The following is a 138,107-nucleotide window of genomic DNA, read 5'->3' on the forward strand; positions in this document are numbered from 1 at the left end:
TTTATACGTTTAAGCGTTAAACATTTAAATAATGAAAAAATTTATTAAAACGAGGCATATCAGATTGGGTATTTTGGAACATCGCGACTACTTACATTAGTATTGTTTCGTATATATACGTAACAATTTATAATCTTGTTATAAGAATTTGATAATCTTTTACTTAGTGAGGGCCACTGCGACCAAGCTCCGATTAACTTAATCGTTGATTAGTCCATTGGAAATGACCAATCGCATTTGCTCATGAAGCAGATTGACAAATGACTAATCAACGATTAAGTTAATCGGAGCTTGGTCGAAGTGGCCCAATCTGTATAAAATAACTTTATTCAAACAAGTTTTCTTCGTTTAACACAATATAATCTCATTTCAAGAATTCCACGTTGAAATAATTGAAGATATTTTGAAATCAAGAATATTCTTTTTTTTTTTGTGTATGTAGATCAATCGTCTTCCATATTCTCGTTCTATTCTTTTTTCCACGACCTACGTTAACACGGAATATTCCGTATCCCGAGGGCGGAGCAATGAGTCAGGAATCGAGAAATCGGGAATTGTCCGGTGCGACGCTGTTGTGGCCGCGCGATAATCTCGAGTAGTTAAGGGAAAAAATGATCAGCCCACCGTTGCCTAGGTGTCACGTGCACGCTGTGTAGGCAGAAGGCCGGGTCGGTTTGGTATCGAGTCTTTCGGACACAGGTCGTAATGTCTCCCGGCGAAGGAATGGATACGAGAGAGGAAGGAATCTCTCTCTCTCCCCTGTCGTACCTAACGAAACCGCGTCGCGTGGGAGAGAAGACGATAGGATCTCGGTGAAGATCGACTTACAGCTTCCGTCGCATCTGACAGAGCACCATGTGCACGATGTCGACTCCGAGGGATAAATCAATAAATAGATCAGCGAATTCCCACGCCTGCCATCCTCGCGAACATAGCGCAATGTCCCACGAGGAGCGGTGCCTTCCTCCTCCATCTCAAATCTAATTTCTTGAGACGGCTTGAACGGTTTATTAGGTGACATTTTTAAAAAGAAACCAAGTACGCTATTATCTAATAATAATATCTTTCCTGTTAGTTCAAATATAATTTATTACTTCCGCGTCAAAACTTTAACAAAGCGTTTGATTTAATACGTCGCATGAGGAGATTAGATAACTTTCTCGACGTAAATCCGCTAAAGGCAATACGCTCGTTACTTTTGTTACAGCATTGAGCATTCGCGTATCTTCGGGGATGTTGTAATCAAAACTTGACTCTCGCCGGTGAAAATAAAAAATGGCGCTCGTCTAAATTCCTCGCGACCTAATTGGTTCTAGCTCCAGACAGACATTAGCGTATACTAATCATTATCTGTATATTTCGCCACCGCGTCATGCACAAAATATTATATTATGCTTCGTCATGATTCTCTCGTTGTTCGTGAAGGAACCGTAAAGACGCTTCATAACCGATCACGATATTCGACTTTTTTTGACACGGAACCTGATTTCGCAAACTACTCGTCGTAAATTAATTAAAGGTTTAATGCAGCGAAGCATTGTGCGGCTCTTTGTGAAATAACTCGACACACAACGACATCAGACGTTTTTATAATTGCGGAGCATTTTACACTCAGCGCGGAGAATCAAATTAATTGAAGCCAATTTAGTTTTGACAATCTAAGTAGATAAATTAAACCTATTATAATCAAAGAATCGAATTTACTCTGTTTAACAAAAATCTATGATCGAAACGCTAAACGTTGCTTATTCTAACGAAAGAGAAAATTTTATGTCTGATGCATCAGTCACGTGCTATTGCAGTACATAGAGGTCCTAGAGTGATGTTTCAGCTGTTGCGATCCAGAAAATATCTATTGCTTCCCCGAGATCGAAGACTTCTTCTTAAGATTATAACATCGAATTATAACGCAATATTGGACTCTAATTGTCCCACGATGCGGATGATTCGTTAATATATTTCACTTTCACTTTTGCGCGGTTTTAAAATATCGTCGTAACATCCACCGAAGCGTTTGTTATTAAATTTATCACTGTTGCATGACCGCGTCGTCTGCCGGAAGCAACAAACTACTGCATTTTATTGTATAAGTTAACTGCAAATTGATCCAGCAACATTCGCGTGAATAATTGTACAGATTAAAGATTAAGTCTTTTTACAATGGATGTCTGATAAAGGTATACGTGTATCCGCGATGTGTATGCAGACCTTTGGAGAATGTTTCTCGTCTGGCATTATGAAATTTACACACCACGCCTCCGATTACCTCGGTTCGCGCCAGCCGTCTTGCGGCAGCGTTTCTCGGTGCAATGCGCTCCGGTATTTCCGAAGGATTCTAAGAATGAACACTGGTATGCCCTGTTCTCTCGCACAAAGGAGCAAGGGTTAGCAGTGAAAAAACGAAGGATCGGCGAAGACATCAGAATAAGAGCAAAGCGTTCGTGAAATTACTTTACAAATTGTTCTACTAGCGAAACCAGCAACACAACTGCTTCCGGTACTTATCGTCTTTACTTTAAGCTTTAAGGGGCTCCTATAGTGGCAGTGCACTTTATGCACTAAGTGCACACTTTAACTTGTATTTTATTTATTATAAATTTTTAAGAGCAAAAATGCAAAATCGGGCTGTTTAGGGCACTACAGATGAGCTTACTGATTAAAAATATCCTAAATGGAATAAGATTCATTCGATATTTTGGCTAAATTCTTCTAATTACGAAAAAATTTACGAATAAGAAGAATTTAGCCAAAATATCGAATGAATCTTATTCCATTTAGGATATTTTTAATCAGTAAGCTCATCTGTAGTGCCCTAAACAGCCCGATTTTGCATTTTTGCTCTTAAAAATTTATAATAAATAAAATACGAGTTAAAGTGTGCACTTAGTGCATAAAATGCACTGCCACTATAGGAGCCCCGCAACCGAAAGAGAATTCAAAGCGGATCTGTTCGATAATTTTTAAATGGGTTACTCTAACACTTCTCGCTGTTTGCTTCCGAGATTTCTTCACCAAGCTCGAGTTTTAAAAATTGAATGCTATTACTATTTAGTAATTTAAATGTCTTTAAAAATAGAAAAAAAATGAACGAGTTATAATGGAAAGACAGAATCATAATAGACCAATTTTAATTTTAAACAAGTTAATAAAAAATGCATTAAAATGATGTATTTAAATTCCATATTTAGTAGTATTTAACAGTTATCATAATTTATAGCACAGGCGCATGCACACATTAAATATGTATAATTTAATAACATTAAATAGCAAAGCGTTTAAGATAAGATAAACATTTTTTATTTAAATAAGAATATGTGATATATTAACTGTTTATTAAATTCCATGTTTTTCTCTTTAAAATATGTCACACGTATTATAAGTATACATATACAATAAAAAACAAAATAATATTGTTTATTATAATAATGCATAATTGCAGGTACGAACAGTTATGTATTATTCAAAAAACAAGAAACAGTGCGTTATGTACACGCGGATATTAAGCAGCATTAACTTTATATTAGAGTAAAAACTCGTGAGATTATCCGGCGTAATTGCAGTTACATCCTGTGGCATAGCTTCTCCTGGTATTTACATCCCATAAATTACGTAACCGAAGACTGTTATTTAGAGTAATTTCAAGTTGATCCATGAGTTCACTGTTGCACACCGGACGACATTATGCTACTATAATTTGGTCTTAATTAATTGTTTGTGAAATCTTTGACACATGATACTGTACATACAGTTTAGTTACCTATTATAAATAACGCAAACGCTTAATTTCAAATTGCAAGATGGAATCTTTAAAATTAAAATGCAAATGTGGAATCTCACAACGCAACGCGCAACGTAGTAAAACTAGGGACTGGGGCTAGATACAGTATAAAAATACTTTAATAATTATAACTTTAGTTTATATATTCTATTAAGAAGCATAAGATATAGCTCTGATTGATTAAAAAAATATTGTGCAATAAATTAAGAATTATATTATTTATAACAAATGTTATAAAATGTAATTTAGAGCTTATTTAGCAAGTTCATGCCGTAGTATAGTATTTATAGATATATTGTATAATATCTATTAATTACACGTTCCGCCGCTTGTTTTAATGGTTTCTCTATAATCAGGACTATTAAGTCAAGTTAGCCGTCTAATAGGCAGAATCGGTTTGAGAGAGAGGCGTCGGAACCATTACTTTACAAAGCAATAATTAATAAATGAGTGGAAACCATCCCCGATGTTTAATGACGTATTGGCCGAGTCCAAGCGCTATTAGATCTTTATGGACGCGACAACAATTTGTGTCATATATCATTACAAGATCAAGAGCAAATATTAAACTCGATGATACGATAAATCCCGAGTGCAACACAACGCTTACAGCATCAGTTGTAACAAAATCGACATCGACAGAAAGCTGAAATCAAGATGCATGTTAATTCCCAAAGCAATTTTTATTTAATAATTATACGTGTGATATCTCTCTCTCTCTTTCTCTCTCTCTCTCTCTCTAAATTTATATATTACTTGAGTTATTAATCCAAGTATAGATAAAATAAATATTTCAATGAGGCAATACGATTTTTAAAATTATACGTATGATAAATAAATTAAAGTAAGATTAATTTAAGTCGCCAATGCGCATCGGCAGGTTCGGAAATATGTTTGTACAGCATTCAAAACAGGCAGCCTTCTCGTACAAAGAATTCTCAGGAATGAGAAGAAGTCGAAGAAGAAGTTGACTGCCAACTGAGCAATTGGCTTGATTACGCCATTGTGCAGCAGCAGAAACACTTCTTTCGCGCTATTGTCCGGGTGTATTAAAGCGTTGCCTGTGTATCACGAAAAGTCGACGAACGCGTTGCACGGATTGCCCGATTCGGATCAGTAGAAACTAGATCGCAGTCCATTCGTTCCGGTGTAGCGTTACAAATCGACGAGGGCAAGAGTGTTACCAATCGAAAGTTCCTATCATATCCGATCTGAGTGACGAACCACGTTATAACGGAACATTTCCACTACGACATGCCGATCGTGATGGAAATTGCTCTCGGTTAAACGTCCGTATTAAATTCAGCGAGACTTCTTTTCGAGAAACGTATGCATCATGCTGCAAGAATACAGGCTCCAATTCCATGGAGCATTTTCCGCTCAGTAGGATGTTCAATGAATATCCGTAGCAAATTTATTCCGCAGCGTCATCACAACTGGACAATGCAACGAGATATCATTATTTAGAAGGAGAGTCATAGAATTCTGAAGAAACGTTTATAACATCCGGAATTTTGTTCGGAAAATGTTGAAATTTTTTATGGGGAATTTAGAATGACATAAATATTTGATACAACTGTATTCCGTAACAATCATGATTGTGTATAATGTGTGCCAAATTTTCCAAGGTTCGATCATCCGTAAGCAATCTCATTCCGCGCTTCGCCGAATCAAAAGGCGTGCACGAGCGAACTGGACCCTAACGATCGCGTCGTTGTGTCGCCAGCGGCGGTCCAGCGTGCCCGCTTCCTTGTTTCTCGGGACCCGAGCATCGGACTCGGGCATGCGTTACACTTCTAATGACGCACCGCGCGGCATTACGTTCATCACACGGAACGGGCGGCGCGGCGCGGCGCGGCACGACGGGCGTGTACATGCGTGTGCGTCTACGTGCGTCTTATGCGCGGGCAGGACGCGTGGCCGGCCAGCCGGCCGGCCAGCGGCGCGTTACTTTCACTCGATCTTGCTCGCTCCTGCTCGCTCGTAGCCGGTCCGCTCGATGCTCCTCTTCTCTCGCTCGAAACTCCTTCGGGCTCACAACAGCTCTCCTCAACGGTGGCGCGGGCGCGCACCATCGTCGGCGTGGCACCGTCCACGGTACGGCGTCTCCCTTCTCGCCTCGCCCCGCGATCTAATCTTAATTACCATTTTACTCTTCCTTTCGAGCAAGCTGCAGCTGCGGCAACTGCGGAAACGCAGGCCGCCGACTCGCCGGTTTACCTTTCATCCGCTCCTTTTTCACTTCGTTTTTTATTTCTTTCTCTCTGTCTCTCTCTCTTTCTCTCCCCGCCGAGTGGAGAACGCTCGTTCTCGAGATCGATGAGGTCGCCCACTGCGCGCGCGCGCGCAGGGGGGACGCAAAAGACGCGCGTTTTAATTGCAATTTTTAACGCGTCGCGTCAGTGAAACGCGTTTTCGCGAGGCGGAAGAGAAACTTTGAGCCTGTAGGATGTGTTCACGAACGAGTAGGTGGTGTACCAAACGTTTTTTATGCATTTTGATTGCACGGACAATGGACATGTGATCACATCTCGAAGTGCTTTAGTTTAAATCGGTAGGTCTACAATCGTTCCTATTTACACAATAGTTTCCGATTATTTATACACGTTTAGATATAGCCAAAAAAATGATTTAATTGTAAATCGTCGAGAGCACAGACACATTTTTTGCAATTATAGTTTAATAGCATATATTGACGACAGAATATTCTCTTTGCGCATTTTTTTGTACGATTAGCATTTTTTATCTTTTATATTTAATTGTACTCTAAACAGCATAAATTACGTTGCGTATGTGCATTAATTAATGATACCATTTGTTTAAAAAAATTGTGATTTAATGTTATCTTTTTTTTAACGTTTTACAATTAAAGTACATCTTATTGAACTTTATTTCGCAAGATCGCAGAAGAATCATGCCAAAGTCGAACGGTCTCTTGATGGAATTTATCTCAAGATGCCGTTATTTGGAAATATACATATTGCAAACGATGTGAACGCTACCCGATTTGTGGATTGAAACGATCCACCGTTAGCGAATTCGGTCATCTCGGCAGGTGGCTGGAAAATGAATTTCGCATCCGCGCTATCGCGAGCGTGCGTCTGTAATGACGAGTTTCGAGCACGCCGGGTAGAAGCGGGAGATAGTTAGGCTATAGGAGTTTTGCCAGGAGGTACCGCGCTTGAAGTTTCTATATATAGGAAACGAGAACGAGGTTTTTATCTTCGGTATATCCTGATACCGCGTGAAACTCTAGGTGTGCCGATGCAGCACGAAGCGAGCACTGTCCGATGCGCCAAATCGGTAACGATCACCCAATCCGCAGTAGATACGGCGCGAAGAGTCAGCCAACCGTGTCCTTTTAAAGAGTATCCTCCTAATTCGATCCCTCGCCTCGATTTGAATGTGTCTTCCTACATACATCTGAATACTGGGACGTATACATAACGTATATACATAGGAATAAGAATGCAAAACGGGTTGTAATTAAAAGATGACATCTCGATGTACATCAAATAAATATGAAACAATACAGAGATATATTATCTTCAAAATGACACAATCAGTTTCGTGAACGCCAGCCTACATAAATAATAGCGTTTTGTATCGGCAAATTCTATACATTGATGAAAGCATCACAAGTGTGGGTCCGCTTGAGCGGCGAACGGACGAGAGATCGTTCGCTCTGGATCGCGAAACCGGCGCCGTTTAAATTGTCGCGCACTGTCCGGGAGCTGATTCCGAGCGGCGAGTGGACGCCAGGAATCGGCGATCGAGAGTAGCGGCACGTACACGGGATCCACACGATCGACGAGCGCGACGAGCGTAAGAGAGATAGAGCGCACACACGTTGTGGGCGGGGTGGTCCAGAGAAAGCCTCGCGCGCACTCGCGGACCGCTCGCTCTCCGCGAGCGTCGAGTGCGCTCTCGGCTACTCTCGTACGGGAGAGACACGTACACACGCCCGTGCCACCGCGAGGCGTGTGCCGTTTTTTACTTTTAACTGTAAGGAATCGGCGGCCGCTCTCGGTCTCGCTTTACTCGCGTTTTAGACGGGACGGGCGAGAGAGAAGTCACTCTCTCGCGCGCGCCGACGATATCGGCGCGGACGAAACGCGGCACGTAGTGACGCGGAGCGTAGTGCAAGAGCAGACACGCGCATTAAGCAGGAATGCGAAAATTAATTACTCGAAATACTCGACCGAAGGAAAAATCTGTAAGAGTAATAGGTGGGACTGAAATATAACTGGGATGGAAAGAGAGGGATAGCATTCGATATTTCAAACGCAATTTATTTTTTACATTCCTCGAAGCTCAATGTCCGATTACCTTCTTATTACAATAAAGTCTAGAAGCAGTAGAATTACTGTTTTTGTTAGTGTCCTTGCTTCGATTTCTTCAATTCCGCAGTTATAAAACAGCGAGATACTTTTAATATAGTTTACTTTTGTATGATCAAAATCCTTGATGATTAATGTGTTTACCTTAATATCTTAAATTCAGATATCTTTTACACTAACGTCTTGAAACGAATTAATAATAAATGGATAATCCAGTTCCTGGTGACTATACGTACGTTTTCCATGGATGTTAGAATGCGGATTCTTGACTTTTTTCCGAGTAGAATAGAAATAGGGAAATAGCTCTCTCGCGAAGCAACATGCAATAACATCCAATTAAATGTCATTATACGCTCTTGCGAATGATTTCAGAAGGAATCATGTCTCTTGAACAGCGATACGAAGAAGCCATAATATTGATACTAAGCATTTATGCAATTTCCTTCTTCTAGAGAAATTCGGAAGCTGCGAAGTGTCCTTCGAGAATGCATTTTTGTTGTATATAAGCAATCGAATAGCTTGGAAATTAGTAAAATAAATTTTGTGAAAAAATATCTGTTTACTTATGTAATATAATTTAAAATAGATAAATAATAGTATTATAATAAATAATAACATTGTAGACAGTAATAAATAATTATATTAATCTAATAATATTTTTTTTAATATACTAACAAAAATTAGGATTTTTTAATAAAAGAGTACACCCGCAAAATACTTCATTTGATTCGCATCTTCCATCAAGAGAAGGATTGAAGAAAGTCGATAGAAATGCGTCGCCATACATTCAATTCAAAGTCGCGTCAAAATTATCCGTAGGTTTTACCTAGCAACCGACAGCGTCAAGAAGCACTCCGAAGACACGCACTTGCGTACGATGAAGTTACAGATCAGCCGGTCGGTCTAGTTTCTTCCACGGCTTATATCCGTGCGATGAAAGCGAAGAGACTCTCTCGTTTGGCCGTGGAAGGATTGAGCGATACTGGATACGTCGTTGGGCACGAAAGTAATATCGAAAGTGAAGCCGCCAACGACCGACAAAAAGTATGCGAGATACTCTCCGGATCCGGCCGTCCGTTTCCTCGATCATCCCATTAGACCGCTCGAAAGCGGATAGCCTGGCTAGCTGGACTTGACAGTTTCCGATAAAATCGAGATCGTATTCGCGCGTAATGATAGCTATTTAACCAGTCGCGATTGGAGCTTTAATACTAGTTGCGTCGCACTAAATAGTTCCATTTAAGGTCCGAGTGGATGATGGTTAAACTTAAACGCGTTCGACGGTTTCTCATGAGTATGATAGTTACTTGTCGCTCAATACAATCACGTGCTACCTAACGCTCAACAATTTCATTACACTGATTTTTATTTTAATATGCATTTATTTATAATTACATCTTATCCCGATTAATTATTTAGACAATATCCATTATATCTTTTTATCCTTTAAGAATCTTTTCCTAGTAATTACTCATAAAACATAAGCAAGTATTCTGCCATTAAACTGAGCGATATTGGAGATAATCATTGTTAGGCTATCATCTAATAAACTATCTGGCAATTTGTGTAACCCGTTCCAGTCATTAAACGACTAAACTCTAGTTATTATAGATATACTCATGTGCAATTGAGGTCAAAATTTATACAACGGTAAGGCTGTACGAAAAAATTTGACGATAATTTTGTGCAGCTTGTAGGGGTGTATACCTTATCATAACGTAACTAATATATTGCCAAAATATAAAGTCATAAAGCCATAAAGCCACTAGTTACGATCACTGTCGTGCTCCATTAATATTATCGTGTATTTTTCTATTCATGTTTTTCAATTTACGTTTAATTACATTTACTTTATAATTAAATTGTACTAACTACAAATTAAATGAGATGAAACATAATTTAAAATAAATATATATATTTTTTCAAATAATAATAAATTTTTAAAATAATATATATATTTGAGTGTGTAACATATATTTGTAGCGTTTATCCGTAATTATTTCACCCGCGATGAGTGAATCTGCTGGCCGCAAAGCGATAGAAACTTGTATGACTAATCGATTTAGACATCGCCTTGCGATTATACAAATCGTAACTGTATCGTCGCGATTTACTGCGTCGTAAAGGTTCCGGAAAGCAACGGGTTAAAATTCTCGGAAATCTCTCTTGAAGCGGAGATTGCGACGTTTCTCACCGTCTTCCGTGGACATATAAATTTCGAAATATCCGGACCGGCTTGGCACGAATCGCATCGTTGCCGCGAATTACGCGGCAGTCCATAAATCGGCAACCTCCTAGCCGTTGATTGTGAGTTGCGGCAAACCTCTTTGGCGTATAGGAACGAAGGAAGTTGCGCATTTTCTGCGGGAAGCGGATTGCGCCGCCGGCGGCGGCGGTGGCGGCGGCGGCGGTGGATCGTCGATCATTAGCTTCCTGCAGCAGCCTCGTTTCGAGGATGGAAAGTGGGAAGCCGCGCGCGGCGAACTTCTTCTATCGGGAGCATAATGCGCCGCACAAATTTGCCGCACGCGCGCCGATTATGCCTGCGAAAGTCGGAGATGATTGTATAATGCGTTAGATGAATACGAAAATGGACCCCTTTATGCAAATTTCGCGCGGCACAGCGCATTAGCATTTAGCATTTGCCACGTCGCGTGCCACGTTCCTATCTGTCTTCGGGCGCTACGCGAAACACTGCATCGAACCAGTGAAAACGTCTAATGATTCTTTTCTGACCCCTAACGCATCAGGATTAATTGAGAATGTATGAGACATAAATAAGAGAAATCCGTTAAGTTTTAAATCTTACAAATATCTATCTACCATTTGGATAGATATCTCGGTAGCGATGGTAACGATCGCCATTATATCTTCGATCTGGGCACCGAAGGCGATACTCGGTCGCATGGCTCAAGTGATCATAACGCTGGTGGGATGTATTCGAGGAAGCGCGCGAAGCGTGTCTCGAGCGTGACGCCGCTCGCGTCCATTGCGCCTGCAGATCGCGAGAGTGCACCCAGGTGTGGACCAGCCTTAAGATAGTAGTGGTGTACGAGCTGTGGGCTCGCGTGGCGGGCGGCAGTCGCGACCCACATCCCGGACTCTGGAGATAAAGTACTCCGAGAGTCCGCTTCCCGAGCAGCGGTTCTCATCGTGACCCCGCCTTTCCGTTATTTTGCCGTGAAAATTAACGACAATTAACGAAAATCATGTATGAAAGCTGAGACACTTGACATTTCATTACGCAAAAGCGTTCTTCCAGAGATTGATTTACATTTTAGTTTAGATTAGAAATATTCTTGCTCCATATCACAATTATCGGATGTTGATTGTTAAGAACGTGTATTTCCACATTTTGTACTCTAGCATAAATAAATAAATAATTATTGAAAAAAATGGTTATACTCTAACTTATTATAACCGTTTTTGTTTTCAATAATAATGGATATTATAATTTGCAGATGAGATAATTTATCATTAGTTTATTTCTTAAAATAATAACTCAACAATTTAAATTTGTCCATGATAAAAGAATGATCAACTTGTTCTTCCACATCAGACATGCCATTTAAACTTCCCTTTCGTGGTTAGGCTTCTAAATTGCGATCCCCTGGAATCGGCGCAGCGTTGCGACGCAAATGACGGTCCGCTCCCTACATTTTTGAAGATGTCGGCCACCGTCGAGCGACCAGACCGCCCATACGTCCGCTCGCATTCTCTCTCCTCCTATGCTAGATAATGTGTGCACATACGAGGAAGAGAAGAAGTAGGGGGCGGCGAGAGTGGACACTTCTTGAGAGGAGAGAAGCGCTTTTGTATGCGTACGGGGAGGGAGAGGGGGGAGTGAAGAAGGGTGGAGGTGGAATCGCTGGACAGTATCTGCGTATGTCTACCAGTCTGGACGTGCCTTGGAGATCAGCGGCGGCGGTCGAGTAGGATAGCCGCCGATTGCTATCGATGCATCTACGCTTCAGATTACGCCTCGGTTTCTCGACGTTCACCACTTCTTCCTTCTCCTCCCTTTTCTCCGTGAGCCTCCTGCTTGGCGCGCCATCACCACCGACACCACCATCACTGCCACCACCATCGCCATCGTAACGTTCTCCTCCCCGGAGAAGTTTGCACGCGTAGTCGCTTCGTTTTCCTTTTCGTCATCGTCGTACGACATTGTGTACTTATCGCCTCCAGGAAGAGACTCGCGCGTGCTTGTGGTAGCGAAGGACTTCCGGAAGTTCCGGCTATCGTGCAGCGCAAAGATAGAATTTCTTTTCAATGCAAAATAGAAATCTTCCAGGAGTTTGGAGTGATTCCGCTCATTATACTCATTATTTAAATACTGCAATAATTTAAATTTACAACATTGAATCATATTATTGTCAATAAATCGAGATAGAAATAATAATGCTGTCTAAAAGAATGTTACAACAAAAATGTTGAATTTTTAATTATTATTATATAATTAGAATATATATTTTTATTTCATTACATAAAAAAAATAAAAGATTATACTTTACTATACATTATTCGAATGCTTCTAATTATATGGTAATATATTAATTAATTTATCACTCCCGCTTTATTAATGTCGAAGAGGTTTTATTGCTATCGAAAACAGGGTTAGGATAATGAGCGAGTACATTTGCATTGCCACGGAACTTTCTCCTCACATCCTCGCTGTGTATTTCTTCGTCGCCCCTTTCTCTTGCTTCCTCATCATCATGTATGCTTTTATTTCGCTTTTCGCCGACGGCGGCGCCTGAGATAGTGTTAAATTATTAACGCGTCCGCCGCCAGGAAGAAACTCACGCACCGACAGCAATTCTTACCTCCCGCTAGGCAAACTTAACGTGGTGGTGAGTCGAGCTCGCTTCCGGGGCTACTTCGCGTCCGATATGCATCGCGCCGCGCGGAAGTTCTAGCGATGCCGCCTATGCGGTTTCGTATCGGCCTATCGGGCTTTCGACGGGTTCTCGAATGATGCTCGATATCATTTTTTTTTTCTTTTCACGATATGAGATATCGAGATACTGCCGGCTTCCGGTATTTTGTTCCGGCAAGCATGAAAATCTGTTCGCGTGAATAATTAAAGATCGATTCGTATTTTATATCGATGTTTACAGTGTTGTAGCATATCGGGAACCCTAGGTCGTAATTTATATTTTTTACGAACTGCAATTCATATTTTAGATAAGAATCTTTTCTTTCAAAATGGTAGGAGCTGAGATAATTAAAATTTTGCTTAGAAACATTCGATAATGATACGTTATAAATACAGTAATTGCGCGAGTTGTTTCACCTGCGGTATGTGTACTTTACGCGACGTCGCGGAAGATCACCTCGCCACATCGCGCATCGGTCGAAATAGATAGTGGACTCGTGGCACAGCCGCTGCTGATAATTAGAAATGTCGAAAGCCTGCAGAATTGCCGGGGCTACAATTAGCCATCGAGGTAAGCACGATTATCCAAGCTATTAGATGGGTCACTTTCTACGAAACCTCGCGATTCTTCCTGGAAGATACGTGGACCAGGTCGGCGTGTCGGCAGAGGATACGTTCCCAGAAGCCTTCGATGCCGAGGTCTCGCATTCCACGACATCGGATGATTGCATCGACATCATCGTACCTCTCTCACACTCTCCTATAACCGCGCCAATAGAAAAAGAAGTCCCGCTAAGAAGAACGCAGGCTGGGCGTACGCGCCTCTTCCTTGTCCCATGATAGGATAGTGTGTTACAACTTCGCGAACCAATGGATCCATAAAAGTGCTCTTGGAGAAATTGCAGGAGCGAATTGACGGTAAAACGAGCTGTTGCGGTTTTGCGCGAGAAAAACGGTAGTGAAAAGAGTGGATCATGAAAATGGATGCTCTTTGAAAGAATTTTTTATTTCTCTACTGATTCTCCTGACAAAGATTTTAATGAAAAATGGATGCTTTCAAAGAATTTTTCATTTTTTTACTAATTTTTCTGACAGAGATTTTAATTAAAAAAATAACTATTGTTTTTCGCTATCTAATTATCTTCATGTACATATTTTTTCTTGATAATTAAAAGAATAAAAAATATATATTTTTTTATGACTTTAATTTGTCGCGTATAACGTAAAATGTATCCTTTTACAATTACGCAAAATTCTGACAGTTGATTTTTCCGTGTTTAATTTGTAAGTTTATTTTAAGTCACATTCCGATATACGCATGATAAATCTTTTGGATTGTCCCAGAACATATTCCGAGAATAAGATTATCATCGTTTGGATTGGTATTTGAAAAATCGCAAGTGATTTTCTCATACATTCACGTCGATTATTCGACCAAACTTTGACAGACATTATTATGCGTTTTGTTATTTCTCTACTTTACGATTCTTCTGACCTTTACTTGTTGCAACGCCAATTTCGGCGTCGTTTTACCGCGGCATCAATTTCTCCGATCAACCTTTGCGATTTATGCACATAACGTGCACGCGCATTTAAGAGATGTGACGTGAGAAAATGTTGGTTCTAGGTCAGCATTTCTATGTCATTAATATGCAAATGTCAATATCGACGAGGAGTAAATCACCTTTCAGATTTCGGAAAGGTTGAAAAATGTATTCTATTTTTAGATATATAATACCAGTTGCACATGCGTTTGCTTACGACATTGGTCGAAAATTTGCATTATACACATATTAGTATTAAAATCGAATTTCGCGTTTTGCAGCAACACTAAATATTCGTTTTGAAAAATTATGAACGAGATAGTTCCTTATCTTATTATTCAATGGTAATAAAAAAAGATAAATTGGTTACAATATATATTCTGATTTATGCAATCGTTTATTATCACCACGACGTCAAATATCTTGACGCATAATTGAAAAGGAAACAAATTTTCAGGCTGTTTCATAAATAACTGAACGAAAGGGAGCCGAAGATACGGTGCAGTCATATATTTTCTCGATCAGTAATTCGTCGGTGCCGCGCGCTAAAATCAAGCCAGCATAAAATACATTCTTATTTGCATTCCCGGAATTTTATGGGTTGATATCGTTAACCAGATTGGTTCTGTGCAGAGAGTATATCGATCGCCAGTGAAAAAGCGGTTAAGAAAACTATTATATACGCTTCGTTAAAACTTCAGTATAATACACTGTCATTACAATTAATGTTAACTGTCATGGAATAAAAGATGACATTGCGACAATGATTCACGACGAACGATAATGATCGCAAGTTTTGAAAGTCTCGAAAAAGTTGCCGAGGAAAATCAAATGTTGATGGAAATTATTAGATAAAAAAAATTGTCTTTTTACAAAAGTTCTCGAGGATTAATTCTCCAATAGATCAGAGATTTCCTTAATCGTTTTATAATTCATTGTCTTTGTGTGACCGATTAAAATAATTCTAACGTTTGAGATCTCAAAGCGATAATCGCTGGTTTTTCTATAAAAAGTTATTTGCATCTTAATTTACAATTTTATTTAATATATTTACATTCGACATTTTAGATAGGTACTAAATTATTGCATCTATAATTCCACAAGTAGTTTATTAACCCTTCCATATCGATATAAAATAATCTCGATTAATTAGCTTTATTTATGGTCCATACGTAAGATGATACGATATATATTCTTCACCTAGCTCATTTTAATAACTATGTAGAAAGGTACTATATTAGTGCAAGTCATTAATCTGAGCCGTGCTGCTCTTGCTGCAAGCAGAACTTAACGTTGAGAGGAAACGATTCGATCGGCAGAACGCTGATCCAGTTGTGTCTTCTATGCAACGCGCGCTTCCATATTAGACACGCGACCGGTCTAGGCGTATGTACTTTAAGTATCGTTCTTACATTCGAAGAATCAGGTGCTATTAGCGGTAACTTCCTGCGCGATACAAAGGCGACGTCGATTAGAGTAACTAGAACCCGTAACGATTTTTATTTTGTAGACATGTACTTGTATTTGGATACAATGGATTTGATTCTATGAAAAAGGGATAGTGTACATTTACTGTCACTATCATTTACAATCTGAATAATTCCCAACATTATCAATACACGTACCTATCTGTATTAAGAGTTTATGTTTAATTTTAGTTTACATTGCAAATATTCTTTTATAGAAATAAACGCAGCCTTTGGTTTCTGAACGTCAAAGACCTATGCTACGACTTTGTGTAGAATACTTCAGTACGAAGTAGATTCGCTTGAGCGCGCTGTTTCGTGACTATAATACTTCGCAGAATGGAGCACACGCTAATTAATTGCTGTTTACACTCGTCGACAGTCGCACATACGTCAACTTGTTCTTTTATCGATAAACAGGTTCATTAAAAGAGCATGCCTGTCTCGTCTCATTAACTGCGAAAAATGCCACTTTAAATTGTGGAGCGTAATACCGAGGAAAAGATTCGGGATCAGTTAATTGCGATAATTTTGTGCATACAAGTGGTCTTAACAGAAAATAATATAACTCATATATTAAGCTTTTAAGAATATTGCGAAATAATTCGCAAATTATGTCGCAATGCGAGGTTTAGAAAGATTTCTAAATTATTGCGAAATATTATTTGTGAATTCTTAAAAATGTTATATAAAATAAGAGAAAAGCGACGTGCTTCTATAAATATTCTCTTGCCTTTCCTTATCGCTACGATAACCATTTCTCGAATATCCGAGAAGCTTCCGCCGAAAACTGCAACTCGATCTCTTCGCGTGCGATTCTTCGCGCGGAATTAAATTTGCGCTCGTATTACATTCAGTTCAGAAGAAGGAAACTTTATCGATATGAGAAATAAACTTTATAACAAAAATCGATCGATTGAATTTATCGATCGGTATTGATCATTATTAATTGTGCAATTTTTTTTATTCGAACAGCAAATATATTCGATTCGTTTTCTCTCGCGTGATAATTATCGAGACGGCATGATTACCGCCGATGCAATCACTCGAGGCGGAGGCTGTACATGGCAATTATGAGAAAGAGAGCTAAAAGTGTTGCGAGAAAGTAATTGATCCCGTCATGAGCAGATGCTTCTAATAGCTCGGATTTTATCGAGTGCGCGAAACGGATCACAAAGTGTCGCCGCTTTTACAAAGTACATAAAGTTAAGATGATAAGACATAAATTTTAAATATCCTTCTCCCCCCAACCCGACTTTACACAACCAATATTCTTGTAAAAATAGCGGATTTTGAAGCTCGAGAGATCGTAAATTAAACGAGAAACTTAAATAATTAGTTACAATTAATAGAACTAACTGACTGAGTAGAACGAAGATGTTCTTACGTATACAAATTAGTTGACATTTTAAGAAACAGCTGTTTACAGATTTCTGAGAAAATGAGTAGACATAATTTGCGGGAGGATCTACAAGAGGGACGTCTTAGACTACTTAGATCCCGCTGCCTGCGCAGCATGGGTTCGCGTGAAGACGCATGGGACACGAACGATGCCGGAAATGAAGATATGGTCATTCGTGCCCCTTTTGTATCTGCGGCTACGGGCAAAGGCGAGGGGCAGGGGCCGCGCAAATTCCGCTACGCGGTATCTCTTCCTACTCTGCGATTATTACAACAGTGGACAGTAGTTGGCGCATACGGAGCGCGCGCGCGCGCGCTACTCTGGCGCAATCATAACGGTACTTCATCCACTCCTCGGGCTGAGCTGCGAGTGGAGCACAAGCTTGGCGGCTTAGCGAGCGATAATATACTGTTCAAATATCTCGGGTGAATTGGCCGTATGGACTATGGAGACGCGGTGTACGCGTTAATGGAATGCTTTCGTTCTGTGTGTGCGCACGAACTTCTGCGTTTCCATAAATTTGGTTTACTATTAGCTGTATCCGTATTCATAGCGTACTCGTGAGATATCTCTTACATTAATCGCCTCACCCTTTTCGTGTATGAATTTTCTTAACCGGCATTGATTTTTCTTTAAAAACCAGAGAAGAAATTTTAACGTTACATGTGTAAGTACGATAAATTGAACTTCAACGATCCAGGCAGGTAACAATAATAAAACTTATCGTAAAATTAATTTAAAGTGAAACTTATTAAGTAAAATTTTAATTTGACATAAGTAACTTGAAATTATGAAAAAGTATATGGAGTCTATGCAGGATCAAAGCACACATATTTAAAATGCCCATCGGTATACCGGTTTGTCGCCCGATTGAAAATAAATCAGTCTCGAGAATGCGTCTCAATCACGCCCTTAATTATCCTTCCACCGCGTAGGTTCGCTCGTCATAATTAATCGTGCGGATTCTTTTCCGCGTGCGCGCTAGAGCTTAATAATCGTTACCGTGCTGGTAATCGAGCGCGTCGCGAATCGCAATGAGGCGCCGTTAATGTAAACCCGCCTCGGTCCGACCGCAATTACTGCGTTTCACGCCCATCGCGTCGGGATGGAGGCCCGGCCGGGCTGGCGCGGCGCGGCGGGATCGTGCGGAGCGGGCGAAAATTAAGAGAAGACTTATTGCGCCTTGCGAAACGCGCGACGCGGGGGTCATCGGTCGAATGTCGGGGCCCGCGCGATCGGGGGCCCTCCCCGTTTTCGTTGCGGCAACTATGTGTTGAGGCGTGTATACCGGTACTCGCTCGGGCGCGAACGAGCAAGCGAACGTACGTTTTCTTACGAAATTGAAGCGCGCTTGATTCCGCGCTTTGCGCCCGCGGCCCACGGCCCGCGTGTGCAACGCTTTGCGCGTCTCGTAATTCAATAATGCCATCGATGTATAATGAACGGGTAATTTAAGAAAGGCGTTGGCACATATAGGTTTTTGCGGTGCGCCGCGCCGATGGACTTTTTAGCACGATCATCGCGCCCGTCCTCGCGCTCTACCCGCGACGGCCTTCGCGCGTCGAAGACGTCGGGAATTTCGCTCGACGCGGACGGGGCACTCATTCGCGTACCTCGCCACATAATACCCACAGAGCGCGTATCGCGAAGGATATTGATGGATAAATAAGATCGGCAAATAAATTAACTCGCTTGGAAATTATACGTTACGCGACATGCGTTCAGTTGTGTAACCGAAATGGACGAATCCGATGGTTTACCCTCGCGCAAAGCTTTCTTTCCCTTACTATGTGGTAACCATTCAATATAATTGCGTGAACAAATTGCGATTACTGAACCGTCAATATTAATATAGTGGCAATAATTTGTAAAAATTATATGTATTGATTTTTTTATATTTAATGATACATATTTTCTTGTATCTATATATAGTCCCGTCTTACGCAATATTCTCAAAGATTTTACTGATGGACAAAAACAGAAGGAAACAAAGTGTGAAAAATCAGAAAATCCATGTTTTAACCCATGTTAAATGGATGTACATACATACAACCGTTCGCTTCTCCCGATATCCTTCTGCGGTACAGCGTACCGTTTGACGACGAACCGAATTATACGAAACTGGTTTCGCGGGAGCAGGTCGTATAAATAATCCTGGCCGGTCGCCGGGCTCACTCGCGGCTCCTTTCCTCTTTGTTGCGGTTTAATTAGCCTTTCCGACTGGGGCACCGCAGGAAAGTGCAAGTATCCGCGCTGCCGGCCGATGACGTTGGGGAAGGCCACGGCTGGTTGCAGCTGCAGCCGCCTCGCTTCGCCCCGGAAAGGATAAGATTCCTTGCTGCGCGGCTCGTGACCACGGTTAACTCATTTTCCCTCTATTTTTCATGTAACAGCTCGTTTTTAGCGAAAAAAATTATATATTTTCTTTAATATATAACATGTTTCTAATTTGCAACTTGTACTTTGTGAGACAGATTTATTTATTTATTTTTTTATATCTTGGAATAAATATATAAATAGCAAAATAAAATAATAATTATTATCATTATCATTTTTATTTTTATTATTGTTATTTTAATAATATTTTCTGTTCACATATATCTATAATCTATACATAAAGCATATATATGACATTTTTATACAATTTTTAACAAAATGTAATTATATTTAAACAAAATGTAAATGACTTTGTTAAAGGAATTATTGTTGTATATTATTGTAAATTATTGTTTTATTTCTCTAACAATATTTTATTTGAAAAACAAAAGTACACATCAAATTTGTAAGAAAAATGTTTAAGAAGATCATAATCGATGCATAAAACATTTTCCGTATTTATAGAAATTTATAACATGTCTCATGTCTTTTAATTCATATTATTTATTTATTTAACTAGAGAGGCTAGCCATTATTATTAAATTTAATTTATAATCTTTCTTGCATCAATTCCAAAAACATTTTGCTTTTACATCAATTTTATGCAAGAAGGTTTTATGCACATTACATACGTACATTACATTTTGCAAAAAATTTGAATTTATATTCCATCTGATAAAGCATGCATAAATTACGGAAATTTTAGCTTCGTGTTCAAAGATTTAGTTCTCGAATTAAGATTACCGTGCCGTGAAGAAATAAATTTAGATAGCCAGATTGTAACACAAATTTCGGCAGTGAATGCCAGAAGCGCTCGTTCGTGCTCATATCGAGTAAACATCATTATCGTGCGCGTTTTATCGTTAACGACTCAATTTACCAACTGCACGAAAGCTCGCTTGCTCGTGTTAACACGCCACGTAAAAAGCAAGGTGTCTGTTGTATAACCTGTAGACACGAAAAAAGTCGATTATCGTGGATAGAGTGACGCAAAAGTCCGTGCCGCGTCCTCGTTGAAAGATTGATATTCCTGGCTGTCGAAAAGTTGCGAAGTAATTATCATTCGCACATGATGCAACGTCTCGTTGCAACGTGTCTCCCTCTTTTTTCTGCCTATCCCCTCCTCCATCCCTTCCCTAATCGCATTTTAGCGCCGAAGAGAGCGATCGTTTCGTATTCACGGTTGAATGGCCGCGGGTGAAAATTACTCCCTATATAATATGCAATTATTTCAGGGAAATACCAATTGGTTAGTCGTGCATCAGATACGGTGCCGATCGCAAGGTATCGGCGGAACGTTCGCGGCACAAATGCACGTTCCCGCATGTATCTACCTGGCGCGTCGTTAAAAAGAATAAAAAGCATGAGCAGAAGGAAAAGGGAGCGTTTCGTATATGCCCGATTACGCCGGGCAAGTGGGTGATTGTAAGATCTGAGGGACTAATTACACGACATAAAACGGGACAATGCTTGTGGGCGCCTGCCGGTGCTTTCGCTCCATTATTTCGCGTGCGTTAAAACGCGAAGTGTACCTACTTACTTCATCGAAATGCGCTCTTTCGATTGCGGTAATTGAGTAACAAACGCGGATTCCGTTATAATGATCAAACGGGGCCCATACAATGAAATTGAACATCGATGAGCATTTTGCTTACATCAATTTGCGGTCAATTAGAAAGCACCAGCGAATGAATAGGAGTTGGAGGTCAAATTGAGTACAAATTAAAATCAGATCGAGTTCTTTGAGTTAGTGCACGCTGGTTTTGTGTAATCATTAAAAAGAACAGGAACCTAATAAAGTTAATCAGATTGTTTTAATTAAAAATATTAACTTTTAACTCCGATCCTATCGCTACCGAAATAAAATTTTGGAGCGACAAATTCATTTGGAAAGTACCCCAATATTCGGTGTAACGAAATTTCACCGTGATTGGCAACAAACTTACACCTGTCCGCTTCTATAAGCACACATCGCTTTTCGCATACTCGACTCATTGCTGTCACTCATGTTTAAAAGTAATCTGCAAGCGAACATTTTCGTAAATTTACGCAATTAAGTCGGGCGGATCGCCCTTGTATTCTTTCCCGCGAAGTAGTAGTCCGCAATTAATTACTCTTTTCACCGTGTCTGCCCACCCTTGATGCTCATAAATTCTCGGCTTTTTTTTACGACGCATTCACGAAAGAACCATTATATCTCGGCGCAATAAAAGTCCGAGTAATCCGCCGTGTCGTGCCGAGTTTCTTCTTCGTTTTCTCCTTTTTGACAATCCGCGAGACCCCGAAAACGTCGGGCCTCATCGAATCAGCGGGGATTCGTCCCGGGAATTTACGTAACTGCGAAAAACAGGCCCGGCGAATAACGCGGCAGGCGGTAGTGGTAGCAGTCCCAGTATCTGTGACGCATTTACGTTCGAAAGAAACGCCGCATCGGTCCATTGTTAATTGACCGCAGCAAACAGCAAAAAAAGAAGATGGATGATTTAATTTCCCGTTCGATATTATTATGTTGAAACGTTGCCATGTATATGCCGAAAGAAACTGATGGCGACTAAGAGTTCATGTTTATTATATAAAATTCCCGCCCTTATTACAGGATAATTAATAACCTTCTCTCGAGAAGGCTTCTTAAAAACACTGACAAAATTAGCATGAATTAACGAATTAATATTTTGTGAAATTATTATTCGCCTTCGCGGAATGTAAACGCGCGTTGTTTTCGTCGTTTTCGCAGAAGGAAAATTTGAGGACGAACTGTTTTGTATAATTGTAATTCGATTTACTGGACAGCGCACGAATGAAGATCGTATATACAAGTACTTACGGCGCGGCGCCGGCAAATGACTTATATAAATTTTCGCTGGGGGAACCGTATTCATTTCGCGGTGTAACTTGCGGTACGCGAGTCTGGACTCTGCGGTTTCAGAGGTGTGCTGCAGCTGCACCTGACACGGCCAGAACTTCAACGAGGAAGAAGTTCTGGCCGTTGAAACTTCAGTGCAACGGAAGTGTAAGATACCCTTATTAGCTGTCTGATTGATCTTGCTGCATGGCGCGCCCATAATTCATAGGATAATTAGACAGTACCTATATCGCTACGTAAGGAGATGCGTCACCTGTATGACGGATTAATACGCCAACCGACGGACAAATAGAATAGATCTCATTACTGCAACTTTGTAATGGAGACAAATTACCAAGCTCTTCATTATTATTTTAGAGCAACATTCTTTAGAGCCGATTTTATCTTCCAACATCTCAGTACTCTAAAATAATAAAACTTTTATTAAGAAAAATCTCTCTTTTGGAAATAAAGAACTAATTCTTGTAACCGCAAATATTTATATCTGGAGTTTCTTCTTTAGAACTTTTGAACAGATCAGCTTTGCGAGATTTCGAGATGCTCTATGCGCTTCGCGGTGCATCGACGCGGTGCTCGACGCGGCAGCGGCGTGTTTCGTGTGCGTGCACCTTGGGTGCACCATGTCCTCTCCGTCCGCCTTGCTCCTCGCGCCGTATCGTTCTCTCTCTTTTTCTCTTCGCTCCTCCGGGTCTACCCTATCCTCTCCGCGTCTCCGTCGGGCCGCGCTCCCGGTGAAAGTGAGCGCATTCCATGGCCACCGGGACCACGCCCGACCAACACATTCTCGCTCTCGAGATCTGCGAGAGCGTTGAGCCAGAGACCCGATCGTCGGAGGAGAGTGTCGGTGTGCTCCCCGATCGCGGCCGGTGATAGTCGCAACGAGGAGACGTCCGTATGGCCGCGCCGCGCCGCGCCGTAATGCTCGGCCTGGTCCGCGCGCTCCGGATCGAGATCCAGAACGGGTCTCTCTCTCTCCTATTCGACGTCACGATCACCTAAGTGATATGTGTTTAGCGTACCTCATCGCGCGTGTCCGTCCGTCCCTTTCCCTCGTACCTATACCTCACACGCCATCGCTGCCGGCGCCGCCTTCTTATACTCGCGCGTTAGCGAGCGAGGGTGGATCGGCGCGGTGAAAAATGAACGTGTTCAGCTCTGGCTCGTCGGGATTGCGCAACCCCCGCTACCAGATAGTGACGTCGGCGCGCCGCTCAGACAAAGTTCTGACGTCGGAGGGGCGCGCGGTAGTCTTCTCGTTGTAGACGATACCGTAATTCATAAAGAGAAATCGTAATTTATTAAAAATAATGCAGTAAAAATTTGCAACAAGTAGGTACTTACAAATGCTGGCGTTATTATCGAGCTATGCATCTTGTGTATGTGACTTCTTTTATAAAAAAGTTTAATTATCAGTTAGAGAAGAACGTCTTTTTCAGTTAGGACTGGATTTTGGCAGCCTTAATAATATTATTCGCGTGGATAATATTTTTTGTGAACACTTTTACGCCTTAGCCAACCATTTAATTAGCCTCTTTTAAAAATATTAATAAAAAAATCGTTAAGACGGTAACTCGTAAATTTTTATCATTTTATTTTAATTTTTTAATTAATATATTAAGGTTTCTTTCTACGATTCCGTTCGCTGTAAATATCGTTGCGTTAGAGAGCGAGAATGAATCTGTCCGATGCGAGTAAGGATGTATTGGATTGCCACTCTCGCGTAACACACGACAGGATCAGCGGTGGACGCATTCGACCGGAATATTAAATGTTCGCGAACGTACGGAAAGATTTATTATTTTTATTTAGCATCTGTATCGTCGGTTTGCGCTCCGTTAGAGATCAGGACGGGTTCTCTGTTGCATGACTACCCAGGCGATACGCGTTTAGCGTACCGCACGTCCCGCTTATTCGTCTATGCTTCTCGCGTTATATATCCTTCTACCTTCGTATTTTATGAGCAAGCGTGGATTAACGCGAGAAGAAATAGATGCGTTTTACTGCCGTTCTTATGCAACTGCGGAATGGGCGGTCTTACGTCAAACGAGATACTTTTGTCATTTATATTACTGTAAATTGATAAATTCCTGGATTATTCTTCTCAATTCTAGTTAAGAAATAGAAATATGTATAAGAATGTAATTGCAAGAATTATAGAGATGCAAAGAGAGAGAAAGAGAACATTTTTTATCATGTATTGTTTTACATTTTTGAATTTATATAAAAATAACTATTTAATTATCTCCTCTCACTTGTGCCAGTTTCGCGCGTTTATTAATTGACGATAGTTTCGTTTACCATTTATGGTTACGTCATAACTGGCATTTCGTTTATAGACTCGTCGAGTCTATACATATGTACGATGCGAAAAGATTTTTATTAATTGTGCTCGATTTATTATGCCTACTTTTATGGTCGCGCATATTATTATGCCGGATGAGTAGGAGCACACGCACACACATACACTAACATTCGCCGTTACCGATAATCTCCACACATACAGCCAAGTGTACCTGAAATTTATATTAAATGAATCTATGACGTTATATTGCTCCTTTTATAGTCGCTTGTATAATTATATAGCTCTGTTATAATTAGAAGGCAGCATTTTACACTCCGCAACGGTCGTTATAGAAACATATGACTCGCGATCGGAACAAGGTATGAGCATACATTAATTGCTGTTTCTCTCATGAATTATTATTTTGACATGTCATATTCTATAGGAGATATCAAAGAAAAAAAACAAAAATATAATGCATAATCGATAAAAGCGTTTAAAGAAAATTTTTTGATTTTTAAATCAACCATGTTCTTTTTTTTAGAATTATATACACGAAAGTATTTTGAGTAATGCAGTATTATAATTTTATAGAATTGCATTTCTATTTATATGGTTAATTTTATTCTGAAACGCTTATTGCATTATAAAACTGGAAATGATTGAGAAATTCTACAATAACATATTATATTTCTGAATAAAATCGTAGTCACACTTTAACACCTTCAGTGTTATATGCGATAAAACCTGCTCTTAAGTATAATTATTTTATAAATTATGACATTGACAAATTAATAAAAGCAATAAAATCGTTGTAACGTCGATGTCCTTCATATCCATTATTGCAATTTCGTATATCTCTAAAACTTATCGACTTGAACGAGATTTTATTAGTCGCAAAGAAACCATTCCGCTGATTTTTGCTATTATATTATTATTATTATTATTATTATTATTATTATTATTGCATTTTTGCGTCAAACCATTAGAACGGACTATCTTTCCATCGAGACTGATGCACTATAAAAGAAGAAACGAGATGATTGTCGTTGCGCGTCCAGGCCCGAGCGTTGTAACGGACACGCGTGCAGGATTCTCGTGTTCCTCGAAGAACCGTAAGCGCCGGGCCCGTGTATTGCCCAGGAGGCTCAATGCGTATAGGTACGCGATAGAGAAAATAGGCGCACGAGCGCACAAACCGCACTTCGGGACTTTTATCGAGAACGTAACGGTAGCGAGTGAAGAAGTATCTTAAGGTGGTAACGCGAGCCCCATGGCCCGATACAGTTATCGGAAGGACGAGATGATGGTAATTTTCAGCGCCTCGAATTCAGCAACCCGAAGAATTCAGGAGTTACGAGATGCCTGGCTAGCCGTGATAAACGCGCATCGCGAGAAGCGGGACTCGAGAAGGAATAAAAACAAGAAATAAGCGAACATATCGCTCTTATTTTGCCGGAGTTCGCGGAGTTGGAAGATGATATCGCGTAGGCCGCGGACGGTCCGTGCTACGTATACGGTGAAATTATTTATAACTTACGGTGGTAAAACATACATCAGATACAGGCGGTTCGTAGTTGCATATGGTTCAAGTAACGTAAAATTACAGCCAACGCGAGAATTGTTTCTTCTGAATAAGCACACCTGCAGCGCCAATTCTTTTGCGGGTTCTACGACCGTTCGCTTTCGGAAGAAAATTCTCTGATCTCATAACTAATTGAAAATGAAATATAACAGCAATCGTAATAACGGGGGAGATGAAAGTAAGTTATGAGGAAGCGTCTACTAGTAACATGAGCTTTGACCCGATCATGTAATTGATAGAGTAGTGCTTGTCTGTGCCGCACTGACGTTTTTAGAGGAGCACATGTCTTCCACGGCAACAGGAAAGCACGGGAAAAGTGATAACATAATTGGCGGATGTTAGCGATAATAACGAGGCAACGCTAACGGCTGCCTTCCATAATTCATATATATAGAGATCCGCCGTGCGTACGTTGCGGAAGTAACGTGGTCTCTCTCGCTATTGGAGAACGATCGGTATTAAAGGAAAGTAATACTAAATATACTTGAAGCCGCCCCTTTCTCCTGTCAGAGGAAAGAATCGGTTTAACACATAAAAATATTAATCCGAGAGAAATAATGCTATCTACCGATACCTGTCAATGTTCTCATATCTCTGCCGGCATTGTAAAACGCATTTATATAGACGGCGCGGCGGCTGCAAAACAAATGATTAGTTAGGAACATTTCGTAGAATGTTCCACTTTTCACGCTCTATCGCACGGAAATCTTCCGCCATCGTACGGTTCATCGCTGTTCGAAAAGGAAACCTTGTGCGGCCGGCGAAGCGACCTTCTGACGATCGAAGAACGCGTTTAATTTCGCTTTCGCAATCCGCGGCTGGATTAATACATCGCCGAATTTCGAGGTCGACATGTCGCGACAACATAAATCTTCTTTGAGACGACCAACTAAAGTATCACGAAGTAGAGCAAATTAATTTTACTCAAAGACATTTTTCTCTTGATTGAATTATGCGAAAAAAACAATTGAAAATACGACGTTTTAATTAAACTGTATATTCCTTAAATTTACAAGATATATAAAGTAGAAAAAACTTACAAGTTGATCACAAGAATATTGTGATTTTATATAACAGACAAATTTCTCTACAATATATAATCCGTAATTTTGTCAGTATAATAGTTATATATGAAAAATTTGTATACGGCTCGTACGACTTGCTAAACTTGAACTATAATAGTAAAACATATGTTATGATAATTATGTTATGAAATTATGTATAATGAGAATTTCTTCAGGCTCCTTGACTAAAATTTAAAATTTTGGTAATGGGATTAAACGTAATAATAAAAGAAAAAACTTGGTATATAAAAAATATAAAAAAATACATATAAAATATAGTGACAGAGAATAATTTTCTTGGAACATTTTCCTTGTTTACTTCTACATGCATTTTACACTATTATATAGCTTTGTGCTTTAAGCGAAAAGAAAAAAAACCTGACCTAGTTTCTGGTGTAATGAAGCATCTAAGCACTTAAAATTGCGACCATTAGAGACCATTACAACTAGAGCAGGTACAAAATTATGTTCCTCCGTAATACTCGATAAAAGACAATGAGACCTCGGAGCGGTTGTTAACAAATCGGCTTTGATACATGTTTCCCGATATAATCGTCAGAAACACTCGCGCACCTGGAAATACCAGGTCAGCTCGCCAGATTGGTCGAGATAGAATTTCGAGAAGCATTTCGAGAATATAGCAAGCAACCGGTAGACTTTCGTTCCGGTGCCCTATGAACACCCACGTAAGGTAATGCCGCGGAGAGTATCGGAATAGGAGAGACCGCCAGCGTTATACATTGGTGTCGACTACATAGCAACTATCGACACGCTTCGAGAGGAGTGCATAGACAGCACGGGAGCGCGCGCAACACACGCAGACACATATACACATATACACACACACACACACACACACGACGACACATCCGATGTACCTATGCGGATGGTGAACATGCTCAGGCAGGGCGTGGTCCGTTTATGTAAGGCACTAACGTTTTTTCGTCACCCGTTTCGCGGTCCTCGATTTATCTCTTAGGCTCCCGCGATCTATCGAGGCACCCGGTCAACCCCCCCATCTTTGTCTCTCCTCGGCAAAGCGCACCTATCGAGAGAGATCTCCCCTGACATTTCGCCGGCGCGCGAGATGTCGTCGATGAGATTCGATATTTCCTCTTGTGTGTGAATGGGATGCTCTCTCAGCCTCTTTCTTTCTATCTTTCTTCTTTCTACTCTCGCCTCTCTCTCTGTCTCGCTCCCTTCCTCGATCGCGGTGTGATTCATGGGATCCCCTGACATTTGCCTATCGATTGCCCACGTGGGGGAGGGTCGACGATCCGAGACGTCGCACGTGAATGTGCACGATGGTGTATATACTGTATATGCACGCGTACGCGAGAACCTCGTTTCTCTATTCACTATATTTTCCACTTTGATCCCTCTCTGCGCCATTCAGTGATAGGGCGTAACAGACGCCCGATAGAGAATTAAAATTACTCACGGATAATGTTGGAGAAACATCGCCGATGTTGATTGATGCTTCACCGTTCGTTCGTTGAAGCATTCGGCATGCTGCGAGCGGAGATGGATCTATGTATGTGATATAACTAACAAAAGTTTTAGACGATTCGATTATTTATCAAAACGTAAAGTCCTGCAGAATATATTTCATTTACAAATATGTATTATATATATGTATATATAATAAATATTCGTAAATATCTATATATACATATATATTTTATATGCATATACAATAGATATTTAAATATAATGTAGATATTAAGCAAAATATATACATGTATAGATACACATAGGCAGAATATATCTTACACAGGTAAACATACCTTTTTTTAATGTTCTCGTACATACAAAAACAAAAAATCATTAATTCGAAAAATTCAGAAATACGCGCTTTCAAATACAAATACTTGCATGCTTCAGCTTTTTGCGTTGAATTGAAAAACCTTGAAGTTCCCTGCTCGGAACGTTTCCTGCTTGCTTATGAATAAGATTGTCTATCTTCCTACGATCTAAAGTATCCTTTGACATTTGTTTAACAGAGAGTACACTTCTCTCGAAATATCGGTGTGTATCAATGAACAACACTAGTCATTAAACTTACAATATCTATTCCAATCCAACAAAAGTGTATCATTGGTAAAAACCGGAATTGTATCCTTATTTTACATCACTTATACAACTAGTCAGATATTTCTTTACTGACAACATGCCAGTGCCATTGAGTGCAGAATAACGGTACAAATTATTTTATTTATTTTAATTATATGATTATATAGGTGACTGGGGAAAAAGGAATAGAGTAAAATAAAACTATAATGCATTTTTTCCGTTTAATAATTTATGCGTATATATTGAGTCTTGCCAGATTAAGACTGTGTGAATTTCTGGCTGAAATCTAAACGAAATTGTATGTAACGCCGGTGATGTGTGCACACCACGTGCACCACAAGACTAGTTGCGCCACAATTTAAGTCACGTCTTTAAGCATGTGCGCTCAATGCTTGCTCCAGTCCGATCGGAGGAATCCCTTGACATTTGCACTCTGTGTGGCTGTGTGCAAAATACACACGTCGCATACACACGTGCCTATCCGCCAGGCCTCCACCCAACGGCGACGACTCCCACACCGCCATGTGCTTAGTTCTGTACGGCGCGTTCGCCTGCACATAAACGTGAAATAAAAACATTATTTATTGCGGTACGTTCTTACGTAACCGATTCGTCTTCTTCATTTGATTACCCGGTACATTGTTCAGCACTGAGAACCGTGCGACTTAATATTTTACAGTATATTATCGAAAGTGCCGACAGGAATATAAGAATACACGTATATAGACACAAGTATACTTTGTGATTCCTTGGATCGCAATTAACGTCGAATCCACCTACGCAGCAGATTGTTATCGTCACTCGTGGAGGACAACGCGATCATTCGAGATGGCGGGTCAGAAGATTTTCAAGAGTATAATGGCGCGCGGAGACGCAGTATGCCAATAACAATTATTTGTATCGATCGGGAGCATGCAATAAGACGCAATTGCCAATGGAAATTTTCCGGTTGCACGGTCTTGCGACCATCGATTGGCTCATCGTCAAGGTGCCTCTATCTGCCTCCTACTTGTTAGCCGGAAAAAGATCAGTTATATAAAGCACTTCTTCTTCTTGCATACGATTACGTTTGTTCGGCGTTTGCTTTAAGTCTTGTTCTCAGCGGAGATCTCTTTACGTATAGATAACAAAATTGCTTTCTATGGGAAAATTGAGAGCTGTGATAGATGTACAACGAACAATCACACTAACTTTCCCTTGTGAAGAATACAAACGTTTTCTTGTACATCGATTATAATTAAGTGTCGAGGCAATCAATAAAGTATCGTTGATTATTTACGTTTTGTGCAGCTGATTAATTAATTTTGTGCAGCTTCAATCGAGACAACATTAATTAGATAAATAACATCCTTCTAATCGCGGCATTATAAATAATCGTTGTTAATTCGAGAACGGAATTCGTTAGTCGTTCGCTATCGCGTTTAGTAAATTGACTGAGCCCAGCGACATTAGTCGAGCATCTTTTTCTGACGGCCTTTAATCATATATCTGATTTTTTTTCGTTGTGACGCTGATATTAAAGAAGAGTCATCGGGCAATCATGAAGCGAATATTTCACGCCTGCCGATGTTAATCGATTTTCCTCTCCTTTTTTTTATTTTGCAGGAAAATCTAGTGATGAAAACGAGAACGATAAGAACGAAAGGTTGTCTTGGCAAGTCAACTAAACTTCGCCGAACAGTGAAAGTAATGTAAACCGATTTGCCTAGGCGTCTTGAGAGAAAGAGAGAAAGAGAGAGTCTTTCAAGCTGGCCTTCCTGGATATGAATGTCCTTCCTGCATATATGTCCAGGTGGACGCTGGACGCGTGATACTATCGTATGGTTGACACGCGATTCATTATCTTTCACAGACGTTGGACAAAGGAAGAAATTAATCGAGATTTTTTTCCTAAAAATTGTTACATAATAAAGAAAAAGTAATTTATAATCGAATGAATATAAATCTTGTTTTAAAGTAATAATATGTTTAAAAAATATTTATTTGATCCAGTTAGATGATTACGTTTACATTACTTAACAATTACAATGAATAATGTTACATTTTTCGGTAGACGATCAATTTTTTTTAATCTTAGATTTGAGGTCATAAAAGGAACTCCTAAAATATTTTTGCAAATGTTTTAAACATGTTAAATTAAAAACTATAATTCTGTAACCATAAATATCTTAAATTTCTTTAAAATCTAAAATATTTGATAGAGCCTAGATTGTATAAAAGTTTAAATATATAACATACGCTACAGTATAAAATATAAAATAAAATGGAAAATAATTTATGCAAATTTATTTAAATTACTGTTATCATCTTATCGCTCTCAGAAATCGCAGATATGACTTTGCTTTACGTCTTAAGAATTGTTGTAGGTGGTGGCGATCGAGTTAATTATATAACTACGTAGAAGAAGATGTTGATCGCGACAACTTTTTGTAACAATCATATATGTAAAACGATGATTGCGCGAGCATCTCCAGGTAGTTAATAAAATATCACGTAAATATTCAAGGATATATCTGACGGCATCCTTCGCACTTCGCATAGCTTCGCGTTGGACAGCTCAAGCTTATTAGAGTCCTCAAGCAGCGTGAAACTACGTGGAAGCTGATTATCGCGATAATGATATATTGATGTTAAGAGGATTTTTTGGCAGGCAAACCGTAAATTTAGTATTATTACGCTATTACTTACATTCCGTTATATTCATCGGGTGAAAATAATTTCGTCCCCGAGCGCATAATTTATCGGCCGGGAAATTATTTGTAAACGGATAACCGTGCATCTCTCTCTCAACCGGGCTATTCGTTTTCTATTTCACGATCTATGAGCCCGACCGGCCGTCTCTGCGTACACACGGCGGGATTAGAGATCGGTGGGTGTGTTGCGCCGGTCAGATCGGGTGTGCGATCATGCGTTAAAATGAAAGGAGACGCGCGACGTGCCGAGATGAGAAATAAGAAAAACGAGCGAGCAAGACTCGATATAGCTGGTCGGCTGGTGTCCTAAAAGGAGAGTCTGATATCCCAAGCAAGACGGGATTCGCGATCGGCGCGCTCGCGGAAACTCATTTAATCCGCGAGCGCGACGAATAAGCACGCGTTTCGATTCTCTCGGAATTCGTGTACCGAAAATAAATCAATTACACGCTACAAGTGTACGTTACGTCTCCGGTTTCTCCTTTATTTTTTTCCACTTTGCTGAGACAATTCACATTTCACATGCAATTAAAATTCTCAATCACGATTTTAATTCTTATTTGAATTCTCATCTAATTGAGAAGGAACTGCCTGATTTGCGCAACTGGAATAAGAAAATTTCGCGGTCGCGGATTTAATTAAAGTTCCCATCAAAAGTCATAAATAATAAATAGCACTATTATTAGCGACGTACTATCGATCTGTACCGCTAATCGATCGATCGACCCGGTACGATTTTTTCCACTTTCTAAACGCGCGGGTCCACTCTGAGACCGCGTGGAATTTCGTGATTAACTTGGCCGTTTTTGTCAACGTCACGTTGGCAATAATGTTCGTTGGCGCGTAGAATTATTGCCTCATCGATGCCGTTGTAGACTCGCTCGCGCTTGTCTCGGGCCGCTCTTTTGTGGCTCGGAGCGATCGCCGATACCCCTATCTCCGTTCTTGAGCTACAAACGAGAGCCGTCCGACGCCTTTTCGCAACGCGAAGAAATCCTCTCGCGCCTTCCTCCCCTTTCCGTCTCATTTCCTTTCTTCTACTTGCATCTTAGCTTTCATTCACGCGAGCGTATCGATTGCATTGATCGCGCTATCAAAATCTTGAAGGCGCCGTCGATACTTCCGGTACGATTGACTGGCGATTTTTTTTCCCGAAACCGAGTACCCTGCTGGACATTGATCATTATTTTTCGCTGGCCGTCTTACAAGAAGAAAATAAAAACATGATTATATAAGCACTTTAAGGTTTTTCTATTTTTCTAACAATACCAAATTTATTGTCCAAATATATCAAATTCCTAGCTTGTATTTCAATATTTTTTTTCTCTACCTATATGCCTCTTTTGATTATCCCGTCCGTGCCCTTCATCAGCGCGTCGAAAAAATCTTGGTTTCGCGTCGCGATGAGTTATATGGCGTGGATATTAACTTTCTTACAACTCTGTTGATGAAGACGGTGCTTTTTTTGCTATCAAATCAGACTGCGAGACTTGATACGTAAAGCGATATATTTTTCACGCAAATTACTGGGTAAATATTTAACAGGAGTTGTAGTAAAATTTCGTGAAGTTTTTCGACAGAGTTGTCGATTTGTTTCTGCAACTATGTTCACGTTTGCTGGCAAACAGAAAATTGTTTGGATTATGACATAATGCTTACTTAAACGCAACGCTCTGTAATTAACCCTAAAAAATTCAAATAAGTTTATACTTTAAATAGTATTATTAAGCAGTATAACGAGAGTATCAATTTGACTTTTTATTTTATCGAAGCGTGAACTAGAGAGCGTGTTATCCGAGTTTCTTCCGCGATAACTTTACGTAACAATGTTATCACCTTGGCACTTACGCGCAGCAAAGATCCGTGAGTACGGCGGGAGAATGCAAAAAAGATAATAATACTTAATTACATACCGACGATATGAAATATAACAAGTAATTATATTTTATTTAGAGATAAAGATAAAAATGTGTAAATGTTTTACATAAATTTAAACAGAATGACTATATAATGATCAAATTGTTATTTTACAATATAATTATAAATAGAGAAATAATTTGTGTATGTTATTTATAATGCAATTTACTAAACGACGTTATTAGAGTGATAACTGTTATACCATCAAATTACTCGCAGCGACATTTACTTGTTTTCTTTGGCGATTCAACGATAAGAGTTTGTGTAATGTATGTGCGAACATTGTTGTTCAGTCAGACAGACTTGAATGGGATCGAATGGAGTACGATAATACGTCGGATCGAGTGGGCGTCGAGGATCGATTCAAACGATCGTATAGTACAGGCAAAGTTCAACCTTCATTAATTCAACGTCAGGTCAGCCGTCAATTAACTCGTCTAATCACTGAAGGATAGTTGAGTTTCTTTGCATTTCATAACATTTGTTTTTTAATTTTTTAAGTTAATTGCATTATTATCAATAATATTAAATTATCATAACAATTATAAGCAATTTTTCTAACGTGTATCATGGAGATTTATCAATATTATCAAAAATTGTAAAAATAAAAATAATTTATAATCTTTTCTCTTAAAATTTTCTTACAATTTAAAAAGTATCTATACTTTCTTTTTTTATAAAAACAATTATGGCTGAACGATACAAATTGTGAGATAAAGCGTAATCTAGCGTCTTAAGGATGAATGGACATCAACTGCTGCAGCTCTTGCCTTTAGAGCAGATCTTATTTATCGTCGATAAAAGAGAAGCCTCTTTCTATTTTGCAAGTTTTCAAACTGTTTTAATGAAAAGCATATAAAACAGGAGCATACTGCCACGCTTATAGATTATTTTTGTGAATTTTATTATTAATTCATTTGCAATCACTTGATAAATATCAAGCTTATCTCGAAGTATGCGGTACCAGAGCGCAGCACAAGTCAATAGAGAGCGAGCACTGAAGAAATGACATGTTGCATTTGATTCTTCTAATTATGAAAATCGAAATACGTCATATTTTGTCAAAAATGAGATGGATACATAAATAAGCGCCCGCGAGTCTTGAAATTGTTTAATTAATAAAAGTGAAACTTAATTTTTATTTTTATTCTTATGGTTTTTATTTTGATCATAAATACTTAATAAAATAAAATAAATAATGATAGCACAGAATAATTTATGATCTAAGTCATGCCTAAAATTTTTTTATTGTTAAAAAATAGCTTGTTTTATATAAAAGTATATTTTCTCTAGAAAACAAAGTTTCTAATTTATTTTGATTTGTCTCTTCTATTTTTGTATTAAAGGCTACTATGTGATTATTTAAGAAGAATATAATATTGTTTTTCTATTTTATATTGTATTATTTATCTTTTTCTATTAAATCTGTGTGAGCAATGTACAGAATAATAAAATTTATCAAAGCTTATTAGATTAAAATCTTCTTAGAGGAATACAAGGCAAAGGAAAATCGATAGGTGGCATTATCGCTTAGGTAACCAACTTGAAGTGTAATATTTTAATAGTAATCATAATGAAGTTACAGGATGCCTTTATACAGTATGTATAGATAGACAGTGTCATAATATAGTTTTCCTTAAGTAATTCGTTCAATATATTTATGCTTAATCATTTCATAAGTTTATTATCGTCTATAATGAGAGAGAGAGAGAGAGAGAGAGAGAGAGAGAGAGAGAGAGAAAGAGAGAGATAGAGAAAGAGAAAGAGAAGAGAAAGATAAAGAGAAAGAGAAAGAGCAAGAGAAAGAGAAAGAGAGATAGAGAAACAGAGAGAGGGAGAGAGAAAGAGAGAGAGAAAGAGAGAGAAAGAGAGATAGAAACAGAGATATGTAGAACGTGTATTCGTAAAACCTTTATGTGAAAAAACAAGCCTCAACTCGGTGATTACAAACGAACGATATATTCTTTGTTTCATTTTTTATTAATCGCGAGCGTACTTGGTACACATGTATACGCGTATACTATGCTTATCTCTCATTATTAATTTCCTCGCTTCATCGATGACACGTTAGGGACACGCATTTTAATATTTCTACTAGGTGGGTGAAATGCGAGGAACGTCCGTTAGCTTACATGACTCTTCTGTCTTGCCTACCGCAAGAGAAACCGCTTCAGAATCGTATTTATATATTAATAAAAATCGCGTTGAAACTTCTTCCTTTTATCTTTACAAATGTTATATCACCTAATTGTGGAAATTTGTACAATTTTTCGTAAGGGTTTTGTTGCCTCCTAATTATTTAATTATACACATTCTCTCGCGCCGCGTATAGTTAGGTGATTACGCACGACGCGTCAATTTTTTCTCTTCGTCGCTTTGGCTTCGCGGGCTAAAATACATCAATTTTGATACACGAACACGATGCGAAAATGTACTTTTCTTATTTCGCAGATTCTAGGTCTCGCAGCTAAATCCTGCAGATGGAATTTTTCTTCCTGTAATATATCATTTTTCATTCAGCTATATTCTAACAAAATCTAACAATCTCGGGGAAAATCTTCAAAATTCGAACTGATTGAAACGATTACAGTCATTTCACGAAAGGAATTTTACAATAATCTAATTTCGAACTCTCGAAGAGCGTCCGCGTTCTGAACGCGATACAACTAATACTGGCGTTCAAAAACAAACCAATCGAGAATAGCGCGCACATATATGTAGATATATTTCGGATTTAGAAACATCGGTGATTGGATCATTGATCGAGATGGATACATCGCAACTCGTTTACATAAAATTCGCAGAGCTCTCACATGGACGCTTTGATCGTTCTCGCTTATAACGTATGATCCCCTTTACCGAGCGACGCGATTTAATAATAATGATAAATTAACTTTATTAATAATAGCAATAAATAATATTACAGAAATACGCGCATCCTCTAATCGATGCTAAGGACGAAGAGGGGCGGAATGGGGATAACATTGAATTTCGTGCGCGTTTACATTCATAACAAGTCTGTAGAAACTATAGAACTAGACTATAGAAGAGCTTGTGACATGTGTGTGTGTGTGTAAGAAGGGGGCTAAATGGTCCATTTGTTGATCTTTACAATACGCTTTTCCAGTGCAAACAAACGTGGAGTGTAAAAAAGGATTACATAAGAAGAATCTTCGTTATGTTCGTCGAGTTCTTTACGTTTTTTTTTTTTACAGAGCACCTGTTTTACAAGTATAATAGGGTTCACTAAATTCTTTCTGAAAAATTCCGGTACGGATATATCAATGTATAATTATAATTATTATTATAGGTTGTCTTCCATGGATTTACGGTATCGATCGCGATATAATCACGGAGAATAACCCGATTATACTCGAGAATTGTTCGCCTTGTAGAAGCAAATGGTTGATATTCTGCAAAGTCTAAGTACGCGGACCGTTCTAAGCTAAATAATCCTGCATCGACATTATTCCTGAAGGTAACGCCGTCACGATCGAGAGTTCTAAGACGAACGTATATCCCACAATAGTTCTGTACACGAACGACGAGTTCTCCTCGTCCTTCGAAGCGATCACGCAGATCACCCAGACTGACCTCTGGGCTATGTCGAAATTTCGATCACCGGCTCCGCGGTATTATTATTGAGCAGCTCCTGCTTCTCCCTCAGCTTCAGGTCGTACTGCGAGGGCGACGGGGATTCCTTGGCCTCGATCGGCGACAGTCCGTCTGTCTCCTCCAACGGAGACACACCTTCCTCGCTGTCCTCGTCCTCGTCATACTCGACCTCCATCTTGGACTCGTTTATCTCGTGCAGACGATTGGGAATATAGGCCGGGTGATGCGGCAACCCGTAGCCGCTCTCACCGCCGTAAGTGACCTTGCCCATGAAGGATCTGATCTCGTCGAAGTAGGTATCCTCTCGCTCGTTTTCGTTGCTGCTTCCAGGCGAATCGGCGACCGACACCACTCCGCTACCGTCGTCAGCCTCGTGCTTCTTCAGATGTCTGTCGAGGTTGGTCTGCTGTCCGAAGCACCTCTCGCAGAGCGGACACTTGAACGGCCGCTGCTTGTCGTGGATATTCCTGACGTGTCTCTGCAGGTTGCTTGAGATGCTGAAGGACCTCTCGCAGTACTTACACTTGTACGGCTGCTCGCCGGTGTGCGTTCTCAGATGCCTCGTTAAATTGGCAGAGCGAGGGAACACTTTGCCGCAAAATTTACAGGAGTACCGATCCTTCATCTTGCCGTGGACGTGATGGTGATGGTGATGATGATGGTGATGATGGGGCGTCATTACTGCCTCTTGGAACGGCTTTACCCCAGGGAACGCGCTCAGCGGCGGCCGGGCAAGCAGATCGAATCCTGCTCCTGGCCTAGCGCCGCTGAGCCCGTTCATAAGCGAGCCTAAAAAAGGAAGCCCGCGCGGTGGAGCGAAGGGTGGAAGTGGAGGTATCAGCCTAGATTCCGGAGTACCTCCTCCTGGAGGTGGCGGTGCGCTGGGAAATCCCGGGAAGGTTCCCGTTGGACCGCGATACATCGTTTCGAGGAACAACGGGTGTATCGGTCTGGGATAAGCCATGTGAGGTGGTGTATTGGTCGGCGGTTGTTCAATTGACAGACTGGTCCTCAAGTGCGGGCTACTTCCTTGGACATCCTTAGACTCGAGTTCCATCGGCGGGGGAGCGGCAACATCCTCTTCCGATTTCGGACGATCGGGAGGTGCGGGCGTTTCCTCCATCGGTACTGGGGCTGGCGACGGAGTACGGCTTTTCCTATTTGCGGTTTTTGAAATAGCGTCCTGTTTCTTAGTCTGAACCCTTAGATCCAACGGTTGCTCGGTCGCCTCCTCCTTCAAAGTGCTTTCAGTTTCCATTTTTCGTTCGTTGCTTCTAGCTTCTCTTCTCTTTGAAAGATCGTCATCACTTTCCGGCGTCGGTTGAACAGGAGGTCTAGCCGGAGATGGCCTAAACGTGGAAGTGGCCTCCTCCGCCGTGGAGGGAGAGACCTTATTGTGTTGCGACAACACTCTTGGAGGGGTAAAACGTTCCTTCTTGGGACTGTCGCTCCTCTTCTCGACCTCTTCGATTTTCGGCGGGAAAAGCAGAGGAGTGTTGAGAAAATTCGGAGCATTTGGGAAAATTCCTGGATAAGGACCCATCAGACTAGGCGGATAAAAAGGCAAGCCACCTGGCAGGCTCACGGGAGGTCGTGGATACACCAGAAAGGGGCTCGTCGCTGGCGTCGGTAATTGAGGCATGGTTCCAGGCGGACCAGTCGGAGTCGTGGAGTCGCAAAATCGCTTATGTTTCGATAACGATGTTACCGTGCTGAAGGATTGTCCGCATTTAACGCACTTGATCTGCATGCGACAGTCGGCGTGCATGCGTTTGTGCCGGCATAAATTGGAGAACTGCGTGTACGCCTTAAAACAGACCTCGCACTGGAAGGGTTTCACGCTACTGTGAATGTGGGTGTGCTGTTTCAGGCCGGAACTGGTCGCGAAGGTCTTGCCGCATTCCGTGCAAGCGTGGCTCCTCGCCCCCACGTGATGCGTTCTGATATGGCGTTGTAGGTTTGATGGGTCCGTGAAGACCTGCCGGATGTTCGACTTTTAGCGATACTAGAAGATGCTACTGGCTCGGGATGTATTGTCTGGTTTCGACGAGTGAAGCGCGAATTTGAAGCTTACCTTTGGACAATTTTCGCAGGGATAGTTTCTAAGATCACCGTGAACGATAGCACGATGTCGTACCAGAAGTGGCCGCCAAGCGTAAGCACGGGGACAACTGTCACAGCGGTGCTGTTCCGCTGGGTATCTATGACAGGTCACCAGGTGGCTATCCAATCTGAAAATAAAAGATGCAAATATTTCATTCACTGTAATGTAAGAAACAAAATAAATCAGAAAGCTATATAAAAAAGGAAATAAAATAAATGTTTATAAGCGAAGATGAACTGGAGATCGTGTATAAGCTATATATTTCTGAAGAAAGCATATAATAGCATTTTCCTTTATCTCTTCAAAAGTTCATTTGAATTAAATATTCGATGGAATGGCGATAACTCCATTGCTATGTAAAAATATCTTCAAACGTTACTACACTTCTACCTGCAAAGTTTAATATATTTAATCAAAGCACCACATCGAGCAAGCAGGACGTGATACGGTAACCGACCTGCACCGACAAAGATTGCGTCGGGCGCAGTCTTGGATGATGACTAAGTGACTTCGGCTGAACAGTGGCGAGTCGGTTCTCGTGTAATAACGGTCGCACGTCCATGAAGAAGAGGGCGGCCGTCGCGCACGAACACACGCCGTCACGAAGAAAAGCCGTCCTAAGGGGATTGTCACGCGTTGCCACGCGGGTTATCGTCACACGGGATGGTGTGCCATGGTGTGCGGCGGCATTGATTTTACACCCCCGAACATACGCGCCGCGTGAAACTCATTCGTGGTGAGATAGTGCCTTCATGGTGCAACGACAGTGCGCTGCGCCAGATGAGCTACGAGCACGCGACGCCTTCGATGATGCATAAGGGGGTGGCTCTAACGCGCCCGATTACGAATCGCGGTTAGGGTTTAATGCCCCACAACAGGTGAATCTGCCGCGTCGGGGAATGCGGTTTAATATCAACTGAAAGAGCGAGGAGATCATCGATAGAAAACAGAAACGAGAACCAGATGATTTTAATCGAAACTGAATTGCCCATCACTTGAGTTGTGTTTTATAATGTGAATTATTTTTGATGGTCGTAAAAGGAATGGCAGATATTTATCAAACTAGAATTATTTTCAAAGACGAATGTGACTGCAAATAGAAGTTAACAAAAGAAGATAAATAAAAAGCCAATAGGAACTCATCTAGAGAGGAACTAACGAAAGAAGAAAGAACGGCATATTTTTTAGTCATAATGTACTTTTGAAAAATTATGCATGATTATTGCAGGTTGCAGTTAACAAGGCGTTAATATAATTTCATTCATGGAAGAAAAAGCGCTTAATTATGAAGCTTCATTGTATATTAGATAAGTACTAATATTTAACTGAAATGCAATGTTTAATTGGTTGAGTTTGCAATTAACGAAATATGGAGTATTTAGTGATAAACTGATAAAATTACATTTTTTACTCCAAAAATCATAAAGATTTGGATGTATTTAAATAATTTATATAATAACATAAGCACTTATAGTTAGCATTATTTTACTTTCCGTTACTAATTATTCTCTAATTAAAGGCAATGACGTAGCCCCAAGACAAAATGAAGGCTGACTAAGCATCATATTCAATCGTACAAGGAGTCTCAAAATGCTCAGGATTCTAAAGAGCACTCTTGAAACCGCTCGCGTGACAAAAGGCTTTCGCCAACTCCGAGATTTGAAGGCGATTACGTGGCACCCACTCTCTGAATTCCATCGATTAATTAATAATTGACGATGAAAATCGACGGACGCAACGAGCACTTTAATGTCGGTCGAGCCGTTGTCTTTTGATTTCGATCCGACGTATCGCTCTGCCAAGCACGTAATCGTCGCTCATCTGATTTGAAAAGCATATAATGATGTGCCATGAATCCTTGATGAGTCGCGCTTTGTACAGTCGCGCCAACGATAATAATCTTCGGATAATAGAATGCGTGAAAGTATGATAATAAAGGTATCTGGCGGCAATAACATTTTTGCGGATACGTGCAAATATACAACAAGTAAAACAACTGTTCTCCAATTTAATATAAATTTAACATATATATTAATGATAAAATTATTAAAACGCGATATTTCTCCCTATGTGAAATGGAAAAACAGATTGTTTTAAATGTCCCATAAATAATATTTTAAATAATAAATAAGACTTTTACGCTTTTTTAATGTGTTTGTAATTTTCCAATGCACATTTTTGAGAGATACAAACAAAAAAATTCATTACTTATATTTTCTAGTTTGTTTAAAAGATAGTATATTGTACAACTAGTGGGAAAAGTGGTCGATTCTGAATGAGTGTGAAGTTGGTCGCACGAGCGTCGCTCGTGCGACCATCACACTCATTTGGGCTCGACCACTCTTCTCACGAGTTGTTTATACTATTTTTCCTAACAAGAGCGTGAAACAGGCCGCTTTTCGCGCTTGTTTTACAATTTCATTTCTCCACTAGTTGAGAAATGGCTCCATTTCTCAACTAGTGGAGAAATGGATTGTTTTGTTCACTCAAAACAATTGCGAAAAGCGGCTTATTTCACGCTCGCGTTAGGAAAAAAAATTGTACAAAAATCGTAGCGCAATCAGTACTTACAGTTCGATATCTTGAAACGGCTTGTCGCAGACAGTACATCTCGTTTCTCCTTCTTCCTCGTCCTCCTTGTCCTCGTCGACAGTTCCACTGTGCTGAGAGGCTGTAAACGACGAATACAACAATACAGATCACAAACAATACATGCCGGCGATAGTGCGAGTAAAACTCGCAATTTTCTCGCGATTTGTGTATGTGTGGTCGTATAGCTCTATAAATTACAACCCCCTGCAAACGATGATACGTGACGTGTCGTGGTGTGGGCGAATTACGTGATCCAGAACCGCGCGAGGGCCACAGGAGTGGCGTGACAAGTGGACTCATGGATTGTTCCTGAATTATTAAATTAAACCGGTGATATCGCCTGATCTACAAAATGAAGACTTCGATGTTTCTATAGAATTCGACGACGATTTAATAAGCTTTGTGGAAATAGTGAAAATAATTTTCAACAAATTCGCAAAGTTCACGCCAAATTACTCAACTGACATTACAATATTTACGTAATTATACGCTTTTGATTGTGTTGTTAAATAATTTTCGTATACAAATTTACGCTAGTATTGATTCATTTTTATTAATTAATTTGATGCGGAATTAATTTAAGCGTGGGTTTAACATGGATTATATTTATTCTCGGAATTCAGGCAATTAGAATCGTATATCGCTTCTTAATTATAAATTAATTTCAAACATATGCGATAATTTCTAATGGTTGTTCCAGTAAAATAAATAAAATAATTTAATAATTAAAAATTAATTTATAAAATAGTCATTAGTTTATAAAATATTTACCGTCCAGTTAATGATCTCTCGACCAAATATTGATCTATATTTACTATCTATAATACGATTGTATGCTTAAAAAATCAAACAGATTTGGTTACAACGCGAGTTCAAGTTACTTCACTACACTGTCACTTCTTCTTTTTCAATAAGTGCGATCCGACACACAAGCGATCACGAAGACAATAGACACAATGATGTTTTCGTTAGTTGGCGATATACCGTCCAAGTAACTGCATACGCAAACGGGGATATCCAGATTCGCTTGCTATTGGTAAAAGCGACGTTGGGGACCAGCCAATCGCAGGTGAGTCTCGACAGCCCCCCAGCGGCATTTCACCCCCGAATATCAGAGCGCAACGGCAGGTAAAATCAGAAATCCATGAAGGAGACAAAGTGGGATTATCAGTGATTAAACACGCAACTAACATGAGTGCTAGCGTAAAATATAGTGTCTAAAATAATGTATACTAATCAATTTCTATGTAAAAATTTATCTAGTATAGTCTATATCAATTGTCTGCTTGTGTACAAATATTTAAAAATGTAAAAAAATGGATGTAATTAATAGTAAACAAATTGAAAGAAACAAATTATAGATTTAAAATAATTTTAAAATAATTTTAAAAACTCCCAATTTTTAATTTGTATCGCGAGTATAAGCAAGATCTTGCTTAAGTTTGAACGATATCCGACCTCCAACGGTTATTTAAATCTGCCGCTACACTTGTTTCGACCATATGGTCGAGTGATGGCCCCCAACGGACCTTCATGGGAACCGGGCACAACCCCCGTACCACCAACTACGCCCAACGCCACGCTAACCCCCCTTAGTACGTTAATCGCTCGTCTCTCCATGGCTAATTCGTAGCGGCACGCCGTGAATTTAGACAATGAAAGATGCGGTCGACCTCTATCACCCTCGAGACGGCATAGTTTGAACCCGTCATATTGAAGAAACGATCGAGATGAAAAACGAATATTAATAACTAATAAATTATAATCAAGAATCATCACGGATGTGAGATAATGTTCAGATGTGCTAGGTAAAAAAAATGTTGATTTAAATACAACAGAAGAGATATTAGAATACGGAATTAATCTCTTTTAAAATAATTGTTCAATGTATGTAAATTGTTTTCAATATATCTAGCTGTACAAAGTTTTTGCATAAATAATTTATATAATTTATATAACATAAATAGGTAGAAAATTTTATATGTATATAAAAACATATGTTATAATTACAGAATGATAAATATAATTCATTTTCTTATAGCAAGAATTTTTTACATAGAACTTGAATCAAAGAAATATAAATAACTTATATGAGAATTAAGTAAATATCGCATATTTACAACATATAATATTCACAAACAATCGTTTCTCTCAAATTTATGAAAACGGTTGAAAGTATTATGTTAATCTACCGCGTAGAAGGAGTAGCAAAGTCACGTTGCGGAAAGTCAACAGGTGGGATCCACTGGTAACACCCCCCGCAGTCGAGTAGTCAGTTGGCAGTTGCATGGGAAAAAGTAACGGAAATCAATGTTCTTGCTGCATCGTGACGTTCAAAATTCAAACGACATCATTAAAATACGTCGATAAATATATCAAAATAAATCTATTCGTTTATTCACCTATGTTTTCGTTTACTTTACACTTTTCTGTCAGTTTTTTAAGTATATAAATTTTTTTTTTAATTAAAATTAAAAGGGTTTTGATGAGATCAAGTTGCATTAAATTCTTGCAGTCACTGTAGAAATTGTATAAATAGCTTTCTTTTCTCAAATATTAGTGGCAATTATGACGTAGAAAAATGTGCTGGTCTAATGAGCCAAAGATCCGAGTTCAAATCCGACCAAAAATTATCAGTTTTTATTTGATCGCCACACTAAGAAAAAAATTTGTTGAAAAATGTAAAATGTGTTTTATCCAACTAAAATATTTAGTCCGATACGTTCAACTAAACATTAGTCAAATTAACTAATTCTTGATTTGAAAATTTTGATGGTTGATATGAATAAGCTATATCTTTTTTAATGCAACTTAATTTGATAAAGGCCAAATTTCAAGACGCTATGGCTCGATCTTGAGCTGTAGTACCATTGAAGAAGAAGAAAAATTCGATGAAAAGGAAAAAGGTAACTTCTTTCATGATAATATATTAAGAAGTCAATGATCTATGTAATATATGTGTAATATATAACTATTTATATTACATATGTAATATTTTTTGTTCAAAGATTTAAACAATACACGATTTTGCAGAAGTGTTTTCTTATTCCTAAAATACATATAATACGAATTTTTCTTTTAGCAATACTCACATTTCTTGCATTATACGATAACTATGAAAAAAAATATTTTTTTCAATTAATCAAACGGAAAATCGATATCTGCTTGGATCTTTCAGTAACAATTTGTCGCACGCGACCGTAGCGATTTCGAATCAAACGTCAAATAAATGTGTCATTAGTCCGATGAATCAGATGGGGTTGTAACATGTCACACGTACCTCCCTACCTCGGAGTACACCACCCCCTCAGGAAAGAGTGTCGCGTGCCCTTTTGTATGCGTATACCCCTTTTTTCTCATTCGAATCGTGCCCTTTTTTCGGTCTTCCCTGAGACCTGGTTATGTGCGTGTTAATCGACAATAGTTAGCTATAAATTATCCGCTACCCTAAAGAGCTATCGGAAAACACGCCGATGATATAAACGCGTTTCTCGGGTGCAAAAAAGGGAAAACGGCGATAGAAAAAACAAGCACCGCAGAAAGTCACAGTCATAAGTCACCGTAACTGTCCGCAACAATTGCATCTGCCATGTTACCGCAACTCAATTCGTATGTAAGTCGAAAAATGTCTGGGAAAAGTTATAATGTTGCAGTTAACGCAAGTACTTATCGTATCGACAAACATATGCAGAGATATAATATTAAATAGTTATCTAAGTGGTTAGATTAAATACATATGTATTATAACATCATCATCATAAGTTACAATTACTTGCAATATTATCCTAATTATTTGTTAAACTTTCTTTCTCTTAATAACTTAATTGAAATACGACATTTAAAAAATTTATTTTAATATCTCCATGTCCTCATTTTATTATAATATTTTTAATTATTAAGATCTTTTCTTCCCCTAGATACAACATAACATTGAAAAAAAGAGAAGATCTGTATCTATAAAAAATTAATATCGAAGGCGGATTGAATATTGAATACGTGCAGGCGGAATATAAATTTTTTAATGCGAATATTCGGTATAGATATATGCACGTCTCTATGAGATTAAGTTAACATACAACTCCGGTTGAATGCTTCGCTACGCGCACCCCACGTAGGCGTGTTAAAATGATTCCTCGCATCTTTTTCTTTCGCTTTCCCTTGTTCGCTTTCCCTTGTTCGCTTTCCCTTGTCTCTCTCCCCGTGAAAAAAAATGATCCGTCCGAGGGAGAGACGCGGCGCAGATGCCCCTCGCAAGGGTTGATACGGAACGTACGTCGTTTGTTTGACATCATTATTCCTGCTGCACGCACCAGCTTGCCGGAGATTCCCTCGTAAAAATGGCTTTACTGGATTAACGCCAGTACCACTCTTATGCCATTTAAAGTCGCGGTATTAATCTCTCTTAATGCGTAAAATTACGTCCACCAAAAACAAAGATATCGGTATAACGAACAAAGATCTCAGTATAATGAAACGAGATCTGCAGAATCAATATCAACAAAAGAAGTGTCAACCATACAGCTGATGATATTAATAAGTTATTACCTAATGCCTCTCTCTCATATATTGAAATAAATTAAATAATTGCAAAATTTGCGGACAACTTACATAAATATAAATTGTTAAAGATATAGTAAATTTTATTAATATTTACTGCTCATTAGTAATGTAATTACTTTGAAAAGAATTATTAAGATATTATTAATATAAAGCGAACAAAATTCGCAGATGCAATTTCTTCCACGACCTAATCTGCCTATTATTGTAAAAATAAGGTTCTTATATAATTTCTAAATTAATTCAGAGAAAGGAACATTATTGGTAGGCTCGACTTAATTACCGCTCTAACTTTCTGCTACTAAAGCTATCTCATAAAACTGCGTCTCCCTTTTGGAGTCTGTTCCACCATTCTATTTTAATGTGTATGTAAATGAGCACGTTTTCTCTCGTGATTTTGTTGTTTGACAAAAGCATTATTATCTTTACAATATTTTTTCTTTAAGTAAAAAAGAATAGTTTACTTTGTCGAATATTTATATAGACATACTACAGTACGTATAATAAATGACATAATTATTTATATAGATATCATGTAAGTGTATAATAAATGATAACATGTGATGTTATTTCTGTACTCTCTAAATCTGAATCAGTGAATAGTCACTGATTCAGATTTAGAGAGTATGTATTTTTAAACGACTGAAAAAATTTCAGCGAAATACTATAACATTAAAAAATGTTTTATTAGCTTTCTATGAAGTATTTCTATGTGTTACAAATTATATGTTATTTTTTCCAAATTTTATCGAACTGTTTTTTGACAGCAATCATGTTACGTGAAAGATATTTTACTAATAAAAACTAAAAGAAACTTATCTTCACTGGTTTCGTCAAAAGAAAATTTAATAATGAATCTATTAGTAGGAACGGCGTATCTTCCACGTGCAAAGACGCATTTTACGAGCATTTCCTAAAATTATGACGAAAAACTGTGGGCGAATTAACCGTAGACTTCGTGACGGCAGAACTTCGACAATAAGCCCGGTTTTAATTGTCGCGACATCTGGGTGTCGCTTATAACCCTCCGGTCCTAATTCGACCCTACCAAGTCATCATCCAGATTTTGACCATCATGCAGAAGTTACAACCAGATAATTGTCGAGCAGTGAAGCACGTAGATGCTACCCTTCTTCGTAAATATCCCAAATATATTAATGGCGCAATGGTCCACACAATAAAATCTAACGATCGATTAAATTAAATGAACATATTAAAATGGGCGTTTTAAAATTGGTTTAAAAAATTAATATTTTAATAGTAATAAGAAATAAGAATTTTCTGATAGAAGAAAGTAAAGTATATTCAATTCAAAACAATTCAATTCGGAACAAATTATAATTAAAATCTCACCGACATAAAAAAATTATGTGTAAATGTGTACATTATTAATTTATATAATGCAATTTTACGTACACTACCCTCCATAAGTTTGGAAACACTCTATAAAATGCAATATACAGAAAATAGTACATAATAGTACATATGTTATCCAACAGGCTTTTAATATAAAGAATTTCCATTAATTTTTACATTCCTCAAAGTAACCACACCTTTTGCTTTAATGACTGCCTTGCATCATATTCTCGGCATACGGTGGATCAACTTTTGGAGTTCAGTCGGGATACGTTTCCATTCTTGCTGGAGAACTTCCCAAAGGTGCACCTGTGACTTGTGATTCGCTGTTCAACAAATTCAACTCCGAGCACTTCGGTGTCGCGAAATAATCATCCGACATATTTTCGGCATGTACAAGTGTTGCAAGTGTCCCAGGTGGAAATATATATGATTATTTGAACGTCTTACGATATATTCATACCAAAAATCTGCACAGATCGCTGCCGTGCGACTATTTATTTGTAAATAGTCGCACGTACGGCATCTGTCATAGAGTTTCCAAACTTATGGAGGGTAGTGTTTTTACATTAAATAATGACAATTTTAACAAAAAATGAAAAAAATCGTAAATATCACGACTATAGAGCGTGCAGTATTTTTGTTCGCGATGGACGAGAGGGATGGTTCCGGACAAAAGTCGAAGCGACACGGGGCACGGCGACATGTGACTCGAACACGTCTATCTGCAAATAATCAGCGCTTATTACCGGACGAGGGTTAATACGCAACGGCCGACCAGGTGAATCACGCCAGAGTCAAGGGTGCATGACGAGCAGCTCGTGCACACAACGATCCACGATTTACCCTCTGCCCGCCCCCGATTCGTCGTTTCGGAAAACACCTGCCCCCTGCCCTTCATTTGCGTTCATACGCGTAATTGTACGCGCACGAGCTGCCAACGTGCGCGATGTGTATCGGCACCGAAAGTCGTAAAGCTGTGCCGAAACGATCGTGAACGCCGATATCTTGCCGGCCATCTGAATATTATTTTAATTCGTATTTTCTGTTCCTTTCATTTTCTAAACATTATTCCTCAAATGTGCATTGTTTATTTTCTATTTTTTATTCAAAGAGTTTAATCAATCTGTGTGTTCAACCTATTAAACGGATATTCTAGGTTTATTAAATTTATTTTAGATTTATTAATTATATCGTTTTTAAATACACAACATTATCGATTTACCGACGTTAAAACAGTTACGATTATATATTTGGTGTACGAAACAGAATTTTAAAATTATTATTCAACTATTTTAAAATAAATTAAAATAATATTTTTTCTGTATTGTCTAAAGTGGAGAGATAAACTTATTCGTAAAAAACTTGATAAAAAAATTAATGAAGATTGTCTAGCGCAAGTTCTTGCGTGACTGAATGCTCACCAGTTTCTCGATCGCTTCTGTCCTCGGTCGTATTCTCACCCAGCATGTCCTGCAGCTGAAGCGGTTCCCGAAGGCCCAAAAGAAGCTCTTCGCCCGTTGCAATATCGCGAACAGCCTCATACACCATCTATTATCAGAATTGTTATTTAATGCTCAGTTCTTAAATCTTTCAGCAACACACAACACAAATATTTCAAAATAATTTAAAAATTCTTTAATTTTACAGTGCTAGGAATTATGACGTAAAAATTAATTCTGCAAGGCGCTTGTAAGTTTATAAAGATTATAAATTATGCTAAAATTATTTGTTTTTCATCTAAGCACTGGTTCGCACAACATGCAATTATTTTTAAATACAATTTTTGCAAAATAATAAATGTATGAAAAATTGTATTAGTTGCGTGACATTTTATTAAATTTTTCTACCGCAAAATTGCCATTTATACCTTAATGTTGTTGACGGTAAAAGAATCATTACAAACATTACAAAGGCAACAGTATATATATGATTCTTTTCCTACTTTATGTCTAAATCAATTATAATGATGTCGAAATAAATGATAATGTCAATGAAGAAAAAAACGGTAAAAATGGTAGATGCTATACATGTATTGATGTTTCGGGCATGCGCGTCTCGATTTTATTAAAGAAAATCCCTTCACACGCGACACATAATCTGCATGCGATTCTATATAGAGCTCGGGACGCCATGAAACGATCTTTATAGTGTCGTCACGGGGCCCCGAAGCATCATTACGACGATTCTGCAGGGCACTGATAGAGAGCGTCGCGTCCCCCATTCCCACAGCGATTGCGAGAGGGCGTATAGGAAGTCAGAGAAACGACCCCGTGGGGTGACTTAATAACTAAACACCCTGTATACATGTAGCTTACGTCGCGCCCACAACATCGAGGATACCATGTGCCACGGTTCACAGAGAGAAAGAGAGAAAGAGCCAAATGGACAGAAGTATGAGCTCGACCCTAAATTGACACCGTGACCTCCATCGTTTCCGTTTATACGTCTATTCGACGGCCAATCATATATGAGTACAGTGCTTTTAAAAGGGATTAGAGGGACAATCTGTTTTTTCAATACTTTCTTTTATTAAATTAAAAGATGGCTTCGAAATTAAAATCTATTTAAAACTTACAGGAACTAATCTTATCATTGAATCTTACAAATTCTGATATTCTTCTTTAAAATGTGATTTATAAATTATTGTTTTATTTTCTCAAATTTTCCTATTTTGCTTTAAAAAATAAATAAGAATTGTTTATCTCGTTATTGAACAGTGAATGTAACATTTTATATCTGAATGAGTTTTTAAAAAAATTTATGGGTATATTACAGGAAAACAGTCATTTGAAATAGATGGTTGAATATGCAGAGAACAATATGATAATTTTGTGAAGTACTAATAAGCTTTTTAACAATCGATGACATATGTGCAATAAATTGGAATTCTACTTGGCGCGTAATTATTGTTCCCTATTAACTGCAACTGTCGATCGAGTGTCAGTTGCGTATAAAAGTTAATTGAGGGTGAATCAGAAAGTGGCTGCCAAGTGTTTAAACATTTTTAACATTGGGGTGAATTTGTTTATAATGATGCAGCAACTCTTCATTGTATTGTTAACAAAACTGCTAATAATATCAAAAACCATAAAGATTAAATAGAAAAATTTGCATCATTTTTTATCTTATGATGAAATAAGCTGTTTGATATAAATAACACGAAAATATTATTTTCCGCTCGTTTGAAGCAAAGACTATAATGAGGAGTAGGACCGGTATACGAGCATTAATCGATGTTACAAAAATTTTTTTAACTTGTATCAAGATTTATTAAATTAACGTTTCGTACCATACTCGGACTTCATCAGAATTGTCAATTAAGCAAATAATTAATAAACTAACATATATCGGAGTCAAATCGCAATCAATCAAACATGGAGAAGTACCGCAATCACAAAGTCAAAAAACTTAAACATTGTAGAATGCTTTCTTCGCAAGTCAATCATGCTCCAGTTAAATTTCCGTTTTTATTAAATATCATCGTCCCGTGGAGACCCATGCAAGTCCACAATTTCAAAAGGCACCATACATTTCTGGACCAACTTAGTGGCAACTGAATAAATGTATTTAGATAAGATGATATAATATCGACTCAATAAAATAAATTAAAATTAAAACCGAGACTTACATTGTTCAGAGATGACGGGAACCATGACAGACAATAATTATAAGGCATCGGTATAACACGTCTGATCTGCGCGAAGAATCATCGTGAACTGAGAGAGGAATGAACTTGACACGAGGACAAAGAATGTTTGCAATTACCTGACAATTACCTGACGTGGAAAGTTCGTTTAAATTGTTTAAAACATCAAAATAAACTTTGTCCAATCATTCAGTGTCTTTGTTAGAGTTAATCCCGTTTGTTTGCTTTTTGATATGTATCATTTCAGAGATCATTCGTTTTTGAAATAACACGCATTCATTACAGTGATTTCTGAATTGTCAACAATTGCAAATATTTTTAACATCTAAATTAGTACAATTTTAATGCGAAATAATTATTCGTGCATGCCACTTGTACACGAGAAGCGAAGAAGTGAAGGATTTCTTTTTATACGCGTGTACAAGGCACCCGGATCGAAGCTCAAGATCGCAGATGCCGATTAGTGATACCAATAATTCACTTCTCTGCGAAATTATCTTACCACCGATCTGTACGCGTGTTTTTGCGCCGCAGGTAAAATGGGTTATGAAACAGGCAAACGTCGATTCTAATTGGTTATTAACGTTGTCTATTTTTGCTATTGCTATTCCAACCAGTAACTTGTAAGTTCTTTTCTTGTTTTTAATTTTTACGATTTACCTATATTAAATTACCGAGTTAGCGGTGCCGCGCACAACAGAAAGGATATGATTTGCTTATCGTACTTTATATCGTTAACGAAATATCGTATCGCTGATTCTCAAGCTCTCAATTACGTTACTCGATTATTAAATTTTCCTTACCTGACCGCCGATGAGTACGTGGCGCATGTTCACTGCGTGTGAGCTAGCAGTACTTCGAATATACTTTAGCCAATTGTTCGCCTCGTGAGATGCATCCAACCAGCCTCTTACTCCGCTGCCAGCTATGCGGACCTGGAACACATCCATTCACACACAAACGTTACTCTATAAATAGCTAATTATAATAACACCATAATATTAAGAAGATTAGATATTAATATATGATGATTAAGCGTTTTTTTCTGCGAGCATATAGTATTGCAAAATTATCCCCATAATAGTTGGTAACATAATGAAAAATCGGATCTGTTACAAGTATGAAAAAAAACTAAACTTCAACTTTTCAAGTATCACGATTTTTGTGCATCTTTGATTAGAATAAGATTAGTTGGTTCGGTTTCTATGCTAGCATGCTTTCATCATAGTTAACACTTATGACTATAAGTTATCACGCGACTGCGCGATAAAATTATTTTCCGGATCGGATCGAGGTGCATGTGCACGAAACGGTATAAAATAGTAAGCATTATATGTACTTCCGGCGGCAAAAAACCGCGACATTTTGGATCCGGAACATTGCGTTTAACGGACTGTCGCTCGCGGATATCGTTCTCTCATCGCCCTTGCATCTGCCCTGTGACTTTTCGCTCCAGCATCCACGAATCGTCCCTACTTTTAGGGTGAGACAAGTGATTTTTTTCAATTGTCTAGCGCGGTCTGACGCGACGCTTGGCTGGCCAAGCGTCTCACCCCGATGCGTCGGCGTCGTTCCTGGACACCCCATTTGCCAACGGGAAGCTACGAATATTCTCCTCGTCACCCTCGCCTCGTGCGGTAAAACACATTTTGCACTTCTATCATGAACCCTCCCCACCATTTACAAAAATATTTTGACCATTAACAGTTGTATGCGTCAAGTGGAATCGCTTACAATAATTATCGTCGTACAAAATAAAAGTATCTAGTTAGTTACAAAATAGATTGAATTGTCTCGATCAAATGTTGAGATCAAACATAAACAAAGTCTCCATTATATAAAGAAATATATTTTTTAAGACAAGTAAAAACTATATCATTGGTGATACGATGGAGACAATTCTATATTTTGTTCTTGCAATTTTTAAAAATTTGTTAGGATCTCATATCTGATTGTTTGCAATAAGAGTTGACCTGTAGGCTTGCACCACCTGCTGGTCTTAAGTACAACTAGTGTGCACGTTCATAAAAATCAATAAATCTCACAGGTGGATAAGGGTTGATTCTACAGGTAAGCAATCCCGGTCAACGCTTCAAATGATAGGAAATATTTCTTCATTGGGAACTTTGAAGATCCGCAGTTTGTGAGTAATCCTTTTGGATTTCAAAAACATCAGATGAACCGCAAGACATTTTGGTTCACTTTGACACTTCCTTTTCATTCACAAACCACCGTTCTTTCCCGATTCATAGTTTGATCTTCATCTTCTTATTCTTTTCTGAGCCTTTCATCTCATTCTTAATCTTTAGAATTCATGGAATGCGAAAACGCTTTCTATTACTATTTTTGTACGTTGCAGTCAATATATTTACATTTTTATATACTTTACATTAAATTATAATTCTTAGTTTAAGAATTTAAATCTATATATGGTATATATTTTTCATTATATTTAAAATAAAATAATTTATATAAAATCAGTTTATATAAAAATCGCAATTATATGTGATAAAACTTTATAAACTAGAATTAAATAAAAAAATTTAATGTTTAACTCCGTGAATTAATAATACAGCAAAATTAATATATTAGCATCTAAATTTTTTATAAAATTAGTTAATCGAAAGAGAGAAAAGAGGCATAGAAATTACATATATATCTATATAAATATAATAAATCCACATATAAACACGTTATGTGAATTGAAACGAATATATCGCAGCCTTGATGTATTAGTCCACGTGCAATTGAAAAACTCGTATGACAATTCACAATAACCGAATAGAAAACAGGACAGTTTGGTAAAGGACGCTGAAAAGGAATCAAGGCGGCACGAATCCTCGATAGTCATAATGGCTACTTTGCTACCGGGACCATTAACGTGCGTTTTTGGAAGATGGGCACGAACCTGAGCATTACAATGGAACTTCTCACTAGGTTACACGACAGATTAGGATCTGTCCCGGAGTCTCACCCACGACAATGATGCGCTAACTTGTGCATTGGCGTAGCAGCATACTTCGTTGCGAAGAATGACAGATGGCTTATTTACAAGAAGCTGATGTTAGAAGACACATAGCAAAGAAAGCAGATTGCAGGATAACAATAAAGAGATAAATCTATGAAATATGAATGTAGAACATATTGTCACGCATTTTGTTATATTTAATTCAAGAGTGCATTTTTTAGCATTTAAATTGAAGATATATTTGAATCCAACTGACAATTTTAACAATAAGAAACGTTAAATCTCAATAAACGTTAATATCGGTAACAACATTAAGTTTCTGTAACTTTATAAAACATACGCTCCAATTACAACAGAAAGTTTTTGACCGCGTTTTCGACATTTGTCAGGAAAATTGAGATGCGGATAGGACAGAAAGAGAAATTCGTCACTGGCTTTAACGACCCAGCGGGGAAGTTTCGTCCGCTTTGTCGGCATACGCGGACATGTGCTAACAATTCGTAGGACAGATTTGTCTGACCGTGAATATCTCCCGTGATCGTGCTGCGCCATTCTACACGAAACGGAAAATTATAATGCTAGAAATTGTATCGTCGTAAGCACGGAACGTTTTAATAGGTTGCCTCAGATCATAACGAAAATTTTTTCGTAATATTGAAGATCTTGCACTTTTCCTCTATGAAGTACAAAAATATATTGTTTCATTTTAAAAGTTTATATACTAAATAATTATTGAATGTACTATTTAATAATAATAAATACAAGATAAAATAATAAAGAAAAATTAATACTTAATAATTATAAAATTAATAATAAAAATTGATGCCGCGTCAATATGCCAGTAACTATAAGTTATTGCACATTTGAATTTCAAGTCATAAAAAATGGTTTGACAGATAGTCTTTATTCCTGTCAGTGTTAGAATCCGAAAATTCCGCGAATCGGAACTTTCTCGAAACAAGCAGAAGAAATTTGCAAATCTATATCGTTAAAAGACGTGTTGGCAAGAAAAATAGGCAAGTATAAGCCTAAACGCTACATCCTGTCCATCAGATAATCTACAGGACATGCGGTCGGGAAATCCTCGGATAGCTCGGCATGGGGTTCACAGGATTGTCCCATACACAAAATACGCGATCGCTTCCCTTTTCTTTCTCTTTGTAATCTCACACCTCCAACAAAGCGAAGCCTACGAAAGGTTTTTCTACGTTGCTTAGGTTTTACCGAAGATATTCCACGAAAAAGAAGCTGCCTGACAAGACACGACAGATTGTCGTTCTGAATGGGCCCTAAACGGTGACATACCGCATCGTTGGAGCCCCGAACGATTCACCAAAACGTAGTAATATCAACCACGCGCATCGATATCTATCGTCCAGATTTTCAGGGAAATTTGTATATCTGCTTTTTCAATAATTGCACACAGTATTCATAATAGAGGATCTACACTTATGATATTAATAAAATTTCTGTTATATTTAAGATCTCGTTTAATATATTTCGATACAGATATTATATAAAAGAAATACCTACATATTTTTGTATACCTCTTGTTTTTGTTTTCATTGCTAAGAACAAAAAGAAATAAAATTCTGTGCCGACGTTATTTCAAATATATGTATAATGACCAAACTATAATCCTCCTTAAATACAATTTTATGTGTTATATGCGTTTTTTTAGAAAATCTTCTATATCTCCTGTACAATACAGAACAAAAATCAATATTGAACTAAAAATTACGAAAATGGGCGCTTGGTTCCTTATTGCATAACTGAATCTAATTGATTAACGTAAAATTTTAATGGAGACACTATGGTGATGCTTAATTCTAAGCAAGCATTTTATATAACTCTGCATCAATACATTAATGACAGAAGATTGTAAAACATATATGATGAAAGCTATACTCTATAGATAAAAAGAAAGTGTCCTCGGCTATATCAACGGCCAGCGAAAGTTATGAATAAAGCGGATCGATGGTGGATGATAGCCCCATGATGGCCGACGCAAAAATGCTTTTAGCCGACACACTGTGTCCTCCCTCTCTTGCGGAGAAAATCCATTCCGCAACTTAACCGACTCGCAGAATCGTCGATGAGTGTCGACGCCACTTTCATATCTGATAAAGCTTTTATTAAAAAGACTATCAAAATTGCGATTATAAACCGTAAAGTGTGACTTAAGAAAAATAATCACGCATTTTTCTATGTTATCTTTAAACTAATTAATTTAATAGATATGTCATATAACATTTGTTGACAAAAGTTATACAAAAAAATGTACAATTGTGCGCTTCGTAATTTATTGATCTTAATCTTAAGTCATCTTTCGTAAGAAAAATGACTAGGCAATAAACTGGCATATTAAGCCTAAATAAACATGTTTCTTTCTTCGTATACCAACAACTTTTTATTTTTAAGGTTTATTATTAAAAGTATCGTGATTCTCAAACGAAATAATTGATTACCGTTATTAATATCGACTTGCCAGTGCAATAAACATGAATGCACCGCATGTATCCATCATGGGAGCGAATAAGCGAGATTATGCTCATGTGACATACAACAATGGCGTATCGAATTTCACTTCTCTATCCCCTTTCTACGAGAGAAGAGAAAAGAGATGAAAGAACGAGGAAGAGAGAGAGAGAGAGAGAGAGAGAGAGAGAAGAGAAGAGAAGAGAGAGATCGTCTCTCGTAAACATCAACTGCGTTATAGCGCATTGGCGAATTTCCCAGACTCGTCATTTTCCACTGTTTCGGGAGATTCGTGGAGTATAAGTGCGACGGGGGTGAATGAAACGGTCAATTATCATCCCCTAAATAACGGAGCTGTTTACGAGTTTGGGCGTCACGTAGCGCCGGCGCGATCCTTACGACCGACCGAAGCATTAGGCACTGCGACATCTTTGCTTAATTTCCCTCCCAGCATCACGAGGAGCGAGAAGAGGAGAGCTCTGGGAGCCAGCCGCTCTAGTCTTAATTAACGCTTGATTAATCCCAAGGAATCGCCTTCATCCCCCCCCCCTAAACTCGCGCGATTCTCGTAACGAAGTCTCTGATTCAGACCCATGAAAATTATTATAACGCGCAAACCTCTCGAAGCAACGGCGATTATTACCCCGAATTCTCTCACGCGAGATCACGCGGATGACGTGTTAATTGGTTTAATGATTCGTTTCCGTTTGATTAAAATTCATCGACATAGCTGCGCTTGCCGCCTTTGTATATACGCGTTTCATGCGTTTCGTCTATGAAATTACGTGATTTAGCGGCGCATGTTTGCACGAATAATTACATTACCTCGTTCCTATAAGCATCAAGTCGAGTTTTAGAAAACTGTGAGAACAATTTTGCGTTTGTGATTGGGTTAATAATTTTTTATGTTTGCGTAATAGGTGTACAATTCGCGTGTATAATAGGTTCGATAGGGTTGATTTCTCCCATTCTCCTATAATTCTAGTGGAAAATCCAAACCTGTTAAATATAAACAGCAACGACACATACACACGTGGATACAATATAAAATTATAACTCGCGCGATATATCAAATAAAATTTCGTAGTTTTATGATGATTATAAAAGGGTTCTATCAATCTTTCAAAATTTCTCTTTCGAATAACTTTGGATAATTTCGGCTATTAAACGTGGACGCGCGTTTGCTTGCCACCGACAATTTTTCCTCGATTGCATACATATTTCTCTAGTCATACTTGACCCACTTGACTCACGGCAGAAAAGTAATGCAAGTAATGACAGAGCAAGCGGTGCCCTCCGACCCGTGTCTAACACGCAGCAGATGCCACCCCCGGTACATACGTTCGCCTTCTCTGCAGTACGACTTCTAAGGGAAGCTACCCTCAACGTATCTAGCGGTATAAATTATATCCGAGTCGCGTCACTGCCAGCCCCTTATATGATCGATCATTAGAGAGGCTGACCCGCCAGAAAATTTGGCAAAATTCGCCGATCCACAGCCCGACCCTTCAAAACAAGTTTCCGCTTGCTGTAACTCTTGATGTAACAAAGAATAATGATAATCTTTATTTTTAACAAACGAATTGGATCGTCTGTACCTCTTTCTTGTAATATTCTCCTTCAATTAATAACTCCTTCACTTCTAGTTTCTAAACATTCTTAATAATAGTATATGTAAGACTTTAATACGTAAGAAAGAGTAAAGTGAATAAGAGTGAAATTGTAAAATATTCAAAACAAAGATTGAACTTGAAAAATTACTATATTCAGTTTCAAAATTAAACGTTGTCGTTTATATAAAATCTCAAAATCAAATATAATCCATGTGGTTATATAAAATAAATTTTATTTTATTTATACGTGGCGTATATTCAATTTTTTCATACTAAATCTTTATATATAAGTAACATCATTGAATGCTACAACAAGCTTTTAAAATTATTAATTAATGTGATTTTGTATCGCAGTATTTAAATTGGCCTAAATGCGCAATCGCCACTAATGATAAACGAAATAGACGCGAGGGAATTGAAAATTGATAGCCTCTATGCTTCTGACAATGAGATTGCTAAATGCGCATCTCATGAGCCGAGATCCTTCATCCTTTGCGCAGCATGCAGGACAATTAAGTCGACGCCGCGATTCACGAAGCTCTGGACTAGCCGGGGGCAGCATGATTTATGCAGGGCAATAGTCGAAAGCACACACGGAACGCCTGCGGGCTCCAGTGTATTCCTGTGTGTATATTGAACTTAGGCTACCTTCCTGCACCGGACCAGGACCAGATTAGTTCGGTCATTGTAGCAGGGCCCGCGCGCTCGCATGCACACAATCTGTCAACCCGGAGCTCCGCTCCGCCAATCTTGGTCGAGGTGGATCTATACGTGTGAAAACCAGGCGGCGGATATTCCGCGGTCGCGTGAATTTTCCAACAAATCCGGCATCAAGAGGCGGTTTTTGTGTACCCCCACGAATATCGCGACGTCCAGTGTCGTGGGCACCGCCGCGCCGCGCCGCGCCTCGCCGACCGGGCGATCGCCGTCGAGGCAAATGGAAATCTCACCGTTTCGCCGCGCGGCAAAAAATTAAATTCAATCACTGATCGTTAGCCGATGCTAACTATATAATTTCAATGCATAACATTTCGCCCGCGGCCTAGAAAAAAATTCCAATCAGTGCCGCCGGCACGCCGATGCACTCTTCGTAATTTCATTCGCCCGCGCCGTGGGTCATTGGGCTGATCAAACAGGCAGGCTTGCATTTCAAAGTGTCGTTAACGAACGAACCTTTTTTTTCCTCTCTCTCTCTCTCGCGTGACAAAACAATTACCACCATTGATTGGTTGTCGATTCACGAGTTAAATTGGGTTTACATTTTAAACGGCGGTAGATTTGCACGGACGCAATAGAAATTACCAATGCTGAGAAATTACCTTCTGATCAATGCGTCTAAAGCTTGATGCTTCGCTAACCGATTCTATTCGCACTGCTTGTACATCATTTCACATCGAGATGTTGTACACATTGATATATGTTTATATTCTAACTCCAACTTGATGACTATTAAATAGCCGGTTTTACAAACGCTAATTTTAATTAACTTTCTGGCATAGTTTAACTTACTCTCTGTTCCAGTATTATAAAAATCTAATATTGAAAAATATAAAAATCTGTTAAACTGAAAAAATTATAAGTTCCGTTTAAAAATAATAAAATATAATCTAGGTATATAAATTAGCTAAATGTTTTAATTTGTAATTATATATTCGCTTTGACCTGAAAAGAGGCAGAAAATTCATAAAACTGAGAAAGTTAACTTTTATTTAAATATAATGAAATATAATATAAGTATAATATACATCGTCTTTAAAAATGTTTTATATAAATATATGCTCGCTTCTTGACCCTAAGCGTTTCCTTTTCACTTAACTTCGCTTTTGCGAATACGCGCAAAGACAATGCACATCGTGTGAAAACTGTTAGCAGCGATTGCTTAACAATTCTTAAGTTTGTCTTTGAATGCGCATGATCACACGAAAACTCTCCTACCCGAGCACCATCGGAGGGTAATAGTTCCCGCGAATACGAGACAATCGTCGGCACATCAAAGGCGACGATTGTTTCACGTAAATTATTACCGAGCACTTGCCCGGCTTCTCGTTATGAGTTGGCGAACAAGTTCAATTAAGTCCACGCCTAGGAAGACGAAGGACGGCTTCCTACACACGCGGAGGCCTTATCCTACATCGAGTGGCACCATCAACCCCGCAAACCCACCCCAACCGTCGCGACGACAAGGGCAGAACGTTGACTACGAAAGTGCAGAAAGACCAATTGCCTTGTATCCAGCGTTGTAAGCGCAAAAGAATTTAATATTGCAATTTGGTCACAAAGATACAAGTGTTACTCTTTTTTTTATATTCTCTTATATATACATAATACGAATTTCTCATATACAAATTAGCAAAAGATCATTTATCTATATTAAAAAAAAAATTTACCCTTTCAGAAAAATTTTAATAAATCTAATTGAGAATTATAAGAAAGGCAGAATCTGATAATAGTTAAATTATAAACAATATTACAGAAGATTTATAATGTTAGAAAATCTAATAGATTACGTTATGTTTAATTAATTCTAAACGTGATTGATAATCTTAAAACAGGAAATAATGAAATAAGTTAGATAAATAAGATACATCTATTGACAAAATTAATGATTATCTACTTTTAAGATTTATAGGTATATTTTTGATCCAAAATTAATATTTGAAATAATAAGATCGTAGAATCAATCATTCCGAAAGATTGGGTCGAAAGGATAAGAAGAACACCATGAGGGCTCTTTTGACACCGATGATCTTGACGATTCGTCTCCTCCGTACAGGATACCCAGGTCAGCCTGACGACCAGGCAACACGTGTCGGTTATGTCTATTATCGACAGATAGCGGGGTAACGAGCAGGCGAGATTTATCACCCTCCGCTGCCACCCCAGAGGAACGGGATACTCGAGGGTGCGATGGGGTGCAAAACGGAGAATTGGAGTTACAGTTGAATTGGCAGAAAGAGAAGAGAGTTAAACCTTAGTAGAGTCTCATATGGCCTCTTAATGTGCCCGCGCGCTCGTAAACGATTTCCTCGAGAAGTGCCATTTTAATTAATGTCAACATCGGGAAATTACTGTATTATTGATGTGCATAAAATTATGTTACGTTTAAAATTGCGCCATACTTTATGGATGAAAAGAATTCCAAATGTTTATTAATTTTCGCTATTGTTGCCACAGATGTAAAATATTTTACGGAAGGTAGCGCATAGCTAAACACAATGCGCGACATCAAATATGAAAGACAGAATTAAATATAATGTAAATCGATGTCGGAACTCCACAGCGCGTTCGCAATTTTCGCCACCAGGCTTATTCGAAGTTCGCAACCAAGCGAACGCCTGGCTCGACGAACAAACGAAAGGGCGAACGCCGAAGATTTGTTCGCAGTTAAAGGCAAGTAAATTTAAATGTCAAAATATGCGCTTTAACGGCACGGGTTGCACAAAGGTGTATCATATCTTTATTAACATAAATGCGAGAAGGTGCTCTTGCGCGAGCGAGGACCTGGCAAAACCCGTCAATCAAAAACCCGATCCTCGAGAAAAGGGCTAGTTAGCCTGGTCGCCCTTGCATCGGTGCCCTTGCGAAAAAATAACGTATGCGCCGTGCGATGCATGCCGCTTTTGTAGAAAAACTTTTTTTCGGAACTGTTATATTATATTCCACGAGTCACACTCGGGCACCACCGTCTCACGAGTCGCCGCTCCCGTTTTCTCGCGACACTCACGGGTCAACTTCAGGACCGTAGTCCGGGACAAACGCGATTTTATTTATTAAAAAAAAAAAACATCGTAAAAAATACATTGTATTCTTGTGCATCGCAAACTCTTGCAAAGCATGCTTTTTTGTAGCGCATTTTTTAAATAACCAAATTTCTTATCCTGATTTACAGATATCAGGATTTGAATGTTTAAACACAGGTAACATAGTCCATGAAAAAGCGTACGTGCCATTAGAATATTGTCTCGCAAAATTAAATTAACATTTAAATTAATAAATGTGATACACAGGGTGCCGCAACTGCTTATTACATAGTTGTTATGTCTTCTTGACCGGTACATATATTCGCATAGATGACCGGACGGGGATCTTTTGATATCCTGGCGTGTCAGACGTGTGACAGCTCGGACAATACCGGAGATCCCCGCGTCACTGATTGTCACTTGTTTCTTGCCATTTCTTTTTCTCTCTTCGATTTCGGCCACTACGATTCCGCGCAGGTTCTCTCCACAGTTCGCCTCCTCGACGCCTCTTTCTCCTATTTCAAATTCAAATACGGGAAATCGCAAGGCAGACCGTAACCCTACGCCTTGAGAACTGGCGAACGCGAAATCCCGCTGACCATTCGGGTATCGATTTGAAAATACCTAATGCGAAACCCTGGATGCAGGAGAAAGATGATCGCGTTGCACTTACGTGTGCTAAGGGAGTTAATAAGGACGAGGATCGGCCTTCGAGGAGGATAGGAGGAGGTGGTGAAGGAAGGGGGGGAAGGTGGAAGAGCATAATGTACCTCATTGTCGAATCACTTCCGGGGCTTGACCTCCAGTAACGCCCTAAAGACCAGTTCGCATGGACAATGTCTGTGGATAATAGGCAACCGATGTGCTCTATTGTATGTCTGAAACGGCGGACGCGCGAATTGTCTAAAATACCTACTTCAGGATGGACCAACAATTTAATAATATCGACAATGCGATCCCTACCGATGCCCCACTCACGCTTTCGAGGAATTTTATGAAAGGATAAATATATCTTGGATGCTGCGATTTCATGAACTCCGGTAGAAAACGAGAAAGATGAATCTCGATGTGATAATTACAATGAACGTAAAAGAATAAATTATCATTTTGTAAATAAGTATGACATTTTTATGGCTTTCACGAAAATTATATTATTAACTCCATAGATTGTCTAAATGGTTTTTTTAAATCTCTTTTAAATTAAGCAATTATAAAAGTCATGTATTGATCTCAATGCGTTTGGTTTATATCAATAATATGGCAATATATATCGCGCATCAACCACGCAATGGAACTCGTGCGGTTGACGATGGCACGTTTCATCGAGGATTACCATTAATATAATTTGTCAGTTGCATACGTCGCTAACAGCGAAATTTTCCGACCGATTTGCCGAAAAAGTGCCCCGTATGGGCGACGAGGCGCGTGCGGCTGCTTCAACATGAAAAACAAGCGGTACTCTGGCCCTCCTTTTCTCCCACGTGGTCGCTCCGAAAGGCGAACGGTCTCCAATCCGAGTCAAGAGACTTCGAGAGGGGTTGCCGGCAACCGCGTGGAAAAAAACGCCGCCGATTTCAATATGTAGACGAAGAAAAGTGAAGGAAAATGCTGAAAAGGCAAAATATGCGCGAGTAGCCGGAAGAGTAGGAGAATCTCGTGGGCGTAAATTCGACATCTCACATGAACGATTCTCAATGATTCTCATGTAACATACAAGAAAAAAACTTTTTAATGGTGTAAGTGCAATATTTGTATACATATATTAAAATATGCTCCTCTCTCCTGTTTCTGATATAATACTTGTAATAAATAAAATCTAAAAATATAGTAAGGCTTATGTTTTTATGCAAAATAACGTTCATCTAACATTTATTGTTCTAATGCATTGATACTTGTTAGAATATAGATCATACTTTGATAAAAAATAAATTTCTACGCATTCGGGTAAATCGCGAAATTATTTTTCAAGCATGTCTGTCAAAAAATCAATCACCAATCAATTGACCTTACTTTCTCTTTCTGTTTTTCTCTCTCTCTTCTCTGTCTTTCAAGTCTTTCAAGGTCAGAGGAGTTGGTATTTATGTCGTCGTTGTCATTGTAGGCCACAACGATGACGACGATAGTAACTACTGCGAGAACAAAGCTGTATATACTTTTTCATCCCTCCCAAGCATTATCAATCTTGATTCCTTACTAAAGTTCCTAAGAGAAGTACGCCCGTCGTCGTCCTCCTTCGTGTCTTCCTCATTTACGCCCGCTCTCCTTCACCGATATTTCGCGTTGATCATTTAACTTGGGTTCTTGAAATCATTCGGCAAATTGGACCCCGGCCTTCACGCGAGGGGTCTTTCGGCCGAGTGAACTTAAGCCTTAGATTGGTTTAGTCGCCACGCAGGCACGCCGCAGGTCGGTCGTCCTGCGGATCACGCGTCACCGAACAGGATACATCGGGAAAGAAGCGAATTGCCTCCCCTCCTTTTTCCGCGTTTTTTTTCACATTTATTTCTATACTTTATCTCACCCTTTCCGCAAGATTGGAAAAACGAGGTAGAAATCTCGCGGCAGGTGATGTAATGGTGATACCTAAACTATCGACAACCAACTCCTGGATTCGAATCCCGACAATAACTCGAGATCCCCATAAAAGCGACTGTTACGTTCCCTTTCGCAAATTCTAAAGTAACGCATGTTGTAAAGTATAGCACAAAAATATATATTACTGTTTAAAAATAAAATTTTGTTCTTGCCTCTTTTATGGAAATAATAATAGAGGCAAGGATACACTTCGCGATACACTTCAGAAATTAATAAAAACTGATGATAAATATTTTTTCCATAAATTAAAAAATAATATTTCAATTGCTTGAAATTATTTTATCATTTTGATCATTAATTGAGATCACATTAATTAGTATTTCCAAATTGACCGGAAAATTGATTCAGAGCGATCATCCTTAATCCAATAATCCCATAAAAACTTCCTGATCTTCCGCGGGATATTTCGGGGTGGATAAACACCGAGGAAATTTGGGGCGAATTTCGGTTTCGAGGTTCTTGTTCGCCCTTCGTTGATCTCGCGCCTCGAGAACTAAAGTGCGTTTCCTGGAGGATGTGAGAAAAGGATTAGGATTGGGGAATAACGTGCGAATCGACCGAAAGGGAGCTTTTTTTGCTTCACCGGATTCTGAAAAAGGTTCGTGAGAGCCTAAGGATTCGTTACCGATATTGTTATAGAAATTTGATCATAAGGTGTATCCTATTGCTACGATTATAATATTTCAATATTTAGGATTTTAAGCAAAGCCTCTGTTTTGTGCGATAAAGTATTTTTATCATTTTTGCAATAAAATTAGCACATTTTTAAATATTAATTGCTATATGTTAAATCTTAGCGTCTTTCTCTGAAAATTGGAATTAAAAATCTGGATAATTTTGAAAACATTCTTTCATCAGTTCGCGTCTCAGTTCGCGCGGGATTTAGAATAAACATGAAATCGACATGAGAAATCACGGCCGACTTTCTCTCGCGATGTTTTCCCTCTCGCGCGCTCGCACGTTTACGCGCGTGGGGTTGATAGATCGGCCCGACGAAACGAAGGGGTAGTTTGGCTTTAATCGATCCTGTAATCGCCGGTCCGACAGTTGGCCCCGGCTGCCTTTTTGTCGGCAGTTAGATGGATGGTGCCATTTACATTTTGTCAGTGCGACATGCGCTAACGCCGTCGCTATCATATCTATCACACCCTTTGGACCAGTACACGATCAGTTTCCTACCGTCTAAATTTGGAAATCTTTTCTGACGCTCAAATGTGATGCAAATGTCAATTGATTTTCCGAAGATGGAACCGATCGCAAAAATCACGGTCGATTGTGTTGTTGCACAATCTAAAAATATCGTTAATTAAATTAATAATATTCTGACGATGTGAGGCAAGTAAATTGTAAATATTCTTATTACGCAACAGGAAGATCAGGAATCATCCGTTATTGACGATTTCATGGGCTGATTCCCCGATCCTGACTTCGGAACATGAATTTTACGGTCGACTTAGGTATGTGCGGTCCACCGTATACACTTCCAACCGATTCCATAGGAATCCGAAAATTTCGGAGGAACTGAAAGAAAAAGCTGTCCGAGACGATCCAATTGACAGATCTGTCAACGTGGATGACACCTTCGGCGAACGAGTCGACCAGGTGTCTGCTGTCGAAGCAAAGAGACGGCTCTGTCTATCTGCTCTTCCCTCTTTCTCCTTCACTGTTACCGGCATCTGCCGGATAATACCCGGGATTATAGCAGTAGGATAGAAAACCCACCGACATCGGCTCGAACGCGGAATGAAACATTCCTGCGCCGAACTCGAACCATAAACAGATCGATCATCTTTCAAACGGTTTGACGACAACCTAAAATCGAGATGATATCGAATAAGATTCGCGTGTGAATCCTCGTGAATCTCGAATAAATGTGTAAACGTATTGATGAGAAAAGTCGCAAGTATTTGAGCATGAAAAAAGGTAAACAGTCCTAAAATCTAATCCTAGATTCTTTCCTATATATATAAGTATGTATTTTATACGTACATACATATATGTATAGATATATTATATTATATAAATATAATATATTACATATAATTACATATTATAATAAATATGTTTAATATGTTTAAATATTATGAAAGTGTTCTCTCTTACTTAAATAATCTTACTTTTTCCATATTGATTCTTCGCATTAGACTAATAAGTAAATGCTCTTTTCGTTAGTCGGCAAGCATTGGAAAAAATATACCTGCAGCATTGATTGGATCCGATAAAAAGTTCCGCGTTGGGAGACTATTTCGCAACATTGAGAGCGCAGCAAACATCTTTCGCTTCAAAAGGTCAGTTTGAACTGATCGAGCACCGACCTATTCGCTTTACGATCGCCTCGACTACCTCGACTCCACTCGAGAGAATTCGAAAGCGGGCGGAAACGATAAACACGTACACACATCTATATACACCGCGAGAAGAAATATACGACTCACCTCCCACGCGTAACGGGGGTTGAAAGGCTCACTCGCCCATTTGCCGAGGAACGGACCGAATCTCGCGCCACGAGGGATGTCTTTGCGTGCGCGAACGTACGGGCCTCCGGGTGCCGAACCGCCGACCTCGACCTCCGGCACCGGTGACACCCACTCGCGACTCGAGTGATCCTTGGGCTCCTGCTTTATCGCATCCTCTACACAGACAAACGTCAGAGTATATTTATCGAATATTTATCGAGAAATCATCAGTTCATGAGCGATCATAGACTACACATAATCGCAAGATAATACAACAAATCTATTCTATTAGAAATCTAATCATTCGAATATAAATCTAAAGAATTTTATATGTTTTTCATTTTGCAACTAACAACGCTAAAACAAATGCCATATAAACTCGTGGTGAGCTTGAAGACTCCTTTGAACGGAACTGTAAGACTCACGGTATTCATTGTAATCCCGCGATCTCGAGTACTCTTTCCGCGTGTTTTTCTCATAGTCCCAGGCTGATTTCCTCTCTTCCTCCCTAGAAGACGGCGACGGTTGAAGTTGCTCCTTCTCGTAATTCCGTTGTCGGTCTATCCCCGGCGAGTATCCGCGCTGCTGATAAGCTGTCCGCGATTGCGGGTTGTACTCCTGCGGAACCTCGCCACCGGCCTGAAGTAACTTCAGATCTCTGTACACGGGATTGTTGCTGCTGCTGTTGCTACTCGTGCGAGTCGATCCGTTCTCCTCCATTTCTGCGTTCTCGCTGCCGCCACCCCCGCCAGTCGCACCCGATGTCGACTCGCCTTCGTCGCTGCTTCCTAGAGAGAATAAATGAGCCAAGATGTAAACCAGTGAATCTTAAATAAATACTTGAGAAATGGAATGAAATTTATTTGTAAATACCAAGGTAAATACCATAACGACGTTCGTAAGAGAGATTATATTATTATAATTTATTTTTAACTAAATTTAATTTTTAACTATGATTTTAGTATTTTTCCGGAGTTTCTATAACTAGTTTATATTTTTGCTTTTTAAGACTAAAAATATATATTTGATTAAATAATGTTTTCTTTATTCGATGTATCAGGATAAAATTAAGGCTGTTTTTTTTTAAGTTTGAATTAGACTCGTTGATTTTCTTTTTTAATAAAAATCTTTATTTGACACGTGTCAGTTATTTCAAAGATTATATATTAAATATTTATTACATTTTCAATAACATATTATCCGCCATTTGCGACAGTCGTGTTTACTAAGAAAGGTTCGTACATAGAACTATGATGAGAGACGACTTTCCGGAACGTGACGTATTGATTGGTCATTTCTGAGAAAGCGGTAGCTCGTTGTTCCCGCGATAAAGTCGCAGTTCGTGATATTAAACGCAAGTACGAGCGTTTTGTTGCGGGAAAGATCGCGGCTTCGCGTGTAAACTTTGCGTTTCGATGAAGGTGTCGGAAAATCATGAATAATTTTGCACGAGAGAGGTAAAATAAATTTGTATTTGCGGGACTCTCTCATTTCCCTTCTCTCTTTACGACTTGACGGAATCCTAGGCACACAAGGACAAGTGTCAATTGGAGTAAGCGCTATCTGCGGCACGTTTCTTCATGCGCAGCTGCCGCGTGCACGCAATGACACCCAAGCCAAGGATGTTTGCCGTGATAAGGATTTTATTGTCCTCTTGTCGGCTGTTTTTGATGCGTCGTGATGTCATACGGTGCAAGATATTCGTAGGGATAAAAAGGGGATCTATCCTACGTTTATTATTAAATAAGTTGCGATTATTTTGTCGCAAACGCGGCTGGTTGCTCTCGACGAAAATATATGATAAAAAACATACGAGATGCGCGTAATATGATAGCGATAATATTTAAAAAAGCATAAATTATTTAAGGAATGTATGCGTTTTAAACGCATTTAATTACGTATCAACATACATTCCTAATGAAAACATTAAATTTATTATCTACTCGTGGCAATTATATCGCGTTCGAAGTGACAAAGAGACGTCGCACGAATCTGATTTTGTTTGTACAACTCGCTTTAGCCGGATACGACGGGCCCTTTTTAACGGCGGTCTTATCTCCGAATCGAAAGATATCCACGCAGTGTATCGGCTATCTAAAAACAAACTGTGAACTTTAGGCGCGTTTCTTATTCCTCGAGCCAGCCGAGAAACCTGCGAAGATCGAGAGTCCTCTGCAAATAGCGAGAGTTCCGTGTGAATCGGCGACTAAGCAAATGATCGTTTTAGCGACGAGCTGGCAGGTGCATCGAAAAGGAAGACAAATTGTCGTGGAAAGATAGAGAGGAAGGGAAGGAAACACTATAATTTTACGATCAACGCTTTCTCACGATTAATTTTGATATCGCGACGACGCTGTTAAATAATTGAATTACAGGCTTTGTTGCACGTCTTCCTGTTAAAAGTTAAATAGAACGCAGAGAAGAAGCAGATAATACTTCTACGGCATTAGATTCAGCTGGATGTATGAAAAGCGGTCCATACATGTCGTATACCGCAATAAAACGTTAAAAATATCAATTTTACGATGCCGGCTTCAATTCCATTCTAATCGAGAGAGTAAACAAAGACTTAAGGATCCATCGACTTACGTCGGCGCGGGCGAGTCGTAAAAGAAAACGGTGATCCTGCAAGGCGTGCTTGTCGACACGAAGCTCAAAGAGACAGAACGTCTACGAGCGTCGATATCGATGCGTCACGGTTAGATGGAAAGAAATAAATCGCTTATATATAATAGTCAATATATTTTGATTCCTAAATTATCTTATTACACAGAAAACTATAAATAATTATAATCAATATCGTAATTAAGAGGCAAAATTAGTTAATCTCTTATAAAAAATAAAAAATAGAGCAATCTTAACATAATTGTTAAATATTTATCACGATTAACTGAAAAGACTTTTCCAGATAAAGACATTTGTAAATTAACGTTTTCTTACAATATTGCATTGCTTCTAAATTTTTATATAATATTTATTTGTTTAGAAAGCGAAGATTAAAACTCAATTGAGAAGCAATCATAGTACACTCCAGAGCAACATAGACAAGTATAACTGCCACATACCGTACGATACTATTATCCCAATTCGGCCTTAATCGGCAGAGTAAACACGATTTAGCGGATCTTCATGACCGGAGATGATCGTAAAGAAGAGACCTAATCACGCGAGGGTACCCGGGATATGCACTCCAGATCCTCGCACGGTGAGTAGCCGATATGATACAACAACAATATTTGGAAAACCCTTGAAAGCCAGGGGTCTTTGACTCCTGTGGGATACACAAGTGCCGGAATACTTTCTCCCTTGACAGAGAAGTACGAGTGTACTTGTTGAACCATGCGTGACATTATCCCTGATGATAGTGGCTCGAGAGGCCCTGAAGATGATTAGAGCGAAGTGCCGCTCTAGCGCGGTTTACACCCTAGACGAATTAATCGTGGGAAGAATCTTTCTTTTTATATTAATTGAGACATTCCTCCGCAGACGAATAATTTCCGATAGCTATTTAATTCTAAAGAATATAAGCAGACACCAGTCTCTATAATAAATTTATTAATTTTGGTGAGAAACAATTTCCTTTTTAACGTCCTTTTTTATGTTCCCAAAATGAGAGAGTCACGTTTTATTTTATTACAAGCCTATATATAGAATCTTATGGGGTATTTTAAAATTAACACACTATAGGCTATATTAAAATTAACAATAGTTATAGAATATTATTGGCGATGGCGGATAGGCGGCTAATGAAAATTATTCTATCAGTGGCCATTGTGCGTCACATGATATTTACTGTGAAAATAATAATATATGTTTATCCATGGCGGTGAAGTAGTTAGCGAGTTATAAAGCAAATGACTCTTTTGCATTGCATGGGTCTATTGTGATCGATGATTGATGCCCGTGTGCGATACTTTGTGAATTCGTCTATTGATTGCTATATGTATAGTTGCATGCGCCGAATGTATAGGCAGTTGACGTTTCACTATCGAAGGGTTTAACAAACGATCAACCAATGATCGATTAATCTACTATTAAGTAGATACGCGAGGCCAAATGTGCGCGTCCAAATATTATGAAAATAAGGAATATTATGAATATAGGAAAAAATAAGATAAAGTTTATAAATGTCATGTCAAATTATATACCTTTATATATGCTTCTTTACTAAAATATAATTATTGAACACGGAAAATAACTACTATCACACATAATAGTCAAAATTAATTTTACCTTGTAACCTTACTTCTTAATTCTTCCTACATTAATTATTTATGTAAGTAAAATTAATTGTATATAATATCTAAGTAAGCGTTTTAAAATGTTAATCAATTCTTATAAGTATTTATAAGTGAGTAAATCACAATTTGGAGTAATGCATCTGGAGCGGTATAGGGAAGCAGGACACGGAGATTACTACGAGATTCAAGAAACGCAAGTGTGACTTCCGGAAAAGATAATTAAACAAATTGGCGACTAGAGAGATGTCGGAAGAGCGATTGCACCGCGAATTACGTTCGCGCTCGTGCAGACCGCGTTAGCTCTGACCGCACAGGACATCCTGGCGATACGGGGATCCTCTGGAGAACATGACGTTTGTTAATGTATCATATTGTAGAACACGAGATGGCGAGAGGCGACGCGCCGGTGTTTCCGAAAGCTCCATTGCAAACGGTGCGATTAATGGCCAATCTCGCTGACAGTATCAGATCTCCCTATCATCAGGCGCGGACTGGCGATTGGGGTTAATTAGAAAAACGACGCGGTCGGATCCTGCGGCCAGGAACAGTATCGTGAGACGTCGATAAGGTTATCAGCGTGTCACGGAATTACCAGGCCGAGGCAGGCCAAATTGGACAGAAGATCGAATCTCCGGAGTCTGGTTTCCGGACAGCCTGCGGTCAAGCTTCCTTAGCCGATATTTGCACGTAATGGAACGAACGGAAGGGCACTTTGTGTCAACAAGTCGAACTTTGTAAGAGGATCGAACTCATAATGAATATCGTTTGACCGTGTAATGATATCTGACGCTTTAAAAGGCGATTACGCCAATCTTAATATTGATTTTATAATCAAGAACGAGATAAACAATTACGAAACCAATTTATTTATATTATATCAATTTCGTGGGAATTGGCTGACATGTTCGATTAAGTAGAGGCATAATTTAATCCAGCTTAAATTTATTTTCGCAAATATGCATACTAATGAAGAAATATATTGACTCAAGATTATTCTTGCAACTGTTATTGTTATCTCCACTGTGACGCCGGATATCGAGAATTTTGATCAATCGCACGTTTTGTTCTGATAATTATATACGACATAAATCTTGTATAATTCAATTGTCACATCATTGTGAATAATCTTCAACGTTGATCGTCATCAATGAAATTTGTTTGACTTACCATTCATCTTGCAATCCACGACGGACCGGGACAGATCAAGGCCATTCATTGATGGTAGTCCGCCTCGGATCCGGATCCAGAATCCTGAATCTTCCAAATGATTCTGGACGAGACGAGGATTCGGATCACTCCCGACACATCGGTATCACAAGAGTTTTCCTTCACGAGATCACGTCAACATCACGAGAAATGACGAGCGACATCGATGGAAATCCGTCGGCGGGCCGACTGTCTTCATGATCGCGCGATCGATCGGTTGGGGGTACGCAACCGATACTCCGACCCGAGGCCACCGGAGGGGTGGATGCGATCGCGGGGGGTAGCCCGCGCGTAGCGCGAATCTTTCAGGGCGAGCGACCGATGGAAGAAACGGACAACGGAAAGAGCGCTGCTCCGTGTCAGCTGGCCCTTGGCGGACTAGAGGATCCAAAATCTGTTGAGAAGAGGATGGCACGACGAGGGTTCTCTTGGGATCCCAGGGACGATTCACGGGGTGTGGCGGGTCGCTTCCAGCGGGACCTCTGGTTGGCTCGCGGGCGGAGCCACCCCTATCGCGTCGGGGTCCCCACCAAGGCGACTACAGCATCCCTCGGGAGAGCGAGCGAGAGGGACGTGGTGCTTCGGCGGTGGAGCGTAATGCGACTGTCTGAGAGAACGTCTGAGGAGGGGGTAACAGGGGAGGGGGTAGCGTAACGTGACGCTGATAACGTAGGAGATTTCGTGGTAGCTGAATGTCAAAGCCGAATATGGGATTCTTTTCCCGAAGGTTCAAGAGTTGAACAAGAATTAATTTTAATAGACGTTTTGAAGGATGGGACGCAATTTTTCAATTTTTTTATAAGATAAACAATGTAAGTGATTAATTTATTTACAAATCATAGATCTACTTTTATACGTGCAATGTTGATGAACAAAAATTTAAATATATAACGTATAATAATAAGATATATTTATATTAAAATATTTTCTTACTTTATTAGATATTATTTATTAGCTTAGGCTGTGCATTACATCAAACTATATAAATAATAATTTCCAGATAAAATTTAAAAAGAATGAATAAAAAAAAATATAAAATTATTATCATATATCAAATTTCTAAAATACAAGGTAAGAATTACAAAAATATACCTCTGTTTTTTTTAAGATAGCTTTTTTTACATGTTATTGCATGCATAAAAATATTCTTAAACTGCAATAGTTTAGATGTTGACGAAGATATGCATTCAACCGCGAGACCCGTCCCAAAGATTAATAATGAAATGTATTATATTTCCTGCATCGACGTTTTTCATCACTAGCAAATTTAGGAATGACTGGTGCAAGATCTTCGACTTCATTAGTAGTCAACGGTAAGATGTCAACGAACTGAGACATTTTTTTTATCGCAAAAAGTCTCCATCGAAAAGCACTTCGACGAGAACGTAGGGAAGAAAGGACCCCACGCAGAGACGAGGTCAGCGGGACAGCCACCGAAGTTCTTATTGGACAAGGGCGGCCACTTTTTCACTGCGAAAAGTCGCTGTCACAAACCTCCCAGTCAATTCTCCATTTTTTCCGACCACACTCCACAATTCGCTGCGATTTGTCCATCGACTCAACTTCAAAGTCAATCGAAAGAGTGGAGTATTGGAAACGCCAATCTTGCGTATTGTTACGATTCACTTTTCGATGGAAAAAAATATATCTTTCTATGGATACGTAACGTTCGTCTTAGTTAAGAAAACGAGATATGAGATTTTCTCGAAAATCGTTATGATTGAGAAACGGTCGGAGCCAGACTCTTTCAGTTGCTCTCTCATGCATCCAATTTTTTCTAATTTTTTTATTCAAAGGCGACCTACAAAAATATTCTATATAACGAAATCTCGTTTCTTCTTTCATCTCAGAAAATTCAAAGTCTAAAGAATATGTGTATATAACATAACATCAAAAAGAAGGAAAACAAATGTAACGCGGAGATAAATTTATATTTTATTGAAATACTCTTTTATTAAAAAATTATTTATTAAACTATTTTGTTTAAGTTGTTTAAGTATTTCAGTTTTTGTCCCGGCCTCTTTTCCGTCTCATCATTTTGGTGTACGTCCCACTTGTACAGCTAGGTACATGCTATTTGCGTTTCTTTTTTTCTCATCTTCGACTTTAAGAAACAAGCAGGTAATCGAGAGTTATTAGTCTACATTTCCCTGCCGGTTTATTTCCGAGGCGAGCAGGCACGATGATTTAAATCCTGCGCGCGAATGTCATAAAATCGGGACGACCGCGGATAAAGTCGCGGCAGGAATATACAACGGAGTCGAAAGAAGCCGAAACAAATCTTCATTTCTCCGGTAGCCGGCGAAAGCGCGAGCGGAAAAAGGAGGCAGTAACGACGATATGACTGTGTTTCGCACCCGGGAAGACATGTGTCGCGTGCAGTTATATCATTCTTTATGGCCGGCAACGCCGCGCCGGTACCCTTCGTTCATTCGGCGACTTTGTCCTTCGCGCAATATTTGGAGGGGTTTGATTTACACCGGCATAAAAATGTCTCCACCTCGGATGTGATATCACCTACTGCGCGCACCTTCGTTCCAGCGCAGTAAGTAACTGTATTCTTTAATAAAAACAGAAACGCTACTATAGCTACGCGCTGACTAGTTTCTTAAATTTCTGAAATTATTATCTTACAGATCCTTTAATCGGAGAATTATAATGGTATAGATATAAATGCAAAAATCTTCAAATATTAAACCAGTAAATCCTAATATTCTTTAAAATCCTATAAAATTCTATAAAAAAAATTAAATTAAAAAAACATAAAAATGTAAGATTTATATCATCAAATTTGTGCGATTAACAAAATTGATCGAAATTATAAGAAGTACAGATAAATAATTTAATTATACATGATCACACGCTGAGATAATTAAATTAAATAATAAAATAAATATAATTAAATACTAAAAATCGGCAATTATGCATGTTTATATAACGTTTGTTTGTAATGCATTATTTCCATGTTGCATGTGTACATTATTTAGAAATTTTGCAAATATCTATTTATAATTAAAATATTTATATGTTATTATACAAAGTTAAATGTTATAACATTTTAACTTCAATAATAATTAGATATTTATTATTACTCGCATAAAACACATCTCTACCGAACGCGTAATGCCACTTAATTTTAGGATTACTGCAAAAATATCGGCCGATATAATTATGTATTCTTTCACGTTCCGCCGACATGTCATTCGTTTTTCAATCTTTCAAGGAGTCCTATTTCGTAAAAGCACAAGACTTGTAATTCTAGATGTGTTTGGGGGGGCGAATATGTTGATCTTACTCTCCTACTTCGTAATATTATATACAAACATATTAGTCACACGTTAGCTGAGGTCAAGTCCAAAATTATCTTTGACTTATCAGATCGATGTGAAATCCTTTACGTATCATTTATTTCCAATTATCATTGAACACGATAACCGTGATCCAATTGTCGGAGCGGTCGCCCGAGGATCGAGCTCGATCGATTCTCACGCATAATGACGACGCCAACGACGCCGACGGCGACTAGCTACGAGGGGGCAATAAATAACGGGAATATCAAAGGGTTATCAGATCTAAGCAGACCTCCTACGTCTGGCGCAACTTCTGACACGTGGAGTGACGATGCTGTAATGTCGGCGGCAAAGTGTACGCGTGCAGGGTGAGTTTGTGCGAGTAAAGAGGGTGTCGGGGGAGAGGGGAGGGATGAGGAGGTAGGTAGGCGCGAAGCTATTAAACTGACAGAAACACTTGCCACCCCCTCGTCGCTGCCCCCCGTTCTACTGCCACCCCCGCGCCTCTCGCCCACCGCTCACGACCTCCCCCTCGAACATGCCATCCCTTACTCGGGAAGCCCTACGTCCTTTACTCTGCAACACCGGAGTTATTAATATTTTTCGCAACCCCCGAAAAATTGTCTCTCTCTCGCGCGGCAGCCAAGCTTCCACGCCGGAGAAGCAATTTTGCGGGCGTGTCGCCGAATGCCACTGTCAAAGGATGGAGCGACAGATAGAGAGACGCTTTTCCCTAGCGCGATTCACGACACGTATGGATTGTGTTTTTTAATGAACAGCCGACATTGTGTGTGTATGTGTGTGCAAAATATACAAAAATCTGTTTTTTCTTAATTAAATTACTAGCTGTATTATATTTCTATAAATTGTTGTGCTACATAATTATCATATTTATAATTATCATACAAGATTGACGATGATTTTGCGAATATTAATTTTGTCTGATTAAACATTTTTTTAATTTCAGAGGTTCCTCATAGACTTTTATTCTTATTCCAACACATTTTAATTTTTATTTATCGCAGACGTTTATAAATAATGATTTTATATAAATAATATTTTTTATTTATTTAGAAAACAGATTGACGGAAATGAGTATTAAATTAGAGATTAAATTAAAGAAATTCCAATATTCTTTCTCATAAATACTCGCCAGATTTATTTTTGCGCGGCACTCAAAATGTACAATATCTCATTATGCGATTCCTCGTAGTTCGATTGAGAATCTACCGACGTCAAGGCAGAGAATAAACCGTTCGACGACGTTTCGACCGTTAACGATCGCGCGGAGATGAAGTTAGTTGATCGAGACAGAAAAGAAGAAAGGAAGGAGAACGACCAACTCATTGAAGAAGCACAAGGAGAGAGAGAAGTCAATCCTCGAGGCGACTAAACAATTGTCTCGCGCTCGAGTGGCCTCCTGTAAATTCGCGCGGTCGACTACTCCTTGATGTACCCCGAAGCGAGTGGCGCGTCTCCCCACAAAGACACCGAGCGAAGAGAATGAGAGTTGAGGCCGGGCCAGACGCGCGATCCGCTGAAAAGGATCGAGATTCGAGAGACGTGCATGCGTGTCCGTGAATGCCATTGCCGCGCTCGCGAACAACGAGTACGAGTACATAGCCATGGGCTCGTATATCCCGAGTGGCCGAAATAGCGAATGGCAAATCTACGAGTCGTCGAGTCAACGGTCGACCGGGGAGTCTATAATTTGTGTTCGAGCCGGAGAATCATATCGGCCGCTCTCTCTCTCTTTCTTTCTCTCACTTTCTTTCTCTCTCATCTCATCAGTGTTGTGCACGCACACGACGCCTCGCCTTTCGGAGTGCTGGCTTCTAATGTGTCATTGAGGGCCACGTTACGCGGCGTAAGTAGTCGAGAAGAAGAAAGAATGGGAAGCGGAGACGAGGAAAGCGAGACTGGCAGCACCGCCCTCCCGCCTGGAGGAACTTGAGACGCGATTGTTGTGCGCCGCGTGCACAGCGTGCACCAGGAGCATTGTCCCTCGTTAGAGGCCACCGGAAGTCACCGGAAGACGATGAACTAACGGAAGACCCTGTGCCACGGGGCTCCTCCTGCTCGCGCGCGGAACGCCCCCCGTCTCGATAGATTCAGCAGCTTGTCGTCTCGTTGAACCCCCTAGAGAGACTCATTCGACTTAACGATTTTCAGAGCCGAATGAAGGTCGTTTCGAAATAGAGCGCGATGATTTTTATAGAAAAGCTTTTCTTCCGCAGATTGATCAACGTTTAGGTTTTTTTTATTAACAAAAAATAATAGTTGAAAAAATTAAAGAAAATAATGTATACATATAGAATATTATAAACGTATATAATAATAATTTTATATTTCAGTACGGATACTAAATTGAATCAATAGGTCGATGCGCCAGTATTTACAAATCTTTAAGCTACTGGACCAATTATTTAATGATGATGCAATTAATTGAAGAGAAAGCCTTGCGTTATGGAAAATTGGGTTACGCGGCCAAGATCGGCAGAAGGAAAGATCCAGATGCAGGCGATAGAATTGCGGCACGCGAGCAACCGGAAGTCAGTGAAGTAGGGAAAATCCGGTATACGTCGAGCCCTCTTTCACCCGTGCAACGCCCTCGTTTCATCGCTTCTGTTAGCTTTGCAGTATGTCTTATATGTATGTCTTATGCGTCTTAAAGTTACAGCCTCCACGCTTCTCCAGCTCAACTCTCAAATATCAATCTTTAATCTACAGCTACTTCAATCTAACGGCAAATATACCCGTTTGATCCGTTTGAATAAAATATTTCTGATAAAATATTTATATAATATCTATATTTTTCACATTTTCACAAATGCTATATAAATAACAAAAGTTATTTATTATACATCAGATACCGTCCATCCAATTTATTTTATTGCGCTTTAAATGCTGCTGCAACAAAACAATCATATACGTTTGATTCTTAATGTTACAATGAAAACACCTGCACAGTTAATGCTGCAAATTACACTGGACGCTTAGTATATATCTTTCCGTGGCGAACGAAAATTCGCTTATGAATTAATCCTGAGTGGCACGCGATTCGTCAGTTCACAACTGCGCCGCGATTAATTCAGGTGGGTTTGTGCATCGAGTTTACCACGCGCAAGCGGGGTGGCGGTGCACGTTAGCGTATGTCCAGGTAAGCGTCCACCGAAATGGGCGAGCGCACGAGCAGGAGAAAGAGAGACAGAGAGAGGGGGGGAGAGAATACGAGAGAGAAGGGTAGAGGAGAGAACAAGAGAAGGAAAAATCGACCGGTAATCAACAGCGATATACTCGCGTAATATCGGGTGTAACAAAGTGCGAGCTTATTGGAAAGCGCGGAGCTCGCGCGCCGCGGCTGGAAGGCAGGACAGCGTGCAAATATTGATGCATTAACAATGCAGGCTAATTATGTTTTGGTTCGAGCGTGGCCTCTACCCGCGCGCGCCCCGGCGATGTTGATGGTGGTGAAGCGTATGGTGGTAGTGGTGCTGACGATGGTAATGCTGCTGGCATACAACGTGGTGACGACGATACCGAAGCAGCGTTGGTGTGCGAAGTTTGCTGTGCCCACCGGCCAGGCCATTGCGCCATTGTGATCCAGGCTTCAGCACACAGCCCCCGGGTAGTTCACAGCCGCAACTCGCCGTTAAATTAATTTTATCTCGTGTCCGTCATTAAATTTGAATCTCTCTCGGCGGCCCCGGTTTGTCCACCTGGTCGCCCGCTCATTTATCTGTTCTTATGTCCGAGCTTAAAAAGATGACGGATTCGCCGTCGTAACTTCGGACGAAAAAGTTGGCAACGTTTTTAATCAAGCCCCCGGTAAGGCAACTCACAGTAATTAAGGTCGCGCTGCTGATGAGGATTTTTTTCGCCGTGCAGTAATAAGGCTTTATTCCCTTTCAATTACCAGAATATACACATTACTTCATAATTTTTTCGCAAAAGTATCGGTACTAGGTGAAAAGTATATATATAGCCCTAACTGTTTTACGATTGAAAGATGAATAACTTATCACCTATCAAGTCGTATACGTTGCCCCTCTCTTATAAATATTATATATAAATACTATATATATGTATAAATACATATAATAAGTGAAATAAGATTCACATTTGGATAATATCTACGAAGGCCAGAAAGTCGATAAGGATGATTAAATTCTAATTAGGCTAGCATCCTATCCTTCGGGCTGTTTAAACGAGGCGCACGCTCTCGACGAATTCTCGACGATCGACGTTTTCTCGCGCGCAGAGAAGCAGGGGGAAACCCCTGCGGATATCGGTCCTTAGCGGGGGCAAACTATGCAAGGGTAAAACTCGTCCGAGGAAGGAAAGGGAACAGATGTTTTTGAGCGCGAGCAAACGTCATAATCTATGTTCCGTAACATCGTAATTAAAGAAAAATGAAAGTTTGCGCGTTTCCCTTCTTTCTTCTACTCGATTTTCACCGATTTTAGCGAAACTATAAATATTAATTCACTTGATACAATAAATTTGACGTTTTTAAGTATGATAATAACATATGATGTATAGCAAAAACTAGAATAAAAATATGCGTTAGAAATGAAATTAAAATATACGAGTTGAATAGTGCAAAATTTACTAGAAGAGATATTATTTTCTAATCATTTAAATGTTTCATATATAGATGTGTGAAAGATTAGTCATTTGATATATCTCATAGATCTCTAATTATGTATACTTTCTGTTTACAAAGATATTTTTTTGTTTGAGAATTGTGAAAAAATTAATCGCAAATTATAGCAAACTAGTGAGGAGCTTGGAAGCTTCAATTAACACTTAAAGCGGCAGTTCATCCGTCTTAGATCGTCTTGGTGCCGTTGAAAAGTCGCTTCTTTATTTCCATTCTTGGGAGGGAATACATCACCGCCGTAGTCGTGAACGCTGGAGCGGGAGAAACGCGCGGGCGAGTAATCGAATCTCGTGGCCCCGGATATCGGCAGGAGTTAATCCTCGCGCGTATATGCGCGAAGGTCCTTGGCCGAATAAATCGTCGCGAAAAGAATCGAATCTATACGGCGGAATCTCACGCCCGGCTCGTAAACAAGGGGCCGACAATAGCGCGGCGCTTGACCGTCCCTTCGGCATTTCTTTCCAGGCATTTACCACGCATCCCCGGCGTTTGTGATGCCCGCGCTTCTCACATGCGGGCGAATCGGGCCGCCGCGCCGCGAGATAAAGCGAATTCGAAAGTTTAAATCTTTGATTCGGTGTGCGACTTCTCCCGGACGCAGGGAGGAGGGGGGGAGCGAGCGAGGGAAGTTACGGCGGAAGGGCGGCCTGGCCACTTCTCGGCCGGGTAGATACGATCTGACCGTTTACACCCCCATTTCACCCCCACGGTGCCGACGAAATGGAAATACGAGAAATAGCGCGCGAGGGCTGCCGTTTCGCGGATGATCGTCGCGCTCGCCCCATGCGCCCCAGAGAGTGCAGGACAATTGTGCGTCCGTCTCCGAATCGCGTGGTCAAGATCGTTATCACTTGTCCTTTAACGCCACGATCATTATTTATCTACAGACTGAAACCTAATAGCCTAATTCAATTACAAAGTTTTTGTTGAAATAAATATTTAGGTATATTTAATGTTTGTTCTTTGAACAGCAAAATCGATAATTCATGAAATAATGAGGTTCAAGAGGAATAAAATTTCATTTGTCAACTCTCTTGGTAATCGCGTTCCCGTTGAAAAATATATACCCAACGAACAAATCCGTGATTAATAGAAAGCCACTAAACGGGATTCTTTTTATCTTGCAATTTTTTCACATGTCTATTCTGTGTGTATCGACTAACGGATGGATGAAGATTCGATCGAATCCTCGCGTTAAACCAGCGAGATCATCGCTCGCTAACAAACGGATTCGCAATGGCAGAGATAAGAGGCCAGATATCTCCGGCAATCGTCGTTCCATCACATGCGAATAGACTGCCTCCGGCTCCGTTCACAATGCTTGGAAGAATAGCTCCGTGATTCTATTCAGAGAGGAGAGCGAGAAAGAGGCTACGTCCGACACTGGCGAACGACACGGGCTTCGGTCGGCGGGACGGGGAAAAGGGGGATGAAAGCGGAAGGGGGATGAAGGTACGGCAGCCATCTGGGAATCGAATATCTCCGATCTAACGGCACCTCACCGTTCGAAATATCCGCAATTGTGGAAGAGTAATCGATGGACAGTGTATTCCGCGAGGATTTTAGGGGAAGCATCTCGTCACCCTTTGGGACCTTCGAGGGCGCGGTTGAAAAGGCGCCGAAGGTAGTAAGATGTTTCTCATCTCGGGGACATCGCACTCGTCTCGTAACCTACGGTTGCATCCTATGATTTTCGGTGAGAGACCGGAGGAGCGGGTAAGAAGGGAGGAAATTGAAAGGCGTGAAGTTGGAGGGCCGAGGGTTAAAGGAACCCTGCGGTGACATCGATGGAACTGTAATTGAAATTTCATAAAGATCTCTTGTCCCGCCGAATTCTAACAAAATTTAATCGCCTTGAAAACAAATATACGATATCGGATCATTTATCGAACAGAAGGTGGAAATTATGTGAAATGGAATAGAAAGTTTTCTCTTGTATTTATGTCAGACCCTTGTTCAAAGCAGATTCTCAAATAGTTTGTCAGTTGCCCGATTAATTAATAAAGTATTTTAGAAATTTTTAATTTTAGATATAATTTTATATATTTAATTTTATTAATACGCGCATTCTGTGAAAAACACATACTCCGAAGTATTGTCGCATTAAGTTTGATTGAGAAATATGTAAGTGCAAAGCAAGAATACTCGGTTTTTTCAAAAATCGTTATATGTAAGATTTATGCTACATCACGTAACAAGTTGAAGACTAATCGAGTAGTAGTCGGTGAAATCTCATCTGAAGAAAAGAGTAGTATCATACTGTATCTGAGAAAAAAAAACACTTATCCCGATGTCAAAAAGGCGATGCACCCTTTTCTGCGGCAACGCGCAAAAAATAGAGGAAGAGTCATAAAACCTCGACGGTTTCCAAAGCAGAACGTTCCTCTTATTTTCTCTGCTCAAGGGTTCACGCGTCATTTTGGAGACATTGTTTGCGGTTAACACGTCACACTTCTTGAAAGTCTCAATTGAAGGCGGGGAGAATCAATCCGAGGCGTGAGAAATCGCAGCACGATGCTTTCAAAAAATCTCGCAGCCAATAAGCGAGAATCTATATTTCACTCGAAATTGTCAGCGTAGAGGGTGCGCAACGGACTCTTCCTTTCCCCTTTGTTCTAATTCGATTTTGATAGTTGCGACACTCGACGTTCCTCGCAAGAAGGAAGAACAATGAAAATCATAAATAACTGATGGGAATCGAAATGGCAAGGATAAAAAATTAGAGAATCGCGCGATGAAGGCGGGGGAAGATCCAATTTCGTTGTCGTTTTAAAACGAATGGTCATCAAATTCGAATCACGCTCTGCAGAATCTAGAAGGAAGTAAAGCGCGAGAAATTTGTTACGACCCTTTCTCGAAAGTATATTTCTAAATTGGAAAGAGATGTGTGTTTACACACACACATACTTACACACGTCGGAATAAAAGAGGGAATATTTTGAAATTGGGAATAAATTACGATGGATATATTCCCAATAATGTTACGAGTGTTACTTCAATCGCAGAGCTTTTCGTTGTTTTTCGAAAATTTCATTACCGTGTCACATGACCGACATCGATCTGGAAAAATATGAAATATCAAAGGATCTCGAAATATCCGTTAAAACCTGCGGTACGATTCGACTGGTGTCCTATCGAAATATCCGAAGTTCGATCGCGAATTTGAATTCAGCCAGGCGGCTGCTGACCGTTGAAACGGGAGCGCGTGCATCAGACATCAAACGCCTAGCTTGGTCCTTTGATCAAGCTCTGTCATTCTGACGACTCCTGTCGCGTTACGAGCGGGACTCACGATCGACGCTAAATGGCAGCGGCGCTAAAAAACTGATTATCGTGCCATCGACAATGGCACGACATCATATGCCAATTCGCGCGCTCGGCCCGACACGGCATTCAGCCTCGTTCTTCGAAAAACATTTTCATCCTTTGCAAAATCAATCCCGCTGTAACAGACGTACCTGCTGCGACGCGGGCAACGAACATGTTGAACGCGAGGAACGTACTTATTTTCGTTGTTTTCGTTGCCCGGGCGCACCTCGCAACTGACACGTTTTACTCCGCCTTTTCGTTTTGTAATGCTCGAAATGAATTTACAGCCACGACAAGAGCGGTCGCTAAATATTTGAGGGGAAAATGCACGAAAATTCGTCTCATAGTTGTTTTCTCCGTGATGCAGACATCGAGCTGTGTGACGAACGTTTTGAAGGCTGCTCGCAAAGCTTAACAAAGATAACAAAACATGAGGAATATTAATTTATCTTTTCTTTAATTAATTGAAAAATTATTTTTTTTTTTAAAATAAAATAGATAAGCGTCACACGCACGAAGAATGTACGTTGATAATCAATTTACTGTGATAAGTGAAAGCACCCGAGTCCGTGCATTGTGATGTCAAGTTATGTCATCGCCACATAGTCGGGCGTGGAGACTTCCGATTAAGGGACCGAAGATGGCAATGACGTCTCGACGTGAAGGATTAATCGTTCCCAGCCATAACCGTTATGTAATATATCTATATATACGGAATACCGTGAACGTATACCTGGATATAACGATGCCAATGTCCGATACCCGCCGCTCGGCGAAATGGCTTACATAGCGAAGCACTCAGGGAGGGCCCCCGGGTTTTGCTCGCTACCAACATAAGACAACACGATATAAAGAAGCCTGGATGGCAGCTTCTTACCGCTGTATCGCGGTTACAGCAATCTAAGGATATGTACATGACCGGTCGGGCTCGTAATGGATGTTTTTCCGCAACAGATTCCCTTGCCACATCGTGATCAAAATTAAAACATCAGCAAAAATTTTGCAGTAAATTTTCTAATCAAAAACAAATTAAGTAGTTTTATATAATTGTTGTTACCGTTGTTAATATTATTATTATATTACTATTTTGAAAAGAGAATATAATTTAAGGCTGAATATAAAAGGACCTAAAGAACTTTTGATTTAAAGAATATTATATAAAAAATATAAAAAATAGTACATAAAAATTATTTAACTTAGCGATTTATTTTTATATTTTAAGTAACAAAGTAATTTAAGTTTTAAAATTATGAATGGGGATTATTTTAAGAAAGTAGGCTAATAAAATATGTTTATCTATATCACTAGTGGTGCAAAATTGTAAAAGAGAAACATGTAAAAGAATATTAGAAGACATTGTTTAGGAAGAATCAAAATGGCGGTCTGGGAGTATCGCAAGGACTTAAGTACTCCACACGAATTCGAAAATCGAGCCGTGCTAAAACATCCCTCGACTCTCGTCCTAATGGGGCTCCGTCTCTAAGGGTACTTGAGGGCGTGTAATTGCTAGAATCCACGACCCTGCTACTACACCGCATTTACGCGTTATGCGGGGTGCGTGTTAGGCACGGATCGACCACCTACTGGGTGTCCCATATATTTCAAACCGCAGCTTGCCGCGAACTTCATCAAGTCGTGCTTCCGATAGTAAATTACTTCGCTATCGCGAAATTAGCGGCTCGTATAGGATGGAGAAATTCACGCGTGTTTTTGTCAGATATAAATTTGACGTAAAATCTTATTTGCTAATTTTGGTTGTTCAGTAACAATTTATTTCCTTGTGAATAAAAGTCAGTAAAAATAAAATTTTATATACATATTTTAATTTTTATACGTCATTATTTTAATACAATTAAAAAATTTATGGTTTATGTCGTTATTTCTGTTCATAAATACTGTCGATTAAATATTGCGCGTTTGATAAATGATTTAACATATCCGAGAAGTTTGCTTTTCAGAAATGAAGTCGTCGTCGATACACGGAAGGCAACAAAGGATCAAAGATCGAGATCCTAAACGGTGTTATCGACGACCCTTTGGAAGAGGAGAGGAGGTGGCCCTCGTCGCGAAGGGAGGATCGTGGCGGGGGCTAAACGACGAGCCACTAGAAAACAATCCCTCGGTCGCATTTACGGATGCTCTTTTCTTTCATTCCCGCAGCTCTCCCGTCTCTCTTTCTCACGCATACACGTGCGTCCGCCTCTTTCGGTCCGACAGATGGTACGGCCGCGTTTTTGTTTCAAGGCTCGCGCCAACAATCGTCGCATTACCGGGACAAAACGGCTCGATGATCGATTCTTTGAAAAAAAAAAGAAGAGAAGAGTGGTTGGAAATAGAGGTAGCGGTAGGGGTAGAAACGGTGATCCACCGTGGTTCAGGAAGTCCTAGATCGGACCACATCATCTCGTGTCGGCAGCACCGCACCACATGTCCAAACAGAAAAAGAATTGCTATCGAGAGAATGATACGATTGGCACAGCACGCGACCCATGAATAATAATTGTTGTGTAATCGTATAGACATTCTGCCATAGCTATACGAATGTATACCAGCGATCCTTGTTGCAAGTACGTATTGCCGAATGTATGAAGTTTGTTCTGGGGGTGTAATCGTTGCGAATTGTTGTAGGCATCTGCTGCTAATAACTCATAAACAATATTACCATTCGATCGATATCTATCGTGAACTTAAGGAGAATTATATTTAAAAAATTACTTATTTATTTAAGATTTATTAAAAGATTTATTTATTTGAAGAATTTTATCGAAGAAATTCTCAAATTTTTTCATTTAGTTCAAATAAAGCGAACGTAGAAAGATTCAGGAATAAAAGATGAAAAGTATTGTAACGAAAATAACTCCTTTTACTCTCTAGAAGGTGCTTATGTGAGTTATATGAGTTGAGGAGAAAAATGAAAAAACTAAAATGCAACATTTAAATCTGTACCCGACAAGAATTACATTATTATGCCAATTATATGAGTTTACATTACGGTAGACAAATATCTCGCTAATTAACGCGCACGTCGCGCGTCGACAGCGGGCATAAGCTGAAAAGTGCATTAACGATGCACGTGACGCAGCGACTGGAACACAACGCTTGCGACAGCGAGTGATTTCTACTTTGTCGCGCTTCGAACATCGACGGAGGATTCATGTGACACGCCCGCGTGTGAATGTACAACGTCGTGAATGTGAGCGCAGATTGGCACAGGTCAGAGGCACGGAATCTCCCCTCTAATGGATTTCACTCATTTTTCTCCCCCCGATGTCACCACAACTGACGCCAGCCCCTAAAGTATCTCGGAGATCCTTGAGAGCAGCCTCGTTGTAAGAACTCGTTTACCCGTTCCTTCTTTTCAATTCATGAAAGTGTGAAGAGACGCGCATCGTTCGATTCTCATTTGCTTGAATCGATTAATTCTTTCGATTAGAAATTATGATTTATCACCCAAGTCTTTCCTTTTTTTTCAGATAGTTTTATAGAACTAAGTAGTTTTTATTGGAAAACCACGAATGGCACGAATAAACCTCTTTCTCTTTCTATAATTTTTATCTGATCTATATAATATTAAGCATACAATTTTGAAACTTATAAAATAATGTATCATATATTTAAACTGTAATAAACTACACTAATAGGATAATAAAAATTTCAATTATCATTTAGCAATCTATGAAAAATTCCTGAAACTGATCCCTTATATAATAATCCCTGTTAAACATGCGAAATAATAAAATTTGGAACAAAATTATTAACCACTATGATAAAATATTGATAAAGATTATGATATTAATCGTATATTAGATAAAGCTAGATAATCTCAATCCATATAATGAAAGAAGATTTTAAGCACAAATAGAGCTCTCAGGAATTATGAATTTTTATGACTTTAATTGCAATATTATCGTATTGCGATTATCTGATAACGACAGTAACATCATCAAATGTTTAAACAAATTCAGCTGCATAACACAAATTGTTTGCTTACAAATCATCTTTATCAAACTGTTAAAAAATATTTTGTATCGCTTTAACAAAAATTTATAGAGATTATTTTAATATTAAATGCTAAATTATCTAGTATGGCAGGATACATGAGTAATATAAATATTATATTTCGCGTGGACGTAACAAATATTTTCATAAAATCCGTTTAATGTTTAATTTTCATTTAATTTGAATTATAGAATGTATACTTATATAACGTATATGACAATGTAAGTGGTAATTATTTTTCGTAAAGTTAATTATAATAGAGCTTCTCAAGAGTTTTTGAATTGTGCGCAATTTATTCCTAAAATTTCCGTGGCCTATCTTTAATTACGCAGAAATGACCCTCTTAATAGAACTGCTCTCTCACTTCCTGATTCGGTCCTTCCCTGCTTATCTTATCAATCGTGATGGACATGTGATCCTATCAACAAGATTGAGGATTGTCTTGTCGAGACCGAGACACACGAATATTATTAAATCCATCAGATAACTGTCGTTAAAGTTACAAATGTCTTATTTTGCATGGAAGATATTCACTTTTTCTTTTCTAATATTTTGCATTGTATTTTCGATATTCAATTTTAAATATTATATTACGTGACAGTTATCTTGAAAATCATTTTCATTTAAATCAAGTTATTTTATTTCCATACCTAATTCCATAATTTCTGAGCAAACAATGATTAAGAAATTAATCCTATTAAAAAATGGAGTAAGATATTATCAACAACAAGATAAGTTACTTACTCGATGACAAACTGCTTCGAAATTCTATTTTTGCGATACGTACAACTTATTTACATGCAAAAATAGGATAATACGCAAATTTAAAATAATGACCAGCCGTCAATGTTTATTGAATTACTTTCTGCCCTTTCAAGATACTCTTAAGATACCTGCGTGCGATTCTGTTTTTTTCTTCGTCGAAATGCGGAACGGAAGCGTACGAGTTATGTAGTACGTTGCTCAAGATTGCGTGCCAGAAGTTGTTCTTTCTAGCAAGGACAACTCGTAGCGCCGACAGAAGGAGAATGGAAAAGTCCGAGAACGAGAGACGCAGAAAGAAGGCGCGAGAGGGTGAGAGTCGATAAGGCAAATGGGCACTTCGTAAAGTTCGCCGAACAAGAAACGACACGAATTACAGCCCGTGTTTTCCGCCGGGTTTCGATCTCTCTGCCATTATTCTGCGGCCTACCGGCAGTAATCACAGGAGGAAGGACCGATGCGACTTGCTCGTTATCAAGTTTGCAAATCACCGAATCTTGAAACTGTCTTATACAAACTTTCAGGCTTACCATTAACCCTCAATATCCTTCATTACGTTAATTAAAGTACACGAGACCCCACAGAGTACATTTACAAAAATATAACAAAATTAGGTTTAATACTGGTGCGCTCTTGTGACAGAAACTTGTTTATTTAACTTTTAAAAATTGTAATACTTTTTATCAAAGATTTAAATTCTACTTTTATTTAAGCCATTGTTTTCAGAATTCATGATACTCACGATCACCTTCACAGAAGACTGAAAATTGGAAACTGCACTGTGTATCCATAGTTTTGATTAGCACACGTACTTTTACTTTAATCCACTACAAAGGTCTGACTCAAGAACATACAATAACAGCATGACGCCAGAATGTTTACTGAATCGAATCTGTTTTCGATGGTAATCAAATCTGCCGACAAGACTTTCGCGATATCTGCCTCTATCTATTTAACTACCTTCCTTTATCACTATGATTCACAGAACTCCAAACTTCTATATATACTTATGAGAGACAAAAACAGACAGAGAGAGAGAAATTATCCACAAAATATTACAGTAATGCTTCATGATATACATACATACATACATACATACATACATACATACATACATACATACATACATATATACATAAACATTTAAAAATTGGATCGCACTTAATTACGTATCGAATTCAATTCTTGGATATCTAGCTATGCATTTTGCACACATTCACGATCACATGCATTTTCTAAATAAAATAAAATCTATCTCTCTTAATTTTTTCGAATTAATCCCATAAAAATAATTTTTATGTTTTTGCTAAATATTTGAAATAATAATGTAACGATAGAGCGTTAATAATTTACAATAAATGATTTAGTAACAAGAAAATGTTTGTGAAGGTCAGTTTATAAATTTTACATTAGTACATAATACGAATGTACAATGTATATGATTTATAAATTATGTAATGTTACATGTAATTAATTTGTTCTGTTATATACCGTGTAAAATGTGCCAGTGCATATATATGTACTCCGAGAATTATAAAATAATAGTTGCTATATAAGAATATCCAATCCTCCTCGCAGGGAAGAACCTAAGTTCTAAAGATAAATTGTATCGCGGCTGTTAACCGCAACTCGCCACGACAGAGAAGAACGGTACGGTAAATGGCAGCTAATGAACACGATATGATAACAGAGCGAATGACAGTACGGCGCGAACATTGCACGTCTTATTCTTTTTGTGTCACGCCGACCGATATATCCTCTTCGATGTATTAATGAAATCAATGTTATCTATTAATTAATGCTAAACCGGATGAGTCGATTTTATATATCACTCGGGACGATTGGAATTGCATCTGATTGATACTACAAAAATATAGATTACGTCAGACAGAATCACTAATCAGTGTTCAATAATCGAGTAGCTGATTTCCAGATATGATTTGCTCGTGCGGCTCATGTAAAAATTGAACGTTCTTGTACCTCTCAATTCATTTTCCTTTACTGATACTGAAGCAGATATATAAAATAAATATTTTAAAGTACATTGCATAAAGTGTATTTCTCATTTACAGAAATTAATTCTAATAAATTCACTAATCCAAGCCATGGAAAATAATACGTAATATATTTAAAAATATATATAATTTTAATATATAAGCGATTATATATTTTTAAAATATCATAAAATTGCATTAAAATATCAGATTACTACATTTACAGCACATTCAAACATTTTCTTATATGACAATTTGCTTATTATTTTACTTCATTACTTTATTAAATATTGTTATTTTGTTATTTGCACAAATCTTTAAAAATTACATCCATTTACTGTCATTAGAGTACCATGCGTCATGCGGTCCTTTACTAAACATTCTTTGCCTCGAAGATAAACCTCGAACGTCTTGTGTCGCAGGCGCCTTTTAATCGTCGGACCACCTGTATAGCGTGAGATCGACCCGAGCGTGATGCACCTAAACGTGACATGAGAGGCTTCAGCAGCCTAAACAACCGACGAGATAAAGGCAAACCGCTCCAAGAAGCCTTTGGAGACATGCCTAGCCCCTATTTACACAGGAAGAGATAAAGAGGAAGATGACACAATCGCGATGACATTTGGGATCTTATGGCCACCGCCTGTGACGGCGATTATTTAGCTAATGAATTGTATTGTCCGATGATATCACGAGGCTTCATGACGAGAAAGAATTGTAAACTATCAATCGTGGGACAAAGGATCGATTTAGCTTTGTAAATAGATTTCGTCGAAGGATTTCGATGCGTAAAAGCGACAACAGACGAGGCTCGCAATAATAGCGCGGTCGCAGGTGCACGAATTAATAAATGTCCGCAATCCGTTTGGAACTGGCATCGTGTTGAGAATGCGCGGGTTGTACGGAAAATTTGTTTTGATGAAAGCGGCATTCGATGCACGTCTGACGTGCGCAAATGGCTAAATCGAACATACGCGACTTAGATAGAATCGAAACGATATGTGTGCCAATTCAAAAATATTTCGCGAACGATATTCTTATCCCAAAATATCTGTGACCGATAGCGACAATGGATTTCCAATAAGCGCTGTTTAATCGGAGAAACAGAGATTGCATTATTGATCGCACACCGCTAATAAGATAAACCATATTAATGAGATTTAGTATTCCCCGCTATCCGTTATAAATAAATTTAAATAAATGAAAAATAAATTACCCCTTTCCGCCTATAATGTTAACAGCAGTTAACATATTATTTTATTAATTGATAACACCATATGCTGCGTATTAATAATAGCAATAATAGATGCAAATACATATATCTGTGTGTATTGTATTGCTTTCAAGTAATGTACCTATATTAAAAATTATATACACACGCCATACATAATTCTGGTACTTTTCATGATTTACATGTATATGTGTGTGTAAAAAGAATTAATGAATCTTGTGTGCGTATGTGTGCATATGTGCGCGTGTATGTATGTGCATGTGTGTAATAAAGCATGCAATTTTTGACCTATTTTTGGAAATGAACTATTTTATTACCATTCTTTCTCTTCCTTCTCTATTCTATAAAAAATATCGACGTTCTCTGATATAAACTTCCTTCTTCCTGTAGATAGGAAAAATTCGGGGCGTCAGTATTGTGGGAAGATAGACAACGGCAGACGATTGTACATTTATCTGGATACTACTCATTACAGTCTTACATTATCTGCCATAGCGTTTCGCTATCAATAACTGACGATAACGTGGATATTATTTCTGCATACGCAGTCGATATCAAGATATCATGTAATAACTAAGAACACGGCTGCAAATAACAATTAGCTTAATAAGATTAACATGTTATGATTAATATCTTATTATTACTTTAATAAAGTTCTTAATTTAAATTTCTCTCTTAATCTGTTTCAACTTGATAGATGTAGATATGTATATTATATTTATATATTTTTCAAAAATTTTTTACAGGTTTTCGTGTGTTGCTAATTCTTACAATTAATAGAAAACTTAATTTATATGTTTAAAAAGTTTTTTCTCAAATTAAATCTGAAAAATAATATTTTTTGGTCAACAATTTTCTCTCTTTATCACTCTTTTATTAGCTTCTATCTAAAAACAAAAAATTCCTTTTTCTGATTTTTTTTGTTATAACAATTAAAATTGAAGTTATATTTCTAACGCACACAGCAAAACGATTTACAGGCAATACATGAGTAAAAATGCGAGAGGTGATCCTAAAGAGACGGCTGTTCGCCAAGTAGGCGTGAAATGAAGCTTCGAATTCGAGAGGCGAGCTCGCCTCTTCGGTGACACAGAAGGAGTCCGGGGGCCAATGAATGTCCCAGTGCTTTATGGAGCAACCTGAGAACGTAGAACCCATCGTGGTCCAGGAGGACGTCCATCAAAGGGTTCCAAATAATTACCGCCTGAAACAGTCTCGTCGGGGAGATGCACCGGCAAAGGAACCACCTCGGCGGTTGTGATAAGTTAGTGAAATATTTTGTAAGGGGAGAGAGGCTCTCCTTTCCCGCTTTTTGCTCATATATCACATCCCTAAGTCAATAAAGTCGTCATATAAAATTCTCGTTTGTAGAAGCGCTACGTAACGATCGGTATTATTAAACTTTAAGATTAAGAAAAAAACGTATAGATTCTGTTTTATTATAGAAAACAACCTCGATATTAAAATTCTTCTTTTTCTTTTACAAATAAATTTCAATAATTGTATATTCAAAGATATATCGTAATTCTGATTACATTTTTATTTATTTCTAGAAATTACAAATCAGCAATACATGAGAATATTGTGTGTCAAAATGTATAAATCAAAAGTAGAGGCTCATATCTTCGATTAATACTGTCTTTACAAATTCATCATTTGCAAATAAAGAATGCAAAATTCCGACGGAGCGTGGCACAGACGAGTATCTCTGAAATATTCGGACGAGCCTCTTTGAGTTCTAGTGTTTGATCGATGGATCCTCGGGTCTCGGACCGGAAATTATGCGTCAGCCTATCGTCCGCGCCGGAAGTGACAGCACGGCGCCACACCGATCACGCCACTATCTGTCGTTTCCTTAATTGCATTCTTTTTCGTGTGCCGAAAAAAGCTATCGGCGTGTTTGTTTTTCCCACCGTTGGCGTTGGTGGATCGGTGACAATTTTTATGTATTATAGAGAGAAAATTTCAGTAAGACGTGACTTAACTAAGATTGCGTTAATAACGCATGATTTAATTTTTGATTATTCATATAAAATAAATGAAAATTTATATAAAATATATGATTATGCAGAAATAACAGTAGAATAATATTAGAAAAATGTGTAACATATAAATTCCAAAACATTTTAGAATGACTTAAGTAGTTATAATTCTTAGATTAATAAATTCTTACTCTTGTCGGCAATTAAAGCTGTTCAAAGTGCAGATATGATATGCTATTGAACATTATAATATTATTATTGTAATATGGAAGGATTTGACAGAAAGCAAGAGTCAAGATAACGCGGAATCGAGCCGACTGCATGGAAATGCGTCGCGTGCTGTTACGACACGCAAACTGTATAGCTACATTCATATTCTAATGACGACATTGTACGCGAGGTCAGATGTTGGTAACCATACGCTATTGTATTCGATCTTTGACGTAGTTAGACACGCGTAACGTTAGGAGCAAAGATCCGCCTACAACCGAGCGGATCTTTGCCATGATCAATGGGAGGAGAAAGAGTCTTCGTAACGAAAAAAAGAAGAAAGAACATGATCCTAGGGGTATTTAGTGTTAGAAAAAAAAACGGTCATATTTCTTGCAAATAAATTTTTTAGATGCTGCTATATATTGCATTTATAAATGTATTATGAATTAATAGTAAACAATTTTGGTAAAATAATTGCATCGTTCCTTTCGTATACTCATAAACAGAAAATATTAAAGCTCACTATTTTATTACTATAAATCTTTAATTTCTTTTATCAAAAACATCTCGATGCTCTTATTTTGAAAGAACAGAAATATTATATACGAGCTAGGGTCGGTACGAAAGTAATGTCGCCTAATTTTTTTCTTTCGAATCTGATACCATATAGAAAATTTTGCGTTTCACTGAGTTGTTAGTTGAAGTTTCTAAGTTGCACTATATTGAGTGGTGTTATGATTATTTACGTGAGTGTGTTACACGAGCAATTCAAACTGGTGTGTGTGGATCAGATATACGTAACAGATATACGTATAATAACAGACAAGGGCGGTGGTTGAATTTCTTACCGTGGAATAAGTGAGTTCCAATGGCTGCGTTCAGCGGAGAAAGCAGCTCAATGATTCTTTATTACGGTTGGTTTCTACACTTGGATCCAGGAAAGAACTAAAGACAAGATCCAATCATTTTAAAAAATCACTGATCGCTCGCTGAGTTGCTTTTTCTGCTGAACGCAGTCATTGAAATTCATTCGCGTCTCAGAAATAATAACACCATTTCTGAAATGCGAGTGGATTTCAATAGGACTCACTTCTTCCACGGAAAGAAGTTCAATCACCGCCCTTGTCTCTGTTACGCATATCTGAAACACACACCAGTTTAAACTGTTCGTGTGACACACTAACGTAACTGATCACAACACCACTCAACATAGTGCAACTAGAGACTTCAAGTAACAACTCAGTGAAACGTAAAATTTTCTTCAGCGCTAGATTCGAAAGAAAAAAATTAGGAGGCATTACTTTCGTACCGATCCTCGTATGTGCAAAAAAAATCGGAAGCGAAATCCAAAGTTAAGATGAGAAAATTAGGCAAAGGGCAAAAGCTTGATGGCTGGACAGGAACGAACTTTCGGATTAGAACGAAATAACTGGAATTACGGGCAATCCGCGAGCTTCGAAGGACCAATAAATCAAGCTTGGAAGCACGAGCATCCGGTAACTCGTGCCATTGTCTCGACACACGCAACGATAGCTGCTCGTGTCGGGCCAATAATGCTCGTCCGACGACGAAATGATAGAACAACGATTGAAAGAGAATGAGTCGGTAATTTTCAGGTTCTTAATAGGATTTTTATCTTTGTATTGGACGAGTAAAAAATTCAGACTAAAAAACAAGAATATTTAGTCCTGTTCGTTATCAATAAGAAAGGAGTAATTTTATTATAATTATAATTATATTATAGTGATCTGCTCTCTAAATCTGAATCAGTGAATAGTAATCTGAATTAGTAAATAGTCACTGATATCAGTGTAAAGTATGCCACTGATTTGTGAAAAGTGGCGTACTTTACACTGACATTAGTGACTATTCACTGATTCAGATTTAGATAGTGATAAATATGTGATTTGATTGGAACTTGTATTTATAATAAAAATATTAAATGTAACTTGTTTCGATAAGATAGAATTTTATGTACATTTGAAGACACGTATCTTATGCGGCAATTTTTTTCTTTCTTTTAGTACAGGACAATGTATCGAGAACAGTAAAAATACATAAGACTACAATGCATATCATAACGGTCGCTCACTGTTTCCAGCAAAAATCGTCTATTTAATGTCTCTCTAGAAGTTTATTACTCTCTGTAGAAGTTTATCTCGCATCTCGCACACACCGGAAGTTGGCTTTCCAATAAACAATGCGTGGAAGCAGGGACAAGGGTGCCATTCGCGATTGCCGCGCAATGATTACAAGAATTACGCGATCGTGATCTGGACCCAAACCGCTCCCGACGCGAACGCTATCTACGATCGCCAGCGGAGGAAGAGGAGGACAGAGGAGTACAGAGGGACAGAAAGAAACGCCCAGCCGAGAGGGGGGTAGATATGTTCCGTTGCATCTGTCGTCACGCCCTTTACCGCGTGCACACACGCGTACGCAGTCTGCGTACGCTCGAAGTTACACGCCGGTCGATCGAATGGAGACGTACACGGGAGCCGGAATCGGGGGATGTTTTTCAGTTTGGCAAGGGGGGTCTCTAAATGTTTTATTACTTAATCATAACGCTCGGAGCGGGCGGGTGTAGGAAGCGGCTCTCTCTCTCTCTCTCTCTCTCTCTCTCTCTCTCTCTCTCTCTCTCTCTCTCTCTCGCTCGTGCGACGCGAAGGGGCCACGAAATAAGCCAGGGGGAGGGCGAGACACACGACGGAATCATTGTTTGGCGCCAATTATTCATACTTCTCCCAGTAATATCCACGGTAAGATCACGAATGCGAATAATATCGAAATAAGATCGGCATCGGAAGGCAACTGCACGGAATGAAACGCGCCCTTTCGAAGATCGTATCTTTACTCTCGAATTGTCCGCTGATGTTTCTTAGCGTCGGGATATCGCATTTCGTATCTCGAAGTACACTGTACAAAGTATTTTCTAAAATATCGTACAGTAGAATAGAAAAATCTCCGTGGAATCTCTCATAAAATTAATTGAGACTTCCACGTAAGTCAGAAGACAAACGCGCGAAAATACTACGGAAAACGCCGATGATCCGAATTAGTCCGATAAATGGGGATGGTTTGGTTTGTGATGTGGGCCTAACCCGACAGAGACGGGGCTCAAGAGACACGGAAGAACGGAAAAGAGACAGGACGATCGAAAAATAGGCGAGAGACTCGGTGTGCATTGACGCGGGAACCACCGTGACAAAAGGGCTGAGGCATCCCCGCTCATTGTCGGCCGTGCCGCGTGAAATTCTACGAATGTGTGCGCGCGTGCAACGAGCGTCGGTGTGCGCCCGTGTTGGAAAGTACACTATATATAACTACATTAGGGGTCGCAACCTTCCCTGCAGCACGCGCCAGCTGGCTCATTGTTAAATTACTGCACCGCCGATATCTGCTCGTCAATGGCGTCGGACTAACCGATCGCGAATATATATCGCGGTTGTTTCTATGTGAGCTTCGGCAATGTTTTTTCTTTTTACGTAATCCCGAATTTTTGCCCTTACGTTGGCTGGTAAAGTACAAGGCAAGAATGTGAGACAGAATAGGAATTTGGAATAGAATTTTTGACGTATAAACAATTCTTTTAGAATAACATATAATTATATATATATTATATAGATAATATGCGCTAATACTATTAAGATATTAAGATATTAAAATACATGAATCTTAATTTATAGATGTCGAATTTTTTACAATTTTAATTTATATGACCTTTCAATATTTTACAAATGGATAGTATCATTTGCGTATCAATTGTTGTGTATCATAATTTCATAATTATTTATTAGTTGATTTCTTCTTTTAATTGTAACATAAGGGAGGGAGAAAAAGATCAGATATAGAAAAACTTACATTTAAAATATATCTGGATTCTGAATTATTGTTATGCAACAATAAATTATTATAAATATTAAAATCTTGCGAAAATATCTACGCCAATGAGAGGATCATCCTCTAATGTATTTACACGGGGAGACAGCAGCGGGACAGGGGTGTCGACTGGGTGAGATTTGTCACCCTGTACACGGGACGATACGTGTCATACACGTACTACGTTTGTATCACCATTGTCATCCGAGCTCGAAGATTAAGCTAATTTCACACATGTCCGCCCGCTCTACGCCATTCACGTACACGTTTGACAGTGTCGCGTGACATAATATGAAACTATTACGCCGCGATGAAAGATTGATTCGGAGGATGACATTCGAATAACGGTCATTGTCATTCTTTTCCTAAATCAATGCAGTGTCAAATTTACATTCGCATTATTGCAGTAAAAGAATTGGTTTTATTATTAATTTATAACGCGAATTTATAAGTGAGGAAAATAAAGAATGTGCAACTCATGTTATTATCGCACGTACATGCATATATGATAAACAACGCGTTAGTTTTATAGGTTCCGGAAACTGCTAACGATGCTTGAATAAAATCAAAGAAGAGCAGTCGGACAGTTGTATCCAGAAGATGTTAACATCTGTTCGAATGTGTAGCGGTCGATTAGTCGGGACCCGACGAAGCAATCCCTCAAAACACGGTCGTTCGGTCACAGGACATCCCGCCCACATCCTCGGAGGTTTACGATTACGTAAGAATCTGCATGTGTCCTGGGAGGATCAGTACATATGTCCTCGTTTCTAGGAGTTTCCCGACATGCGCAGTTAATTTTAACAGACACGTCGGTATAGATAATAGAAATGTAATAAAAAAATATAATTTAAATTTAATTCACGCGATTTACTCAAATAACTTTTTATCAAATAAGTGTTTTCTTTTTATTAACTTTAAAGAAGATAATTCTTGATTATATATATCGTGACGAAATCTTAAAGAGTGCATTATATTTAAAAGCAAAGTATTATAGATGCCAAAACGGCGATGTTTAATCAACGTGTGATGAACGAAAATTATTGTAAATCTAGCGTGTAATAATTAGGAGTTCCTGAAACGCTTTATGAATATTTATGATTGTATTCAGAAACAAAATCAGTATTATACTATTATATACTTAGAGTACCTATGCATATAATTAAAAGAATAATTAACGCAAAGAGTCACTATATAGAACTGAATTAAATTTAGTGTTGGAAAGTTTTATGAAAAATATATATGTAAAATAAAGATGGATTTCAGTGATCCTATAATTAGTGCTTTTTGGCAATACAGAAAATTTTGTTGAATTTCCTTAAGATTTCGTAACTTCGCGCGACGTTTCATTAAAGCTAAATTTTTCTACTTGGCGAAGTCCTCTTAATTCTTTTGCTAGTGCAAAGATTCCCGAAAGCGAAACAGAAATTCCGAAGAATATTTCGTTGAAACAAGATCACACGAAGTATAAGATATACGCGCAGGCGTGTAATTCGGCGCTGGTCTCTCAGCGCACGGTGCTCTCTTCATCTCCGCGTGACCTGTGACCTTAGTGAATCTCCTCGGGAGTTTCATCCCGAGCTCGTACGAGACTTCACCGTGGAGAAGAAGAGAAATGTCGATAATGGTAGAAATATTCCCGAGGCCATCACCGCGGCGGTCGTTTCCTGGCCAGTGTCATTTGACACAGTCCTAAACCCGATTCGCGCCACCAGCCGATCCTTGCTCTTCTTCTTCTTCTGCTTTCTCCTCCCTTCCCCTCTCTACATTTCTGTTCTTCTCTCTCGCTCTCTCGAACCGCGGAGTTTTTGTCTCAGGCCGCTCGTTCCCAAGCGGAGAACAAACGGCATGAAAGCAACGTGCAGGCGCACAGATGCACACTAGGAACGGACACGCGCGTGCACGTGTGGAGAAACGCATAAATATTCGGGGCTGCGCGTAGGCGAGTATCGTGAGTGCACGCGTTTTAGCGCGTGCGAAAGATACGTGACAGGGGCATTTTATTGCCTTAGAACGTGGAATTTATAAAAACTCAAACTTGGAAAGAATTTGATGAATAAGTCTCTTTCAAAATTAAAATAAATTTTGAAACTAGGGTACTCTATTCTAAATCAATAGACCTAGATAATCTATCAATTATATGATATATTAATTTTATAGAGAATTTGCCCGAATTTATAGAGAAATGCAATACGCGATCTAAATAAATTGGAAGATGCCAGTGACGTGTGAAAGCTATCGCGAATAAGCAAAGCGCATCCGCGCAGCCTCTCACACATACGCGCGTATGTCCGTGAAACTGCGAGAGACCGGCGATTACAATTCCCATAGTGGGATTCAATTCAGCGGAATGAACCACGCGAATCTCCGTAAAGATAAGGAGGCCGCTATTGAGAAGAGAATAGGACAGAAATGGAAAGAGAAGAGTGCTTAGAAAAGACATTCGAGACCGCGTCCGGCGGAATCCGGCGGAAGATAATGAACCACCTCCTTTTGTATTAGTTACTCGATAACGCGACGGGATACTCTTTTTTCCCCAGAAATAAACGATGAACGTCTTTTTCTCTTTAAGGATGACCAAGCTTCCGAGCGTGTGAACAGAACTTGTGAAAGGAATTAGAATCAAATAATATTTCAATCAAAATTATTAAGATTGGCAGAAAAGTTTGTCTTCAAATTCAGTTAAAAATAAAATACCGATAGTATTCTCACGAAAAACATGCACACATATCATACGTTATATTTTTTATCAAAGCAGCAATCACTACACAAGTAACGTTCAAAATGCATGAACTTTATGATCGTGAAAGGTTAATATTCCCTCTTTACAATTCGCGATCGTGATCGATCAAGCCCTGCAGACATGATCCGCATGGGGCGGCTGTGTTCGTGTAAGAATTCACGAAGAGCCATTTGTTTTATGACTCGAGACAATTGAACGGCGTTTAGTGGTCGACCGAGCGATAAACTGGATATCTTTACGGCCGCTATGCGAATTCTAATCATCCCCTGTTCGTCGACTTGCATCTGTACATACATGCTTGTGATTATGATTACATATACATATAGCGATAGTTTTTTTCCCCTGCAATGCACACCTGCGACGCAACCGTAAACTAGAAACGCAATCGGAAATAGTGATTATCTTTAATGATAGTACATTACCTACATCTGCAGACAGCATATAAATCTTTTCTTACCGTTAGTTTTCTTTTAAATGGATGTTTTGCGATTTATGACTTCGATGCAGATGACAAATTCATTTTCAATTATATACTTCAACTGCTATACTGCTACATACTTGACTTGTTGTCTGATACTCATTCTCGACGCGAGATGAAGCCACATCGTGACCACACCCTGATCGATGACGTGAAAAAAAGTTTAAAGCAAGTTTGAACAAGAGGATCAGTGAAATATATAGAGATATGCATGCGTGCGTATCTGAGACTGTGGAGAAACGTCCGAGCCCGCTTCGAACTTGTTCCGATTTGCCACGCGTATTGATTTTCGTTCAGTTGTCATGTAAAGACATGACAGGTAGGAATAATAGTTGAGAGAGTACGTAAACGTTTCGCAGAAACAGGAGTCATCCAATGTGACTGGTGCATTATTGTAATATACGTGAAAGGCGGAAGGGTAATTTCACACGTCTACTACTGTCATCGGAGCGGAACGTGATACCAGACCAAGCAGTCGTTCAAAGCAATGTAAATCCTCGCGATAGAGGCGAATTATATAAAGCGTATAGACAAATACGCGAAATAGAACTACAATTTCCTCTCCTTCGTCTTTCAAAAGAAAACATTTTCTTCTCGTACAAGTTTCCATTTACGTAATCAATATTTTATGAGAGCACGTGCGTATACGATTATATAATTATGTTATAATGTTACGCAACCGCGCGATTGTGTTGCAAGGCGTGCGAATAAAATTGCTGAATCGTCAACGTTTTCAATGCAGATATACGTGGAAATCGAGAAACGGCAAATTGAATTCCACGGTGCTGGCATACCTATCCCTAACGCTTTAGAAGAGCATTACCCTCTCGCGCGCGGAGCTCCACAAGGATAAAATAGACGCAACAGTGGTGTACGTGCCTCAAAACGGCAACACATTTCTCGTGGCCACGTGTTTGTCCGTTTCTTTGTCATTCTAAACCGTTTTAAATATTATGTGATGCGTGGAGAGTCCCGAACCATCGGGATATCGGAGACAAAATATTCGAACGTCAAGGGATCCTAAGTTTTCGCTGTTATTAGTAATAAATTGAAAAAAAAAGTTTCGCACAACACACAAAAAGGTATTTTCGCTACAGACATGTGCACTAATATCTAACAATTCATTTCCGTATTATCAGAAAATTATTACTATCTTTACAATTATCTGTTAAACTTAATTTACAGAACCGACAATGTAAAAATATAGAATTGTATTGAATTTGAAAAGGATTTAGCATAATGTTTATAATATTGGTTCGTAAAGAGAAAATTATTATTAGAAGTCATAGAGAAAGAGGTCTTTGACCTTACTCGTTCTCAGCATCCACTTCTTATAATTCCCGTAAGATCTTGTAAATTAATAAAGTTAGTACTCGAGATAGTACAAGTACACTGAATATTAAATCATAAGTGCTCTTAGGATCCGACATATCCCTCATAGGCTACTGAAGTGTCATGATGAGAAAAAAGTTCTCGAGCTATTAACAGCACGTATTAGAAAATATTATTTTTTTAATATATTGTCAACGTGCAATTATACATATTATTATTGTATCAAATGATCGTCAATGTGTAAAGATAACAAAAAACTATCAAATTATTTTTGTACTTTCCATATATAAACCACTTTCTTATACTTTTACTGGATTTTTGCATAATATTAGTTGCGAGAGAGTTAAACGCTTTTCGTGTCTCTGTTTACGTTTCCAAAATTGTGAAGGCGATACCTCGGACGTCACGATACCTAAACAACTGTTACATACCGCTGCTGAACTGATCGTAAAATCACGCTATCGATAAATCTTTCAAACCTGTCTAAACACGATCTACATACGATCCTGCACCAATGACTTCTTTCTAAACTAAAGCGATTAAAACCCGAGACTTTATCTCGACAACAGCAACACGAACATCATTTCCCTAGACACATCATTAATTCATAATAGACGCTGATAAAAAATGCATTATCAGTGGAAATGTTTAAATTTAAAGATTGGAACGTTTGGCAGCGTAGTATTCTTATAAACTGACAATGAATCAATCACCTAAAATATTTGTACTTCATATACAATCTATCGAATGAGTAAATGCAATTATTACGATAATTTTTTCACAATTTTATTAACAAAAATGTTACGATAAGAAATAGTGACATGCTGATACGTAATATAGGGTATTTAAATGACTGCAGCCTTGTTCAAGCCGATGTTAATTCAGTCGTGTTACATGATTTAGCAAAAGAGTAACAATCGCGGTTAAAAGAAAGGCTCTGCGGTTAGCTGCTTTCCAATAAGCGGCATCATGCGCCGCCGGTGCGCCGCGATTCTCTCAAGGCAGCGCGTAAATCACAAGCCTCGCACCATGCAATGCAGGTGCAGCGTCGTGGTGCAGCCGACAACGCGGCAGTGCGCTAATGCGATAGACGTGCTGGAAGAGGGAGGAGGCTGGCGTTGTATGCGGGTGGATTGCATGAAGCGCGCGCGAGAACTTTTCCTCCTTCTTCGACGTTGTCGCAACGTCGTCGTCGACGAGAAGTGGCAGCGCAGGGGTGACGGGCGAGTTCGCCGAAGCCGCGGGGCGAGAGAGAGAGACAGAGAGAGAGAGAGAGAGAGAAAAAAAGAAGAAAATCTGTAGAGCTAATTCGCGTGCGAGATAACACGCCGGCCGAGTGAGGTAGTGTGCGCGCTATCGTCGAAATGGTCTCCGTCGAGTCACGGAGGGAGTTGGTCAGGGCAGGGAAAGGCCACTGTCGACTTATGCCAGAGGGTGGTAAGATGATCTTATCGTGCCCTCTCTCTTTCCTTTCCACCTTCTTCTGTGAGTCTACCTTCGTTTCTTTCACCGCGTCCTCCCTGCCTCCCCCCCTTCTCTCGCTCTCTCCTCTCTCGCGCTCGCCCTCTCTTTTTCCCGCCCTTGCGGTAACTACCTTTACGCCCTCTCACCCCTGATGACAATATCGCGTGGCCACTGAGATAACCGCTCATGTCATTCCTACATCGACTACCTACTTCTTGGTCCCGACCACCACGGCGGCCGCCACCACGGCGAGCGAGTCCGCCACGGCACGAGCGGCACCCCCGTCCCCCTCTCCCCGTAGGGACACTTTTATGTTGCACGAGAGCCGAGTACACGCTCGCGGGCCGATTGTCATCGGGAAAATCTTACGCGCGTCTTGGGTAACACCGTCAATCGATATAGAAGCACGAAAACTGGGCTTATTAAATTACGCGACACAACGGCTGGCCGATTTTATAGTCGCCAGATATGTTCTCCCTTCCTGCTCAAAATTGCGCAAGCATGAATTTGCTTAAAAATATTACAACAGAGTAGATCGATTGCCGTTGACTTGCCGGACACGTAGCGTGCATTGTTGAAATATAACGCGAAGAGGTTGACGTTGAACTCGCGTTCACGTGTGCGCGCATTCGTCTGCCGTTTTTCAATGAATCGATTGAGGCGTCACGTCGCGTCGCGTCGCTTCGGCTGGATCGCGATCTCCGGAATTCTGGCCCAGTTGTTCAGCGAGATCACCACCGACCGGCCGTAGGCGACGTTGATGGGTGTAAGCAGTGGTGGTCGTGGCGGAATGACGTCGCGGGAAATGAGACTCGTAAAGCAACGCCAGACACGCGAGCCACTCCAAAGGGTGCTCAAGTCTCCCTTCTAACTCGAAGACACTCGTACATTTACAACGCTTTTCTGTACGTTCGCCTTTCTACTCCCGTTTCATCGAATGCTTTAATCGTCTGGTCGGATGTCAATCCGCCGATAAACGCGTATGAATTCGTGAGTACGTAAACGTTCATGTACGAATAAATAAGCATTATATATCATAATTTAATATAATGATTATTATGAATATTTCAATAAGACAGAGCTACTAAGAATACATCTCAATTAATTCTCTACTACTTGATATGTAAAAAGGATAACATTTATAAGATCTAGGTTTCAATCTAAAAAATATTTAATAAATTTTTCTCTCATCTCTCATATTGTCTTTCAATCTTGAGATTTTTCTACAAATATATATAATTCTTAATTTATTTGGGATATACTGATGAAGATATACAAAGATAAAAGTTATGATTTGATTGTCTTATTTAATATTCCTAAAGACAGCCAAGATGGGAGAGATATCGTTCGGGCGCAAGATAAAACGACGAGGATCGTCTTTAACGATCGGCGGCTCATGCGCGGACACGCGTGCTCATCCGCCACGGTTCTGTTCGGCTCTTTCTTCTTTCCGTTGTCCTTCGCCCAAGACTTGTTTCTTCGCGGCACTCTTCATGGTCCTTGCCGCGCGCGAGAGGCGTACCGGGAACCGGGTGAGATAAAGGGGGATTCCGAGATTTAATAACCTCGTCAACAATAATGCACGCTGACACGACGCATTATGCGCATCCATTACCGCGACATGGCCAAAGCGTGCCATCAGCTTCGTCGATGCTAATTCTACAGTCATTATCGACGCCATTATCGCCGCAGAAGCTGGCGCAGCCAACATTTCTGCACAGTCCTGATCCGAGTGGTACCACTTTATGAGTTACAACGCGACGGATTAATGCTGGTTTTTGTGTGTATGTGATGGGTCCGCTAAAAAGCCTTCTATCTTATTCCATACTTTTCTGTTTTTTTTTCTCTTTTATACTTTTTCTTTTCTTTATCTGTTAAATTGTGTAAAGAAAAATTATAGACTCTATCTTATCTTCTTTTAAATAAAATCTCTCATTAATTATTAATTTTTCTACTTCTAATCATATCACTTCTATTTGTAAACATCATTTTATTTTAAAATATTATAAAATATCTTCAATGTACTTAGCTGTAAAATATACATAGATGTAAAATATTACAACTGTACATAAGGATAAACTACTTTGCGGTTACTTATGAGATCACCAGTGAGATAGAGGCGCCTACTTTGCCACTCGAGCAATTTCACGACTCAGTAGCACGAAGTGCAGCATGTATTCAGGGGCTGCGAAAAAACTATTATTTTGAATTGGTTCTAAACAATGCGTTTATTCACTAAATACATAGAAAATTTAAAAATCTTTTTATATAAACTTAACGTACTGTAATTCGATGTGACAACGTAAAGGTGATTTTAAATGGCAAACGTTTCGGCAAATATTCGTTGAGCCGATACAAATAATTTTATTATAATATAATGTATATGGATATTTACAAAATTATGGATATTCCATAATTGTGTTTAATAATTTAAAAAAATATGATTTATTCTTAAACGCTACGCGTTTAAATCTGCCAATTATTTAACAAAAAACGATGATTAGCTTTATGCAATTTTCATGAAAAAATCATGACTCAATTTACATCTTTCGCGCATACATATCATGTTTCCTTCACTATTCTTTAAATAATCGCATCTACAATAGGGTGTGAGGCAATTGCGAGCACTGATTAACAGAATTCGCGAGGCGAACTACGACGCGCGTATATTTATCAAACAATCGGCTGTTACAGAAGGAAAAGATGCAGGACGAATGTCTAATTAGATGATTAATTGTTTAATTGCAAACTTGCGAGCAACAATGGCGTCTTATCACCAGTGCGTGCCCCCTATAGCAACGCTCGTTACGTTGTCAGATTAATACTGCTCGGTATCGCAATTCAAATCTAAGCAAATGTGACCGTTTAAAGTACAAAGGAATACAGATCAAAGTATTACACATTTATGCAATCGTGAAAAAATAAACCGTAAAAAAAATAAATATTGTATTGCTATGTGATATTATTACAATATCACGCCGTTATTATTTTTATGCATATAATAGATATGTATAATTTTATATGTTAATATATATACTTTGTTAAATACAGCAAATAATAAATTTTAAGAGAAATATGATCAGCATTTAATTAAATATTTTTGTATGAGATTTTGTATGAATAACTCAATTTTTTAAATAAATGACATTGTTTTTATTCAAAATCTTCTGCTTAAATATGCCTTGTATTTATTATACATACGTAAATCTATAAAATTCATATTGCTATATTAGACAGCGATCGTAAATACAACAGCACACCACTTTGAAAATACTACCACGTCGCACGATCGATTATCGACGTTAGTGTTGAAAACGTTTGCACTACGTATACTGACGTATATGTAAAGATCTGGCCGCCTCAGTCCATGCGTATTTGTCCGTCATGCCTGATTGACTGCATTTGTTTCCAGCCGGACTGATTGCATTCCCTGCCGGAAATGGTAAACAAATGACAGACGTAGGTAAAACGAACGTTAATTGGTGACGGCGTACGGCGTATGCGCGGAAGGAAAAGAACCGACGTAAACCTGCGAAAATATTGACGAGCAACTTGAGGAACAAGGAGATTTAAAGAAAAGTGTAAAAAAGAGGAAATTCGCGAGGCAGAAATGATCGTTCCAAGTTTCTGTTATCGGATTCAGCATAACCACGCTTGCTTTTTCGAGGAAATTTGTGTTGGTATTCCAGCTTACGTCGCTGGAATTGATCACGTCCGGCTCGCCAATGAATGTTTAAGCTACTCTTTCAGAAGTGACGTCACGTTGAATTAGAGTTTGATATCGATACCATTGCGCGATTTGACGAACACTTAACAGACGGCATCTCAGTTTTATCTGCATCGATATTTAATTCCTATTCGAGATACCCAGACCTCCGTTCAGTCGTATATCATTATTGACATTAATACGAAAGAAAAGAAAATAATCGAACCGTTTAATTATAATATTATTGTTTGTTTGTTTGGTCGTTATTGATTTATTAATTTTAAAAGGTATTTTAATATTGATGTTTTAGTTAAATATTTATATAGTAAAATTGAAGTCTTAAAGCAGTTTATCAGTTTTTTATCAGAAAATTTTTTATTTGTAACTGAAAAATTAAAGAAATAAATGTTCTACTTTTTTTCAGGGGAAAATATCAATAAATTTATAAAGAAATTGGTTTTCTATGTAATTTAAACATAGGTTTAAATATAATTGTTCTTCTTCGAAGACATGTTATTCGCAATATACTTATTTCATTACTGCTACATTCAATGTTGTTATTTCATTATACAAATATCTATCAATTTGTACGAGAACATTTTGCTTAAAGAATTTTTGGTGAAATGAAAAGTTATCGGCTTGGCAAAGTAACAGAGTCTTTTTCGAGAGCAGAGAATGCATCATCATTTCATTATACTCAGCTTTACGAGGCGATCGACTCTCGATCGGTCATTCCCGTTAGTAGTTCGCTTAAGTATTATTAACATCAGGTCGTGTCGTAAAACGTGAGTGCACGAGCTGCCTGACGTGCCTGTCACACACGACACAACGTGAACCGCGATAAAGTATTTAGCCGAAGCCTGGCGTACACGCAGTTGCCAATTAAAAGCCGTGCCAACGAAATGAAACGGGAGACAATCTGTGATCTGGCATAAGTGATATATCGCGCCGTAATTCTTAATCGTGTTGCGTGCGGTGGTCCCCGAAGATTTTCAACTTCGAACTTGCATGATGATAAACGCCGTTATCCCAAAAGCGCAGGAACGACGTCTTTCAGATTTCGAAGATAAAAAATAGGCTCTTTGGGCGCCTTTAATAGAAATAAAACTAAGCGAGAGGATGTTACAGAGCATTCTGGTTCTATTAATATAATAACATAGATAGGAAGAGGCTGTAAGGGTCACACGCGGATCCAGATGCGTCTAAATATTATATTGATTTATTTCAACAAATTCCAAATTCCAAACGTTTCGGCTCCTGTCCGAGCCATCTTCAGTGGTATAATGTTAACAACACTAATAAAATGTTCTCCTTAACAACATAGTGAGTTTACTGTTTCCAAGTTTTACAGAAACTTAGTGTGACTACAAGGTCCAAATCTGTAACGTAATTAAGGAGTTACATCCTTGTCTTAATTAGATTAATTCTATAACTTACCAAGTAGTCTGGAGAACGAATACATCGTAAAGTCAAATAAAATGGTATGAACAATGGCAAAGGAGTGATCTGTACAAAGAGATCTGTGCGAGATTCTGTCGACACGACGCACAACACAAAAATGATTCGGTAAAACAGGCAGGGGTGAGTCTTATATCAAACGTTGGCAAAAATATCCGCGTGTGACCCTTACAGTGTGACTCTTCCTATCTATATTTGAATTTCGAGGGTCTTTATATTATTACTTTTTATTTAATATAATAACGTTTTTGAATAAATTTATTTTGCAAAATTGAGCAATTTGGAGACTCGATGCTTGAGTTTCATCAGGTTTTCAGACCCGCCTCTGTCGAGCCGCTTCACTGATACGATTCATTTCCCTTTCCTCTCCCCGTATAGTCGCTTTGTCTTCGATATGTTCGTCGCATACGTCGATATAATACGCCGTAAAAGTTCGTCCGTTGTAATGGAAAAGGAGAAGATATCGTGCGCCCGTGACCAATTGATCGGCCGATCAATTGTTCCATCGCCCATTCGTTTGATGCGCGAGGCGCTCTCGAGAAATAACTCGGTTGCATGACCGTTAATCACTATTGCGTACATTTCTATAAAAATGCGGATATGCAACGGCATGCAAACGGAATAATTGAGATGTGTCCTATTAGTATTGTAATTCTATCGTATTATGCAGAAGTCATTTAATCTTATTATTAAATAAAATTGTTAACGTTAGGAAAGCCTAGTTTACGTCTGTAATAAATTTCAAAAAGTTGAAAAAGTTGCGAAATTTCACTTGTGTGACAAGTCGGCTGATAGCGGTTTGTAATATTATTCTAAGAACTCAAATTATCAATTAGTTGAGGCGAAAGTTCTTTCCTGAATGATTAATCACCGATTCATTGATGACTACACTCTGTGATTGATTAATATGCTTAACTAAATCCATTCTCCTTTATCAAATCATAGACGTAATTAAGGTAAAGAAATTTCAATTCAACAATATCAAATATTTCATGTTTTAGGAACGCAAGGAACCGTATCGAGAAAGAAGGCATTCTTAATTGAATCTGTCTGAGGCAAGAGCAGCGAGGACAGTAAGAAGAAGAAGAAGAAGAAGAGGTGGGATCTACGGTAGCTGGAGTCTCCCGCAGAACGAGAATGGACTGACCTACCTTAGGGGATCATCCGATCTATTCATACTTCTCATTCAGTCGTGCTCTCTCTCAGGATGCGAGACAAAAGCGGCGATGAAACAGAACTCCCACCCCCTACTCCTCCCACGTATATTCCGTGCGTTGTGTTTCTTTGGTTTTGTCTCCTCTCGGATACGACTTCCGGTGCCGCGGTTAGATGCGACTCTCAATGGGATGATGCGTCTTTCAAACCTGCGGTATAGGTAGGTGAATTCCGCGATTATTCCTGCGGTCTGGAGAGAGGGTCCTCTTCTTCCCGCTTCCTATCAGTTTCACGGATTTCCCGTTTGTCTCGCGAGCACAATGCATCGGCCATCAGAAAGAGAGAGAAGAAGAGGGAGAGAGGGAAAGAGAGAGAGAGAGAGAGAGAGAGAGAGAGAGAGAAAGAGAGAGACATATATCATACATAGATCGCATTGATCTTGAACGAGAGGAACCTGAAATACATCGGATATACTCTTTTTCAATCATTACTGCTAGATAAAAAATAACAAAATAAAAATCTTTTTTTTTTACAAAATGCACATTTTGCTTCTATTTACGAAAATATGTAACCTTTTTTAAATTTAATATTCGTGGATATATTATAAAATGTAAAAAAATATAATATTGAGACCGATTATTATATAAACTAAAATATAAAACGTGTTAACGCAACTCAATGTACTCAGTTTTTATTTATGTTTGTGTAAAATAAAATGTCAATTTTACATGTCATTAGAAATTAATTTGTTAATTTTCAATATTGTATATTAAGAATAATCATCTTTATATGTATATCTCGCTCCTTTTCTCTCACAAACGTCTTTTTTTATAAGATTGCTCTCGATGCAACGAAAGATTCGATGGTTGGGCTATTGTTTCGCCGACTTGTGAGTCAAGCGTTAACGGATTTTAGGTCTTATAGATTATAAGATCCGTTAAGAGCACGTACCTTTACATCAGTGAATCGTCGAGCCGTGGGAAGGGAGTTTATTATAACGCGAACGCTATATAGACTACCTCGCGTGTTATGTACAGCTAACTGCCGAAAACGAGAGTGTACAAACTTACGGTGTTTATTGGTAAAATATTATAAACATTTAATTGTAAATCTATGTTAAATAAAAATAAAGACTTTTTTAGAATTTATTCTAAATCAGTATTGGGATGAGAGAGCACATTTCACAAAATTTATAACAATAAAAGACATGAAGCTTAATAATTTAAAAAATACTGTATTTTATGTTTTTGCGTAATAAATAACTGTAATGTTTGATTTGATGAAAAAGTGTGTGTGTATGTGTGTACGCGTGTTTCTACTTTCCATTTCTTAAACCTAGTCACCCTAAGAGAGCCAGAAGCGAGGTTAATAATAAATTCCGCGCAGCAACATGCCAGAAATAAATGCAAGTCAACGGTTCATGCCTAGAGGCAGGCTTGATGTTTCCGTCTTTATGCGCTGCACTGTCATTGTCCTTCCGTCGCGTTGAGAGAAAATACCAGTGGATCTCGTTACAAACATTCGTTGAAAATTTATTCTGCGCCATTCACGATGTAACAATAAATTAATGTTAGCACGTTGGCGCGGGCGAATCTTTTATAGATCGAACGATGTTGCATTGTTAACCAACGCACAAAGAGAGATCGATTCGCATTTTTGTCGAACACAAGCTCGTTGATCCAATATTTACTTTCTCCCAAAATTTCATTTTTTTCGATGAAGTAATAGCGGGATTTATTTCAAATCTCAAAAATGATACAACGTTATCAAATCAAACGTTAGAAAGAAGGATAATGGATGACATCAAAAAGTATTAAAAAATCTATCGTACTTTGTTTTTTTGCGAAAAGTGATTGTTACAAGTCGGGATTTATTTTGCTCACTGAAAATCGCGTCGCACGAGACGAGAAATGGAGGAATTGCAAACATTGTGTCGACCAGCGATGGGCGGGACTTCCGTTGGCGAGGAGGTGGGATGGGGCGAGAGGACGAGCAGAGACAAGACAGGAAAAGAAGGAATGATACCGACGTTTTGCGCTGGTGCGCCAGCGCGAGGACCGCCTACTCTTCTTCCACACGCTGTCGTCGTCGTGTCACCACCCGGGGGGCATCAGGGACAATGATACGCTCGTCATTCGCAACACCGTTATCGGAAATTTGCATCGCGGTCGATCTCGCGAGCGACCAATCGGCTGGTCGCGTCCCCGATCTCTCGAATGGCCATTATTACACGGGGAATAAAACGATGTGAGCGACAACGAGCTGTTATCGAAATTTTATTTTCCCGCGTCGTATTTTCTGTCCAAACTGCCGTCCGGCAGTTCAACGCGTAAGATATCACGCACTTGCCGGTCGAGGATCGGATCATGTCAATTCGCTATGCAGATTTACGCCTGATTTGAGCATTTATTGATAAAATCAATAATTTACAAAATTCACGAATCCCAGTGCGACTGAAAGTAGAAGCGTGTACCAATCGTATAAAAGTTATTACCGTGCTTTCTTTGATATACGTGTTTAAAACGTTTAGGAGAAAGCTAATTGCAATTGTCGACGTTAAAAGAATTAAAAGCATTGTATACGCAGCGTTTGTCACGCGACTGGTATGTCAAAAATAAAATCTGTCCAACGATCGCAGGTAATATCGCGAAGTCTCGACTTGGCTAAGACACAAGCTCGTTTTGCAACGGCGGCGGAGTCTCGAAAATGAGTTTTATATAGTACTCATGCCATGGTATGTTTTTATTGCCTCGTTAAATAAGTTCCGCGGAAAGACTCGTAATGTCTTCCGTTCTAGTAGAGCAGTTTCCAGGAGCGCGATGGAATCGAGTTTCATTTCTGATTCCCGTTATCGATCATGAAGATTCGCAGGCAATTGCATCGGATTACTAATAAAAATTGATAAATATTTTAATTAAACTTATTTTTGTGTAACAACCTTTTAAGTAAACAAACTTTAATCTCGGTTTATTTCGTTAAGACAGATGTATATACATCATTTATGAATATGTAAATTAATTTTAAGACCTTCGGTAATTCTGCCAACGTAAATATATCTATAAAACAATATAAAGCAACTATAAAATATTAATGAAATGTAACGAAAAAATATATAATAACGATCCTTTGCATTTCATTATAATATGATAATGGAAAAGAAATAATTAATCAAATGGAAATATGTCTGTAAAAAATAAATGTATATTTTGGGTTAGATAATTGTGAATATATTGTAAGAAAGCAGCTTCCAAACATAAAAAGAGCAAAGAGTTTATTAAAATTACAATATTAGAATATGCACGTTTAAAAAAATAAAAAGAATGTTATTTTTTAAAAATTCCATAATCATTGTTTACCTGTAACGAGAAAATGTGTCATATACCGTTTGCGGCGCATAAAGTTCATATGAGAAATTAAAAAACCGCGACATATTTTTCTTGAAAGCGTTCTAATTTCCTCTTATTCGTCAAGCAATTTAAACAGTAATTATAATCTCCTCCATGTATTTTCCCATCAGCATTTCCTGCATGTAATTAAAATTATAAAGCACTGTATAAAACAGTGCTCATATATCGATGGATTATTTTTTTAATGTATAGAGAGTAATCGAAGAAAACTATTATAGAACTACATTATTTTGTATGTTTCGGCCTGTATTACGAGCGGTATTCAGGTGTTAGTATCACCGACGATGACTTTCAAAATTTGTTTGTATATGATTTTCTTATGCGAGCTCCAATAGACATTAATTTATTTATTTGAATGTAACAATAGTTGCCCTGAGGAGGACCAAGTAGGTCGAAACGTTGGCTACGAATTAAAGTGGATTACAAGTTTATGTAAATTCTTTATTAACACCTGAATACCGCTCGTAATACAGGCCGAAACATACGATTAGCTTTGCTTCAGACGAGCGAATATACTTTTATTCACATTATTTTGTTCTCCATTTACATGATCTGATGACCAAACGTTTCTCTCAAAATTACAGATACATTATATATATTTCTTTTATTTATCTCATTAAAATATCAATAATTTACCGTAATAGAAATTATTTTATAGAGTAGGAAAATAGAAACAAAAAAATGTGTGAATAATTGTAACGTTTTGAGAATATCAGATTTTAAACTTCAAAATTTTACATAAAAAAATATTATAAAAATAGAAGATATATTTAATATATAGCTTCTTAAAAAGTAAAAAATTACATAATTAATATTTTACATCTTCCTCACATATATTTTTCGAGGCAAATACAAAATATCTGTCATAATACCTATCGCTAATGATGATGATAAATGAAAATCACTACTCACCCTGTGCCAGTCTTCTCGCCACCGGTTTGGATCTCATCGCTGCACGACGGGTGGCGAATTCGAAAACAAAACACTAACTGTAAGAACGTCGCTGACGGTCCTCCGAGCCATGCGAGTTTATGCACCGATTTATTATCCTGTCGATCAGTTCACGCTGTCCACCCCCTCCCTTCCTGAATTGTCAATCGGGTGTCGCGACACGCGAGTGGCAGCTTCTTCACTCTCGTCAGTCTCGACCGATCGCGGCGAGAGCGATCGAGAAATATTCGCTCAGACACGTACCGGGCGCATACCGGACGATGGTAGCGTCAGAGAGGGTAGTCCGCGCTGCGGTCGGCTTCCGGTACGGACCGCGACCGATCGCGTCCTCTTCGCTTCCTCCGCTTATCCGACGGCGGCGAGAGAGAGGTCGGTCGGGTCGGTCCGTCCGTCCGTCCGTCCAGCTGGGATCCTGACGCACGTCGGATCTGTCCTCCGACAGCGCGGAGGAGGCTTCTCCTGTCCTTCGCGTCACCTCCTTCTCCGCCACCTTGTCCTCCACCCTCGCGACGCTCTCTCCCTCTCTCCGCAGCCGAGCTCCCCCGCGAGGCCTCTTCCACCGCCTCCCTCCCTCCCTCCCTCACCTCCCTCTTCGCTGCCTCCGTTTGCCTGTTCTCCTCTCCTTACACCACCTCCGACGTTACACCTCCTGCTCTTCCGCCCTCTTCTGCCTCCTCTTCATGTCGCTACCGGTACCACTACCACTGTCCGCGACACTACCACCGCCGCGGCGGCGTCGACGACGCCTCCTCCTCCGCCTTCTCCTGGCCTTCCCCACCTGCGGAGTCGACCTGGTGGCTTCCCCACCACCTAGGCGACCCGGCTCCGCTGTCCACCAATGATCAGCGGCTGTCTCTCCTCCGCGGTGCGAATCGTGCACACGGCAGCTCTCGCGACCTCTCGCCTCTTTGCTCCTGAGCTTCTGTCCTACCTGCCTCTCTCTCTCTCTCTCTCTCTCTCTCTCTCTCTTGGTCGCTTATGCAGTCTCGTCGGAGGCGGAAGATGCCGGAGGACGTTTAACTACGAGTCTCGTCAATAACGTATCATGCTTTCGATCGATACTTCTCGCGGAAACTTCTCTATACAACTTTTCATTCACGTCTGCCGTACGATAATTGTCATGATTTTAGGGCGCTCGCAAGTTTGAACATCAATGAAACTTGACGTGTTATTTAAAATCGATGTCGATAATAGATGGTACCTTCGTGATTTGAAATGAACGTGCGGAAAATCTAATTAATATAATGACTTAAATTTGAATATTTCGAAGAAAGTGGCAAAAGATTATTTTTATTTTTATCGTTTGCGCCATGCGATGGAAGAATTTGCCATAATCAGGCCCAGTCTGATTTATTGAGTCGAGATATTGTAATAAAGATACCTTCATCACTTCTTTCATATAATGCGGTGTAGATTCAATTTTACGAAAGTCTGTACCGTTTAATAAAAGTATCATATATCGTATCGCTCGATTTCTCGATATGTCCGTGTAGTATCTAATTTCGTTGCATCTCTTCTTACGTCTGCTCGAACGAACGGCAGCATCCGTTAGGAACAGGTGTTCGCAGGCTGCTCTCATTTGCTGACGATGCTGATTACTGATCGCCTTCGTGTCCAGCCGCTATCGCTGCCGATTGCTGACGTGTAGTCTGTACCGCTCCGATACGAAGTATTCACCACGTGCACAGATTATAAACATTCTTGTTCGATAAAGAGCTATCGCGTAGCTTGCGAATATTCATGTTTCGAATTGCCACGTCCGAGAAATTCTATTAACATTTTGGTAACATGGAACAATGCTAATCGTTTTTCCTCGTGGGGCACGGTACAGATGTTTGCATAATTATTTTTACAAATTTTCATTAATAATTTTTGCTAATAACTTGCTGTTTTCTCTATCCACAATATAAATGAAAAACTTTCATGTGCTTCACTTACGTATTGGCATCAACAGCACACATCACAATTCTTTTATAATGTATTGCATCTTTTGAATAAACATTTGAAAAATTCAGCGTAACACGCAATTTACGTGTGAAAATCGTTGAGCAAAGATTGCATACATAATACAGTTTTATATTAGTACAGCAGTAATATCATTTTAAATTAACATTAATTTTACATCGTATTTAAATTAATAACTGTCAATCATCTTTTCGAGCAAACACACGCTTCAGTAATAACATGGCACTCGAAAAGTCAAAACTTTAACGATATAAAGCAGCATCGTTTAACACATCTCCAAAATCGTATTTTAGATAATCAGTCTAAGAACTGAAAGGTTCAGAATCAAATGTGATATACGTTATTCCGCGACTTCTTTTGTAGCCGTTTATACTCCAATATCGAAGTCATTCTCGCAGTTGCTAATTTACACGTGGCTACACCCCAAAGACAACCACGCTGTCGGCGAACACGTGGCAGCGGGCAGTATCGATTGATATTCCAGTCGATGCCCAAAACGTTACATTTATTGTTTACGGCGCGAACGCAACACTGATTTCGTATGACGTACAGAACACCTGGTCAGTTGTCGAGTGATCCTCGTCGATTTATCATTGATATCTCGGATCGTGCGTCGACCACCCTTGCCGGTCAAGCGACTTACTTCTCGACCGCGCGATCCACGAAAACAGATTAAACAGGTAGAAGGAAAATCGGGGAAACTACCCGGGTGGAGTCACGTCGCGACGACGTCGAACCCCGGCGGGCAACTCGCTTCACGCCAGCACTTCGACTTTGCATTTCTGGGTGCGTTTGCTCGACTAAGCGTTCCCTCCTCTCCGTCTTCGTCGCACCTGAACGCGACCTCCGACCCCACGAACGGTCGTTCGGCGCGAAACGCGCCCGCGCACCCTTCCGGGCGCAGCTCCGCCCTGCTCCTTCGTCCTTTTCGACCCAGGATCGGCTGCTTCTCATCCAGCTTTTTTTTTTTTCATTTCCTCTTGCTCTATCCCACCGAGTTAGCGCGTTCGGATTCAAAGAAAACAACTTGTTCCGGATGAGGGTGAAATCATTTAGGGAAGTTACGTGTTTGTTTCTATTGATGCAAAAGTCGCGTAAAAACTTGCTTCATTGCGTAGCACGTTGTTTATATAAATTTTATATCGAATAGGAAACATTTACTTCGCCAGAAACTAATAAACAATTAAGAATTCTAGTTAAGAAATCTATAATCGACTCGACTGACTATCATATTGATAAATTTTATATTTATATAAGGTTGTAGATAACTTCCTTGTGTAAAATTCTTTTATCAATAATACGATAATTGTCTGTAATATATAATATTCTTCATAATGGTAAGTAATATTGTAACCTCACAAATTACATAGACCGGTGCTTTGATAAAATAGGGATACCATTTACCGCGGTGCTACTATTTGTGAATACTTTAACGTATAGCGAAAATGGCGCCGAAACTTACTGAAAGAAACAAGAATAACCGAAATGTGCCGCTGCATCGTTTCCCGTAATAATTACGCGCGTATGAGCGCCGTACGAGCTTCTCGAATCGTAAGGACTCGTTATTTTAACGAGAACTGGCTGCAACTCGCGGCGACTACGCTTATTGTCGACGGCTCACCCGAAGTTCTTGGCTCTCGAATCACGGTGCGCGCGCGCGTGATGCAGAAATATCGCGGCGAACCGCGACGCGGGCCGTCCGCCGCGACGCGTCGCGTCTCGTCGGTGCGAGCGCGCGTTTATTTTCATCCTGGAAAATCGTAAAAGACCGCGCCGCGCGCTGCCGTGTCGCGCGTCGTTGTAGAAACGACGAATACGAGCAACAGCTTCCACACCAGGGGTTACGGTTATCGCCGCGACTCGTTGCTGCCAGATCAAAGGATCCAATCGTGCGGTTCGTTCGCGTCGATTCTATTTCCGCGCGGGATTCTGCCCGGAAAAATTATGAGCGACACTGTAAAACATCGAGATTCAATCGAACGGCCCCAAATGAGATTCTCACGCGAGATCCTCGCGCATGAGAGATCGGCGCGCAAGCGAATTCGGATTTTCTGTCGTTGTAAGTGCGCGCGGTAAAAGTTCGAGGGCCACGATTGAATTTATATCGCAGATGCCTTTGTTACGACAGTGATCGCTTATGCAAGGAGACGTACGTATCGGACTCGAATAGTCAGCCGCTCGTTACGGACAAACGTTCCATCCAGCGCAGAATCGAAAGCGAGACAAATGATATTTATTACGTGCGGTTGGACTCGCTTCTTAGATCCTTGATCGGTGATTCGCGACGGATTAATCGAGGCCACCCGTTCGAACGTCGCTCGAATCGCCGTTTCATTGCGATTCATTTACCGAGTCATAAATCCCGCTTCTCTTAAATTTAAATTTGTATTAAAATATATTTGCAAATTACACGAGAAGCAATTTAATGCTAATTAATGTAAAGGCGTTATGAGTAATTCGCGAGTCTCGGAATCAAGTAAATCGCAGAGAGACTGAATTATCGCGATTTTACTTTTCGATCAAGTTTTCAATCCATAAGCCTTTCCATTGTTTATCAACAATCTCCACGTATTTTCATCTTCGCTTCAGATTGTATATTCTCCCTCAACGCTCAACCGTCGGAAACCATTTCGCATGCTCTCATCCAGCATGCGCTCTTCCTCCTGCAACATCATTTTTCTCTTCACCTCATAAACCGCTTCACCTTCTCTTTCTCTCGCGGTCACCTCTCGCGTCACCTCTTTTCTTCGCGAGGCACTCTTTGTTTCCCGTTGCACGTGCTCCACCCGCGCTCGTGCATGGGTAAAAAACACGACTGAACACAGAGAGAAAGAGAGGAGAGAGAGAGAGGGAGAAAGAGAGAGAGAGATAGGACTACGGAAAAAGAAAGGCGTAAAAAAGAGAGAGGGAGGAACGATAGAGGGTGGACCAGGTGGGAGGAGGATACGTGTGACTTCATAAGGCATCCATATTCAAATGGATATAGTATTACGTGTGCGTGCTGGTTGCGTTATGCATTCGCGCCGACGAGAGGCAGGTGTTGGTCGTTGGTGTTGGTGAGGGTCAGCTCACGCATATGTGCGATCGCGGCCGAGTATGCGTATCTGCGTTGCGGCGAGAACGCGCACGTTCTATACGCGAATTGAATACGCGCTTGTCAGTGGCGTAGGAACGGGAGTAAGTCTTGATCACTGATAGATATCAACGTGCAGGCAACGCACGATAGCATTAAATATCCATATTTATAAATTGCCCATATATGTAACAGATAATATAACCGAGCGAATGACAGGAAGGCTACAAAGACTGCCTATAGATTGATAACTTTGTTAACTAACACAACAGCACGGCGATAATAAATATTTTGCGTGCAGTTTATGCGTAATATTTTTATATGGAAATAAATAAATCGTCCAGCGATTGTGAGAAAAACAAGCGATTTTATTGAACATAGATGCCTTTGATGTCGGATATATAACAGGGGTGATTTTGAGAGGCAGAACGTTTCAGAAACATTTCGGGTTCTGATCTAACGTATTCTCGCGTCGGTGAGGAGAAAGCACGGGTTTCTTGAGATTGAAGATTTCTCGGAACGTGACATGCGGCCCTGCCATACTGTGTACTCAGTATATTCAATTAATCTCCTTCCTGACGAGCCCTCCCAGCTCGGACTTTACGACCTTCATGCCGAAGAAAGGACTCGAAGAGTACACCACGATCTGAGCGCGACTCTATGTCACGTTTAACACAAAAGATAGTCGCACGTGTGTGTTATTTTTAAAAATAAATATATATAATATGGATTATGTGTAATTGTTCCTTACAATTTCCTTAACAACTAAATATCTTGTCTTTTCAATAAATTCCATATAAAATATATTTTAACAAAATTACAATATTATTTTAATAATATCAGAATTTCAACATACTAAATTTTATATTGTTAAGATATTTAACATCTGAAATGTGATAAGCAGTAGAAGAGAATCACGATAATACGTTCATCAATTTAATTTCCTTTAAAAATCGCTAAGACGTGATGTTTCGGTAAATCAATTGAAATACAGTGTCAGAAGTACTTTTTACAAATACATATTTCGTTCACGCGGAAGAAGCGTATGATTCGATTTCAGTCAAGGACCACTGAAATGACGAATGAAAGGGCCAGTTTTCGGAGTGATCCCATACAACCACGCGCGATCTCGATAAATATCGTAAAAGAGGAGGAAGAAAGTCGATTCGACCACTTTCGTACGAAGGAGAGAGATCGGCTGGCGGAGGGATGGAGGGAAAATGCCGTTAACGGATGACGTATATTAGGGATACTCTGGTCGAGTAGGGTACCCAAGGATCCAGGACCCTCCCTGTCCTTTCGCTAGCTATAAAAACCACTCGCCTTCCTTCTCGACCCTTAGCTAAAAGGCCAATCCTCCCTGCCACCCTTATCGATCCGCAAGGAATGTGCGTTCGGTTACTTTTTGACTTGCGGACTCTTTCTCTATTGAATCTCTTATCTTAGCCCACCTCTTGCCACAATTTATCTTCGAGCATACAGACTGCTTCAATATTCGATTTTATTCCCATGTAACATTTTATGAACTAATTATATCTACATGTAGAAATCCTTAAATGCAAGAATTTTCAATTCCACATACAAGCGCACATACGACAAACTTATGAATTATTTATATGCGCTGATATACTTGTGCTATATACAAATGTTAATGTCTTTTCATACACTCTCTTTCTTTTACTATTAATCAATATACCTGACGAAAATTACACGACATTTTATACTATTTTTTTTTTTACATCCTTCCGCCTTTCTTCTACATCTTCGCGGAAACATAAAATTCTCGAGCAATTGGTTCCATTGTTATTTCTTATACTTAAAAGTTGTATTTTTATTTTTAATTGTATAAGTTTATTTGCTGCTGATAAACGCTAACAATAAGTATATCTATTGAAAGCATTCAAATATTTATTGAAACGTTCGAGAAATATTTATCGACAAACGTATCGGCGTAGCTATAGTGGTTACCGAAATTGCATTCCCTTAACAATGCTTAACGTACTGTTAGTATAGTATTAAATGAGAGAATAACACCGTCGTGTGTACGCATACACGCGATTATCTGAAAAGCATCTATGAATAAGAAAAATGAGCCTTTACTTTTAACGTATATTAACATAAGAGAGACTCAAAGTAGAAACTCGCTTTTTTTTCATTCGAGTGCGTGCGGTGCGGCTATGCTGATCGTCGTCAGGATAATGACTGGAAGAAGATGAATTAGATCATATTTACCTGTAATAATTGCTCAGGAAGCGAAAAACGATTTTAGTACTCAATCTTATTCTATGATCACTGCAAATATATATATTATCGCAATAGAAGTATATGTACACAAGTTCAATTTTCCTTCGAATTTTAATTATCGATTTTTAACTAATACAAATAATTTCTAATTCTTTTTCAAAAAATTCCAAATATCAAATTTGTAGCTTTAAAATTTTTTTTAATGTATAGTGTAATTTTATGCAAATCTTATAATAAATACTAAATACAAGAGAATAGCAGTATACAAAGTCCTTTTGCCGATTTGGAATTAAGAAGTAGTTACCAGATATTACGCGTAGTCTGATTAATGATCTCATGGAATAATAAATTAAACATTATTGGTTTTATTAGATGCGAACGTTTCTATTGCGAAGAACACATAAATGCAAGCGAAGTTGCACGTCGTGCGGACTGCATATTTTCCATCAACGATGGCAGCGCGAGAAGGAAGACAGGGGAGTGCAAGGGTTGCTCGGAAGGGTGGTAGAGAATTGTGACGGCAGCGAAGGAAGGAACGAGAGAGCGAAGCATGTCGTGCAGCCTATATCTAAGACGGTCGCATGTCATATCAGCAGTCATCGGACTGGGATATAGGTATGTCTGTATAATGCCGCGATAGTACCTCGTCGGTGCCCCTGTGTGTATATTACGGGGATTTAGCGAGTGTGCCCTCGCATGCTCGGAGACTGATGTGACCACGGAGACCGCCTCGTTGGGACATGCGAGCCGCCTTGTACGCGCAACCCTTGTCGCCTTCCAAGATCCGAGTGCAAAAAAATATCAGAGATGTTCCCGATCGCGAATAAATAACCGCTATTAATTGATCGACGCGAGCGGTGTTCGTGAAAGTAGCTGACTAATCGCGACATCCAGATCCGCGCTACGCTTCTCGACGCAGAGAACCCTATCGAGAAGGATTCTTGAAGATATTTCTTATGCATACTTAATTTATATCTAATGCCTGATATCTGCGGTGACCGAGATCCGAGCAGTGGCATGCAAGCGAGTTACTTTATAAAAGCAATTCTGCGTTGCAGTTTGTGCGGTGAATTTTATATTTCACAGAAGTCATTCCTGATTTTTAAACGTGATAATCATTGATTTTAAAATCAACTTTTTAAACGACTGATGATTCGCAGAATCTGTTATATAAAACGATAGCTACCTAGTTTTTATTTCTATTTTTAATTTATTTATCCTTGTTACGATAAACTTTATCATATTAATTACTGTATTTTTAAAAGATAAAAATAATTAAAAGCAATTAAATTCTTTATCTTTATTTTTCAATATAAGAGTCAAAATTACTAATTTTAACTCTCTCGCAATACTCTTTTTCCAAGTGCTATTTGTGCACCAACATGATTAACAGCATAAAAAACATAATCAAGAACATAATGATTTAATAAAAAGATAAAAATTACAAATAAATTAGAAAATAATCAACCTTTAAGCGCAGCGTGAAGAAAAAGTCGTACAAGTATCTAAAGCGTTCAGCGATAGAATTCAGTGATGTAAATACAAAATATCGATGGCAATCTCTATGCGATTTCTTCAAATCTAGTGTTTATTTCCTCATTAACATATCTGATTGTTCTGTAAGCACAAAGATATACGTTGTGGATATTCGTTGCGATGTATATGAATAAGCTAGCGTGTATCAGCGTTAAAAAAAAAGTAGGTTGCCTGGTTGACCATAGAACGGTTGTGACCGCGCGAAGATTAAAAGCTTTTGATGTTTCGTATTTAAATTAACTCGTTATCCCGGATCCTTGAGCGTTACTATAAAATCGAGCATTCTTAAGACCGATTAAGAGCCTCGTTAGTATGCATTGGTACCTGCCGTCTTGTAACGAAACTACCTCATCTAAGCTCGTTGTGCGAATGAGCGTGACGGACATATTCATGATGTGCGACATTGTAACGATAAACCTTCTTAAAAATGACGGCGATCGAACGTTAAATTAAACGTAATTTATTCAGCAAACAAGAATATATTACAGGTAATGATCGCACAGCGAAATATTAAACTATAAGATATATCTTCGGGTACACCGGAAACAAAGAGCGTAGCTATTAATTTAAAGCAAAGTATGGGGTTATAATGGTTAAAAGGGTACTCATGTGACCTTAGTCGTCATGCATTTATAACTAGCTCCGGTAGATTGAATAAACAAGGGTGATAAGGTCGATAGCTTATCTTTTTACACGAACGTATATATCAAAGATAATTATTCTTTGTTTTAAATTTACTTCCACTTCTTCATCTTGGCATGAAGATTTAAGTATATTCTTTAAAATCAATGCTGAATTTAGTTATACGGATGAATAAATGGCGCCTGAGGGAGTAAACAAATCACACATTCTCCAATTTAATTTAGTGATGTCTGAATTAAACGTTTCGAAGAAGATTTACGATACGCCATGGATATTCTCACTCATTTCGCGGCGCAAATTATGCGCGTTCAATAAAGTGGACAAAGAACCATAGCGTGACTTCCGTGTTTCAGGTCAAGACAATATATTTCATCATTATATTATTACGCGACTGGTTATAAAAGCCATCATGTATTTATCGCTAGAACATTACTTTTATCGCAGCGTGAGCGAGATACACAACGGGCTATGTATCTGCTATGGCCAGCTAAAGATTTATCGTTAATGACTGCACTCTAAATCTTCGATCGATATAGCACGTCTACGGCATATGCTACCATGTCACATCGATTTTCACAGACGATCTAGCTAGCATCTGTCGACGAATCAACCCAAGAAGAGTAAGCATCATAACGTAACGATAATTTATACAGAAAGCATTGAAAATACATCTTTAATATTCATAAACATCGTTTTAAACAATTTTGGATTTAGGATTTAACTCATTTAACATATATCCAATCGTCATCTTTTTTCATGTAAATGGCTATTGAGAGCGTAGTGGTGTATGCGTGTGCGTGCGTGATATACCGTGCAACTTGTATGCGTGGATCAGGTGTACATGGGTGTGCGCGTGTTCGTAAGTGGGTTTGGGTAACTAAAAGCCAAGCGCGTGGGTCGAGTGAACGAGTGTATCATAGAGAGGGCATTCGAGCGGAAAAACGCAACTAAACACGAGTAATTGGAAGGCGAAGGGAGGTAGATTTCGACTCGCACTAGGTTTGTCGACACCCTTGCTTTGCACCAGGGACGAATTCATATATTTATTATTTCGCTTAAATATTTCATCAGTGTTTTCTATGTTCTATAACGATATTACAATGTTATAATTTCTCCCAACGCAAGACTAAAAAGTACTAAAATATAAAGTACTAAAATAGGTACGATATTGTATAAAATTAATTTGAAACCCATTTACTCATGTAAAATTAATTAAATAATTAATCAAAAATAAAATATACCTTATAATTGTTATGTCTCTAAAAGTTAACTAACACTGACGAATGTATGTTAAGCGTTTAATGCATGGACACATTTCGCAAAGTATGCGGTTAATGCCGCAGGCAATTTTTCTTACGATATGTACTGCCCTGGGAAAGCGTTCAAAACTCGAGAAAAACAAGAAAAGAGTTTCATGTCAAACTTTCTCGCATGTTCCAGTTCAACGCGAGAAGTGGTAGTCGTCGTTAACATCGTTTTTGATCATTTTTTCTTTACCGGCGAGAAAAAATTCGTACACATCCATTTCCGCGATCCGTCCGAGTAATTAAAAGTGATACGATGAATTAAAGAGCACAAAGTCTTATGAAAATATGACGCTGTTTAAAGTGCACTTCAAATATCCGTATGAAAATTGAATTTTTTAAATTGCAGATCGTATTTCGTGTTGTTACCCGACAGTATTCGGAGTAATAAATCCAACAAAGAGCACCCTTGTTCTTCGAAGAGCGTCCACGCAGGATAATAAAACAGAACGTTTCGAGTTACATTGCGGCTGTTTTCAAAACAGAATTCAATCTTTTGAACAGTTGTCATTATCACAAGCATCACGAACCTTTCGTTATGCTAGACGGTCATAAAAAGTCTTCGCCCGTTGATCTTTTTTGACCATTTTTTATACTATGAAAATAACTATACACCATACTTGGAAAAGACGATTTCATATCCAAATTATAACATTCCGTTTAATTAAAAATTTATGTCGAGAAACTAAATATATGAGAATTAATATTTTAATTGATATTTTATGTAATAACAAAATAATATTTGCGTTATGTTATTTTATTATAATATACATAATGTTTACATCAATATATAATTTATAAAATCAGTATACGGTATCAAATATCAGTACGTTAAAGTTATTTAATTATAACTGCAGTTATTTAAAAAATGATAAAATGTTATTTTATGTTTTTACAAGTTTATTGAAACATTTAAATTCAGAAAACAAATGCCTATACAGTTGTTCTCTTAAGAGAATTTTGGAGCACAGAAGGACAGGACAATCTCGCGTATAATCGAATTTGTAAACCGGAATCAACGCGCTCCCTTGGCAGCATCGAGGGCTGTTATTCGCGGAGCTTTCCGTAGAAGCAAAAGCGAGTGGGATGGAGCGGGAAGTGATTTAAGACGGTCTCCTCTTGTCCTCCTACCCTCCCGCCTCCGTTTCTGAGGCCTCCACCCCCGCCCCTCTACCCGAGACTCTCTATCTCATCCCTTGTGCGTGCACGGTCCCCGAAAAGAGGCAGCAGGGGGTTGCTTCGCGGCTGCTGTTGGCTTTTCGTTGCGGTTTGTGTGGGGGATGTTTCCTTCCCTTGTGAACATATCCGTACACCCTACCTTTGCCTTCCCTTCGTCCCTCTCACCCGCGTTGCAATCGTCTGTCTCTTTCTCTCGTATAAATCGTAGCATATTACTGGCATGGCGGTACCTTCAGCTCAGTCAGTGTAAACCCTCGAAGGCATTTGCTGATTCAAATTAATCACAACCAAGCTAGTCCAAACCACCTCTTTACGCCTGGTCTCTGCCTTGTGAACATCAACAAACCCGTCCGTGGGAGCAAACATCCTTAATCCCTCGTTGCTACATGTCTATTCGATACTATATCGTGCTATGCAACTTGAAAAACTTTTTCCATTAATTTAATGAAGCTTTATTTCTTGTTTTGTAATTGAAAAAATTAAATTTAAAATTTTTTTAGACATATTTACATTTTTTATTACAAAAAAATTAATTTTTTTGCTTCCGCACAAAGAGATTTGCAATGTTCTTAAAATTTAAAAACTGTTCTGACTAAACCATTTATTTATTATTATAAATTTTTGCGTGCAAAAGTCAATGAGACTTTTATGTTTTAAATCCACAACTTTTGTCGACAATACGGCCCGCAGTGCGATCGTAAACGTTGTCGTCGGCCACCATTAAGGATCGATTGAACAAAGACGTGTCGGAATCCGATGGAATCGTTTTCTCTCCGACTCTGTTGCCGACGCTTAAACGAGGGAACGGAAAGACGCCGTGCTCGTCAGAGAGGAATAGGGACGGAGGAAGAGCGCAAGAAGGGAGGACGTAAAAAGAGCGTTTTTCATCCCCATGACACGGCTACCGGTGGCTTGCTAGATTTTCGTCGCGCTGCAGCGCCCGTTTCGTACGGTTGGAAAGTAGAGAAAGACAAAAAGGAGAAAGCAGAGGGTTGGCGGCGCGGAGGGGGTGCGAGTCCGACGAGAGTGCTCTTTAGAATTAGAGCAGAGCAAGCCATCGCGCCTCTCCTTCTCGGTTGCATTCTCTCTCCATCTCAACAGGCTTCCTCTCCCCTCTCTCGCTTTCTCCACTTCTCTTCTTCTCTGCTCGATGAATCCGCGAGGCATCTCATCACGCAACATTACCCACCGAGCTCCGCGACTCCCAGTTTCCCTCCTCTACTCTTCTCCACCCGTCATCCCTCTGCACCACGACGTTTGCCCCCTGTACCCGCCCATCCAAACCATCCCGCGGCCTCCGTTGGCAGCCCTTGCATCCCGGCCACGCAACATTAAGCCCACTCCTCCGTATTTTCCGTCGGATTCTATGGAGTCTCCCCAGGGTGACTGTTTTTTTTTTGTTTCTTGAACTTAGAAAACGTTGACTACATATTGAATGACGAGATCACGACAATCTCGACACAAAACTTCGTATAAATCTGATTCCGATAACAAAAATGAATACGTCGTGACTTTGTTTCGAATGCACTTATTTCTACTTTAGAAGAAAAATTTCTCAGACGTATAATATGTTAATGCCGAATCAAAAGAGAATCTGAATTCAACGCGATATATTTTATCGAGGAATTACGCGACTTTTATGATACGACCAGGATCACAATCGCAGTTTTAAATATTTGAAATTTCAGTTTACATTTTAGCTTAAAGCAAATAATAATATCATGTGTTTCGTATTTATTAGATATAAACATAGGCTTAAAAGAATGCTAATTGTTAACTATCAATGATGAGATTTGTAATTAGGATTACAGATCTTAAAAGAAATAGTCAAGATTTTTTATCTGCAAATAACGACGTACGCACGCACATACAAACATCGAATATACATTAATTAAAATTGGTAACAGCAAATTTTGTAATACACCATATTTGGGAATTTTACGATTTTCCATATTTTGCTGTTTCCATTTCCCGTTTTATCACCGGATATCGTCGGGGCAACGCAAGAGGCGGAGAATGTGGAGAAGTAAAAGCGCGGATGAGGAGTCAGAGGAAGGGTCCCCTCGGAAGGGTGCCGCTAGGGATGAGAGAGGAGAGAGAAGAGAGCAGCGCGAGGAAACGTGGAGGGTGGGAAAGAGGTCTCGTCTCCCTGTCTCTATTGATCCTCCGAGGAGGAGCCGCGCGCACCTCGTCTTCCATCCCTCCTCGGGTCGCAATCTCTCTCTACCACGAGAGGAGTCAGAGAGGGGGAGGGAAAGGGGGAAAGAATGGGAATGAGAGATAGTCAGAAAGAGAACCGTCATATGCCGGTTGGTTGATACCATTCCGGAAAACGCGGCAACAAAATGTAACGTCGGCTCTTTGCATCAAACTCGTAACCGTGTTTGTTTATTCAAGATCCGGGACGCTTTCAAATTTAGCTTTCTTACTGTGTAGATGCGTCCAATTAAGTATAAAGAAGTAATCGCGCGTTTAGATTTCTGCTTCTCTTTTTATCGCGGCGTGCACGAAATGCACCACCCTCCAGAAAAGTCTAAGACGGAAATACCGTCAACTTTAACTCACATGTCCATTGCTCGAGGTTCATGTTTTTCAAAAGTTTCTACCGGAAACCCACGAGTAGACTTACTTGTGTGACGAGATCACGTTTTAACGCGGTGCGCGTGATGTTAAAGAAGAAAAGGGCAGATCGGCAACGCGAATTTCGCTCTTACGAGAACGTCTATCTGATAAAATATCTTTTTACAGAAAATATTAATAGATATGATAGTAACATCTTTCTCAAAAATACGATAATATTAAGTTATATTGCTCTATATATGTATAAATTTAAAAAAGTAATTCTTTATATTTTGTCATTATATAAAAGATTTTTTTAAATCTTTTAAAAAACAATATCTAATTTTTCTGTGTATTATGATTATCGCTCACTATACATTTGATACTCACCGCGAATGCATTTCCTAACGTAGGGATGCGACGGTTACCATTGGCGCGATGTCAGTTACTGTCTTTTCCCACTCTCTTACTCCTTTTCACCTCCCTATTCTCTTCAGGCATAACTCGACCCATCGTTATCTCTGCCGAGGAGACTTCCCATTGGTCGTTGATCTTCCCACTCGTGGCGATGCCTCCCTCGCTCATCAGAGCCATCCTCCTGCGTTCACACGGGTCCCTGTGCCGGTTTGACTCTTCGGGATAGCTGGTGTGAGTGCGTAGAAACCATCTCGCAGTCGGGATTGGATCGAGGGGAGCATCCTCCATTCCTGGTTGGTTCAGCCACAGAAGCATCTCTGCTCATCTCCGTAGTTGCGCGCGCTGCCACAATAATTCCGCTGTCCGTGCACCAGTAGGCAATATTATCCAAAATGGAGGCTTTCCTTGTCTTCGAGAATAACGTACCGCGTTCTCCATTATTTCCATCAGGGAATAAGTACTCGCGTCATAGGATGCGATTTAAGCGATAAATGAAGAGTGCTCTGCAAAACAAATGTATGTAACATATAATTTAGGAATGTCATATACTTATTTGTAGTACTGCTTTGTAGTGTTATAATAAATATTTAATAGGGATGTTAGGGATATTTGTTAATAGATTACAAATACATTAAAATACAAATATATTAAGAAACATTTATGCATGAATGGCTGAAAATATAGCATTCCAATGTAAAGCAACAAAATTCTATAATTGTTTTTTGCGATAAACTTTGAACTGCCAAAACCTCACCGCCGAACGAAATCGACATTCTCCTTTAACGTCGTCGCGGGCACCGAGCTCGTCTCCCAGAATAGCAGAAACTGTTAGTCATACATCCTGTCGTACATCGCGCTATAACTGGGCGCCGTGACGGTCTAACGCCATTATGGCAGACACGCTAGAAGAGAAGCGGGAGGCAGCATAGACATCGGGAACAAGAAGGAGAGCGATATTACACGGAGAGTCGACGAGGAAGAGGATAAAAGAGAAACGGAGACTGCATCGGCAGAGTGGTCGTTGCAGCGGCAGTAACATGGTGCTGCATCTATTCATACACACCGTCGGCTTCACCAACGTCAACGGCATTGGCAGCGCAGCTTGCGCGTATATCCAACGCGGAACATTAACGAGAGAGAAGAGGAAGAGAAACAAGGAGAGAGAGAAAGAGAGAGAGAGAGAAGAAAGAGAATGCGAGACAGGCTTGGCAACAGTGGCCATTTCTCGGTCCTCCTCCTTTCTCTCGTTCGAATCAGTCCTTCTCTGCGAAGGAACTCAAAGCCAGGGCGAAGGAGAAGGAGAGGATGGAACTGGAGGAAGAGATGCGGTGACATCTACGAGTGCGACTGAGCGAGATGGTATGATAATTGGAAAAGGAGACGGAGGAGAGAGGATCGTAGAGAGACGCTGGTGGAGAGAACGGGGGAGTCTGATGAGGAACAGAGGTAGCGGAATCCCTTCAGGAGGTAGAGGAGGAGCAGGAGATGGAGGAGGAGGACGTGGAGGCAGAGGGAGGTGGTTACCATGGCTACCAGAAACCGCAGTCGCCGCCACCGACGATGCGAGAGGTGTCACTGACTCCTGGCAAAGCTACCGCGCACCAACACATACCAGCTGTGTGAGCACATACGTAACTTGCATACATATGTATACACACACATGCAAAACACACACACGCATATGTACGTAGCCATGGACAGGTACGTGTGAGGGCGGTGGGCCGCGTTACTACAAACACCCGTATTGCGAGACACTGCCTGCGAAGTACCTTTCCGGTCTATCGCTGCTGCTAAGCCGACACTCCGCTCGTGACGAATTTCGTCTTTTACCCGCTGCCGTTTGATCTCAGGTTCAACATTCAGTCCGAGTCGTTAAAGACGTTGAGGAGAGCGACACGATTGAGAACAGCAGACTTTGCACAAATATTCTATAGCATCCAGAGAATTAGAAAATGCAATTTAAAAAAGGTAGAAGATATTTTACATATTACTGTATACATTGAAAGGAAAGATTACATCTACAATTATATCAACATTTATTTAATTGATAAGATCGGAGATGTAATCCATTATTGGGTTGTTGTATGCAAAACCTATTTGTATGCAAAATCACTAATATGTACTGATTTTTTGATGGTTTAATAGCATTTCAAATCATTTCAAATTTAATGTATTTAAGTTTGAGATATAATTCAGATTTCATTACGTTTAAATCTATTATTATTTTATATTTCTCTTCTTTCAAGTCCGGAGCTACATATGTTGAACCCACGTTCCGTATTATTCGTAATTTATGTATCTCTGTTGCTCTTTTGCAAGAAAGTCGGTTTCGTTAAAAACCGCTACCAATTTCGTCGAGAGAGAAAATGGAGAGTCATCAGATATTGCGACTCGTCGAGAATACGCGCGACTTGCTGTGGGTGGCACCACTCAAAGTGATATTTCTGAGAATTAATGAAAGAGACACGTGAGAAAGGCGCGAGCGAGCGACCACCCACATTTTTCAGCAGATATGCTTCAGTCACATAATTTATCAAATCTATTTACAATTGATACAATTAATTAATAAAAACTCTGTAAGTAATTAAGATTTGCGTCATGCTCTGTACAATTTTAATTCTTCAAACAATTCCTCGAAACATTTTTTAATCCATAAAATACGTATCATTTGTAAATAAATTATCTTCCCATTATAGATTCTGTAATAGAAAACTATCCAATAATTTAAGAAGAGTATTTGTAACAAATTTTAGTTAAACGTGAAAGTTCACATTTTTTAAAATAAGGAATTGAATTGCTTACATATGTGTCTTGCGACGACACATGCCAAAGCGAAGCTTATGCCAAATATATTTTTCCTTTAAGATATGTAGTTTGTATCATTTATCGGTCGCATTAGTGGACATCAGCATCCTCTCTTCAGGAAGGTCAACGTGACTTAAAAAGACCATTGAAAGCACAAACGCGGTCGGAAACAAAAGATTCGTCTCTGAACTATGGTCACTCGTTCTATTCCTTTTTTCGCTCTCCTTTCTTACGGTTTTTCTTTCTTTTTTTTTCTCCATCTTTCTCCCGCGCTCTCTCAACGGGACGAAAATTAAATTAAGGCTTCCGAAAATAAACCCGAGGACATTCAATTGTTTCTCGCGGGGCTGAAACGACGCGCGGCGACGACGGCGGCCAAGCGACGGTGTCGAACATCATAAAAGATGAGAAACTTAGCAAAATGGCCGACCTGGCGATGCCTCGAACACGATTGTACTCAACCTAATGGCCATCACGGCAAGTAAGGGCAGTTAAGAGAACCGGACGATGTCGTTCGGCGCCAAGGATCCGCAAACTCTGTTACCTATAAGAGAGAAAAAGATCGAGAAGGACGGCAGGTCCAGTAGGAGGGACCTGACAGGTGAACCCTTTAACTGACTCTCCTCCAGCTGCAAAATTTCTCCGAAGGCGGTTGTAGCCGCCATTTTCTACTTTTTGGAAACACTTTTTTCGCTGCCTTTGCTAATTAATATCAACGTAGAAATTTATTAAATATATTTTGCAAATTGTATCTTTTGTAAAACAAGACTTATTATATTCACTAGAATAGATTAAGTAAGACGTAATCGTCAACGATTTAGATTAAATAAATTTTAACTATAGTGTAGATATAGTAGAAAAAAGTATACTTAATTTAAAGATTCCGCGGAAAATGTCGTCAATGGTATTTCTACATTAAGACATTTATTCATTCATTCGTAGCATTACGTTTGTGGCGCGAAATGATCTTATTGTGCGCGCACGGCGGAGGAGGGAACTTATGTAATCTCGTCGACAGGAAAAGGCAGCGGGAAACGAAAAAGGGGATGGCGCGCTTACGCCACTGCGGCGATGCTCTTTCCACGTCTTCGTCGCTTATCGCGTGTACAGTCCGATTCGCCTCGCGGTCTCCATGGAAACCCACGGAAAAACCTATCGATTCTCTCTTTGGACTCCTCTGAAAGAGAACTCTTTCAAGAATCCCTCGGTCCCTTTCCGCTCCTCTCTTATCCTCGCCGAATCTTTCTCGTCTTCGCCAAGGAGAAGCTTTTTCCTCTCCCACAGGTTTACTTGACTTCCGTGCGTCTTTTGCGAGCGACAGAGAGCAGGAAGAAGAAGAAGAAGAAGGAGAAGAGGAAGAGCGAGAAGCGGAGCGCGGCAGCGCCGTTAAAAGAGGTTTATTTCGCTAATAAGACTGGACCTGTGCTGTGCTTATTGAAACAATAAAGAATCACCCTCGCAGGTGGAGCGAGGAAACCCTCAAAATGGCGTCCCTTCCTGGTCACGCCAAGTGGATATGCCAAGAATACGTGCACTGGGTGCAGAGTGTCGGCTGATCAACTCCCGATGGATTTATCGCCGTGATATTGTAGTCCTCCCTTACCTTTCTTTCCCTTCTTTCGATACTCACGTCGCCGTTTCCCACAATCTGCTTCTACAATCTCCAATTGACGTTACGAGCAAACGCTTATTAAAGGCAAATATTCAAAATTGTATTGATGATAAATAATTTGAGAGAAATACAAGCTTCAAGTAATATATAATATATGTCTCAAAATTTTTCAATAGCAATTAATGCATACATTCCAAGCTTATCATATGTGTTATAAAAAAAGGTATATGCAGAATTTTTCCTGTTATTGAATCTCAGCGCACGCTATTGTAATAAAGTAGCACATGTGTAGAAACTAAAGAAACTGACAAAAATTATATTAATGATGTAATGTAAATGATGTAATAATGTAATGCACAATAATCGTACTTTTATCATATAATATGAATATCTTTTGCTGAAAATTAACGGATTAAAAATGAATGTATAATTTGTGCGGATCCGTATTAACTTGCGGTATTTGAGTGCCTCACACAGAGAAATTTATTGCTTATTGGTTACTCTCATTTCTCCTTCGTGACGACGATAATTTTATTTCTGTTTTCACTTCTCTCTTACTTTTTCATCATACTCATAGATTTGACCGCAGATTATTCGATACGCAGCTTTTTAATATTGGATAGTTGTAGAACTCTTTTTTTATAACAACTTTTCTACATGAAATATTTTTAGGTCATGACAATAGATATCGTATTAAAACATTTGCGAAAAAACAATATTAAAATCTTGTTTACAACAATCCGAATATATGATCTGAAAGTTTATGAAACATAAAAGCAAATGCGATTATCTACTAAATTCTACCTTCTAATATAAATTAAAATCTTGATCATTGTTTTCTACAACTCTACTCATGTACACAATTATTCTAGTTTTGAAATTCTTTGTTTACTATTTGGAACAACGAAGCTTTTACGCAGACGACTTACACATTGGGATACCGCGCGAGATATGCTCGGAGGATGGTATGTCTGGTTGAGAATCGATAGAGCTCCTGCCGAGACTACCCCGCGAGACACGAATTCCCGGATTCTATGTCGCCACCCCTAAAAACCCCATCTACTGAGCGCACCCCCCCTCGATCCACCCCTTCGGTGCTTCTCGAGGCACCGTATTACCTCTGGACGAGAGGACTCCGAGCACGGAAAGAGAGGACGACCGAGGAGACGAAGCAGAGGTATAAGGACTCGAGCCGAGTTAAAGCGAGACAGGAGGAGAAACGAGGGCGAGAGGAGGCAGGGCAATAGCAGGGGACGAGAGGAGAGAAGGAAAGGGCTGGAGAGCAACGCGAGGGCCGAGCACAATGGACCGCCTCGGAGATTCGGAAATGTCGAGACCCACGACCCTGAATGGGAGACGGATGAGGACCTTGCCCCAGCTGGATCGCAGGACAATGCATCCTGGAAGACGAATGTTAACGCTGGCGATAACGTGGTTTAATGTAGGAATGGATGGTTTCTCGGGTCTCCTGTCAGCATCCGAGCCTCCTATCGTCGCGACTGTCGCTAAACTTCCATTCATTAGGGATAGTCTTGCTGAAAAGTTCGCTTGCGATGTGCCGCATATACACAGTGATTTGATTGACAACAGAAAATCCTATATTTATGAATGTAGATCAAAAGTACATATATCAGGTACAACAAAGGATGTTTTGGATACGCTTCAATAATCATTAATACTTCATAAATAAGGCCGCTTTACAAAAATTGTGAAATTTGTTAATGTGATAATCTAAAGTTCAGATTCTAAATGACAAAAAACTGTCAAACGTTCAATAATCTTCGTGCCGAAGGTTGAAAATTGTGCTTAATGCAAAGACACGTAGTAGAGCAATTTGTCGTAAAGGGATACCACCCTTATTTGATTTCTTATTTTATCGTCACGGCCGAACATACCGCGGGTAATCGTTATTTGGTAATGTGTTTGAAGAAGTGTCATCGTTTCGTACAAAAGCTGATGAGCCTCTACGTGCCTTCTTTATACGGCACGTGTTACAACGCCCTAATATAAACTTACTGAACTCATAATTTACGACATATAATTGTATGTAATGATAGTGTACCATCAGCCAAATGTCGTCTCATACCTCCAAATTTATCTGCCGTACAGTAAATACGGAACATGACAATTACACGATCATTACCAACTCGATTATTATTAAATATGGTTATAGTTTTAATCTCGAATCATTTTGGTTAATTTAATTTTTCGTATTTAATTTATAAATACGGAAGAAAACACTAGTTGTCTCTATTCTATATTGAATAAAAAAAAATAAATAATTCGTATAAGAAACATAAAAAATTGAATAAATTTAAGTTACTAAAACTATAATTATTGTTATCCCAGAAAACACACATATACATATAATATAAAATTTACAAAATTACATTTGCTTATACGAATGTTTTTGATTAAAACGGTGATGTTATCCACTTAAATACGCCGGCCACGTACAAAATAATTTCTCCGTACTTTTACACTCTGTCGTGGTCGAAAGTACTTGGGCTTAAGACGTAACTTATATCTGATAGGCCCTAAGTCTTCCGAAATTACCTTCGGTCTCTATCGACCCTTAAATTCACGATTCACGATTCGAGGCGCCTCTCGGCAATCTCGGCGCGGGCATACGCCGCGATATTATAGGGCGAAAACGGTAAATGGCTCTAATAATGCGAAATCTCAGCGGCCATAAATACGAGCGGGCGATATCGGGCCGGTGATCTCGGTGGCATGTCCAGTAGCTGCGTTGCCGTGTCTCACGGTGTTGATACCGGAGTGTGCCCTACACGATATCCGCGTGAGTACCGCGGGTACTCACGGCAAGTATGTGCACCGCTTATCATACCGCTTGCGAGTGACCGGTATATGGTCTTCCTGCTCTTTATATAATTATGTGGCGGTAGCGATGTGTCCGGCGGAACAAAACATTATGGATTCAATCATACGACATTTCTTTAAAAAAAATACTCATTTCTTATATTATATCTTTTTCAATTATATACGTTATTATCGCTGATATCTGTATACGATAAAAAATTTACGTTAAGACAGTTTTATAAAAGATTAATCGTTTTTGAATATTTTATCGAACGTCACATTGCTAAATATTTTCTATATTATTGTTTGATTTCTGTCAAATATTTATAATATTTATATATATACTTTTATCATAAAATATTAAAATTTTTAAATAATCCCGTTTATTATTATACCGGAAATCATGACAAAGAATGGTTCTCTATATCGTAAAGATGAAAAACAAATACATTAACTAGGCTTGATGGTAGGTAGGCAAAAAGGCGGAAGGAAAGTGTAAGGTAG

General features: G+C 39.2%; 1 protein-coding gene across 3 annotated transcripts; it reads right to left on the reverse strand.

The window, feature by feature from the left end:
* Positions 1-35,804: 35,804 nt before the first annotated feature.
* Positions 35,805-115,988, reverse strand: LOC139809606 (transcription factor hamlet). 3 transcript variants are annotated; one of them, XM_071772611.1, is made up of 8 exons: positions 115,409-115,988; positions 68,410-68,772; positions 67,964-68,160; positions 52,938-53,069; positions 49,910-50,036; positions 42,552-42,651; positions 39,951-40,107; positions 35,805-39,869 (listed from the first exon to the last, which is right to left on the reverse strand). In XM_071772611.1, the coding sequence occupies exons 1-8, from the start codon at positions 115,443-115,445 to the stop codon at positions 37,863-37,865; spliced, it is 3,120 nt and encodes a 1,039-aa protein (XP_071628712.1). In that variant the 5' UTR covers positions 115,446-115,988; the 3' UTR covers positions 35,805-37,862. The 3 variants fall into 3 exon arrangements, with proteins under 3 accessions (XP_071628712.1, XP_071628713.1, XP_071628711.1); XM_071772612.1 differs by lacking the exon at positions 115,409-115,988 and adding an exon at positions 73,393-73,981 and having other exon boundaries at positions 35,805-39,854; XM_071772610.1 differs by lacking the exon at positions 115,409-115,988 and adding an exon at positions 73,393-73,981.
* Positions 115,989-138,107: the final 22,119 nt, after the last annotated feature.

The sequence above is a fragment of the Temnothorax longispinosus genome, chromosome 3, assembly GCF_030848805.1.
Source record: "Temnothorax longispinosus isolate EJ_2023e chromosome 3, Tlon_JGU_v1, whole genome shotgun sequence".
Lineage (NCBI taxonomy): Eukaryota > Metazoa > Arthropoda > Insecta > Hymenoptera > Formicidae > Temnothorax > Temnothorax longispinosus.

Coding starts and splice junctions, on each gene's coding strand:
- LOC139809606 (XM_071772610.1), bottom strand. CDS start 73,441: ATGAATGGCCTTGATCTGTCCCGGTCCGTCGTGGATTGCAAGATGAAT. Junction 68,773..73,392: donor CGTGGATTGCAAGATGAATG/GTAAGTCAAACA, acceptor TATTCTCTCTAG/GAAGCAGCGACGAAGGCGAG. Junction 68,161..68,409: donor GCGGGATTACAATGAATACC/GTGAGTCTTACA, acceptor TTGTCTGTGTAG/AGGATGCGATAAAGCAGGAG.